Here is a 144,179-nt window from a genome sequence, read left to right on the forward strand (position 1 = left end):
AGATCTGTTCTCATGAAACAGAAACGTATGTGAATGAGCACCGAAACCTAAAGGGGAATCCTACCCTGCTGAGGAATAGGCTAAAAGGATAGCACCTACAATCCACCTGGCTAGAGTCCTAGATGTAACCATACTACCCCTATTTTTCCCCCTAAACTGTACAGTCTAGAGCAGGCATGCTCAACCTGCGGCCCTCCAGTTGTTGCAAAACTACAACTCCCATCATTCCCTGACAGCCTACAGCTATCATCCTACAGAAGGGCATGGTGGGAGTTGTAGTTTTACAACAGCTGGAGGGCCGCAGGTTGAGCATCCCTGGTCTAGAGGATTTCCTCCATTGACTGGTGACATTCAGATAATGTGACAGGCATCTTTTGACATCTAGACAATGTAGTTTCTTTTCTTTCTCGTTCTTAGGGGATTGACACAAAGATGGGGGAACAATATCTTGGGACCTATGAAAGAGAGAGACCACTTTAGGCAGAAACACTGGGTCTGGTTTAATAAGCACCCTATCCTCCAAGATGTTAGTATAGGGAGGGGAAGCTGAAAAGGCAGAAATCTCACCCACCCTTCTAGCTAAGGTGATGGCCACTAAGAAGGCAGTTTTAAAAGATAATATTTTAATGGGTAAATCCTGTAGTGGTTCAAAAGGAGGCTTCATTAACCTAGACAGGACTAGATTCAGATCCCACAGGGGAACAGAAGGCCTGATTACAGGCTTAATTCGAACTGCCTTACAAAATCTCCTAATCCAAGGAGGATTGGCAATAGGGCAATCTAAAAAAAGGTACTCAAAGCAGAGACCTGTACCTAAGGTTTTTATTGAGGCCTTCTTGAAGGAATTCCAGAACCTTAGGCATAGGGGGAGGACTCAAAGGATCAACAGGAGCCCCAGTAAACCTTAAGAAAGTCTTCCATACTCTAAGATAAATAGTGGAGGTTACCTCCTTACGACAGGATAAAAGGGTGGAAATGACCTCTTTGGATAGACCTCTACGTTCTAATTTTTCCCACTCAAATGCCAGGCTGCCAAGTGAAGGTTCTTTACTTCTGGATGATAGACAGGTCCCTGGAATAACAGATCCGGCCTGTCCGGAAGAATCTGTCAGGGATAGGTTTCTTAGCCAAGAGAACCAGGTCCTTCTCGACCAGAAGGGTGCAATTAGAATGAACCTCGTCTGTTCCTGCCTCAGTTTCTGCAATACCCTTGGAAGAAGTCTCAGAGGAGGAAAGGCATACAGAAGTTGATCCGGCCAAGGAAAGGAGAAGGCGTCTATCCCTGATGGAGAATCTCTTGGATTCAGAGAAAAGAAGAGACTGCATTTTCTGTTTTGCTTGGTTGCGAAAAGGTCTATGAGGATGACCCCAAAGGTGAACTATCTGGCTGAAGACCTCCTGATTCAGGCACCATTCTCCTTGATCCAAATGGTTTCTGCTTAGGTAATCTGCGACTTTGTTTTCTGTTCCTTGCAGGTGTACTGCTTTGATAAAAGAAATGAAATGAATGATTAAATAGAAAATTTCTGTGGTTAAGGACATAAGACGCTCTGACCTTGTCCCTCCTTGTCTGTTTAGGTAGGAGGCCACCGTAGCATTGTCTGATAATATCTTTACTCCTATTCCCTTTAATCTGGGCAGAAAAGCTCTTAAGGCTAGCAGAACCGATCTTAGTTCTGTGACATTTTGGGAATCCTGGCTTTCTGTTACACTCTAAACTCCCTGCAGCATCCCCCACTGACAGAACGCCCCCCCCCCCAACCAGTTGGACTGGCATCCGTGGTTATGGTTACTTGTTCTTGCAGAATCCAGGGGAAGCCCTGAGACAGATTTGAAGGCTGTATCCACCAGTTTAAGGACTGTATCCAATGTGGGGTGAGAGGAAGAGGGGTATCCAGCGGGGACAATGATCCCTGCCATTCTTTTAGGATCTGCCACTGAAGTGTCCTGGAGCAAAACAGGGACCAACCTGCTGCTGGTATTGTGGAGATTATTCTGCCAAGAACTGCCATCCCTTGCCTGATCGTTCGATTTTTTTAAGGCCATCAAGACTCGCACGTCTTCTCCTAATCTGTCTATTTCGTGCTGAGGGAGGATGCACCTTAGATTTACTGAATCTAGGATAAAACCTAGAAAGACACATTGTTGGGAAGGGGTTAGGTTGGATTTTTCCCAGTTTATCTGCCATCCGAGATTTATTAAAATGTTTACCACTTCCAGCAGACGAGAGGATAGAAGTTTCACAGATTCTGCTACTATCAGGAGGTCGTCTAAGTAAGGTATAATGAGAATGTCTTTTTCCCTTATGTGGGCCATGACCTGTACTGTACTGTAGATGATGCACCTGACCTGCCATACTCACAGCTAATCTGAGGTATTTTTGGAAATCGGCATGAAGAGGGACATGGTAGTAAGCGTCCTTTATGTCTAAGGTGGCCATTACACAGTCCTTGAAAAGATGCTTTATTGCCGACTGTACTGACTCCATTCAGAATTTTTTGTAGACGAGTTATTGATTCAAGTCTTTCAGATTTATGATCATTCTGAAGGAACCGTCCGGCTTGGGTATGAGAAAAAGGGAAGAATAAAACCCTCTTCCTTTTTCGGATTCTGGGACGGGAACTAGGACATTTTTTTTTAAAAAGGGAAAACACTTCCTCCTTTAGTGCTTGGTCTTTTACTGAATTTTGAGTCAAACTTGTAACTTTTAGCCTTTCTGATGGGGGAGAGATAAACTCTAGACGAAAACAGTCTTTCACGATACCATTTATCCATGGGCTTGCAGAATTTTTTCCCCAAGCCCGAGAAAAAAAGAGATGGTCTTCCCCCCACAGGACAGTAACAGTCATTGTTGACTAGAAATGGGCCTGAAGAGGACGGAATTCAAGAGGAAACCTTTATCCCTTCTACCCTTGTTTTCTCTCCACCTGTTTTGCTTTATTTGATTTATCGAAACTTCTCTTATTTTTTCGAAAAAACTGCTGCTTCCTAGGGGGATTAGATATGGGAAAACCCTTCTTATTATCAGAGGCTTTTTCCAAGAGGTCATCCAGAACTGAAGTGAACTGAACGGAAATTCTCCGACATAGGATAGAACAAAGTTTCCTTTTCGAAGTTGAGTCCCTAGACCATCCTTTCAGCCAAACCGCTCTTCTAGCTGAATTGGAAAGCGCAGCGGATCTGGCATTTAATCTGAATGCATCGGCCGATGCATCTGAGATAAAGTCTACCGCTTTAAGTATAGTGGAAAAAAAAACAAAAAACTAGGAGTTGGTTCCTAGAGGTCTTATTCTGGATGTGGGATTCTAAATCCTGAAGCCACAATTTCAATGACCTGGCAGTGGAGATATTAGGCTTAAAGGCCTGAGTAGAGGCCTCCCAAACTTTAAGGTACAGCTCAGCTAGTCTATCCATCGGGTCTTTTAAAGCGCCAAGATCCTCTAAGGGCAAAGCAGATCTCTAAGATTTTCGCAATAGGGGCATCTAGTTTAGGAGGCCTGTCCCAACAGGATGACTCACCTTCATCAAAAGGATATTTTCTCTTTACACTTCTGGGAATAAAAAACTTCTTATCTGGTTTCTTCCATTCATTCTGAATTAAATGCTTTCAATTTTCATTTAACAGAAAAACTCTAGATCTTTTGTGACCCAGATCCCCAAACATTATATCTTGAATGGACTTTTGTTCTCTGGATTCAACCACCTTCATCGTGGTTCTAATAGATTTGAGTAGGGAATCCGTATCCTCAGGGGAGAATAAAGGTCTATCCGAGGAAGAGCTTGAAATATCTAGGATCTCTCCTTGCTCACTCTCCTCAGATATGATATTAGAATGACCCTGCTTGCCCGTAGCTGAGGAAGGTAGGCACTTAAACATTTTGATAGAATCAGAGACCTCAGATTTGACAATCTCTTTGATGCTCTGAAGTAATGATGGGGATTCCTCCTCTACCACCTTATTAGCACAATGCTGACATAACATTTTAGACCAGGAAGAAGCATGTTTTTTCTTGCCGACGGCACTCTTTTCCTTCAATTTTAGCAGTGGCTTTCCTAGGGGCCTCTTTAGTATTCTAAAACAAAGTTAAACCCCATTAGGCACAACAGGGAAGAATACAAAAGGTGGGGATTGACCCCCTTACCCTACCAAGAATATCAGTCTGCCATCCTGGCCATCCTGACCATCCTGTACTTCAGCGTGCTGACCGCGCTCTTTTTCCATGTCTCCGGATAGAGCGTCCATATGCACTTGGGGATGCTTGCAGGCTGGCTGGGATCCTTCTGACCGTACGCTGAGAGGGAGGTCAAAAAACCCAGGTCGGGTCCCTGCAGGCGTACCAAATGCGGCCTTTATTGGAAGGATGTACCAGCTTCCCTTCCGGAACTCTGGTTAACCGGAACCAACCTGCATTCCAAATACCGGAAGTCGCGACCCCCAACTTCCGGTTCACGCATGGAGTGTGCTTAGAAAAGAAGGAAACCTCCCCTAGCTTCTGTAAGGCTACCGGAAGCTGGAAGAAAAACAGTACAGGCCCCGGAACTCCTAAACACTGCTAGGAGGATCCGGAGTGCCGGGGCTACCTCACAGTAACTCCTGGGAGTGCACCGAAACGCCAGCTTGACAAAACCAAAGTCCGAGACGCAAAAGGACGCTGCCCCAGACTTGGCAGGCGGCTCCTAGTGAAGTCTTACGCCGCACCAGGTAACCCACACTGGTAATATTACGCTGGGCTCCTGCAGCCTAATCCTTTAAGCTCTCCACCGCATGTCCTATCCTTAGGACAGGAAACAGGAACTATAGGGGCAGAGCCCCTCCTTATGAGCTCTCCACGTAAGTTCCTGTTTCCTGTCCTGATGACGGAGGCGGTCTCTCAAGGGTGCTGTCATGGGTGTAGGGGGAAAAACAATTGGTCAGTAAGGCCCAAAAGAGGCTGGTCACTAGGGGTTATTAAAGATTGGTATATTTTTATATATTTGATGTGCGGTCTGTTTTTATGGTCCTTCTAGGTTCTTGTTATGTTATAATTGTGCCTCGAGCACTGACTGATTATATTAGAATTGTACAATGGAGCCCATCTATAGGCTTCTAATATACAGGCCTATGTTCCGGGTGTATGAGAAATTTAGTAGGAATGACACTTGGTTAATTTTATCAAAATTTCTAGATAATTAACCTCAGACACTGGTTTACTTTAAAGAGGACCTTTAACTAGTTTAAAAACTAACTATATCAGTGGGCAGAGCGGTGCCCAGGGGTCCCCCTGCACTTACTAGTATATCTGGGCGTCGCTCCGTTCGCCCCGGTGTCTGCAGCTCCCTCTGTTGTACTGGGCGGAGTTTTTGTATTAGGGTTGTCCCTTGCTGCAGCGCTGGCCAATCGCAGCGCTCAGCTCATAGCCTGAGAGGTTTTTTTTTTCTCTCAGGCTATGAGCTGAGCGCTGCAATTGGCCAGCGCTACAGCCTGGGAGAAGGAGACGCCGGCAGGCTCCACCCAGTTGAGCCGAACATATGAAGATACCAGGAGAACAGAGCGGCGCCCAAGGATAATAGTAAGTGCAGGGAGATCCCTGGGCGCCGCTCTCCATGTCTATATACTTAGTTTACACTTTTTATTTTAGTGAAAGGTCCTCTTTAAATCATCACTTATTAAACTGCTTTGGAAAACTAGGGCATATGACAGTAAACCAAAAGTATAGATCAATTAATACATAGGCTTAGTTATCATTTTTATGCATTATATAAAAAGTAGAAAGTTCATTTTTTTTTTTATAAACTATGTATGCAGGCGCAGCTAATCTTAACCTCAAGTCTTGAGGTTAGTTATATTTTTTGCACACACAGGAAACACACTTAGAGTTCAAATCCTGGTAACCACAGGTCTAATGATCCAACCATCATGCTTTCATCAGGTCTCACGGTCTGAGCAGTCAGATGGCTTGAAGTTCTGCTGAGAATAAACTTTTGCTGCTTATTATCTGATTTGCCTCTTAGAATATAAGAAATCAATAGAAATGCATCGAACGCGAGTTTGGAGGCGAGGAAGTTTCAATGACCTAATGAGCTGAACAGCCTTGCAGGGATCCATGATGCTGTTTGTTCAGGTTATTAGACTCACTGTTTGGCCTCATGCACACACCGTATCTATTTTTTGTAGTCCGCAAAACACAGATACCGGCCGTGTTCATCTTGCATTTTCCCCTTCCACAGGTCCCGCGCTATCGTGGTCCGGAAAACGGATAAGTATGGAGTCAGGGTGACCACAGAGGAGACATTATCACTGATGGCCTGCTGTCACAGCAGGCGTGCACTCAGTATGACAGATAACGAACCAACCAGGCTCTGGGCGAGAGACAGGGAAGGGTCACCTCCTAGCTAATCCCTGACCTCTTTCTCTGCACTGCTCAGCCCATCTACAGATCTTGAAGGTAGATCTGAGATGTCCCCGTGCCTGGGCTGACAAAACCCTGAATTCCCTGAGATGATGAAGTGGGAAATAGGAGCAGCCTGCTCGCACAGAACCTGGATGGGAAAGATGACACAAAACAACCAACTAGAAACAACACTTATCTTCCTGAGCTGGAGCAGCCAACCTTCCTTCCTAGCTTCCAGGATCACAATAATGAATATAATCCGCTCCAGGGCACTAGGCAGAGGAGCTATTTAAACTAATGACTCCACCCAGTGCACCTGATGAGGGGTGGATCCAGCAAGACTCCAAAACAAACACTAAACTCGTGCTGCAATCCTGGCCGACCTCCGCACATCGTCAGAGTGGGGCATGACAATCCCCCCCCCCCCCCCTTCTACGGGTGACCTCCGGACACCCTGGACCAACCTTATCCGGATGGGACCTATGAAAGGCCCTCACCAGACGGCTGGCGTTGACATCTGACGCCGGAACCCACATCCTCTCCTCAGGACCGTATCCCCTCCAGTGAACCAGGTACTGGAGGGAACCCCGCAGAACTCTCGAGTCGAGAATCCTGGAGATCTCGTACTCCAAGTTTCCCTCGACCAGAACAGGAGGAGGAGGCAATGGCGATGGTACCACCGGTTTAACATATTTTTTTAGTAAAGACTTGTGGAAGACATCGTGGATCCTCCAAGTCTGCGGCAGATCAAGTCGAAATGCCACAGGATTGATCACAGCAGAAATCTTATATGGACCAACAAATCTTGGACCCAGTTTCCAAGATGGCATTCTCAACTTGATATTCCTAGTGGACAATCACACCAAATCACCCACACACAGGTCCGGACCAGTCACACGTCTCCTGTCAGCCATTCGTTTATACCTCTCACCCATCCTCTCCAAATTCCCTTGAATCCCCCGCCAGATAGAGGATAAGGCAGAAGAGAATCTCTCCTCCTCTGGCATCCCGGAGGAACCAGACCCAGAAAAGGTACCAAACTGAGGATGGAAACCGTATGCGCCAAAAAATGGCGACTTACCCGTGGACTCCTGCCTACGGTTATTCCATGCAAATTCTGCTAAGGGCAAGAACGAGGACCAGTCCTCCTGATTCTCAGCCACAAAGCACCTCAAGTAGGTCTCCAGGTTTTGATTGGTACACTCCGTCTGACCATTCGACTGTGGATGAAAAGCCGACGAGAAAGAAAGTTGAATGCCAAGTCGAGAGCAGAATGCCCTCCAAAACCTGGAGACAAACTGCGTGCCCCTATCAGAGACAATATCCGAAGGAATACCGTGCAATTTAACAATATTATCCACAAAAATCTGCGCAAGAGTCTTAGCGTTCGGCAGACTTGTTAGTGGTATAAAGTGAGCCATTTTACTGAAACGATCGACTACCACAAAAATCACTGTTCTCCCGGAGGAACTCGGTAGGTCCGTAATAAAGTCCATGGACAAATGTGTCCAAGGACGAGATGGAATAGACAATGGAAGAAGTGAACCAGGCGGTCGAGTATGAGCAACCTTAGACCGAGCGCAGGTTTCACAAGCTGCCACGTAATTCTCAATACTCTTACGCAAACCTGGCCCCCAGAACCTCCGGGACACCAGATCACAGGTGGACTTACCACCAGGATGTCCAGCGAGAACAGTATCGTGATGTTCCTTAAACACCTTGTATCGTAGGCCCTCAGGAACAAACAACCTCCCTGGGGGACACGAACCAGGAGCCCCCTCCTGAGCTCCCAACACCTCCATCTCCAATTCAGGGTACAGAGTGGAGACCACCACTCCATTCGCCAAAATCGGCGCTGGATCTTCTGAATCACCTCCCCCAGGGAAGCTGCGAGACAAGGCATCAGCCTTGACCCCTGGGCGAAAGGTAACCACGAAATTGAACCTGGTAAAAAAAAAAGTGACCATCTGGCCTGCCTAGGGTTCAGACGCTTGGCAGATTGCAGGTAAGCCAAATTCTTATGGTCAGTATACACCGTAACGGGGTGAGACGCCCCCTCCAACCAGTGGCGCCATTCCTCAAAGGCCAACTTGATAGCCAACAACTCTCTATCTCCAACATCATAATTCCTCTCGGCAACCGAGAGCTTCTTGGAGAAGAAGGCACACGGGACCCACTTGCCAGGAGATGAACCCTGTGACAGCACCACCCCAACCTCCACCTCTGATGCATCAACCTCCACTACGAATGGTTGAGACACATCCGGCTGCACCAGAATGGGAGCGGACGCAAAACGCTCCTTAACAGCCGAAAAGGCCTGCAACGCCTCATCTGACCAGACAGAGACATCGGCGCCCTTCTTGGTCATATCAGTAAGAGGTTTTACTAGGGTAGAATAATTCGAAATAAATTTCCTATAATAATTTGTAAACCCCAAGAACCGCATCAAAGCTTTCTGATTCTCTGGTCGGTCGCACTCCAGAACCGCCCGGACCTTTTTGGGGTCCATACGAAAACCGGAATCAGAAAGCATGTATCCCAAGAACGGAAGCTCTTGCACCGCAAACAAACATTTCTCCAATTTGGCATACAACTTATTCTCCCGAAGGATCGTCAAAACCTGTCTCACATGATCCTGATGGGTCTTCAGATCAGGAGAATAAAGTAAAATGTCATCCAGGTAAACTACTACGAACCTCCCCACCAAGTGATGAAAAATGTCATTGACGAATCGCTGAAATACTGCTGGCGCGTTCGTCAACCCAAAAGGCATCACCAGGTTTTCAAAATGACCCTCGTGCGTATTGAAGGCCGTTTTCCACTCATCCCCCTCCTTGATCCTGATCAGATTGTAGGCTCCTCTCAAATCCAACTTGGAGAACACCTTGGCTCCAACAATCTGATCAAAAAGATCAGAGATCAAGGGCAGGGGATATGGATCCCGGACTGTAATACGGTTCAACTCCCGGAAATCCAAACACGGTCTCAGTGATCCATCTTTTTTCTTCACAAAGAACAAACCTACTGCCACTGGAGACTTAGATGGTCTAATATGACTCTTTGCCAAACTCTCGGCGACATACTTTCGCATGACCTCTCTTTCGGGTTGAGAGAGGTTGTAAAGCCGAGTCTTTGGCAACTTGGCGCCAGGAATGAGATTAACTGGACAATCATAGTCCCGATGAGGGGGCAATTCCTGAGCCCCACCCTCCGAAAAAACATCCGCAAAATCCGAGAGATACGGAGGTAAAGCCGCAATGGACACTTCAGAAATAGATGTGACAAGACAATTGTCCGAACAAAACTCGCTCCAACCAATGATTTGTTTCGCTTGCCAGTCTATAATTGGGTTATGTCTAATCAACCATGGCAACCCCAAAACTATAGGAGCTGGCAAATCCTTCATGACAAAACAAGAAATAATTTCAGCATGTGAATCACCCACCCTTAAATGAATACCATGAACAATGTGAGTGAGACTCCTTTGAGAAAGAGGGGAAGAATCAATTGCAAAAACACGAATCTCGTTCTCTAACGTGCAAGTACTTAGTCCCAGGCCTTGAAGAAAAAGAAAGTCAATTAGGTTTACCCCAGCACCACAATCAAGGAATACATCAACAAACAAATTTTGACTCTAGCGCCACCATAGCTGAAAGGAGAAAACGGGAACTGCAGGGAGCTTGCATACCTGTCTGCTCCACCACACCATTCATACTACCAAGTGTGAGGGAGTTTTTTTTTTTCTTTTTCTCTTCCACTTGTGATTTAACATGAGGACAAGAAAAAATAAAATGACCCCTCTTTCCACAAAAGTAACATAGTTTGTGCAATTTCCTAAAGTCTCTACTATCAGAATGGCAAGAAATCTGACCCAATTGCATGGGTTCCTCCGCTACTCCAGAGTTATAAGCAATATCACCCTGGGCAGAAGAAGAAACAAAACCACACGCAGGAGGGATCCCCTGCACGGAGGGACCCTTACCCCTCTCTCGGATATGTCTATCCAACCGTATAGCCAAAGACATTGCATTCTCTAAAGTATCCGGATACTCATGAAAAGCCAGGGCATCCTTCAACCTTTCAGATAACCCCTGACAAAACTGACTACGTAACGCGGGGTCGTTCCACCCCGACTCAGTAGCCCACCTCCTAAACTCTGTACAGTAACCCTCTGCAGTATGTTCACCCTGCAGTAAGTTACGCAATTTCGATTCTGCCATCGAGACCCGATCTGGGTCATCGTAAATCAATCCCAGGGCTTGGAAAAATTCCTCCACTGACCGGAGAGCCGGAGAACCGGGCGGCAGAGAAAAAGCCCAGGATTGAGCGTCCCCTTTAAGCAGAGACATGATGATACCAACCCTCTGATCCTCATTACCTGACGAAAATGGGCGCAGTCGAAAGTACAATTTGCATGACTCTTTAAAGCGGAAAAAATCATCCGTACTCCCTGTAAATCTGTCGGGAAGATCGACTTTAGGCTCCCCACCAATTTGACCTGTACCTGATGCCAGAAACCTCTGACACTGTGTGACCGTACCAAGCAGATCCGCAACCTCTAGGGATAAACCCTGCATGCGGTCACTCAGTGCATCAATTGACGCCATCACAAAAGCGCTGAGTGATGGCAGTCACAGTATGGCGGATTATAATGTCACGGCGGGCGTGCACTCAGTATGACAGATAACGAACCAACCAGGCTCTGGGCGAGAGACAGGGAAGGGTCACCTCCTAGCTAATCCCTGACCTCTTTCTCTGCACTGCTCAGCCCATCTACAGATCTTGAAGGTAGATCTGAGATGTCCCCGTGCCTGGGCTGACAAAACCCTGAATTCCCTGAGATGATGAAGTGGGAAATAGGAGCAGCCTGCTCGCACAGAACCTGGATGGGAAAGATGACACAAAACAACCAACTAGAAACAACACTTATCTTCGTGAGCTGGAGCAGACAGCCAACCTTCCTTCCTAGCTTCCAAGATCACAATAATGAATATAATCCGCTCAGGGCACTGGGCAGAGGAGCTATTTAAACTAATGACTCCACCCAGTGCACCTGATGAGGGGTGGATCCAGCACGACTCCAAAACAAACACTAAACTCGTGCTGCAATCCTGGCCGACCTCCGCACATCGTCAGAGTGGGGCATGACACCTGCTGGTCTGGAAGCCATGGTTCTGGAATGGAGGGGGATTTTAAAAGCCCATCCATTCCAGCACCATGGTTTCCACCCCCAGCAGGCCATCAGTGATAACGTCTCCTCTGTGGTCACGCTGACTCCCTGCACTGACCTCAGTGGTGACGTATGCCTAAACGGCACATGACCACTGAGTCTCAACGGTCATGTGCCACGTTACTGCTGTGGCTAGTGAATGGCTTTAATACTTAACATGGCCACAACTGGGACATTGAGCATTTCTGATCTTCTGGGTACATAAGCCTTGCTGCTGCAATGGTGCGGCTTTCAAATGGAGACTGCATTTTTTTTAAACAGATTCTTGGGGCTCAAAACAACCATTTAGATCTCGGGCCACTTTCTCATGACAATACTTTGGTCAATATTTGTAATCCATAATCGGAGAAGAGCATCATGGAAAAAATTTGCATCTTTTCCATGTTCTATGAAACATAATTATCCCCTTGAGTTGAGTCCTAGGGATATTAATATTGGCAAAACATAAAGGTCATAATGACCAAAAAAAAAAATCCCACTAGGAACCCACCCATTAATCAGATCTTAAAACTTAACCCTGATTATGTATCTTTCATAAAACTGTGCCCAATTGTTTGTTGTTGGGACAGGCATCAATTATGGGCCCCTAATCAAATATCTATTTCAGGGAGGTCTTTTAGTATGGCGGGGATGTGCATGTACGATCTATGCAATAGATGTATTTTTTGTCTATTTATTTTTGTGTCTATTTACTTACACTTTCCCAATATTATCGATTGCAACTAGTCACAGCTGAGATCCAAGGGCTAATTAATCTTCCAGTTTTTACTTTAATGCTGCTCCCTTATATGCCACAAAAACAATCTTCTGAGTCTTGCTATGTCACCTTCTTAGACTCTATAGCCAGAATGATCGAAGAGGCTGTGATATATCCCACTGTCTGTGACTGACAATTTTTATATTTCTATATATATATTTTTTTTTATAAGTGGCTCAAAAAATAGGGGAGCAGCCTTTAAGTGCAAGGTTGCTTTGTAGCCTACAGCAGCTTAGGTGTTCTATCACTCTACTTCACGGTCCCTTCTATCTCAGGGATCGTTGGACGCATTATGTTTAATTATCCAACTGTATATATAATAGCATGCAGGCAGGTGGTCACCTTATAGCTGCTGGGATACTCTGCCCTGTTGCGCAGCGATCCCTTATGCTTCAGAGATCGCTAGAAGTGTTGTTCCTTATTAAAATATAATCACTGATAAACTGTCCTGGGCTCACCGGGGGCCAGTAGTGGCATGACCTAGGTGCAGGAGTGACCAGGCTTGCTGGGAACAGAAGTGCTAGTAGCAAGGCTGCAGCAGTGGGGGCTGATGCTCCCATACTCACCTAACTCCCATTCCCTGAAGTATGAGGTCCTGTCCAGCCTTGGCTCCAGCAGTCCTTCAGCATCCCAAACTGCTTTTTGGTGAGAGAGGTCCGATGCCAGAGGTAAAGAAGGGCCAAGGCTGGTGCGCCGTGGAGAATTTGGTGGCCCTCTGCAGCACCTTTTCTTCTGCCCTGGCTTTTAGGGCTGTTAGGGGGCATTCCTCTATGCGAGCAGGTGGGTAAATGGGGTATATTTCCACCCTGGACCAAAGTGTGTGTCTAAAACGTTAGACCGGCAGAGCAGATGTCTGCCTCCTACAAAAACTGATCAGCTCAGTGCCTACAGGATGGCTATAGCTGGTGGAAGACATTACCACGTTTTTACTTAGTGTCCACCTCCTAGTGGCAGAGGTTATACCCAAGGTCTTTACTTGTGTCCTTCACTAAATGAGACAAGAAACCTTATTTGTAGTGTTGAGCAAATCAAGCATCAGATCAGAGATCCGAAGACAAATCGCACCACTATTTTTAATGCTCTCTGAGACCTGTCTCTGTACAGCATTAAACTGTATTGTCTACATGTAGGCAAAATTCGTTCGACCCTTGAAGGCACTAGAATTAATTCAGTGATCACATCGAAGTGGTTTCCAAATTAATTCACCAAAGTGTCACACAACTTCACCTGAAACAAATTCTGCCTACACGGAGACCATACATTTTAATGCTGTACACAGACAGCATTAAAACTAAAAATGTTGGAATAGCCTTTATATCTCTGATCCGAAGCACAATTTGCTCAACACTACTTATTTGCATAAAAAGAAGCTTTCCTCAGACCAAGAGGCACATATTTTCAAAAGAAAGGCATGCTTAGGTTTTGGAGCATATACTCTATCTGGCAGAATCTGTGCTTAGAAAAAGATTGTGGAGGAAGGACTCCCTTTAAAAGGCTATGTACACCTTCGGAGGCAATTTTTTTTTTTTTTATGATTGCCTGTTACTCACTTTTGGCTTAAATTTTTTTTAATTGGCTTTTATTAAAATATTGAAGCTTTTCTGTCACAAAGGGTTAACTTTCTGTAGCTGTGAGACTGGTACTTTCATTTAATAAACCTCTTCTCTAAACTACTAAGAGGTCAAAAACACTTATCTTACTGATAAGAATGTGGCTTAAAGAGGACCTTTCACCGATTATTACACTATGAACTAAGTATACAGACATGTGGAGCGGCGCCCGGGGATCTCACTGCACTTACTGTTATACCTGGGCGCCGCTCCGTTCTCCTGCTATGCCCTCCGGTATCTCCATTCCCTAAAATATGGTAGGCGGAGTCTGCCCTTGTTCTTCTGTAGAGCTGGCCAATAGCATTGCAGAGCTCACAGCCTGTGAGAAAATAACCTCCCAGGCTGTGAGCTCTGCGTTGCGATTGGCCAGCACTAGAGCAGAACAAGGGCAGACTCCGCCTACCATAACTTAGTGACTGGAATCTCCGCCTACTATAACTTAGTGAGCGGAGATACCGGAGGGCATAGCAGGAGAACGGAGCGGCGCCCAGGCATAGTAGTAAGTGCAGTGAGATCCCCGGGCACCGCTCTACATGTCTGTATAGTTCATTCATAGTGTAATAATCGGTGAAAGGTCCTCTTTAAATAAGAACTGAGCTATAACAAGTGTCTATTGTGTCAGAGAACAGAGATAAGGAGTCTGTCAGCTCCTGGTCCGCCGGAAAAGACAGAAAATCCAAAAGGCCACCATATTTTCAATAAAGACCAATTTAAAAAATGATTTTTAGCTTAAAAGGAGTACAATGCAATAATAAAAGAATTGCCCCCCCAAAAAGTGTACATAGCCTTTAGGGCTCATGCATACAACCGTATGTATTTTGAGGTCCATAAAAAAAATATGGATGACGTCAGTGTGCATTCTGTATTTTGCAGAACGGAACAGCTGGTCCCTAATAAAACAGTACTATCCTTATCCGTAATGTGGACAATAATAGGACATGTTCTATTTTTTGCAGAACGAAAATACAGACACAGAATAACTTTTTTTGCAGACCAATTGAAATTAATGGTCCCGCATACAATTCGCAAAGAAAACAAAAACCACACACGGAACGGACACAAAAAAAAAAAGTTTGTGTGCATGAGCCCTTAAGGCCATGGTTTATTACTCCTAAGGACTATGTTATATGTGTGGTGACAATCTTACATAGCTGGAAAGAATGTCAAACTTATTTCACAAAACTTATGGACAGGCAATTATCAGGAACAAACAAAACGTTTCTGGCAATTGTCTGATTGGCAGAGGTCCCGAGTGCAACAATCAGCTGTTTGAACTGTGGCCTTCTAGCAGCTTCCCACAGACTACTGAAGCCCCTACTGCTAGCAGCTCAGCCTCATTGAAGCCTCTACTGTGAGCACCGCTGCCTTCTCAAAAAAAAAAAGCTAATCAGCAGGGGCCCCGGATGTCAGTCCCGCACCAAAAGGATAGATCAGTGAGAAAAAGGTAAAGAACCCATTCACGTATAGCAGCATTTACATGCAGCAATCACTGATTTACACAGGGCAATTATAGGGACTGTGCATTCATACAGATGCTCACCCCAATAAATGTCCCAATCCTTGGGCCTCTACAGGCTGGTAAATTTCATACGATGGAAGGACTCCAGCTAAGGCAATAGCGCAGTGTTGCATGTCATAAGGTAATGAGGCAGACACTACACGCACACATGATGGTCTTGTGGTTTTATTTACATCGACTTTGGGAAGTCTATAAAAATAATTTACATCTAAAGTTTTATTCTGCACAGTACTCCGCTTACTCACATGCAGCAGTGTAGTAGTTAGTACCGTAACAAAAGGACACCAGAAGGAGCAAAGGAAGGCATTAGAAGGAGACACGCCACACTTTAGTTTCTCTTTAATAATGCCTGAAAAAAATAATCTGATATCCCCTGCATCTCCCCTACTATTATACATTTGTATCTAATACCTCCAGCATGACCTGAGCTCATTGTTCACCAACTTCCTTCCAATAAATCCTAGTAAGTGGTGTTCGTCCCCACAACAGCATATTGGAGAGTTTCAGTGGTGGAGATGGTAGACATCCTGTCCCACTAACCTACTGATGTGACCACAGGCGGTGGGTACTTTGGTCAGCTCCCAGTCATTGGCGCATATCAATCTTCATACAGCCATATTGGATTAGCTGTTTAGTGCCCATTTTCTACACCTCCTTCTGCAGTGATGTCCTCACATTACAATACTCTTGTATTAGTTTCTTTTTACGGGTCGAGTTTAAAACCTCCCAACGTCACTGACTGTACATGTGTTCCTAGCAGCTCATCGTGAGTCCACCTTCCCTCTCAACCATTTTGAAGTCGCCCAGCCCTCCTGACATGCTTGCTTTCCACATGAAACCCTTCTAGTAAATCTGGGAACTGTGTTATCACTCCTCTATTACCACCCCCCCCCCCCCTCCTGTAACTGGATGTCCAGAGGTTACCATTCCCCTTGGCAATAGGGTATGCCCCTAGCCGTCAGCACTGAGGGATGAGACGTGCTACACTGACCAGTATAATGGGAAAGCCCAGCAGTCAATTTAGTCACATTTTCAGGAGGAGGAACAGCACAACGACAAAGTTTAAGAATCGATGCTCCAGAAATGTATTATTACGGGGAATGCAAAGAGTTACTAAAACAGGCAAGAAAGTTGACAGGTCCTGAAGACTCTCACACAAACTTTCTACATACTTTGACTTCCCCTAATATATAGGTACAGTCAGAAACAGGAGTATAGAGCAGCACTGTATTGTTTGTACTTTATGAATACTGACAGATAAGAAAAAAAAAAATATGAAACAAAGGCAAATTCAAAAGCATGCAACCCAAATACATCTTAAATGAGGTAAAAAGGAAACTATACGCATATTTTCCTTTTTATTGTAGTATGCAATGTAATGCTTAGGCACGTTGCATTGGAGACTACGCCTAAAAATTGTTGGCCTCAATCTAGAGGTAAATTTTTCCTCTTAAAATACCAGTTTAGGAGAAGTCTCACAACCCATTAGAATCTATTCATGAAATTAGACAGATTTAAAATCTACAAAAAGAGGTGTGCAAGAGGTGGACAACCCTCGTGTCAGACTGGCAACTTAACATTGCTTTTTTTTCCTGCTTCAAGAAGGCGGACTGGAGTTTTACAGGAATATAGAAACATTATAAATTACATAGAATTAGCTTTCATAATCACTACCTATGTACAAACCAGTTTCAGTCTATGGGGGGAAAAAAAAACCTGGTTTTGAACTTGTATATAAAAATAATTCACAGATCGGCACAAACAGATGTCATGCAAATTTAAAGTTTGATCTGTATATTTAGAAAAAAATAAAAAAAAAATATACACATTTATAATAAAATGCAAGTCCGCTTCTATGGGAAAACGGACAAGCATTTTATTTCACATCAAACAGAAAAAATAAAAATTGGGTAAAACTTCAGCTGAAAAAAAAATCCTGATGATTTCTTTTCTCACCTGCTGCTTTTAAAATAAGAATTACAGAGCTTATGGCTTTACATTAACAATCTGTCAGAAATGTAGTAATAAATACTTAAACTCTCTACCAATAGAATAGACATTTGATTTGAACTGAAAAACAAAAACAGAAAAAAAGAAAAACTATGTAAAAACAGCAAAAGGATATCTGATAAACTTGCTGCAAAAAACGAGGAACACTGGTGTCTGAATCACTTATGGTAACCTAAATACAATGCGAACAATTTACAGGAAGTTTTTTTTTATATCAAAGAATAATTCAGTTTGAAAGAAAAAAAAAAGTGACTATTGTACAAAGTGGAAAAAGAGTAACGCATGAACTGGTAAATACTTTGGTCACACTAATTGTCAAATAGTTATGCTTTCAAATACATTAGATCTGTGTGTATACACTTTATAAAAACTATTTTTACAACCATTTTAACCATAGTATCACTATTACTGAAGTGGTGAGTTCTCAAGTGGTGAGTCCTCATGTCGTAGGGCACCGGTTTTGTTGAATGCAATACAATATAAACATACACAAAAGTCTTATTTCTCAATGTGCAATTTTGTTTTTACACTTTCAAGTCTGTACAACACCTTAAAATCTAAGAAGGAAAAAGAAAAAAAAGTTGCTGGTCCTGATCCCTTGCAAAGTTAGTGCAGCAGTGACTGGCGTTGACAGGCTTCTGACGAAATCCTCAAGTAACTCCACTTGCAATCCCGAAGGGTAGCAGTCTGCAATCTTCAGCTGAACAGCAGGCATCACACATCATACTGGGCCGTTGCTAGACGCTCCATCCAACACAATTTGCTCAGATGTCCTATATAAATAAAAATAAATAAATAAAATAGACAGCTCAGAATTACTCCCAGTTATGACTTCTAATACTTTATTTGGACAATAAGGGCTCATACACACGGCCGTACCCCTTTTTAGGGGTCTGCAAAACAGTCACCAGCCGTGTGTTCTGCATTTTGCAGAACGGAACGTACTGCCCATAACAGAACGGCCCTATGCTTGTCCGTAATGCAGATGCAAAGGACTTTTTTTGTTGTTTGCAGGGGCATGGAACGGGCATACAGATGCGGACAGCAAACAGGTCTTATTTATATTGGGGATCTTATCTGTGGTCTTATTGGGGGTCATTCACATTGGGGTCTGTGCTGAGGTTTGATTGAGGGTCTTAACACTGGGGGAGGGGAGTCTGAGGCTGCGAGCTGAGGTCCAATTAACATTGGGGGTCTGGATTGCTGATCTGACCTGAGGTCTAATGAAAAAATTGGATTTTTGGACTTACCGTAAAATCCCTTTCTCGTTCACTTCACATGGTGCTGTGTCCCCCAGTGTATAGGCCCAGCTACCACTAGGAGGCGACACTAGATCTGAAAAGGGTTGGCTTTACCCTCTCCACAGACACTAGGCTAATCAGTTTGTACCAATAGCAGTAGGAGAGAGAAAAAAAAAAAGCAAAGAACCAACATGTCCTGGACCGGGAAAGGAAAGAACAGCACCCCAGTGACAGGAAAATAAATGAAAACAAAGGGTGGGATCTGTGTCCCCCAATGAATTGAACGAGAAAAAGGATTTTACGGTGAGTACAAAAATCCAATTTTCTCGTTAATGTCATTGGGGGACACAGCACCATGGGACGTCCCAAGGCAGTCCCTGAGGGTGGAAAGGAAATCTCATGCAAAAAGTTGGGTCCACAGGTACAGGAGAACCATGTGACCCAACAGGACCAGGAGAGGCTATAGCATGAAATGGTAGATCGAAAAATTAAGAAAGTGAGACGAGAGGCTCCAGGACCAGGAAGAGTCCAAAGAAAGAAATTATGGGAGTGCCTGGTAAAAAAAAAGGCCATATGCAAGAAAGGAACAAAGGGAAACACCCAGCTCCACCCAAGGTGGGAAAAATAAAGAATCTAGAGCAGGGGTGGCCAACCTGAGGCTCTCCAGATGTTGCAAAACTACAACTCCCAGCATGCCCAGACTGCCAACAGCTATCATTCTACAGCAGGGCATGGTGGGAATTGTAGTTTTACAACAGCTGGAGAGCCACAGGTTGGCCATGCCTGATCTAGAGGATAGGGAGCAGGGCTAGATGTCCTGCGCAAGAACCAAGAGTTGAACAAGTGCGCACTAGAGAGCCAGAGGAAGGATCTGGAAGAACCAGGGCTCCCCCTGAAGAAACAGGAAAGCAGCACAACCGGAAGGCGTCTGTTGGGAACGACCTAGCGCTCTGCATATAGAAGGATGCTCTTGGAGGAGGATCTATAATGGGACAGACCCAACAAGAAAAATTAGACCATGAGGGAACTTGGCAGGAGAGGAAATGCCTGGGAAAAGGACAGGAGCAGTCCTAAACCAAGGAAAAAAACTTCCTAGAGACAAGCTAAAGGAAGACCCTTTACATGGCCTGTCCCTGGCAAACACCATGTGAAGGCCAGGGTAGAGAGGAAACAAGGAAGCACTGGAGGCTGAACGATTGAGAGAAAAAATAGCAAAGACTCACCATGGGAAGGGAGCAAGCCTCCTTCCAAAGCAAGGCAGGTGGGGAAAAAAAAGAGAAACACCCTAGGAGAAGGTGGAAACCCCATCCTGCCAAAGAAAGTAGCCGACCCCTGGAGGAGAAGGGGGTCCTCAGTAATGGCCAGGAGAAGGGAACATAAAGACATGCTTCCCATACAAAGGGAATCGAGCCTCAGAAAAACTGGAATAAAATATCACTGTCAAATCTAAGACAACAGAAATCCCTGGCCACATGAAGTCTCAGGAAAAAAGGAACCAGTCACAGGCCCTGGTGATACAAGTGGGGACACACTCGTCTGAGAGATACTGGAGTAAGAGAGAAGACTCCAAACAGCCTAAGGAGGAACAGTTCTCAACTAGACGGAAAGCTCCAACCCAGAAGTGGCCAAAACAAATGTAACTACTAACCGGAGCAACAAACCCCCAGGTACCAGGACCTGAACCTGGGGAGACGTGAAAAGGTTAGAATTTCAAGAGGGAAACAAGCCTATGGGGACCAGGGGAGGGGGAAAAAAACAAACCGGGCCCGAAGAAGCAGCTGTCATACAGAGCAGCTTGGGACTCCAAGCAGGATTACCCAGTCAGAGGCTCAAGTAGGGTTAACAGAACTGGACCACATAAGGACAATAATAACCTGATTATCAAAGAAAAAAAATGAAATGTAGCAACCATAGGGAAAAAAAACATCAGCCATGGTTAACCAACTATCCCAAGTGTGGTGCAAGCATACTGTATAACACTGCCCCAAAGGGGCAAGTACGGCACCCTGGATTTTGTAAAAGAATCGCCAGACATCCATATGTCAGAAGAGGATGCAGAATTTGCCAGGGGAAGCCGGGAGAGACTACACTGACATGTAGAAACCAGCTACCAGCAGAGCACAATGAAACCCCCAAGGAAGGGGGAAGAAACTGATAGGTGCAGAAAACAGCAAGGCCCAAGGGGACGGCACCACTGTCATGTAGCACCACTAATCCGCGAATCTAAGGGAGTACCAAGAACACCCGGACCATGAAGAACTACGGGACCATGTCCGATACCAGAGTGAGCAGCAGAAAATTCCAGCCATCAAGTAGGTGTGTGGCGCTAGTTAGTCCTGTCACAGCCATATCAGAGAGGACATCCAGCTAAGACCAAAAAACTGCAGTAGCGGCTGGTGCTCAAAATGCTGCATATCCCTGCAGGATAGAGCATCCAGTGGTGATCCAGGTACTCTGCCAGGACTGGGCCATGTAACCCAGGCAAAAAAAGCAGAGGCAGTAACAACGCGAGTACTCCATCCATGAAATGGGGTAACGCAGCTGTGCGGAATAAAGCAGTACTTTATAGGGTTGACAAATAACAAACCTAGCATGATAGCCAACATGGTTGTCTGGAGCATAACCGGACTGAAGTCTTGTTAAATAGTGCCTCAAGCAATAAAGTAAAAATCATGCCTAGTACAGGGGCAATGAGAAGACCTGGTGCACTCAGAGGGCCTGGTTCAGGAGGTACTGCACCGGGTGTCAGATCTGAACTGGCCAGCCATATACTGGATCTAACAATTGCAACTCTACTCTGCCCAAGACGGGAAGGGAACATATGGTTACCAGGTACATACTACAACCAGGATGGTTTGTTGAATACAGCGCCTTGAGATCGTACATGTACACCGAGGACTACGGTAATGGGTGCCAGATGCACACTAGAGCCAGTAAAGTGATGAAGAGGGGCCACATGATTGCCTAGCACACATTAGAGGCAGGAAAGGGTAATGCAGGAGCCGTATGGGCCACAGATTGTACCAATAGGGCACGGTACTTGGAGATACTACAAATACTCCGCCTGAGACTAGGAGTAATCTGGCTGCATTGTTCACACTATAATGAGAGTGGAGACAGCATCTGGAAATGGTACAGGTACTCTGCTTGATAAAGGAGTAGTATGACTGCGTGATGCACACTAGAACCAGACAGGTGTGATGGCTACAGCATTTGGAGATGGTACAGGTACTTCACCCAATAATGCAGTAATATGGTTGCGTGGTGCACGCTAGCCCCAGGATGGTGTATTGGCTACAGCGTCTGGAGAAGTGATAGGGTGGCCTGGAACACTCTCGGACTAGGAGGGTGTGTTGAATATAGCCCCTGGTAATAGTGAAATTACTCCAGCTGAAAAGGAGATACATTGGAACCAGGAAAGTCTACCGGATACAGCATCTGGCAGTGGTACGAGTATACCCCTGTGAAGAAGGCGTAAATACCTGGGACACCACATAGGTGTGCCAGCGTGCTAAACACTGTGGTGGGGAAAGCACAACCTACTGGAGAGGTGCAACCAGGGGAGTGCCATCTGAAAATCAACTAAAAGGGGATACCAACCCTGGAGAAGAGAGGTTCCTCAGTGGACATTTGTCTTCGACCACCCAGAGAGATTCTGTATGGTGGAAGTCTGCCTGATGCTCTGTTCCGAGTCAGAATCGGTGCAGAGGAATCCCCCAATGAGGCAGAAGAAACCTGAAGCATTTCCCTCAGTGCTAGTCCCGTCCTGGGAGGAAAGCAGGATGCAGGGGATCAGCGGGACCTATGAGGGGAAACCCTAGGCCGCTATTGGACTCTGCCCCCTGATATGGAACGAGGCAGGAAGCAAAGGACTCCCAGGGGCGGCCGATGCTGCCGCTTGAGGGCAGGGAAGAGCGCCATAATATCATCATAGCTGAGAATGGGCACAGGCAAAGGGAGAGGTGAGGTACCCATGTGGGGAGAAGGTTACCCCTGAACAGAGTTTAGGGTAACCCGACTGAGCCCAGGATCCAGGCAGCGCATGCAGGCACAGCAACCCCCAGCCACCGCAGGAGCAGAAGCAACCCAGAGGGAGGTATGGAGGGCAAGGGGACCTGCCACACATGAACCACCGAACAGGGGCCCAAGATAATACGACCCACCAATGACGCTACATGCGGGCAGGGGGCACTGAAGTTGGGGAAAGCACCCTCTGGGAAGAAGGACATCTCGTCCTCCCACAGGAAATTCCATGCAGAACCAGACTGGACAGTAAAGGACAGACCTCTAGAAGGCCATGAGGGAGGAAACACGCCTAGAAAAAAAAAAACGGGAAGCCAGAAAAAAAATGGCAGGAAAGAGTTTATCCTATTCCCAGAGGAAGCTGGGGCTAGACTAGATCGTGTAGCCAAAAAGGCGGACTGATGCTGCCGGGTGTTGGGAAGCGGAAAAGCTTCAAAAGGCTACAAAAAAAGGGTATGCACGGAAAGGGGGTCACTCCCATTGGTGAGAAAAATTACCCAATAGAACCTCTGGATGGCGGGGGACACCGTGGGACCTGTTGAGGGGAGGAAAGGAATGCTCTGAGGAAGGAGGGAAGGGGTCATAGCGACCTCCATACAGAGAGAAAATGAGCCACACAGAGATCCTGGATATCAGGAAAAAGGTGGGAACTGGGGCAGCCTAGTCCAGGCACAAGCTGGGGACTAGAGAAATTAGGAGGCAAAGGAAGGGAAGGACGGCCAGGGGACCCTGATGGAGTATGGATGGAGTGAAACTCGCACTACAGTGGGATTACCAGTACTCCACTGCGGATGCAGTAATAGGGGGCTGGGTGACCGGTGAGGTACGCGCCCGCAGAGGGTGCTACTAAAGTGGACCTCCACGATGAAGACCCCCTGCTGCAGGATAAAACCTGCACCTGTTAAGTGAAGAAAAAAAAAGAAAAAAAAGTAGCAAGACCTGCAAGAGAAGAGCAGGTCGTGTCTGCCTCCTACGGACATTAGACTAAGGCCTCTTGCACACGACCGTGTGCATTTTGCAGGCCGCAAAAAATACGGATGACATCCATGTGCATTCCGTATTTTGTGGAACGGAACAGCTGGCCCCTAATAGAACAGTCCTATCCTTGTCTGTAATGTTGACAATAATAGGACATGTTCTATTTTTTTGCGGAACGGAAATAGAATGCACACTGAGTACCTTCCGTTTTTTTTTTTTTGCGGACCCATTAAAATGAATAAACACGGAAAGAAAATACGTTCGTGTGCAAGAGGCCTAAAACTGATTAGCCTAGTGTCTGTGGAGAGGGTATAGACCACCTGGGCAGAGCCAACCTTTTCCATATCTAGTGTCGCCTCCTAATGGTAGCTGGGCGTATACCCATGGTGCTGTGTCCCCCAATGACAAAATCTTTTTTTCTTATTCTTTTCTAAAACCTAGGTGCGTCTTATGGGCAGGTGCAAAAAATACAGTATTTATGCAATACCTGTTAAAATGAATAATTACTCACTTCTGTTCTTGACCGCTACTGTTTGGCTGTAAAGCTGGAGGATTTTCCATTGCAGAATCAAAGTTCTCCACAACATATTTACAGGCCGAGTCATTAGAGGTAGACAATTTCCCTTCCTCACTAATAAAAAAAAAAAAAGTGAAAATAATTAGAAATAAGACTTGTGTAAAATAAAGTAGTAAAACAGTAACCTCATGCACTGGGTGCCACCAATGGTAGGAAGGACAAAAACCAAAAGAAAATAACTTGCTCTGCACAAAAAAAATAAAAAAAATTTCCATGGATGCTTATGACAGAAATGGGAGAAAATGGAAGTGAAAAACGAGGAGCTTTAGGGCAATACGGGAAATGCATGGAAAACCTGCACAGTGAGGATCTTTAAAGATACATACCAATAGGATTTCAACACTCTGAAGCCAATAGTGTGCAGTGGAAAGGGAAAGGAGGAGAAGCAGGCATAAACAGAATGCTACTTAGTACATGTGGCGAGTGGTGCAGGAAGAGAAATACTACACATTGTTTATTCCCTGCAGACAGGATTATTCCCCTCTAAGGCTACTTTCACACTAGTGTTTTTTCCAGATAAGTCATGGATTTGCAAAAACGCTTCCGTTACAATAATACAACCGCATGCATCCGTCATGAACAGATCCGGTTGTATTATGTCTTATATAGCCAAGACGGATCAGTCATGAACTCCATTGAAAGTCAATGGGGGACGGATACATTTTCTATTGTGTCAGAAAACGTCTCGCTCCGCATCCCAGGATGGACAGAAAAACGCTGCTTGCTGTTTTGGCGTTTGCCTCCAGAGCGGAATGGTGACTGAACGGAGGCAAACTGATGCATTCCGAGTGGAAAAGGCTCCGCTCAGAATGCATTAGGCCAAAACTGATCCATTTTGGACCGCTTGTGAGAGCCCATGACTGATCTCACAAACTGAAAGCCAAAACGCTAGTGTGAAAGTAGCCTAACAAACATGCATGCTTAGCTGAGACGAGTGTGCATATTTACGGTGGAGCCATCAGGAGAAGCAGCTGGTGGCCAAATCGCAGCTTTCTGATGTCTTTGGCAGACTGGACAGTAACATACTTCTTCCTAAGATACCCTCTGAAAAGTTGTGTTCTCTTTATTTTATATTGAACTAGACTATGATTTGTGATCTTATAGGATAGACTTTTTTGTGGGTTTTGTTAAAAAAAAAAAAATAAACCGTCTCACTGTTTTTCTTTGAACACTGCTTTTCTTATCTTATAAAGAAAGCTATGGGGGAAACACCAGATGCAATGCAAGAACACCCCCTAAAAATACCCAGTATGTAGTACATTTCTTAATGCATGATTTGCATCCAGATGTTAACGTAAAAGGGCATCTGTCAGCAGATCTGTCCCTATGACACTGGCTGACCTGTTACATGTGCGCTTGGCAGCTGAAGGCACCTGTGTTGGTCCCATGTTAATCAAAAATGAAGTTTTAATATATGCAAATGAGACCAAGAGCAACAGGGGCGTTATTACTCCTAGCGCAGTGATGGCTAACTAACCTTGGCACTCCAGCTGTGGTGAAACTACGACTCCCAGCATGCTCCATTTATTTCTACAGAGTTCTGAGAGCAGCCAAGCAAGGGGGGCATCTTGGGAGTTGTAGTTTGACCACAGCTGGAGGGCCAAGGTTAACCATCACTGTCCTAGGGGCTCTGCTACATCCTCTGCAGAGAGCAGAGCCTCTAGGTGTAATGATAACGCCCCTGTTGCTCCTAGAGGTTCATTTGCATATATAAAAAAAAATTCTCAGCAATACAGGCACATATGAACATGGGACTATGACTACTTTCACACCTGCGTTTTGGGCGGATCCGTCATGGATCTGCAAAAATGGATCCGTTACAATAATACAACCGCATGCATCCGTCATTTACAATAATACAACCGTCTGCTCCGTTTCGTCAAGTGGACAGCAAAACGCTGCAAGCAGCCTGCAGAGCGGAATGGTGACTGAACGGAGGCAAACTGATGCATTCTGAGCGGATCCTTTTTCATTCAGAATGCATTAGAATGCAAACTGATCCGTTTGTGAGATCCGTTCAGGGCTCTCGCAGGCGGTCCAAAACGGAAAGCCAAAACACTAGTGTTAAAGTAGCCCAACACAGATGCCTTCAGCTGCCAAGCGCACATGTAACAGTTCTGCTGACCGATGCCCTTTAGAGTGAAAACACTGAAAAAAAAATACCCCCCCAAAAAAATACTCTAAAAACATGTGACATCACCCTCACGACACACTGCCTTTTGATAATAAAGACAAGCCATGTCACTTACTTGCAAGCTCAAGGTAGTTTCTATAAAAAAAAAAAAAAAAAAAAAAAAACAAACACCACACTTAGGGGTAGTGGAAGGAGAGTGCAGAGTCCTCATTCTTGAGCATGGACTGCTCCAACAGCGGATTGACAGCTCTCTCTACACTGTGCAAAAGGAGAAAGCGGCCAATCAGTGGCAGGTGGGTGGGGAGCAGACAGCTCTCAAAAATATCAAAGGGGTTTTCCGAGATTTTAATAATGATGACTACCCTCAGGATAGGTCATCTGTATCTGATTGGAGGGCGTCGGGCACCCGAGATCCCCGCTGATCAGCAACGGTGCTTGTAGTAGTGCCGTGGCCCTCTCAGTTTTTCCTAGGCCAGTGATGGCACGTTCAGCGTTCTCATGGCCTAGGCGCAGCTCAGCCCCCTAGAAATGAATAGGTTATATTCTAGATCCCAAGCACATGCCATATGTTATTGATACCAGGCACAGCCACTATACAATGTATGGTGCGGTGCTTGGTTTGCTGCGACGAGGCAGCGTTTCTCACAGGAGCGCCAGCGCCTTCTCAAACAGCTGTGTCAGACGCCCACCGATCAGATACTGATGACCTATTCACAGGATAGGGCATCACTATTAAAATCTCAGAAAACCCTTTCAAGGACTCCAGGGGGTGCACATATCGAGAGGACAAGCTTCTGATAAAGTGTGAGTTTATGGAAACTACTTCAAAGCTAACCAGTAACTGGCACGCCAATATAATCAAGGGGTCTGTCACCCCTATGCTTCTCCTGTCAGATACAGCAACATCAATCTGGTGACAGACTGCCAGTGTGTTAGTCGTCCCCTTGTATTTTTGTAGGAGAGGTCTGCAGTACTGAACGCATTAAAAATAAGGTCGACTGATTGTAATCATGACTGCTTTTCTACTTGAGATGCCTCTCCCATGATATACCCAAGAATACCAGAGGCTTTTACTGCTTTCTAGGTAGATTAGGTGTGAGGCTTACTAAAGGGGTTGTCCAGGATTCAAAATATCATACTTTGCAAAAACAGGACCACATATGTCCACACGTTGGTATCTCAGCTCCATTTAAGTGAGGATGAGCTGCAATACCATACACAACCTGTAGACAGGAGCGGTGGTGTTTCTGGGAGGAAGCAGACATTTTTCTGACTGCGGACTATAACCCCTTTAAAAGGAGGTTGTCTCATTTCAGCAAACTGCATTTATCATGTAGAGAAAATTAAAAGAAATGTGACCAATTATTTTATTTCTTCTGCCAGTTAAAACCAGATAGCAGCACACATCATTTTTTACTAATTGTTTTAATTTTCTGATTGTAGATGTTTTTATTCTATTTCCTGAACAGGATTATGGGGGCAGCCATCTTGCCCGAGCTGTTCTTGCTTTAAAGCAGCCACATGGTCCATGGACACAACGGTAAGGAAGGGACATCCTGGACTTCTATGGCAGAGTTTTCTAGGCATGCCCTGTGACGAGGTCAGAAAGGAGCAGATAAGCTGTAATATCACCTATTGTGGTGCGTTTTAGAAATCTCCTGGGCAGTTTTCAAATACGATTAGCAAATTTCTGGAAGAAACTGACAAGACCTCACATAGACGCACCCTTAACGTGAACGCAGGATATTAAGCCTTATATATACCATGCAGTCTCACTTTCAGTTTACCTTTTAAAAACTGCAGTCTCTGTTTTTGCATCAACAGTAAGGCTGAGGGTTTCCTTCATACTGCCATTCATCACAGTTTCTGTCATCTGATCGGAATTCTCAACTTCCTCTTCACCATCAGAGCTAGCGTCCATTGCAACAGTAACTATTAAAAGGTTTAAATATAAAAAATAATAAAAAAAAAAAAGCTTTGTCAGTCAGTCATACAGCACACATTTTAATTAAACCCAATCCTTTCTTAGACGTTTGGCAGAACTTGGGGAACTCCCATGTTGCAAGATATCCATTTCAGGACTGTGTAGAAGCCAGCAGAGACTGAAGGTGTATTTAGACACACTAATTATCAGGCAGATTATCGGGAACGACCGTTCCCGACAATCTGTCTGAATGTGCTGCCGATCACCCGAAGAACGAGCAAAATACTCATTCATCAGGTGATCCTGTCGCTTCTGCTGCTCCTGGGCAGCAGATCGTGTGGTCTAAACAGTGATCTGCTGCTCAGAAGCCATGATTCCATATGGGGATCACTACAGGTTCTTCTCAGAAAATTAGCATATTGTGATAAAGTTCATTATTTTCTGTAATGTACTGAAACATTAGACTTTCATATATTTTAGATTCATTACACACAACTGAAGTAGTTCAAGCCTTTTCTTGTTTTAATATTGATGATTTTTTTGCATACAGCTCATGAAAACCCAAAATTCCTATTAAAAAATTAGCATATTTCATCCGACCAATAAAAGATAAGTGTTTTTAATACAAAAAAAGTCAACCTTCAAATAATTAAGTTCAGTTATGCACTCAATACTTGGTCGGGTATCCTTTTGCAGAAATGACTGCTTCAATGCGGCGTGGCATGGAGGCAATCAGCCTGTGGCACTGCTGAGGTGTTATGGAGGCCCAGGATGCTTCGATAGCGGACTTAAGCTCATCCAGAGTGTTGGGTCTTGCGTCTCAACTTTCTCTTCCCAATATCCCACAGATTCTCTATGGGGTTCAGGTCAGGAGAGTTGGCAGGCCAATTGAGCACAGTAATACCATGGTCAGTAAACCATGCAAAATTTGCTTTCATCCGAAAAAAGTACTTTGGACCACTGAGCAACAGTCCAGTGCTGCTTCTCTGTAGCCCAGGTCAGGCGCTTCTGCCGCCGTTTCTGGTTCAAAAGTGGCTTGACCTGGGGAATGCGGCACCTGTAGCCCATTTCCTGCACACGCCTGTACACGGTGGCTTCCGCAGGTCCCGCAAGGTCTGGAATCGGTCCTTCTCCACAATCTTCCTCAGGGTCCGGTCACCTCTTCTCGTTGTGCAGCGTTTTCTGCCACACTTTTTCCTTCCCACAGACTTCCCACTGAGGTGCCTTGATACAGCACTCTGGGAACAGACTATTCGTTCAGAAATGTCTGTCTTACCCTCTTGCTTGAGGGTGTCAATGATGGCCTTCTGGACAGCAGTCAGGTCGGCAGTCTTACCCATGATTGCGGTTTTGAGTAATGAACCAGGCTGGGAGTTTTTAAAAGCCTCAGGAATCTTTTGCAGGTGTTTAGAGTTAGTTGATTCAGATGATTAGGTTAATAGCTCGTTTAGAGAACTTTTTCATGATATGCTAATTTTTTCATGAGCTGTATGCCAAAATCATCAATATTAAAAGAAAAGGCTTGAACTACTTCAGTTGTGTGTAATGAATCTAAAATATATAAAAAGTCTAATGTTTATCAGTACATTACAGAAAATAATGAACTTTATCACAATATGCTAATTTTCTGAGAAGAACCTGTATAGTGATCCGTCCTCATACTGTGAAGGAGATCGCTGCATGTAAATGCGTGGTCTTCACTGAACGAGCAGCCGACTGTCAGGGAGGAACGCTCATTTCCCGGCCGCTGCATTGCCCTGTGTAAAGCCAGCTTGACAAATAGGGTATTTAAATATAATCTTTTCTAGGTTTAGGGTTCAATTAAACAAAAAAATATTTTTTGAAATTATCCAAAAAGGTTCAAAGAAAGGAAGAACTAACGCACTAGAACACAATACTACATTTCAAGAACCCTTTATTTACTTTCAGTTTGGGCGGATGCATTAACACTCAAGGGGTCCATTGGCTCTGTACTGGTTTCCATTTCCACAGGAGAGTTACTTCTTGCAGCATCTTTTGCCCTGTAAAAATAAAATATATTTTCATGCATACATTTTTGCACTCTATAAAAACTGCACCACCAGGGTGAGGTGCAATCATATCTGCCTCTGAGCATGCTTCGTGGCAAGTATGATGCCACCTTAACAACGGTGGAATCAATTTCTCATGAGCTTGAAACAGTCTGTAAATTTGCCTCTGTTCCCAGCAGGAGTGACAAGGCACATGGCTGCGCACTGATTGATTTTTGCAGGCTGCACATTTGACAGATTCTCTTTTAGGGTGTGCACCTATGGAGCTAAGGCCTCTTTCACACTTGCGTTGTTGGGATCCGGCATGCACTTCCGTTGCCGGAGGTGCCTGCCGGATCCGTAACAACGCAAGTGTACTGAAAGCATTTGAAGACGGAACCGTCTTCCAAATGCGTTCAGTGTTACTATGGCACCCAGGACGCTATTAAAGTCCTGGTTGCCATAGTAGGAGCGGGGAGCGGGGGAGCGGTATACTTACAGTCCGTGCGGCTCCCCGGGCGCTCCAGAATGACGTCAGAGCGCCCCATGCGCATGGATGACGTGATCCATGTGATCACATGATCCATGCGCTTGGGGCGCCCTGACGTCACTCTGGAGCGCCCGGGGAGCCGCACGGACGGTAAGTATGCTGCTCCCCTGCTCCCCGCTACACTTACCATGGCTGTCAGGACTTTAGCGTCCCGGCAGCCATGGTAACTATTCAGAAAAAGCTAAACGTCGGGTCCGGCAATGCGCCGAAACGACGTTTAGCTTAAGGGCGGATCCGGATCAATGCCTTTCAATGGGCATTCATTCCGGATCCGGCCTTGCGGCAAGTGTTCAGGATTTTTGGCCGGAGCAAAAAGCGCAGCATGCTGCGGTATTTTCTCCGGCCAAAAAACGTTCCGTACCGGAACTGAAGACATCCTGATGCATCCTGAACGGATTACTCTCCATTCAGAATGCATTAGGATAATCCTGATCAGTATTCTTCCGGCATAGAGTCCCGACGACGGAACTCTATGCCGGAAGACAATAACGCAAGTGTGAAAGAGCCCTAAACCTTCTAAAATATAAACTTGTCAAAATGTAGGTATTAGGCCAAGTTCACACTTCAGTCATTTGGTCAGTTATTTTAAGCCAAAGCTAGGTGCGGGTGAAAAACAGATCTTTCCATTATACCTGTGGGCTTCACTACTGGTTTTGACTCACAATAACAGTTGGAAATAAGTGTGAACTTGGCCTTAGCAGGTTCAAATGGCTGAGCTAAGGATAAAGGGGTTCTCCGGTAATAATGACACTACTGGGGCGTGGCCTGACCGTGCACGTAGGCAGACGCACGAGGTGGAGCTCCTGACTAAAGAACTCAGAGTTTTGCATACAGAAACTAAATATATTGAAACCCCATCACCAGAAAACTCAGCTAATTGGAAGGAAGCCCAAGGATTGTTGAAGGACCATCTACAAGTTAGGGCTGGGGATAAGCAGTTTTTTTTTTTAGAACCCAAGAGTTCATTAGTGGGGAAAGCGCTGGCCATTTACTGGCCACTATTATCAAGGCACAGGCTGGTCCCTCCTGTGTGACCTCTATTAGGGACGTGCATGGAAACTTTGTTACGAGAGATATTTTAGGGGCATTTTACACTCATTTTAAAGATGTATATCAATCTAGGATGACGGTTACTGAGATAGATAGAACCCACTACTTACTAGAAATATAAATGGCTACCCTTTCCATGAAACAGACAGCTACTTGAGGAGACAATCTCATTAGAAGAACTAGAAATAGCATTGCAATCCTTCCCTAACGAGAAGGCGCCTAGAGGGGGATGGCTTGCCAGGGGAATTTTATAAGAAACATCAGGAAATTTTACACTCCTCAATGTCCAACGATGCTCTGCAGGCAGGTACCCTTCCCAGCTTAATAAGGGAGGCGATAGTGTAGGGGTGGGCGATATGGCCTAAAATCTATATTGCAATATAATTTTAAAGCATGTGCGATATATTGTTTTCTATATTGGGGGGGGGGGGGGGGGGGGGGGGGGTGTTTAAATTAAATTATTTTTTTTCACTTTTTATTTAATAACTATTAGCCTCCTTAACCCCTTAAGGACCGGGCTCATTTTCACCTTAAGGACCAGGCCATTTTTTGGAAATCTGACCAGTGTCACTTTAAGTGCTAATAACTTTAAAACGCTTTGACTTATCCAGGCCGTTCTGAGATTGTTTTTTCGTCACATATTGTACTTCATGACACTGGTAAAATGAAGTCAAAAAAATTATTTTTTTTTGCACAAAAAAATACCTAATTTACCAAAAATTTGGAAAAATTTGCAAATTTCAAAGTTTCAGTTTCTCTACTTCTGTAATACATAGTAATACCCCAAAAAATTGTGATGACTTTACATTCCCCATATGTCTACTTCATGTTTGAATTGTTTTGGGAATGATATTTTATTTTTTGGGGATGTTATAAGGCTTAGAAGTTTAGAAGCAAATCTTGAAATTTTTCAGAAATTTACAAAAACTCAATTTTTAGGGACCAGTTCAGGTCTGAAGTTGATTTGCGAGGCTTACATAATAGAAACCACCCAAAAATGACCCCATCTAAGAAACTACACCCCTCAAGGTATTCAAAACTGATTTTACATACGTCGTTAACCCTTTAGGTGCTGCACAAGAGTTATTGGCAAATGGGGATGAAATTTGAGAATTTCATTTTTTTGCCTAATTTTCAATTTTAACCCATTTTTTCCACTAACAAAGCAAGGGTTAACAGCCAAACAAGACTGTATCTTTATTGCCCTGACTCTGCCGTTTACAGAAACACCCCATATGTGGCCGTAAACTACTGTACGGCCACACAGCGGGGCGCAGAGTGAAAGGTGCGCCGTTTGGTTTTTGGAAGGCTGATTTTGCTGGACTGTTTTTTTGACACCATGTCCCATTTGAAGCCCCCCTGATGCACCTCTAGAGTAGAAACTCCATAAAAGTGACCCCATCTAAGAAACTACACCCTTCAAGGTATTCAAAACTGATTTTACAAACGTTGTTAACCCTTTAGGTGTTGCACAAGATTTAATAGAAAATAGAGACACAATTTCAAAATTTCAAATTTTTGGCAGATTTTCCATTTTAATATTTTTTTTCCAGTTACAAAGCAAGGGTTAACAGCCAAACAAAACTCATTATTTATGGCCCTGATTCTGTAGTTTACAGAAACACCCCATATGTGTTCGTAAACCGCTGTACGGGCACACGGCAGGGCGCAGAAGGAAAGGAATGCCATACGGTTTTTGGAAGGCAGGTTTTGCTGGACTGTTTTTTTGACACCATGTCCCATTTGAAGCCCCCCTGATGCACCCCTAGAGTGGAAACTCCAAAAAAGTGACTCCATTTTAGAAACTACGGGATAGGGTGGCAGTTTTGTTGGTACTAGTTTAGGGTACATATGATTTTTGGTTGCTCTATATTACACTTTTTGTGCAGCAAGGTAACAAGAAATAGCTTTTTTGGCACTTTTTTTTTTTTGTTATTTACAACATTCATCTGACAGGTTAGATCATGTGGTAATTTTATAGATCAGGTTGTCACGGATGCGGCGGTACCTAATATGTATACATTTTTTTTATTTATGTAAGTTTTATACAATAACTTCATTTTTAAAACCAAAAAAATGTTTTAGTGTCTCCATAGTCTAAGAGCCATAGTTTTTTCAGTTTTTGGGCGATTATCTTGAGTAGGGTCTCATTTTTTGCGGGATGAGATGACGGTTTGATTGGTACTATTTTGGCGTACATGCGACTTTTTTGATCACTTTTATTACCTTTTTTGGTAAGTAAGGTGGGCAAAATTTCAATTTTCTCATAGTTTTTATTTTTTTATTTTTATGGCGTTCACCGTGCGGGGAAAGTAACATGACCATTTTATAGATCAGGTCGTTACGGACGCGGCGATACCTAATATGTGTAGTTTATTTAATTTTTTTAATTTTTATTCAGTGATAAATGTTATTTTTTTTTATCTTAACTTTTTTCACTTTTTTTTTACATTTTTTTGACCCAGACCCGCTTGGTTCTTGAAGATCCAGTGGGTCTGATGTCTGTATAATACAGTACAGTACAATATATATTGTTCTGTACTGTATTTTACTTACACTGAACAGATCTATGCTTTCAGCATAGATCTGTTCAGCACCATGGACAGCAGGACGCCTGAGCAGGCGTCCTGTTGCCATGGGAACCCTCCCCGTCTGCTCAGAACTTCGCAGACGGGGAAGGGTAAGCACAGGGCTGAGGGGGGCTCTCTGGGGGCTCTCTCCCTCTCCATCGGGGGGCTGCAAAGGCACAGCAGCCCCCCGATGGAGAGGGAGGGAGCTCCCTGACCGATGACAGTTAACTTTTTCCATACAGCGGTCCGTACGGACCGCGGTATGGAAAGGGTTAAACGGCTGACATCTGCACAGATGTCAGCCGTTTATACCAGGGTGCCAGCAATGTGCTGGCACCCTGGTATACCCACTAGAAGCCAACGATCATTCATGGGGAGGCGGGCGGGGGATCGCGATCCCGCCTGCCGCAACGCCCCCACCGCATGCAACGCCCCCACCGCATGCGACACCCCCCCCGCACCACCCGCCGGCATCAAATCATGCAGGGGTGCAGGGGGGGGTGAAAAATATAGATTTTAGCCACTCTAAAGTTTCTGATCGCCGCGGTCAGGGACCGCGGGGATCAGAAACTGCAAAAAGCGCAGCAAACCGCAGGTCTGAATTGACCTGCGGTTTGCTGCGATCGCCGACACGGGGGGGGGGTCACATGACCCCCCTGGCGTTGTCACAGGATGCCGGCTGAAGGATTTCAGCCGAAATCCCGTTCCGTTTAACCCCTCGGGCGCCGGAATACAGATTTTAAGTCAGGACGTACCGGTACGTCCTGTGTCCTTAAGGACTCGGGAAATAGGGCGTACCGGTACGTCCTATGTCCTTAAGGGGTTAAGGGCTAGAACCCTTGTCATATTCACCCTAATAGAGCTCTATTAGGGTGAATAGGACTTTACACTCTCCCTGCTGCCCTGTGCACACAACAGCAGGGAGCTGACCATGGCAGCCAGCCTCTGATGTGCCCCCCCCAGTCTCTGATGTGCCCCCTCTGGTAACTCAAACCCACCCCAGTATTAATCATTGGTGGCAGTGGCCACAGGGTCCCCCTCCCCCCATCATTGGTGGCAGTGGCCACAGGGTTGCTTCCCCCCCCCCCCCAATCATTGGTGGCAGTGGGCTCCGATCGGTTACCATGGCAGCCAGGATGCTACTGAAGTGCTGGCTGCGATGGTATGTTAGCGAGCAGCATTATACTCACGCGCGCCGTGGCCGCCGGTCGCTCCTTCTCAAAAGGTCTGTGCGGTGCATTGCTAATGCTAAAAGCATTAGCAATCCGCCGCACAGACAGAAGGAGCGCCCGGCGGCCACGGCGCACGCGAGTATAATGCTGCTCGCTAACATACCATCGCAGCCAGGACTTCAGTAGCGTCCTGGCTGCCATGGTAACCGATCGGAGCCCCAGCATTACACTGCTGGGACTCCGATCGGAACTGCCCACTTCCACCAATGATGGGGGGGGACCCTGTGGGATATGGCCGGCACATTCATTGGTGGCGCAGTGGCCACAGTCCCTCCCCTCCTCCTCTGTCCTCATTGGCGTTCAGCGGCAGCCGCGCACAGTGGGGAGGGAGGGACTCCCTCCACTGTGCTGGCCGGCTCAGGAGAAAAAGTGCGTGCAGAGAGTGCGATCATATCGCGGTCCGGCGATATGGCGAAAATCCATATCGTGGCCCAAATTTATATCGCATATACCGCCCACCCCTACGATAGTGGTAGTAATCCCAAAACCAGGCAAGGACTCCACACAAGTAGAATCCTATCGGCCCATCTCTTTGTTAACAGTGGATATAAAAATCCTGGCCAACGTTCTGGCTAACAGACTGTTAAAGGTCATTCATTCTGTTATTCATGAAGATCAGTCTGGCTTTATGCCTGGCAAATCCACGTCTCTAAATCTCAGGCGCCTATTTCTTAACCTTCAGTTGGGAGGGGGTGGGGAACATGGGTGCGGTGGTGTGCTCTCGCTCGACGCTGCCAAAGATTTTGACAGAGTCAAGTGGGAATACTTGTGGGCGGTCATGACTAAGATGGGGTTTGGCCCGGGGTTCTTGGGTTGGGTGAAATTGCTGTACAATGGGCCTAGGGCTAAAATTCGGGTTAATGGAGGACTGCCTCGGCAATAGCTTTGGAGAGAGGGATGAGACAAGGGTGTCCTCTCCTGTTTGCCCTGGCTATAGAGCCCCTGGCATTATTGTTAAGAACCACGCCGCTCATGCAGGGGTTCAGAAGAGGTGAGGTGGAGGAACGAATCTCATTGTACACAGACTATATGTTGTTGTATGTGGGTGATCTAGCCTCAATTGACCCAATTACATCCATAATTTCTGAATTTGGTAGGCAATCTGGGTTGCTTATCAGCTGGAACAAATCAGTGATACTTCCGCTGTCCCCGCTTCCCCAGAGTCTGTCTAAGGCATACTAATTTGAAGTTTGTATCTTCCTTTAAGTACTTGGGAGTTGAGGTATCCACTGACTTCTACAAGTACATACAAGATAATCTAGTACCATTGCTAGCTAGGTTCAAGCTTAAAGCTATATCCTGGCATAAATTGCCACTGTCTCTGGTAGGCAGGGGCAATCTTCTTAAAATGGTGCTAATGCCACAGCTCTTGTATATACTGCATAATTCACCAATATGGATTCCTATGCACTACTTTTATAAGACACAACAAATTTTCCGCTTTTTATTATGGCAGAATAACAGGAGGAGAATAAGGTATGAGACGCTGCAAAGGGACAAGGACTCCGGAGGCCTAGCACTGCCTAACCCTCTAATATATTTTATATTGGCTCAGCGCCAACATTTTAAGGGATGGTGTGGCGCCGGGGGGGGACAGGAAGAAGTGAAGAAGTGGCAGACTGATGGAGTAGGAGTCAGCCTTCACCTCCTATTACTGGGTATGTAGCTAGACTGAATACAGTTAGATTGGCAAGCAGAGTCTACCTTAAGCGCAATAATCTCTCAAAATTTGAGGCTATCTGGGGACCCTGGATTGACAGATCTGGTCTTTGTAGTCCATGGCTGGCGCTTGCTAGGGGAGTTATGCATCTCTAGTAATGTAGGTCTCTGAGGTTGGGAGAGATGTCACTCGGATTGTGGCTTGGGGGCTGGGATGTATCGCTGTCCCAGGGGAGTAACAGCTGTCTGTAGTTCTTGCTCAGTTTTTATCCTTTTTTGTAAGGATTTTTCTACAATCTGTCATTGTGATGGTCTCTTTTCGGGGGGGGGGGGGGAGATCAGTAGTTGGGGTGTTATAGTCTACTATTGTTTGATGGTCACTTCAGTCTGTTACATTAAAAAAAAGGACCAAAAAAAAAATTAAATAAAAAAATCACACTTCATTATGTTTAAACTAGGCTTGTGAACATAATGTATATTTATTTGCCTGCCTGAAAAGAAATTATTAAAAAAAGATATTTGATTAAAAAAATTTGAATGACACTACTAAGTGCCAGGAGCCACTTACCTGCTCTCTGCCACAGCGGCCATGTCACTGCTGAAGCCAGTCATTGGCTGCAGCAGAGCATGTGAGCGTGCCTATGCTGCGCCAGAAGTAAACCACTGTGGCAACTGGAACATAGAGACGCGGAGGCAGCGCAGATGACCACTGCAGAGGAGAGCAGTTAAGTATGAACCCTTGGCTTAGCGAGGCAGGCTGCAGGCGCCTCGAAAAAAGGTTGTATTACCAGAGAACCCCTTTAAGTCAGCTTTCCTTGCTCACGGCTCTGAACAGACACCGCTTCCACAGAAATCATTGAAAGCACTTGGCTTTACACAGAGTTTTGCACCTTTTGTGGCTGTAAAGGCTAAAATGTAAAAGTTCAGAAACATCAGTTTAATACATTTCCACCCCGAGTTCAAAAATGACCAAACTGCCTCAGATGAAGAAATTGCTGATTTCATAAAGATGCCCACTACCGTTAGGAAAGAATTAGGCAAACAAGATGCAACTGTTGCACACAAACAGTTAAACTGGTCAAGGGACAAGATGCATAAGACTGCGGGTGACTGCTATATTTTAGACAGATAAAGCTTTAGGTGTAAAAAGGATTGGTAGCCAGAGGTTGCACTGTAGTCACTGTCACACTGGGCCTGTAGAAAAACGCTTGAGACTTTACTGTGACATCTGTCACAGAGACATAAAAATCCAGCTGCCAATGCGATCACTTGATCACCCTGGGTCATGCTCCCAGCATCCCGAGCAAGCAGCTGATCTCCCCAGAGGAAGCCACAACAATCACTTTGCCCATGCACTGTTCAGATGCACTATTACATGGCAAACATTCAGATCAATAGTCTTTCATGTAATACAAGGATGGCTGTAGTCTGCTAAAATGGGAGCAGTTCATACACAGCAGCTCTCCGTTGTGGCTCAGAGGGAAGTCCCTCTTATAGATGCATATGCCTCATACACACGACCATGGGCCGGCAGGGCCCGTGCTGCGGACCGCACTCCGTAGTGCTTCCATGGAGTTCCTTGCCTCCGTTCCGCACCGACTATCCGGATTGTGGACCAATTCAAGTGAATGGGTCCGCATCTGTGATGTGTGCCAGCCATTCTGGCACCGCGTGTGTATGAACCCTTATTCAAAGTGGACAACATAAGTGTGAAACGGCGCAAAAAGATGCTGGAAAATAATTGACGTCTTGAGCAAAGCCAGGTGAAGGAAATGTAAAGATTCAGGGTTGCTCTGCCGCTGGTAATTAACAATAGCCAGATCTCAATCCTCTTGTAAATGTGCTTCACGGTAAGGCCTCATTCACACCTAAATAGACCATGGTCCGTGAAAACCAAGCCTGCCGAGTGCACATCATTGCTTGCTATGACGCCGTGCGCTTCGTGCTGCTCTTCCTAAATACACTCGTATAGATCATATGAGTGAATTACTGTACTGCGGCGCGAAACGCACAACGTAATAGCAACCAATGAGTGCACCCGTGTACTCAGCAGGATGGCAGGCCGGGTTTTCACAGACCGTGGTCCAAGTATGTGTGAATGAGGCCTAATGGTGCTGCCACACGTTCAGTATTTTGATGCAGTTTTTGAAGCCAAAACCAGGAGTCGGTTTAAAAAAAATCAAAAAAAAAATCATGTATATCTGTCCTTAATACTTACTCTTTTATGATCCACTCGATTTTGGCTTCCTAAACTATCAAAAAAACTGACTGTGGCAGCACTTTAAGGTTATGGCCTAATATGCTACAAGGCAGTCTATTGCTGTAGAGGATTTAGGGCGACCACATATTTCTGTAAATTTTTTATTTTTGGTAGCAAACAAAATGCTGTTATAAATTTTTATAACAATTAAGTGTTCTCTCTTTGTTTCGTTATCAAAGACATTTAGTTATACAACAAAGTAATAAAGTGCATGTTTGAAGTTAAGTCACTTCAAAGCGTAAAGCACCTTTTAAAAACAGGATATGTTGGATGTAAAATTTAGATCAGAGATACATATTAGGGATTGGAAATAAAAATAAAAAGGAGAGACATATGCTAAGGATAGTAGAGGGGAGGGGTAAGGGGAGTATAAACAGAACAAACAACAAAAACAAGGAAGAACATAAAAGGAGTACCAGTCATTTGGCTAATTAATATGAATAGCTGTTTTAAAACAAAGGGTTGTTATCAGTAATCAGTTTAACAGACTCATGGGCGACCACATATTTCAAAGGTCATTCATCCATTTTTAGTGCAACTGCATTCCCTTCCCCTGGCAATAATGACAGTGTATATCGTTTGCATTTAGAATTCACAAGGCAGCTTTTAGGAGCACCACAAACACGCAGGATCCCCCTAATATAATCAAAAACTGAAAGGTGAAAGCCTGCAGAATTTGATAGATGTAAAGTTTAAAAGGGGTTGTCCTATCTCACCACTTCCATAGGACTCAGCACAGGACCCTAGCGGGTGAGATTATGGAAACACATGAGCGGACAGTCGATCTGCTGTTTCTGTAGCTCCAATAGAAGTGAATGGAGCTACGCAAACAGTATAGTGGCACAAGCTATGCTTCCGTAACTCCGGCTCGCAGTAAGTCCTAACGAGCCGTGGAAATGTAGAGATGGGACAACCCCTTTAAGGAAAGGAAATGTGAGGATAAGGTTAATGAATAAATCATAATTTCTTGACTTAATTTAGTAGTACTGCGAGAGACAACACTTTAGAGGGATTTTAAACCTTTGCACACTACTGTATGTATTAGGTTGGAGCACAAATGACTTAGGATTTATTAGGACCCCAACAGTCTTTGCTGCCATACTCAACTGACCCAATAGATGTGAAGTCTGTAAATGAGGCCCAACCAGTTTCTTTAGCGGACAGTGGCTCTTCTGTGCTCCATACATCAGATCCCACTGAATCCAGACCAGCTACATGTGCAGTTTCCATTGGGATATCAAAATTTGCCGGCCAGTTACTTGCTAAAAAAGGGAAAGATAAAAGTCCAGATTAATAGTTTGCAAATTTCTATTTTTTTTTTCTCTATCGTAAATGTGCATTAGAGGCATTTTAGAAATGTTAAGACCAAATAAGAACACACAGGGGTTATCAGGTTTGCTTTGAAGCACCATGTGACAGATGGTACAAAAACACTGTAGTTAACCCCTTAAGGACTTAGGACGTATCGGTACGCATGGGTCCCGAGTCCTTAAGGACCCATGACGTACCGGTACGTCATAACTTGAAATCGGTATTCCGGCGCCCCAGGGGTTAATCGGAACGGGATTTCGGCTGAAATCATTCAGCCGGCATCCCGTAACCATGCAGGGGGGGTCATTTGACCCCCCCCCCCCCCCGCATCGGCGATCGCAGAAAACCGCAGGTCAATTCAGACCTGCGGTTTGCTGCGCTTTCAGCAGTTTCTGATCCCCGCGGGCCCTGACCGCGGGATCAGAAGCTTTAGTGTCCCTAAAATATATATTTTACACCCCCCCTGCATGATTTTTTTGCCGGCGGGTGGTGCAGGGGGGGAGTTGTGGGCGGTGGGGGCGTTGCGGGAGGCGGGATCGCAATCCCCCGCCCGCCTCCCCTTGAATAATCGTTGGTGTTCAGTGGGTATACCAGGGTGCCAGCACATTGCTGGCACCCTGGTATAAACAGCTGACATCGATGATGCGATGTCAGCCGTTTAACCCTTTCCATACAGCGGTCCGTACGGACCGCTGTATGGAAAAGGTTAACAGTAAGAGGGAGCTCCCTCCCTCTCCCATCGGGGGGCTGCTGTGCATTTGCAGCCCCCCGATGGAGAGGGCCCCCAGACAGATCCCCTCCTTACCCTTCCCCGTCTGCGCAGTTCTGAGCAGCGGGGAAGGTTCCCATGGCAACAGGACGCCTCAGGCATCCTGCTGTCCATGGTGCTGAACAGATCTGTGCTAAAAGGCATAGATCTGTCCAGTGTAAGTAAAATACAGGTCAGTACAATATATATTGTACTGTACTGTATTATACAGACATCAGACCCACTGGATCTTCAAAGAACCAAGTGGGTCTGGGTCAAAAAAAAAAGTGAAAAAAGAGTATCAAAACACACATTTATCACTGATTAAAAATGAAAAAAAATAAAATTCCCTACACATGTTTGGTATCGCCGCGTCCGTAACGACCTGATCTATAAAACGGTCATGTTACTTTCCCCGCACGGTGAACGCCATAAAAATAAAAACTATTAGGAAATTGAAATTTTGCCCACCTTACTTCCCAAAAAAGGTAATAAAAGTGATCAAAAAAGTTGCATGTACGCCAAAATAGTACCAATCAAACCGTCATCTCATCCCGCAAAAATCATACCCTACCCAAGATAATCGCCCAAAAACTGAAAAAACTATGGCTCTCAGACTATGGAAACACTAAAACATGATTTTTTTTGTTTCAAAAATGAAATTATTGTGTAAAACTTAAATAAATTAAAAAAAAGTATACATATTAGGTATTGCCGCGTCCGTATCGACCGGCTCTATAAAAATATCACATGACGTAACCCCTCAGGTGACCACCGTAAAAAAATAATAAAAACGGTGTAAAAAAAGCAATTTTTTGTCATCTTACGTCACAAAAAGTGTAATAGCAAGTGATCAAAAAGTCATATGCACCCCAAAATAGTGCCAATCAAACAGTCATCTCATCCCGCAAAAAATGAGACCCTACTCAAGATAATCGCCCAAAAACTGAAAAAACTATGGATCTTAGACTATGGAGACACTAAAACATTTTTTTGGTTTTAAAAATGAAATCATTGTGTAAAACTTACATAAATAAAAAGAAATTGTATACATATTATTAGGTATCTCCGCGTCCGTGACAACCTGCTCTATAAAATTACCACATGATCTAACCTGTCAGATGAATGTTGTAAATAACAAAAAAAAGTGCCAAAAAATCAATTTCTTGTTACCTTGCCGCACAAAAAAAAAGTGTAATATAGAGCAACCAAAAATCATATGTACCCTAAACTAGTACCAACAAAACTGCCACCCTATCCCGTAGTTTCTAAAATGGGGTCACTTTTTTGGAGTTTCTACTCTAGGGGTGTATCAGGGGGGCTTCAAATGGGACATGGTGTCAAAAAACCAGTCCAGCAAAAGCTGCCTTCCAAAAACCGTATGGCATTCCTTTCCTTCTGTGCCCTGCCGTGTGCCCGTACAGCGGTTTACGACCACATATGGGGTGTTTCTGTAAACTACAGAATCAGGGCCATAAATAATGAGTTTTGTTTGGCTGTTAACCCTTGCTTTGTAACTGGAAAAAAATTATTAAAATGGAAAATCTGCCAAAAAAGTGAAATTTTGAAATTGTATCTATTTTCCATTAAATCTTGTGCAACACCTAAAGGGTTAACAAAGTTTGTGAAATCAGTTTTGAATACCTCGAGGGGTGTAGTTTCTTAGATGGGGTCACTTTTATGGAGTTTCTACTCTAGGGGTGCATCAGGGGGGCTTCAAATGGGACATGGTGTCAAAAAAACAGTCCAGCAAAATCTGCCTTCCAAAAACCATACGGCGAACCTTTTACTCTACGCCCTACTGTGTGCCCGTACAGTAGTTTACGGCCACATATGGGGTGTTTCTGTAAACGGCAGAGTCAGGGCAATAAAGATAGTCTTGTTTGGCTGTTAACCCTTGCTTTGTTAGTGGAAAAAAAATGGGTTAAAATGGAAAATTAGGCAAAAAAATGAAATTCTCAAATTTCATCCCCATTTGCCAAAAACTCTTGTGCAACACCTAAAGGGTTAACAAAGTTTGTAAAATCAGTTTTGAATACCTTGAGGGGTGTAGTTTATAGAATGGGGTCATTTTTGGGCGGTTTCTATTATGTAAGCCTCGCAAAGTGACTTCAGACCTGTAGTGGTCCCTATAAATTGGGTTTTTGTAAATTTCTGAAAAATTTCAAGATTTGCTTCTAAACTTCTAAGCCTTGTAACATCCCCAAAAAATAAAATATCATTCCCAAAATGCTACAAACATGAAGTAGACATATGGGGAATGTAAAGTCATCACAATTTTTGGGGGTATTACTATGTATTACAGAAGTAGAGAAACAAACTTTAAAATTTGCTAATTTTTCTAGATTTTTGGTAAATATGGTATTTTTTTATGCAAAAAAATTAACTTTTTTGACCCAATTTTAGCAGTGTCATGAAGTACAATATGTGACGAAAAAACAATCTCAGAACGGCCTGGATAAGTCAATGCGTTTTAAACTTATCAGCAGTTAAAGTGACACTGGTCAGATTTGCAAAAAATGGCCAAGTCCTTAAGGTGAAATAGGGCTGAGTCCTTAAGGGGTTTGTACAGGATTATAAATACGAAGCCGAATTCTTCCATAAACAGCCACTCTGTAATAGGTACTGCTGTTCAACTTCAAACAAATGAATAAGTATAAGTAGCAACACCAGATAACCCATGGATAGGTGTGGCAAACTTCATGGAAGAGTGCAGTCATGTTATTCTACTCCTGTACAACCCCTTACAGCAACCTGTCTGCTAGAATCTGCCCATGTGCATCGAAATCTAAAGATCTTCAAGAGAGGTCAGCATCACACTCCCAGGAAGCAAACCAATGTTTTAGAAAGAGGATTGTACCCAGAAGGAAACACTTTACATATATGGTGAGAAGGTAAAAAGTCTATGGGGGAAATTGCTCTGTTGATCTCAAGACCTGTGACCCAACAAGTTCTATTTACACCAACTAGCCCACCTAGATATGGGACTTTCACAATCGTCCCCAGAGGAAAAGTGGTTGGTTGCCTAAATTTTGATGGCTGTCCTACTAATTGCTAGGCATTGGGATAAAAGGAATTCCAGGTAAGGCTAATGCTCACAGCCGTCGTGTGGCCGTTCCGTGCATTGGGGACCGCAATGCACAGGCAACATCTGTGTGGCGGCCAGGAGGGATCGAGACCCATTCAACTTGAATGGGTCCATGACCAGCCTGCACCATAAAAATAACATAGAACATGTTCTATTTTTTTGCGGTGCGGAGGCACGGACAAAAACTCCACGGAAGCACTCCGTAGTGCTTCCGTGCCTCCGTTCCGCACCGCTGCTCTGGATTGCGGACCCATTCAAGTGAATGGGTTCGCATCTGTGATGCAGGGAGCACAAGGCTGTGGAAAATCTAGTGAATACTTGCTAGGAAGACAAATTTTGGTTATAGGATAATTCTAAAAAGGTTAAAAATAAAAATTTGGACGAGTTGGAACTGGTTAAAGACCCGCTAATAAGACATATTGACTTAGGTGTAAGATATTAAAGGGGTTTTCAGAGATTTTTTTAACTGATGACCTATCAGTTTGAAAAGGCACCAGTGTTCACAGTAGCGCCACAGCCTTCTCCATGCTCACCAAGTACAGCGCCACACATTGTATAGTGGCTTTTCTTGATATCCCGCTGAGCCCCATTCACTTCAATGGGGCTGAGCAGCTCCTAGGCCGATGAACATGACATTTGACCTAGGAAAAGCTGCAATAAGGCTGCGTCGCTACGACAACCATCTGTGCCTTCTCAAACAGCTGATCATCGGGGGCCCTGGGTGTCAGACTCCCAACAATCAGATACTGATGACTATTGTGAGTTTCAATGAAGATAAACAGCCGGCACTCCACTATTCATTTGTGGTGCAGGTGTCAGGGTCAGCGTCTCGCAAGCACAAAGGAAAAGACCGGCACTCGCTGAAATAGATGCAATACCCCTTTCTTTTTATTGCCACATGGAGGAACCAAGTGACGCGTTTTGACTAATCGCTCGAAACGCGTCACTCACTATCTCAGCGAGTGCTGGTCTTTTCCTTTGTGTATTGTGAGTTTCAGTCAGTTGTCTTTAGCATTCCTGAAAGAAGTGCTTTAAACTAACCTTCATTAGCATCCACCTCCATCTTGTCCTCTTGGTTGACTGTGCTAGATTCAAATAATCCCTGCTTGACGGAGTCCTCCTCCTCAGAATCTGTGCTCTCCTCACTGTCTGTGCTTCCTGAGCTATAGGAACAAATGGTTATACTGGAGATTCTCTGCATATTTAGGATAAGGGCACAAGCAACAAACGTTTGCATGGCTGCATGAAAAAAAACTTAAGGGGATTCAGAAACTGCTATCATGTTAAAGATGGATTTGGATGCGTTGGTGAGGAGCAATAAATAAAAAAGTGATATGTGAGGATGGGGACATATCTAAGGGCTAATAGGGAAGGGGCTGGTAAAGTGTCAACCTGTCAAATGGAAGAGGATGTGGAAAAGTTTCAGGGCTAAGCAGGAGTGTCATTCAGTCCTCTATGTTGGCATACAAAAAGAAGCCAGTGAACATTCACACCCAGTGCTCCAACAATCATTCTTGCAGCATAAACAAGGAGGCAATGGCATCTGAAGGGGGACCCTCTAGCTATTCTCCATTACAGAAAAGGGCTGAAAAACCAGCCTGAAGATGTCCCCCTAATCATAGGGTTGTCAAGCTGGCCAAGAAAGGGGGTTAGGATGCAGAGAGGGGATGGTTATACTTCCTGGTCTTCAGGACCATTATATACCCTCGTTTCAGCCAGGTCACCCGCTCCGCAAATATTCCTTTGGGAGGGGAAAGAATACTGGAGGGGGTGAAGGGGCACCGCTGAGTGCTGTATCCCAACGCACACGAACGGGATACATGGCTATTGTAAAAAGCCATATGACAGCCATGTATGCAATAAAGCTGCAGGAGAAAAAAAATATAAAACATTTGGGAAACCTTTCCTTGTAATGTGGCGAAAGGATCCAAACTACTACTGGTCACCATATTAAGCCTACCAGAAAGCAGCCTTAGGTTTCAGAGATTAGCACATACTTTCATATATATATCCCCAAATTCAGCAACTTTTATATATTTTACTCAACTCCTTACATATTCCTTGTAAACAAAAAATTTGGGCCACACAGTGACTTCTTGTGGCAGAAAAGTCACCCAATGTTTTTTGTTTTGTATTTTAAATTATATAGTCGATGGTGTCACACTGCTGGATTTTTGTGCAAAAGTCATGTTACAGTGCAACAGCACTGCCTATCATTACAAAAAAAACTTATGTGCGACATTTGATGCCGTATAGTTGAACACTTTGTTGCACGACACAGTGTAGCCCTAGCCTGATAGTAATGGCCTACTTTCTTTGAATATTTGGTGCATATTAGCTAAAAAAAAAAATGAAATGAATGGGAAGGTGAAAATCCACTGTGACCACAAAGATTTTTTTACCTAGTGCATAATTTTTTTTTTGTAAATCGGAGTGCCCTTTATTTGTGCTCAAACTGCTCTTAGTCTGATGTAAATTAGGAAATGTTTAGCAGCAGCTCAATCAATGGGGACCATCAATTCCATGAATCTCTCCATTTCAAATACCTGGATCTTCTTTGTGTATCTTGTGTGAAGGCAAGGTTTTTCTCCTCCCAGATATCTTCCTCATCGGATCCTCCCTCATCAAACTGTTGTATTCTTTCCTTGCAGCAAGCTTCAAACAAGGCTATGTTTGCCTAACAGAACAAAAATGTTTTCTAATTTGTCCGTGGATTTATCAAAATCATGTTTTATTATTATTTTTAAAATAAATGCACCGAATTTTGCTTGCTTTATATTTGCAGCCATTTTAAGAGCAATTTAACTTTAGATCTTTAGTAGCTGCCCTTCCCTCGGATAGGTCTGTGGAAGGTGGGGACTCTATTCTCCGATGCAGGAACTCAGACTTTAGAATGGAAATATTCCCAAGCCAATTTTGTCCAATTCAGATAGCCCATAAGTTTTTGACATGACCGATTATGCATAGGGAAGCTATTCCATGTGGGTTACACTCACTAGATATGAGAAACTCAGTCTACACATTTTCAGACTTTTTCTGGCTACGTTTCTCTCTAAAGTATGTAAGTGGCAAACAGATAACATCTACATTTTACTTACGCTTTCATTTGCATTGCGAGAGAAGTTTATGTCCGAGACACGGTCAAATGAAACACTAACAGAAAAGAGAAAACGTAAAAAAGACATTCAAAATATTAGTGGTAAATGAAACAATGTGAGCTCAATATCAGCAACACCAACTCCTAACTATACATGGAGCCATTCCTTTTCAGTGAATATCCGTTTCAGATACTGGAAAGCTGCACAACTTAGAGGAATGAAAGCACAGACATTTGTGGCACCAGGCTACGCTCACACGGCTTAAAGGCTATGTACACCATTGAGGGCAATTTTTTTCATGATTGCATTTTACTCATTGTGGGCTAAATCATTTTTTCAATTGGTCTTTATTAAAAATATTCCATCCTGTCACAAAGGGTTAACTGTTTTTCTAGCTGTGGGACTAGTACTTTGACTTTGTGTTGGTCATCTAACAACCCTTATCCCTAAAATTACTAAGAGGTCAAACTTATTTAAGCCACATTCTCATCAGTAAGATAAGGACTGAGCTACTCATCTCTGGTTTGGCTTTGTATTGTTTAAGAGCTGGCATTCCAAGCTTTCAAACAAAACCAGACTGACAGCAATATCTTCAGTACTTGGGAAGATATCACTGTTAGAAATCAGCATGCAGTGATACACCTGAAAATGAAAGTAAAAAACAGGTTTTACCTGCAATTATTCCCAACTTGATTTCTAACAGTGATATGTCCTGTTTAGCTCGGACTTTAGCTGTCATTTTGGTCAGGTATGAAAATGGCTGGAATACCAGCTTTCAAACAGGACCAGTCCCCATGCATCTAGCTGCTACCTATCAGAAGATAACAGCTAAAGCAGCCGCCCCCACTTCTGTCAGAGCCCAGCTCGGGCAGAACAGTTAAGTAGTTAATGAGTGTAAATAAAGTCAGAGCAGACATAAGGAGCCCTCAGCTCCCCAACTGACGAAAGAGAAAATCCACAGGCTGCTACTAGAGCATCTCAGCCATGTATAGAAAAAGGGAGATCCATATTTGTAAATAAAAAATAGAATTTTTTTTTACCTCATGAGTACAATGCAGTAATGTAAAAATAAAAAAAAAGTGTACATAGCCCTTAAAGTGTACCCGTCTTATTTTTGTAATGTGTAGGGACAGTAATCCTGACCATTTTTGTAATATACTTTAACCCATTCAGTACCAGCGCCGTAGATGTACGGCGCTGGCTATTGTGGCTTAAATACCAGTGCCGTAGTACTACTGCGCCCTGATAGGGCGGGTGCAGGAGCTGCGGCCGCCTGATCAGCTGCAGGGGTCTGGAAGTGACTGATAGCCGGACCTCAGCTGTAGGTGCATTAACCCTAGATGTGCCGCACGTGCAATGTGTGTAGAGGGAGGGAGCACCTATCGGGTCCCCGCGCTGCTATGACAGGGACCCGATGGCTTGGACGGCAGCCCAATGCCTTCCTTAGGGTCCATTCACACGTCCGCAATTCTGTTCTGCATTTTGCTTAACAGAATTGCAGACCCATTCATTCGCCCGGATCCGCACTATGTGCCGCCCGGATCCGCACTATGTGCCGCCCGGATCCGCACTATGTGCCGCCCGGATCCGCACTATGTGCTGTCCATCACTGCGCCTAGGCCATTTGATCAATGAACGTGACATCACTGGCCAAGAAAGTCCGCAGCTCTCACTGAAGCACAGTGGCCTCTTTAAAATGCCGACTGGTGGGGGTGCTAGCGATCAGATTAATATTGATGACCTCACCTCAGGGTAGGTCATCAGTATTAAACGCCCGTACAACCCCTTTAAAACGTGACAGAAAGCACGTCAATTTTTTGCAAGCTGCTTTCAGATTGTATGGGACGGTTTAGACAACAAATCTGCCACATGCGAATTTATCATTAGGCAAGGGCTCCGTGGTGACTTTCTGGGGAGCAACACCGCGGCCGTCCAGAGGGCTATGTTGGGTTGTTTGCATCTGTGAAACGAAGCTGGCACTTTGGAGTTGTAGTGAAGCCGTAGCCGTCGAGGTGCAGTTAAAAACAAAAATGCAGTTTTGAGGAGGTTTTCACAGGTGAAATATTTAACACCACGTGTGAACATACTCTACTAGACTAGTGCAATGTATGCCGTTACCAAATATATGCTCAGAGGCTCAGTGACTGCACAGCATCAAAAGATCTTCTACCCACCACCATCTACCCAATCACAGAAATTGATGGCAGTGAAGAATTTGAGGAAGACACAACCATTAGTATGGTTAACAGCTGTGCAGCTTGTGTTTAGCAGCATTAAGCCAGGTGCTCAAGACCTGCAAATCCATTCACCAGATGTTGATTAGTAAATGTGATTTTGATCCAAGCAGAGAAACCAGTGCAGAAGCAAGAAAAAGACCATAGCCATTACTAAAATCACCAGACCCCCCCCCCCCCCCAAGAAAAAAACCCGATGTTAAAATCACAACAGATAGTCATACTCACGTCCCAATGTCATCTTGGTCAGCAAACTTCTCATCATTGAAGCCAAACTGGTCAATAAAATTGGACGTCATTTGTTGCATCTGATAATCAGAAAAGGCCTGGCAAACCCAGGACCAACAACAGTGGTATAACATATATACTAGACTGCTCCTCAAACATGCTATTAGGTGGTTTCTCTAGACATGTGGCAAATATGGAGGACATCCTAAAAACAGACAGTGTCTGTTATTGCAGTGAAGATGCTAATTTCTAACTTTGCAGTAATAGGCATAACTCCGGTGTAATATTACAAAAAGTTAATACATTTTGTCCAATTCCCTGCTGTACAATGACTAGGCCAAAAGATAATCTGTTAATAGTGGTTCGGTCATTGGATGGTGTGAGCTAAGTGATGTTATTTCACTATGGAGGATTTGACGTTGCGGCCTAGTTATCACTGTCGACTGGTTAGACTGTGGCTGGGAACGGGGGGGGTCGGACAGACTCCTTTCTTTCTATTCTCTACATGTTCCCAAGGTGGACAAGTTACAGTAGCCTTTAAGAGCCAGTGCAACCACTGCAGCCACCTGATTTCATTAATGTCTGCCCATAGAAAAAATAAGTTCGGTACCAGCAAATGTGTTCTGCTATACTGTAGCCAAATACAAATGACCTATCAGAGATACACTGACCGCAAATGTATATCTGAATCAATTACAGGGGAAGGCAGACTACTAAATCCACGAGCCATAACGTCTGTGCTAACCTGCTGTATGGAAGAATCTTGTGAGAATCCTGGATCTTTAAACTCTATTTCATCATCACTGGAGTGGATGTGTCGCGTTGTCACCTGAGGGCGAAAAAAACCGACACATTTACAAGATGTAAGGGTGTTCGTCGCTCGTTTGTGTTCATTTTACAGCACATGCAAGAAAGGGTAGGACGCCAAAGGCACCACAGGTCCACTGCAAAAATTGGATTTTTTGTACTCACCGTAAAATCCTTTTCTCGTAGTAGGCATTGGGGGACACAGCACCATGGGTATATGTCCAACTACCACTAGGAGGCACTAGACACAAAAAGTGTTGGCTCCTCCCCGTTGGGCTATACCCTCTCCACAGGCACAAGGCTATTCAGTTTGTACCAAAAGCAGTAGGAGAGAGAAAAAAAAGCAAGGAACCAACAACTCCTGTACCGGGAAAAATCAAGAGACCAGCCCGGAAAATCGGAAGTAAAAACATAGGGTGGGATCTGTGTCTCCCAATGCCTACTACGAGAAAAGGATTTTACGGTGAGTACAAAAAATCCAATTTTCTCGTGCATGGCATTGGGGGACACAGCACCATGGGACGTCCAAAAGCAGTCCCCGAGGGTGGGAAAAGAACAGCCATGCCACCGGTTGGGCATACAGGTGCGGTAGAACCATGTGACCCAACAGGAGAAAGACATGGAATGGGCAAGAGGTTCCATAACAAGGAAGAAACCTCAAGGAAGAATCAGTGAAGACTGTCAGCACCCCAGGAAAAATGCCTGGAAGAAAATCCCAAATGCAAGAAGGCGGCAAAAGGGAACACCGAGCTCAGCCAAGGGCTGGAGAAAAAATTAGGACAGCACCGCGTGTTGGGACTACCTAACGCTCTAAATTGTCTCAGACCCAAAGAGCGAAAAAACCTGTGGCCAACCCCTGACAGGCCAGGGGAGAAGGAAACAAGGAAGTACTGGAAGCCAAACGAGTGAGTGAAGCAATAGCAAGGCTCACATGTGAAGGGAGCAGGTCTCCCCTCACCGCAAGGCAGGTGATGAAGTTAAGCGCCCTATTTAAAAGGCGAAAACCCAAGGCTGCTAGAGGAAACCGCCAACCCTTGGAGAAGGAGGGGGTTGTAGGTAAAAGCCAGGAAAAAAGAGTAAGACCTGCGTCCCAAAAACAGGAGACGAGGCTCGAGCCTCTGAAAACAAGATATCACTGTGAAGCGTAAGACCAGAGGAAACTCTGGGCATGTGAAGCATCAGGGAAAAAAGGAACCAGATACAGGCCCAGGAAATCTCAGCAGGACACACTGGACTGAAAGACATGGAAGTAGAAGGAGAGTACTCCAACAGCCTAAGGAGGAAAGGTTCTACAACAGGAGGAGGTCCCTCCCGAAGGAGACCATACGGCGGAATTGCAAACCGTAGCGCTAAACCACTCAATACCAGGTACTTGACGTGGGAGGATGGGAAAAGAGACACGAATCCCAAGAAGACCACAAGGCTATTGGAACCCAAAAAGGGAACAATCAAACAAGGCCCCGACCCCCCCAAAAAAAACGATTGTCATGCAGAACCTGAGTGGTCAAATGAACGGGGACAGGGACTCCAGAAAGGAGTACCCGGAATGGGCTCACAAGGAACCAGGAGCTGAACCACCAGAAGACAACGCAAGCCAGAAAATCCAGGAAAGGAGAAATGAAACTACCATAGGGGAAGGGACATTGGCCATGGACAACTAGCCATTCCAAGAACAGTGACTAGCAAACTGTATACATTGTCCCAGAGAGGGCAAGTACAGCAGCTCGGGATGTACCACTAAATTGACAGACATCCATATGCATAAGGAATGCAGAAGTCGCCATGAAAAAGCCGGGTGAGACTACACAGAAAAGTAGAAACCAGATGCGACCGGCGTACTGAAAACTCCCAGGGGGGAGAAAGTACCTGACAGGTGCAAACGACGGCAAGGTCCAAGGGGACTGCCCCTCTGACATGTAGTACAACTAAGCAGAGAATATAAGGGAATACCGAGAACACCTGGACCCAGAAGGAACTACGGGACCCTGTCCGATGCCAGAGCAATCAGCTGAAAAAATACCTGCCAGGCAGGTGTGTGGCGCTCAGTGGTCCTGTCCCTGACCCGTCAGGGAGGACGTCCAGCGACGAAAAATGCCGATGACCCCAGAAGGATTCCATGTGGCGGAGGACATCCAGCGATGACCGAAAACTGCTGCAGCGGCCCATGCTCACCAGCTACGTGCCCCAACAAGGTAGAAGATCCAGTGGAGATCCCTGTACTCCACCAGGAATGGGCCACTCTGTAATAGGAAACCACGCGAGTACTCCTCTATAACATGGGGTAACGCGAAGCGCAGCATACCGTAGTACCTTATAGAGATGGCAAGTGCAACGCTAGCACAAAGGCCAACGACCACCTGGCCATGGTGTAGGGAGCGTGGTTGTATGTGGACCACCCGCCGGATCAGAACAGATCAGCCATATACTGGAGCTACAAGAAGTAGCACTAGACCGACAAGGTGGGGGTTGGGCTGGCCCACCCCTGCCAGATATGGTAACCATGCACATGCAGAACCAGGATGGCCTGTTGTAGACAGTGCCCTGAGAAGTACAAGGAGACCATTGAGCACGACAGTAACGGAGTGGAGATGTATAGAAGAACCAAAAGGGTGAAACCAACATCCGCAGCACAGATTAGAACCTGGGGGCAGAAAGCACCCAGTAATACAGAAACTGTATGGGCCACAGATTGCACCATAGGGCCCAGCACTTTGAGTAATACAACCACACGCCTAAAATATAGGGAATGTGGCTGCATGTCTAAGGAGAGTGGAAACATAGCCACAACATCTGGGAATGCGACAGCATTTGGAGGGTACAGGTACTCAACCTGTAAAGTAGAAATATGGCTGCGAGTGCAGAGATACGACCAGAAAGGTGTAATGGGTACAGCATCTGGAGATGGTAGAGGTACTACCTTTAAGATCGGAGCAATGTGGCCACATGGTGCACCCTAGAACCAGAGAGGTGCAACAGCTGCCGCGTTAGCAATGGTACCTATATTCCGCCCGGGAAGGGGAAAATAGGGCCGCACGGTACCACAAAGAACAAGACAGGTGCACACTACAATCAGGTAGGTGAAATGGCAACTGAAGGAGGCCCTCTATTTCGCCTGAAAAAAAGGGAAACAGGGCCGCATAGTACACCATAGAGCCAGACAGGTGTAACGGCTGCAGCATCAGAGACGGTGCAGGAACTCTACCTATGAAGGGAGTAAGATGGCTGTTTGGTGCACACTATGATGAGGTAGGTGCAATGACCACGGCAATTGGAGGAGGCCTCAATATCTCGTCCGGTAAGGGAGAGAAAATGCCACATGGTACACCATAAAGCCACACAGGAGCAACAGCTACAGCATCAGGAGATGGTGCAGGTACTCTACCTATGAAGGGACCAAGGTGGCAGCTTGGTGCCGACTAGAAGCCGACAGAGGCAATTCTACGGCAATTGAAAGTGGCCTCTATATCTCGCCCGTAGGGAGAAATGTTGCCGCATGGAACACAATAGAGCCAGCCAGGGGTATTGGCTACAGCATCGGAGATGGTGTAGGTACTCTACCTATGAAAGGGAGCAAAAAAGTCTGGGAACAGACAGGAGCAATTGCTACAGCAATTGAAGGCGGCCTGTATATCCCGCCCGGAAGGGAGAAATAGTGCCGCATGGAACACCATAGCGCCAGCCAGAGGTATCGGCTACAGCATCAGGAGATGTGTAGGTACTCTACCTATGAAAGGAGCAAAGTGTCTGGGAACAGACAGGTGCAATTGCCAAGGCAATTGAAGGCGGCCTGTGTATCTCGCCCGGAAGGGAGAAATAGTGCCGCATGGAACACCATAGAGCCAGCCAGGAGTAATGGCTTCAGCATCTGGAGTAGGTGTAGGTACTCTACCTATGAAAAGGAGCAAGGCGGATGGAAACAGCCAGATATAATTGCTTTTCCTTACCAACCTACAGGAGGCGCTTGCCTAAGCTATCAGCTTGCCTAGAACAGGGGCCTCCTGTTATGAGGTAGAGTGGCGAACACCAGCACCAGGATGGGGACCCGGTGGAAACACTCTCAAATGTGTAGAGCATAGCCCCTGGTATAGGGGAACCAGGAAGGCTTGTCAGGTACAGCCAATGGCAGTGGTGCAGGTACTCCCCTGTTAAGGAGAAGGCGTACGTACCAGAGACACCAAGTAGGTGACTCATTATGCTAAACACGGGGACGGCTGCCTTACCTGTGCGGTTGAATACCTGTGCAGTCAGGGGAGCGCCATCCGAAAATCCCCTAGAGGGGATACCAACCCTGGGTAGGAGAGGTTCCTCCGTGCACGTTAGTCTTGACCTTCCAGGGGGCTTCTGTATGGAGGAAGACCGCCTGATGCTCTGTTCCGAGGGAATCGGTGCAGAGGTGTCCCCAGAGGCAACGGATGGGGTGACAGGAAAGGATTCGTCACCAGCCTCAGGCCTGTCCTGGGGAGGACCCGAGGATGCCGAGGAGGGGTGGAATCCTGTTGAGACCACCCGAGGTTGTACTGTGAGCTACCCCTTGCCGGAGCCGGTATCTAAGCATGCCTCATCTGCAGGGAGGACCCTGGGAGGGCATAGGTGGCCGCAATTGGATAGGTAGCGGTCCAGCGACTCCGCCAGAGATTGGGAGAGTCGGACAAGGTTCCCATGGCTTTGACAAAGAGGGAGACCATTCAGAAGGGACCTACACAAAAGAATTTGGTCAGGGGACACAATGGGGTCTGGGAAGAGGTACTGCACACAAGCAGGGACAGGCCGACCGCATGGCAGCCTTCGTAGACAGCGGACGCACGTGAAAACACGTGGCGATCCGAGGAGACCCTCATAGAGCAGCCAGCAGAGGCTGTCATATCTGGACCCGGATGCCATGTTCCCCAAAGAGGTGCTGCAGCAGCTATAGAGGCTGCAGGAGAAATGAAGCAATTGAGAGACAAAAACATAGGACAATGACTTAAAGAGGTTCTGCAGTTCTTTTAAACTGGGGATCTATCCACTGGATAGATAACCCACGTTAGACCAGTAAAGGGTGGAGGAGATAGCCCCTCCCGAGGGCCGGGCGGGGTCAGAAAAGCCCGGGAAGCAAGGAGGAGTGGCCGGGAAGATCGTGGCCTAGCAGGCCCAAAAGCCGGGGCCTCGATTTATGAGGCGGCCGGGAATGGAGCGAGGGGGGCGGGGCGAATCGCGGCCGACCGAGGGGCCTCCGGACCCACAAAACTAGGTGAGGAGGGTGGGGTGGGGGGGGGGGAGCGACGCCTGGGGGTGGGCGGAACAGGGCAAACAGAGCACCTGGAAGCCGGGAACGGGCCATGGAAGATGAGGCCTAGTCCCTACAAAAGCCGGGGACTAAAGTAGTGGGGAAGGCCCAGGAGAAGACTGTGTGGCCAGGGAGGAGAAAAAAAAAAACAACCAAGGGGGAAGAGAAAGGCGGAGGAAGATGGAAGCTTCCCAGGACCCCCAGCTAAGGTGGATCCCACCCCCCTGGCCACAGGAGGGAACCTAACCCTGGGGCAGGGACACAGGGACAGGGGTACTCACTATACTCACCATCTGATGTCTTCGGGCGCCGCAGGGTCACCCCTTCGGCAGACTCAACACGGGAACCGTGGGAAGGCCGGCAAGCCACTGCGGATGCAGTCTGTGGGGACTGGGTGACCGGCGATGGTACAGAAGTACGCGCCCGCAGGGGGGGGCAACTAAAGTGGAACACGATGGAGCCCCAGCCTGCAGCAGGTATAACGGTGGAGATCACCGAGACCTGCAGAAGAGAGAAGAAAAAATAAAAAAATAAAAAATAAACAGCAGGTCCTGCAAAAAAAAAAAAAAAAAAAAAAAAAAAAAAAAAAAAAAAAGCAGGACAGGTCTGCCTCCTACGGACACTAGACAAAAACTGAGCTGCCTTGTGCCTGTGGAGAGGGTATAGCCCAACGGGGAGGAGCCAACACTTTTTGTGTCTAGTGCCTCCTAGTGGTAGTTGGACATATACCCATGGTGCTGTGTCCCCCAATGCCATGCACGAGAAACCTGAAGTGTTTCTTGTGGAACGGTGCCACGGATTTCACTGTTACTACAATGAAATCTGCAGTGAAACCGACAATAGAATGAGCATGCCGTGGATCCGTAAATCAATTGCAAGCTCTCTTTCCTGTGCAGACAATATCCGCAGCATGTGGATGAGATTTGTAAAGTCTCATTTACTTGAATGGTACTGTGGATTTTACCTGCATGAATATAGAACCCACAGCAGATGTCAGTTTCGGTCCATTTGAGGCAAATTTCAGATGAGTGTTCATTCCGGGCCACACGCACAGTGTTTTATTTTCCAGTCTGAACTCTGCTCTTGAAACATGGACTCGTGGCATTTTAGTGATTTATAATCCTGTGGGTCCGTGCTAGGGAGGAGCAAATGGATTTGCTCAAAAAAAAAAAAAACCTTTGCTTTAATGCTGTACAGAGATCCATCTCCATACAGCATTAAAATGTATGGGCTCCAGCGAGGGAAATGTGTCATCACCGAAGTCTTGTGGGAATTCGGCTTCAGTACCGAAGCAGGCTTCGGATTCCGGTTTTTAATATGGTTATCGGTTTTAAAAAGGAGTCTTGCAAGACTTCGGTGATCAATTATTTCAACTCATCGGAGCCCATACATTTGAATACTGTACAGAGACGAATCTCCGTATGACATTCAAACAAAGTTTTGACCGAAGCGACTTCAGGTAAGGATCCAAAGCTTGCTTCAATCATCACTAGTTCCTGCCCAACCTACGCTGTAATAATTTGTACTCACATAAAGCAGCCAGTACAATTCACTACAGAAGAGATAGATTATAATGCCCCGAGTCTGCATGAATATATTCTGAGAATAGGTGATCAAATGCTGTTAATGGGAAAACTCCTTTTCGATCCTATTTGGACAGATATCCATTTTAAAAAGGTAATATTGTAGTTGGTATAAACTAACATATTAGAAAACCTGTGAAGCATAACATGTTATACAACTTGCGAGACTTGTTTCCGGGTGCCTGTATATATGATTTGCCAAATTCCAAATAAGTGGAGTCATCGCCAGCAAAAATCTATTGTTGAAACTACCGTATAGGCTTTCCCATCTGTACAAAATGACTTCACACAGGCAGTCAAATGCTGCCACGTGACAGTGGCCTTAGACTGCAGATGCGTTCCAGGCTTCATGAACACCTAAGAAATCATACAAACCATGCAGAAACCTACTAGATCTACTGTGTTCCTCTTGTTTATTTCTCCTAAGGAGCTCGTGCAAAAGGTCTCCCATTTTTCCTGAGCTTCAGTTGGCAGTTCTGTAGAGACAAGGGAAAGTGTCAGGTCACTAGCTTAAAATGGGTTTTCCAGGGGATAAATACTAATGACCTATCCAAAGGACAGATTAGCAACATCAGATTGGCTGGAATCAATTATTTGTAGGGGCAGCACTCGTTCATTTGTTATATACCAGACACAGAGCCAAGGAAGAGGCCATAGCACATAGATGCCGTATTCCTTTCAAGCAGCTGATCGGTTGGGGTCCTGAAGGTCTGACACCACAATTCTGAAGACCTTTTTGAAGCAGAAGGTCTTTAATATTTAAAGAGGACCCGTCACCGCTCCTGACAAGCCTGTTTTAATAGCTCCATGCATTCCCCATGTAATAACGATTCTGGAGAATCTATTCTTATGACTCTATACAATGCCATTCCTTTATCATTTCTACTAGAAGTTCTGAATTAATTGTTAGTCTGCAGTAAGGGTACAGAGAAGGAACCATTTGGGGGGGGGGGGGGGGGTACCTGCACAATCTGGAAATGGCAGCACTGATTGGATGGAGTCAGACTGAGCAGGTACACCCCCCCCCCCCCCCCCCAACTGGTTACCACCCCTCTGTACCCTTACTGCAGACTGCTAGCATTTTATTCATAACTTCTAGTAGAAATAACAGGAATGGTACAGAATAGAAGCTCCAAAATGGTTATTACACAGGGAATACATGGAGCTATTAAAACAGGCATGTCAGGAGAGGTGAAAGGTCCTCTTTAAAACCAGGATAACTACTAATTGTACACATAAGGGAATCAAACTACGACATGAATAATTAAACATTAGAAGAGCCATGGCAAACATCTCTGGCAGCTTCTAATGCAAGAAAATATACACCAAAGTTACTTTCTATTTAGGTAAAGGGGCATTTACACTACTGTAGGGTTGCCGGGCCCGTATTGCGGAGGGCAAACAGCACAGGGCACTGGCCCTGTGAGCCATGCATTGCGGTGCAGACCCATAGACTTCAACGGGTCCACGACCTGCAAGATGCAGCAAAAGATAGGACATGTTCGGTCTGATACATGGACACGGTGGCACTATAGATGTGTGAATGCCCCCTAAATGATTTTTTTTTTCTTCCAGTATTTCAAATCACTTTTTATTAAAATAAATAAATGTCCACACAGATTTTAGAACATGGTAAAGATTGTCAAAAACCACTGTTTCCTAACCAACTTATATTTTAATTAAGTGGAAATTTACAATGGACCCTATGCATGAACATAACCGGTAAGTGGCTGGTTAACATCGCACCTCTATGTGAATAAAACAAGTACTGAGCATCTGATTGATTCTTTTAGGCCACGTTTGTTCCGGGGAATCATGGCACATTTATCACGGCAATTGAGCTGATCTTTTACCTTTAGCATATTGAAAAGCATGGCTACAATGCTGAAAGTCACATTTAGCAAGCCCTCCAGCTACATTATCTTGGTACTTCTTGGATAGAGGGCAAAGTATTTTCACATTTCATTGTTTGCAAATGACTTTCCAATCTCATTACAGTGCAGCTACTAAACCATGCCATGTTGTACCATCCAATATGCGCTGTCCTAGTGAACACCACACACACTGCTGATGTGCAGCTTAGGCTCAATTCACATTACATTCTTTTTTGCATACAGTGACCAGTAAATGCCTAAAGCAAAAAAAAAGGTACAGCGGCCATGGACATCTATGGGGCAGATGCATGACAGGACCATTTCCATTTGTTTTATGCCTGGATACCACTTTGGAAATGGTACCAAGGGACTGGATATAGAATTGGCTCAATCAAACATACTTTACTTAGGCAGAATCCCAGTATGGTCCAGGTGGATAGGATACAACGTTCAGACAATTGGACATTTTAGTCCAATCAGCAATATAAATCTGTGGTTCAGTTAGTGAAGACCTCTGCCAGCACTGCGTTCACTACAAATCCAGAAAACCAAAGATACTTGTCATCTGTACACAGAGCATTTAACACAAACATACTAGTTTGGAAAGGCCTCCCTAAAGCCTTTACCATGAGTACAAAAAGCAATAAGATGTCTAAACAAGGGCTTTCCTAAGCAGATTTAAGGAGATACCTTTAATAAGTTGATGTGCTAGAGTACTGTTTGGCCCCTTTTCAATGCTGTGGACTATACAATTTGCTATTCTTGTCAAGTGTCCCATGTATCCGTACCGCTGTCCTCCTTCTGACCTAAGATGAAAAATAAAACCACTTTATGTACATAGACGCATCTTTCTCCATCTATCCTGTATTAGGGCTGTGAAGTCAGTAAAAATAAAAAAGGTACTAATGTTCATAGCGATAGCTCCTGCCCACGCTGCGGAGGAGATTGCTGCATGTAATATAGCAGCTGTGTCCACTGCTATCGAGCAGGCAATTGCCGGGAGGGAACGCTTCCCTCCCGATAATAGTCTGCCACATTGGGTTGTGTAATCCAGGGCTGTGGAATCGGAGATGGCTTTGTTACAGTGTGGAAATAGAGCACAAATTGCCTTACAGACTCCACAGTCCTGACCCATATTGCAAAAATGGTTTGTTTTTGCATATAAAAGATAGATCATCATCAAGCTTTCATTTTTCTGTTGCCATTGTAAGATTTAGTTTGACAGTTAAAGGGAACCTGTCAACTCTATGCTGACCCCACCGAGGGCAGTATAAAATGGTGACATAGATGCTGATCTCAGCGGTGTGTCACTCATCAGCTAAACGTAAGTGGTTGCCGAGAACCAGCATCATAATCACTGCAGCCCAGACCTGGAGAAGAGTCCGATCTACCTGAGAAGAGTCCTGGTTATTCCTAATCTCCTGCTCTCTCACCCATCTGCTGATGGTTGGCAGTTCTCTCCTAGGGAGAAAACTAGGTAGAAGACTAAGTCATCAGCAGGTGGACAGGGAGAGCAGGAATTCATGAATAACCAGGACTCCTCAGGTGGCCAGGACTCTCTTCCAGGCCCAGTCTGCAATGATTGTGATGTTGGTTTGTTTTCGGCAATCACTTCCTTTTAACTTTTAAATGACAGACCGCTGAAATCAACTCTCCTGTCTCTACGTTATGCTGCCGTTAGTATGGACAGCATAAAGTTGATGACAGGTTCCCTTTAAGTTAATGCCGCCCCCTAGTGGTAAATTACTGAACAGGCAAAAATAAACATTTACAGCATTTGAGGGAAGTTTCACACAGCATTTTGACACATTTTCAGGGGCATATTTCATAACTTTTGCATTTTTTTTCGTTCAAAATTTTCGTTTTTGGCATCAGTGGCCTTTTTATAAATATGCAGCATGCTAGCATAAAAAAAAGCCTAGGGAGAAAAAAAAAAACACCAGAAAAAAAATAAAGTGTCAAAGTAAATAATATCAAAGCTGCAAGGAGTTTGGCCTTGGTGTATTACAGTCACACCTTCAGGCCTCATGCACATGGCTGACTGGCCATGCCCGTATTGTGGGCACTAGCCGTGTGCTCACCGTATTATGGATGCAGACCCAATCTGGAAGGTGCAGAACGGAGGCACGGAACCACTATGGAGTGTTCCGTGGGGTTTCTCTTCATGCTTCCAAACTGCTCTGCGCAGTGCCAGTATAGTGTTCCTTCCCTGTGCTGGCATCAGCCTCAGGGAAGGAACTGCGCATCGCGAGATTACAGCAATCTGTGACGACAGGAGGAGATTCGGAGGACGTAGGCGGTGCTGGGCTCCTTCAGAGGGGCATGGCTGGGCACCAGGAAGGTTCATACAGTCCTTGGGCTCCTTACCACGCTCATTTACATGGATCTAAAATAATTTTTTAAACACAATAAAAAGCACACAGCCCTATAGGACCGGTATATTGCGGACAGGCTAGAGGCGATCTAGCCGTGTATGTCCGCATCTCTGTAACCTAAAACGAGGTGACAGAATCCCTTTAAAGGACCAGGCCATTTTTTGCATATCTGACATGTGTCTTTATGTGGTGATAAAACTTTAACACCTTTACTTATCCAGGCCATTCTGAGATTGTTTTCTCGTCACATATTGTACTTCATGATGGTGGTAAACTTGAGTCAAAATATTATATTTTTATTAAAAACAAATTTACCAAAAATTTGCAATTTTCAAAATTTCAATTTCCTCTGCTTTTAAAACAGATGGCGATTCCTCCTAAAATAGTTATTACTTTATATTCCCCATATGACTACTTCATGTTTGGATCATTTTGTAAATAACATTTTTTTTGGGGACGTTAGGAGGCTTAGAAGTTTAGAAGCAAATCTTAAAGAAAATTTCCAAAACCCAAATGTTAAAGGGATTCTGTCACCAGGATTAACGATATGTAGATATTTATATGTGCCCATTAGTCTTCATGCAGTGTTTACAATGATCCCTCTGTTTATTCTCTGTGTGCCTTATATTCTTATAAAAAGTGATCTTATTCATATGTCAATCACCTCTGTCAGGAGCCCAAGGGGTTGTCCCACGATCTCCTGGAGCCCAGCACCGCCTACTAAATTTATTCACTGCACTATCCTGACGTCATGTTATCTCTGCTCCGTAGTCTCGCGCAGGCGCAGTGGACACTAGTCTGCGCCCGTGCGGACTACTGGCACCGGCTTCAACTTGTCCACTGCGCATGCGCCGGCTCCCTGTGCACCCCGATCGGACAATACTTTCTCTCTGCGCAAGTCGGTCAAAATTGTCAAAGGAGCGATTGCTGCCAGAAGATTCCTCCGCCTACGACCGACTTGCGCAGAGAGTCTTTTCCAGTCTGATCAGGGTGCGCAGGGAGCCGGCGCATGCGCAGTGGGCAAGTTGAAGCCGAGGCTTACATAATAGAAACCACCCAAAAATGACCCCATTCTATAAACTACACCCCTCAAGGTATTCAAAACGGATTTTACAAACTTTGTTAACCCTTTAGGTGTTCCACAAGAATTAATGGAAAATAGAGATACATTTTCAAAATTTCACTTTTTTGGCAGATTTTCCATTTTAATAATTTTTTTCCAGTTACAAAGCAAGGGTTAACAGCCAAAACAAACGCAATATTTATTACCCCGATTCTGTAGTTTACAGAAACACCCCATATGTGGTCGTAAACCGCTGTACGGGCGCACGGCAGGGCGCAGAAGGAAAGGAATGCCATACGGTTTTTGGAAGGCAGATTTAACTGGGATAATTTTAAGTTGACATGTCACATGAGTAGAAACTAACAAAAAAGTGACCCCAGTTTGGAAACTACGGGATAAGGTGGCAGTTTTAGGGTACATATGATTTTTGGTTGCTCTATATTACACTTTTTGTGAGGTAAGGTAACAAAAAATAGCTGTTTTGGCACAGTTTGTATTTTTAGCTTTTTACAATGTTCATCTGATCGGTTAGATCACAGGGAATTTTTATAGAGCAGGTTGTTAGGGACATGACAATACCGAATATGACTTTCTGGTTGTTTGTCATAACGTCACTGAAAGTCGGGTGCAGTCCAGGAGGTACTTCCAGTCTGTGGAACAAGCGCTAAGAGGGCGGAGCTAAATTTGTCACGTAGGATCAAGGCGGATGTCGCCCGCTGATCTGAGGTCTGCAGGTAAGAGTATTTAAAGGGGTCCGAGGTAAAGTGGCCAAACATGTCTGAACTTGGTGCAGTCCAAATGGAGACATCCCAGGGGCCGAATATTGTAAGTTACTGAAAGTCTCTTGGGGAAATGGTGTATATTTTTACTTATGCTAACCCCCTAGTACCTCTGTCTTCCTTTCTTCCTGTATGCATGTAGAGTGACGAAGAGGGGGCTCAGCGAGCTAAACCTAGTCCAAAAACTAAGAAATGTGTTATATGTTCAGTAAAATTACCTGATTCATATACTAAATAAACTCCGCAAAAAATGTACTACAAATATGGCAAAGGATCTGGTTCCTTCTATTAGAGAGGAAATTAAGGGACGTAATCAAGGAAGAGATGCGAGCAGCACTTTCTAAAAATCCTATGCCTACCCCTAGTACATCTGCGTCAAAACATAGGGAACCTAAATTAGGTTACTCCAGTTCATGGTCCTCAGAGTCAGAACAAGACTCAGGTTCAGAGGGCCTTGTCGTCTCTGATTGAAAATTTAAGTTCTCTTCTCTGATACAAAAGGAGTTAGGCCACTTTCACACTCACGTTTGGTGGTTTGACTAGAACAAAGAAAAAAAAAAAAAAAGTTTTTCCAGTCCACAAAAATTATAAATTTATAAAAAGGGAATGGAAGACTTCGGACAGGAAGTTATTCCAAAACCGATGAGGCGTCACCTTCCATTTAGTGATGAAGACTAGGCATTGTTTACATCCTGTCCTAAAGTAGATGTATCCCTATCAAAATTAGTCAAGGGGACAAATGCCCTTCCATCTGAGGACATGGGGTCCCTAAAAGACCCCCATGAAGAAGAAAGCAGATTCAAGTCTGAAGACGACCTGGGAGGCCGCCGCTGTTTTACTCAAACAAATCTAGCCGCTACATCAGTTTCTAGATCCCTAAAAAGATGGTTATCACAGTCAGAATCTCTTCTAAGAGAATGGGCTACTTATGACTCCCTAAAAAGACTCCTTTACCCCCTTATTAAAAGCGGTGCACTTCTTGTCCGATTCCACAGCAGAATCAGTCAGAATAGCAGCAAGAACCTCGGGACTAGCGGTAGTGGCCAGAAGGGCGCTTTTGGTTAAAATCTTGGTTTGCCCTTTCATGGGAATTTGATGTCTGGCCAGGATTTAAAAAGCATCTTAGAGAAGGTTTCGTACTAAAAAAAAAAAAAAAAAAATCATTTCCTAGGGATACAAATAAAAGAAAATTTCCCTTTTTCGGAAGGTCAAAAAAAAGGTAGATCCTTCCAGGCCAAAAAATCTAATAGAGAAGGCCAGTGGTCCAGAGGAAAAAATAAATAAAGACCGGAAACAAAGGCTTCTTGTTTAATAAAAAAAATAAAAATGCAGAACCTTCCAAGCAATGACAGCATGCTTCAGGTGGGAGGGAGATTAAAGTTTTTCAAGAATTGGAAGAGATTACCGTAAATCCTTGGGTTCTAAATATTGTATCAAAGGGTTACGATATTTCCTTTAGTCTTCCTCCTCCCATAAATGTTTTTAGAGTAACCCCAATTTCAAAGATCGGCGGTTTTACAAGGAAAATTGGAAGAAGGGATTCAGAATCTGTTGGCTCAAAAGGCTATTGTCTCGGTTTATCTTAAAACAAAAAAAAAGGGGTCATTACTCAGGGTTTTTTTTTGTAAAGAAAACTGATGGGGATACCATCTGATAATAAACTTAAAGAGCCTGAGCAGATTCAAAATGGAAACCATAAGATCCATCATAAATCTATTAAAAGAAAGAGAATTCTTCGCATCAATAGACTTAAAAGATGCGTATTACCATATTCCGGTATGCAAAAATCTCAGAAATTCCTCCGCATAGCAGTCTTTCCGGGAAAGGAACTACGTCATTTCCAGTTTCAAGTACTCCACTTTGGTAAACACCCTTGGAGCGGAGGTGATCCCAAAGTAATGCTAGAGGTAGTCTCTCACTTAAGGAGGGACGTAACATTTTTAGGGGTCCGTCTAGACTCAACTCTTCAGGAGACTTTTCTTCCAACCCAGAAAGTCATCAGGATAAGCGAAAGTCAAAAAATTTCAAAGTCAGTCAGTATGCACAATCAGAGAGGCTATGAAGCTATTAGGCTCTTTAACCTCATGCATCCCAGCAGTTAGATGGGCCCAGTTCCACACTCAAATTCTCCAGTAATGGTTACTAGGGTGTTGGAACAGAAGTCAGGACTCATTAGAGGAGACAATTAAAATTCCCTTACGAGTAAATCAGTCCTTACAGTGGTGGAAAAATCCAGACCATCTGATGAGGTGGTTTCTTGGAAAACCGAACATCTGCAAGTTATTACCACAGATTAGAGCCTTTGGGGATGGGGAGAGGATTGCTCTCATCCCTCTTTCCAAGGACAATGGTCCAAGGATCAGAGATCTCTCTTCAAAATCAGCGGGGATTGTCTGCAGTCTGGGAAGCTATAAAGGCATTGTCCCATTACATCGAAGGGAAAGACATTCAAGTAAGGACGGACAACATGACCTAAACCATCAAGGGGGAACAAGAAGTATAGGTCTGTGTATTAACAGAAAAAATATTTTTCTGGGCAGAAGTTCACTCAAGATCCCTATCGGCAGTACACCTTAAGGGATCCCTAAATACAAAAGGCAGACTTCTTAAGCAGAAATTCACTGAGGTCAACAGAATGGAGCCTAGAAAAGGAAGTTTTTCTCCAGATTACAGGATTATGGGCTACTCCCCTGGTGAATCTGTTTGCCTCAACAAAACAAAAAAAAAAAAAATTCCCCTAAACCCCTTCGATGGGAACATAGGAGTAGATGTGCGGTCACAAAAGTTGGACTTTCAGCTGACATACGCCTTTCCTCCTCTTCATTTAGTTCCCAGGGTGCTAAAAAATATCCGCCTAGACAAGGCCCATGTGATTTTAATAGCCCCCCTGTGGCCAGAAAAGCCCTGGTTCCCTCTTCTGAAGCTCCTGTCAATTCAGAGCCCATGAATTTTTCCCTGGAGACAAGATCTGTTGTCACAGGGTCCAGTCTATCACCCCGAAGCAGAAAGGTTACATCTAGCAGCTTGGAACCTGAGAGGGTAACATTGAGGTCAAAGGGCTTAGCGGACACCATAATTATCATCATGGCGGCTAGCAGAAAAGTAGTTACTTCCAAGATTTATTCTAAGATCTGGAGAAGGTTCTGTAGTTTGTGTATTCAATCGGGGAACTCTTCTCAGATTTTCCATCCAGCCAATTTTGGGATTCTTACAAACCGGTTTTGAGGAAGGGTTGCATCCAAATACCTTAAGAGTACATATATCAGCATTAAGTTCGGTGTTTGATGAAAATATTGCGGACCACCCATGTTTTTTTTAAAAGGGGCAGATAGATTAAGACCCTTCTTAAGACCTACAGTGCCTCCCTGGGATCTTAATTTAGTTCTATTAGGTCTGACAAATCCCCCCTTTGAACACCTTTCAGAAGCCTCACTGAAGTATGTTTCTTTGAAAACCCTATTTTTAGTAGCAATTACCTCGGCACGTAGAGCAAGCGAGAGCCAAGCACTATTTTGCATAGTTTACACGGACAGGGTTGTTTTTAGATTGGATAATTCTTTCCTTCCTAAAGTCGTGTCTAATTTCCACAGACAGGAGGAAATTATTATTCCATCTTTTTGTTCAGATCCAAAATCAGAAGGGGAAGAGAAGTTTCACAGACTGGATGTGTGTAGGGCTATCTTGTTCTACCTAGAGACCACAAATCTCTTCAGAAAAACAGATTACTTGTTTGTACAATTCAGTGGGGCACATAAAGGTCATAAGGACACAAAGAATTTCTTGTCCAGATGGATAAAAATGTCCATATTGGAATCCTATAGGTCCTTAGGGGCATCTCCACCCAAGTCTTTGATAGCCCACTCTACAAGATCTGTAGCAACATCCTCGGCTGAAAGAGCAAGCGCTTCGTTACAGCAGATCTGTAGGGCAGCGACGTGGTCAAGCCCTCACACGTTTACTAAACATTACAGGGTAGATACTAGGGCTAGTCAGGAGCTTTCCTTTGGTAGGAAGGTATTGCAGGCCATAGTCCCTCCCTAAATAGGAGTATGCCGTCATGGAGGATGAAAGAGAAAAACCATATTACTTACCGGTAATTTCCTAAATAAATATATAGGTATGGGATTGTATATAGGTGAAGGTATGTGTTGGTATGAATGAAGGGGGGGGGGGGGGGGGACGACTCTAGGCCAGTGATGGCGAACCTATGGCACGCGTGCCAGAGGCGGCACTCAGAGCCCTCTGTGGGCACCCGCACCCTGGAGAAAGTCTATGGTGTACCAATATGCCTTAGACTTTTCCTGCCATTCATGTGCAGGACATGTGCACAGGCAGCACATTGAATGTAGGCAGGTTATTATAGCTAAATGATAAAGTACATGGAAGATATATGATAATGGTGTTCAGGTTAAATTGCCGTGTTGGCACTTTGCGATAAATAAGTGGGTTTTGGGTTGCAGTTTGGGCACTCGGTCTCTAAGAGGTTCACCATCACTGCTCTAGGCAGTCTGTTCAGACACTGAGGAGGAGTCGGAGGGTCAAATTTATACTTCCTGTCTCTACCTGGTTGGAGGCAGGTCATCTCTCATGGCATGCAGTCATGGAGGATTCATGAAAAGGAAATTACCGGTAAGTAATATGGTTTTGATTTTATTTTTTCTACGGCGTTCAGTTGAGGAGGTGGATCATGTGATATTTTTATAGAGCTGGTTGTTACGGACACGGCAATACCCAATATGTCAGTTTTGGGATTTTTTTATTATTATTTTTTTACTTGAAAATTATGAAAAACACTATTTTACTTTTTATTTTTGTCCCACTTTGGGACTTCAACTTCTGGGGTCTGATCCCCTCTGCAATGTATTACAATACAACCTGTATTGTAATGCATTGGCGGTCAGCTTTTATGCTGACAGCCTGCCTGTGAGACCGAGCCAAAGGGCTGGATCTCACAGGCTTCCGTAGGAGGTAAGCCCTGATGCCTATGGAAGGCATCGGGCTTGCCTTTTCTGCCATCGGGTCCCCACCACTGCAGCAGGCGGAGGGCAACCGTACCCTCTGCATGCTGAGGAGCTGTGACAGCAGCATTAGTGTCTTCACCGATGCCGGCGTATGCAGCAGGGACCCAGCTATCCGTGACTGCCAGTTCCGTGACGCTGATCGAGCGGGTGCAGCTCCTGCACCCGCCTAATCAGCCCGCCGTACATGTATGTTTCTGGTCCTTAGGGAGTTAAAGGGGTTGACCATTTATTTTTATTTTTTTAACTGCATCCCAGAGAAATCCATACTCACCGGGTTGTTAGTAACTACCTGCAGCCCTATACTGGTCTTCCAGTCTCAGGCCTGTAAACTTCCAGTTGGATAGGGTCATGTGCACCGATTCAGCCAATTAATGGCCAATGACAGACACGTTACCATTGGCTGAAGCAGCACAGAACAGGGACTAGAAGACCAGTGAAGAAAGGCAGGGAACTGGAACAAAGCTGTGCAGAGAAGAGGAGTATGGATTTTCCCAAAGGTGTTCATGGATGGGGTGCAACTTAAAAAAACAAAACCCTGGAATCATTCTTCTAGTGCTTCATACTATATGATATTTACACTATACACAAGCTGAGCCATGCTCCATACACATCGGGTGCCAGCTGTACAATACAGTCGACACTCTCCGCCAGTGTCTGGCAGAAAAATAACAGGGGTCTGATGTTTCTATGCCAGCCTTGGGCACTGAAGGCCCCCAGGCCTGACACAACAAACTTCCTGCTAAGCCCCGAAGGACTGAATAGGCAGTGCAGAGAATTTCCAAAGGCTGTAATAGCGCACTTTCTATAATTAAAGTACTTACTGTCTCTTTTCATTCAAGGCCCATGCTTCAAGTATTCTGTCTATTAAGTGGCATTTCAAAAAGAGCTGGAGGAGAATTGGAAGACAAATGAGAATATTGTGTGGAAGCAGAAGGGACAAATAGTACAAAAGCCTGAACTGGGACATACATGTTTTAATAAGATGTGGTCTCCTGCAGCATTCTGCTCACTAAGCGTGCCGTCTATATTCTCACAAGGACTAGCAAGTATCAAAGCAATGCAGATTTCCACTTGCGTGTGAAGAAAATTGTTCCATGTGTATTTAAAAAACATATCCTATCAAGAAAAGAAAATATAAAATAATGTTAATGCATAATAGAGGAAAAACACCGAAGAATTACAAGTAGCTGTTCTAACACCAGAAAAGCATTGAATAAATCAGGGAATCAGCTCAGCGAGTTCAGCCAGTAACTGTAAAACAAACTATTGTGGAATGGGGTCCTTTGATTGTACCCACTTTTTTAAAGACATAATGTACACTGAAAGCAGAATGTTGCTCTCAGCCAGGGCATAATGAAGTAGCTGACATGTGCCCTTTAAAAGGGGGTTTTACTGCACTTCCAAGAACCTAAAAAGTTATGGTGCAACTGATTTAACCTTTGGTATAATTACCAAAAAAAAATGAATAAATACTACTTACCAAAATAACTCCTATAGTGTTCAATTCAATTATCTCCATATTAATGCTGCGCGTGTTAGTCTGTAGTAGACTGGCTATTAGTCTGATCACATGTAACCGAGTATTTCCTACAGGTGGATCTAATACTCCCCATGTTGTCTTCATGACATCTGTCTATAAAAATTAGATGGAAAAAAAATGCAAGAAAAAAAAAAAAAAGATAAACGTGAGGTCATAAAAGGAATAAGAACAGAGATGTACAAATAAAAAAAAAATGTTTGTTTGACAAAAAAAAAAAAAAAAAAGTTACTTTTGGAGGGTCCAGGAGGAGCTGGTGAAAGGACGGAAGCTTTTCCTGAATGGTAGTCAAAACTGTTCTGTTAACTGAAAAGGCAGAATGGTTGAGACCTGGAGGGCAGAGGTCTATGTGCCCTTCAAATCTGAAACAAAGAAGGGAATTTATCTTAATACATATATATATTTATATATAGACTGACGCAACCCAACGTTTCCTTTGTTTAATAAAGTTACAAGCAACCAAGTAAAACAGATAAAAAGTTCCAAAAGTTAGACTGTGATAGCCACACAGTTTGAAGTTACCAATGAGTCTCAGTAATACTGCGACTTTACTGTCACCATCGAGTGCCCCTCCATGAAAACAATCCTTTAGATTTTAATGGTGTCCATCAGGATTCTTCATTAAGGTTTTCTCATGCAGACCCACAACAGGCAGACATTTAACAACGTAGACAGCAAACATACAGAATTGCTTTTCAGACCAATTAAACTTTCCAACTTACGCTGGCCGTCTAGTTTCTAGCAGAGTGAGCAGTATTTGGATTGCACTGACGATCGCAGAGTCATTCTTCTCTTTTACAAATATATTTGACAAAAGCTGTTCTAAAATTTCTTGTCTAGAAACAGATAAACATGTTAACGGCATGTAAAACCACATAGGCATACAACGATCCTAAAACTGTTCATCAGAAGTAACTTATTCCTTTAAACGGGTTCTGAAGGGGGCCTGATCTGAGGCCGATGGATGGGGTTTGTGATCTAAATCTAATTGAGCCCTTGGAGTCTGATGAAGAATGGGGGGCTGATCTGAGGTGTGACGGAAGAAAAGCAGACAACCAGAATAAGGTCAGAGATCAAACTGATTGAACAGATGGAAAACAGTCTGTTTAAGGGTACTTTCCCACCAGCGGCAGGACAGAACCGACAGGCTGTTCACTGTCGGATCAGTCCTGCCGCCGCTCCGTCCCCATTGACTAAGTGGGACGTGGGCGGAGCTCCGGTGCAGCACGGCAGTTCGCGGTGAGAGGCCGCCGAACTAAAAAGTCGGACGTGCAGTACTTTTAGTCCGGCAGCCTTTCGCCAAGCACTGCCAGGCTGCGCTGGAGCTCCGCCCCCATCCCCATTATAGTAAATGGGGACGGAGAGGTGACACGGCGAAATAGCGGCAGAACAGATCAGTCCTGTCGGATCAGTCCTGCTGCTAGTGTGAAAATAGCCTTAAGCAGACAGAACACAAGCTTAACATTGCTTGTCTAAATGAGCCTATACACTATTGATTGACACTATACATGCAATGTATCTAGGATGTTATTTTGAAATAATTCCACATAGCTAAATGAGTTTACCACAAACAATACTTCTTGCATAATTTAGAAATCTTTAAGGCCCCTTTCAGATGAGTGAGTTCCATGCATAGGACTCACACCGTGTGTCAGCCAGAGAACCCGTCCTGACCTCCCAGCACTGACGGAGGTCGCATACCATTATATTGATTTATGATGCTATGTAACCCTTACAGTTTTGGAATGTATTGGATAACACTGACATAATTCCAATACTGTAAGGGTTACATAGCATCTTAACTCAATATAATGCTATGTGACCCCCGTCAGTGCTGGGAGGTCAGGACCGGAGCTGCGAGTCCAAGGTGGGGAACTCGCTTGTCTGAAAAGGGCCTTAATGTTAGTTAAATTGCATACTTTTCTAGTGTAGCCAGAAGGGGGTCTGGTTCTGGGCTGTTCTGGACTTGTAACATCTGATCTCTGCTGAGACGTATAATTTCACAAAGAGATTGCGATGCATTTGAATGCCTCTGTAAGACAAGAAAAATTTAAAGACTATGCACAGATCTAGAAACCAAGGAATTTAAACTCTACTCCCTATTTCAGCAATGAGAAAATGGTGCTGAGCTAGGGAGTGGAGTCACGAGAAAATGCTAAATTTCTGCAAGTTTGTTTTCCTGCCTGATGGATTTTCTGTAGGCTCCTGAAACCTTATCACTTCTACAGGCAGTGTTCCTTTAAAAAGGAAGTCTGTCAGCAAAATCATGCCCACGTGAAACAGTTTAAAAATGTAGATGGATTATATATTGAAACCAACCCTTCCCTGTGATAAAAGTAAAAACAAAAAAATTTGCACTGCTGAATCCCATGCATGTACTAAAATATAAAAAGGTACTTATCCTGTATGGTGAACACTGACAAGAAAAAAATTAATAAATAAAAATCTAAATTGCCAATTCGCTGGTTTTACTTACATCCTCATCCTGAGTGGGGTGAACTAACTCTACAAGTCTCTGAATTATCTTCTCTTCATTTAGCCACTGCAGAATAAAAATTAAAAAAATACAATAAAAAGTGAATGTTTTAAAATCAAAGCAGCAAATACAGAACAGAACGATCAAATACACCAATACTTATACAAAGACTGCACTCCATCAGTCCCATAGATGTGAATGAAGGGGTGGACGCAACATGCACACTACCTCTCCATTCAGGGACAGGACTTGAGGATCCGAGCAGACACACACACACACACACATAAATTACTGCAAAAGGTGCACCACAATGATATGCAACTGACAACACATGCTAATCCCTCAGGCTGATGTTAAAAAATGAGACTTTCGCCAACGGATCACATGTGGAGGAATTGCTCCCCCGGTTATAAACACGCCACAGTGTTGGGGTTTTTGAGCATTTCCTCCCATTTAGGCCACTTTATTTTTGCGATTTTTCTTTATATGTATGGAATGTCCCATTGCGTACCGCTGTTAGCCTGTGTCACATGGCCTGTTGAAGGTGGGGCTTAAAGCCTTATCTCTCCCACTACCTGAGTGATCTCACTATGGAGGTAGGTGGGAGCTTGGCTACGAGTTGAATCTTAGCAACTCTCAGACCGTGTTCACACACCATAGGCAGTCTAGTGGTAGGACCCATGCCACACAGATACCTTGACGGTGGTGCAAAGGGGCTCAGATGTTATACAGTTACATAGTTAATACGTTTGAAAAAAGACAAGTCCATCAAGTTCAACCAAGGGATAGGTGGGGACGCGAATCCCAGAAGGAAGCGAGACTCAAGAATTACACGTTTTCATCAGCATTAATGTTGTTTACTTTTAAGAATTCATGTAAACCCTTTTTGAAACTGTCCACTGTTCCTGCTGTGACCACGTCCTGAGGAAGTCTATTCCACAGATTCACCGTTCTTACAGTAAAGAAGCTTTGACGCTTCTGGAGACTGAACTTTTTCTTCTCCAGTCGGAGGCAGTGCCCCCTTTTCTTTTGAGCACATTTTACATGTAACAGCTTTTCACCTTATTTTTTGTATAGCCCATTTAAATACTTATATAGGTTAATCATGTCCCCCCTTAGACGTCTCTTCAAGACTAAATTCAATTTTTAATCTTTCTTCATAACTAAGAGCCTCCATGCCCCTTATCAGTTTAGTCGCTCTCCTCTGTACATTTTCCAGCTGCAGAGCGTCCTTTCTATGTACTGGTGCCCAGAACTGGACTGTGTATTCCAGATGAGGCCGCACCAACGCTTTGTAAAGTGGTAATATCACATCCCTGCCCCGCGAGGCCATGCCTCGTTTAATGCATGACAGTATCCTGGAGGCTTTAGAAGCAGCTGATTGACATTGTGTGCTGTTATTTAATCTACCATCCACAAGGACACCCAAATCCTTCTCCATAAGTGACTCTCCCAGTGTTACATCACCTAGGACATATGAAGCACAGAGATTATTACTATGGGCACCGATTCCCTTTAATAAACACACTGAAGTCGGACAACCCCTTTACATTACAAGAAAGAGGTAAAGACTTACATTTAAGACGTCTTGCCTTAGTTGGGGTGGCTCAATGCACGTGAGAAGTCTTAGCAGCAAATCCATAATAGCAGAGGTTCCTATATGTTTTATGATCAAGTCAACAAAATCATCTTTTTTCTTTAAAAAGGCTACAATCTGAAAAAAAAAAAAAAAAAAACACACACGACTTTACACAGGTGCCAAGGAGTGTCCTAGAGCTAATCTCCCCCCCCCAATATCAAAGTGTTACACCGAATCCTACAATTCAAGGGGTAGTCTGGAAACAAGAAGTTATCCCCTATGCTAGAGCACAGGTCAAGGTTCATCCTCTAGGGCAGCGGTCCCCAACCGCTGGGCTGCGGCCCAAGACCGGGCCCTGGGAGATATGTTGCCGGGCCGCAGAGGAGAGGGGAGCGCAGACGCCAGGCGCATGCGCGCCCGACGCGTACATGTTGCCAACATTAGTGGAGACTGAGGGAGGGAATCCCTCCCTCCCATGACGCGGCCGCTGCAGAGCCCAATACAATGAGCGGGCTCTGAGGCGCCGCACCACTGCCACCAATGAATGTGTCTAATATTAAAAGTAGGAGGAGGGACAGGGGAGGGTTTACCGCTGCACCGTCTCAGCTAGTGTGCTCGGCAAACGGCAGCAGCGGCAGCCTCCTCCTCCTGACTGTTCTCAGACCAGTCCCAGCAGCCATTAGTGATCTGGAAAGCGCAGGTACCCACACACTGTCCCACAGATGGGGTCACCTATTATTAATCTGATGTACATGGTGCTATTACATTAGTACCCCCATGTACCTCAGATTAAAAGTGGCCCCCAAGCACAAATAATGGGCAACATTGGGTTAACCATTAATATGAGGTACACATAATGAGGTTTCTTACTATTAATGTGAGGCACATGCAGGTCCAAATTGATAAAACAATGTGCCTCATTAACAGCATGTACCTGATGCCATTAACCCCATGTTGTCCATTATGTTAAGCGGGGTACTTGACGAGGTTGCTATTAATATGTGGCACATGGTTTCATCAATTTAGACTCCATGTGCCCCACATTGATAGCCAGTAACCTTATCATACTGTAGTACCCAACACCAACCCACACATTAACCCCATGCTGCTCAATGTCCATTATGTCAGGAAGTACTCGCCGGTGTTACTATTAATATGAGGCACATGGCTTTATCAATTTAGACCTCTATTTGCTTCACATTAATAGTAAGTGACCCCATCAAGTACCTCCTCACATAATGGGGAATTGATACTTTGCAAAAAGTAAAAATTTTAAAAAAATACTCACACGTTAACCCCATGCAACATGGTTAACGTTTGAGTATTTTTTTTTTCTTCATGGTATCGAATTAGTGTTGCAACACTTTTTTTTGGAGTCACATTTAAATAATAAATGTAATCGTTATATAGTCTTATATATTTTAATATGCACCTTGTGTTTTGTCGTGCGCGTGAATCAGTCTGCGCCGACCAGCACCCCCATAAACCCCGCCCACCCCCTAAGCCCCGCCCCAGAACCCCCCCACCCGGTCCCTGGAAAAATGGTCTTACATGAAACTGGTCCTTGGTGCAAAAAAGGTTGGGGACCACTGCTCTAGGGGTCTGCCAGATATAGCTGCGTGCTGTGCAGTCCCATAGAGATGAAGGGAGCAGAAATGAACATAGCTTGACATCAGCAGCTCCAATTTATCTGAGCGCAGGACGCCCTGCGATAGGCCCACCACCAATCAGTTACTCACACAGGGAATTGGGGATAACTAACTTTTAGCCCCTTCCTCCTGCTAACCATACGGATATTCATAGGCAATCCCTTTTCTTATATATTAAAAAAAAAAAAAAATGAAGCTCCAAAATAACTTTGTCTTTTATAATCCCTGGACTTATTTAGATGACCAACTTCGCTTTACTGTTTTTTACCAATAGACAAGAAGTACGATGTATTCCATAAGCTAGCCGACTTCTTACAGAGATGTGAACTGCATAACTGTAAAATGTCATTTAAAAGTGTTTTAATATGTAGCAGTAAGCCATTACTTCAGGCTGTGATGTGAAGTAGGTCTGCCTATGACTGAACATCTAATACTGGATATAAAAAAAAAAAATATGTACAGAAGGGTGGATACACAAACAGTTTTTAAGCCAGTTTACTGCTGTATTTTATGTCCCTTGGAGGAGTTTCTTTTTTTTTCTTTTGATTTCCAATAAACTTCTCCATAGGAGGGAATAAAATACATTCAGATAAAAAAAAAAAGCAAGTAAAGTACATAATTGAAAAATGCCCCACCCAAAAAAAAAGTCAAATACATATGAATTTCAATTTTTTATAAAAAAAAAATCCAAAAATCAAGAACAACAAGTATGACAGCACCCTTAGGCCTCTTTCACACGGGCGTTGCGGGAAAATGTGCGGGTGCGTTGCGGGAACACGCACGATTTTTCCACGCGAGTGCAAAACATTGTAATGCGTTTTGCACTCGCGTGAGAAAAATCGCGCGTGTTTGGTACGCAAACCCGAACTTCTTCACAGAAGTTCGGGCTTGGGATCGGTGTTCTGTAAATAGTATTTTCCCTTATAACATGGTTATGACGGAAAATAGCATTCTGAATACAGAATGCATAGTAAAACATCGCTGGAGGGGTTAAAAAAAATAAATAAAAAATTTAACTCACCTTAGTCCACTTGTTCGTGGCCCGGCATCTCCTTCTGGCTTCATCTGATCTCTGTGCAGCAACAGGACCTGTGGTGACGTCATTCCGGTCATCACATGATCTTTTAACATGGTGATTCACCATGGTAAAAGATCATGTGACGTACCATGTGATGACCGGAGTGACGTCAAAGGTCCTTGATCCTATAATTAATGCTCACCACAGGTCCTATTCAGTAAAGGGGACAGAAGGAGATGCCGACATCGCGATCAAGTGGATTAAGGTGAGTTAAATGATTTTTTATTTTTTTTAACCCCTCCAGCGCTGTTTTACTTTGCATTCTGTATTCAGAATACTATTATTTTCCCTTATAACCATGTTATAAGGGAAAATAATAATGATCAGGTCCCGATCGTCTCCTAGCAACCGTGCGTGAAAATCGCACCACATCCGCACTTGCTTTCGGATGCTTGCGATTTTCACGCAACCTTATTGACTTCTATGGGGCCTGCGTTGCGTGAAAAATGCAGAATATAGAGCATGCTGCGATTTTCACGCAACGCATAAGTGATGCGTGAAAATCACCGCTCATCTGAACAACCCCATAGAAATGAATGGGTCGGTATTCAGTGCGGGTGCAATGCGTTCACCTCACACATCGCATCCGCGCGGAATACTCGCCCATGTGAAAGGGGCCTTAAGGTTCTGCCATCTGATACAGGAACGGCTGTAACTTCTAAATGGCCTCTGAAAAGATTTGTATGCAAGTCTTAATTAACCCCGCTGATGTGATGCGCCACACTAAGAGGTAATCATTCTGGCACATCTTCAGTAGTTTTGTGCACCAGAAAATGCAGCTGAGCACGGCAGAGCTGGCACAGATTACAGCTGTAATGTGCACCAGTTCCCTGTAAATGTGTCGGACAGAGGAAGGCCCACACATCGCCCATCCCCTCTTTTTGTAAAAGTGGCGAGCATGGCAGAAAAAGGGGATGGCGGTGAGGTAGTTGAAAATTGTATGTCAAAACAGCACTTGCCACTAAATATACGACTTTTGTATGCCACAAAACCGGCACACACTAATGATACATTCCCTCCCCCAATCGTATATATACCTGTTCAGGTTTCCGGCTGATTAAAATGCTTAAAACTTTGCTGAAGAAGCTGGCGAGCAAAGGATTCAACGGTGAATCGTTTAAAAGAAAGCTGTAAAGTCTTTTGAGTAAAGACTCGTCTTCGCCAAGTCTGTCATTTATCTGCGACACATCTGAGGTCAGTAACTCACAAGATAAATTGGGGTACCTATAGGTGGATGAAGACAAACATTAACAGCTTACATAATCAAGCAATATCAGAATCCCCTCTTTTCAGGTACGACTACACGGTTGATGCGGCGGCCAAGGCGCTTTTGCCATGCGCTTTTAAAGACCACAGAGGGAGCCTGCTCATGGTTCGGCTCCATTCAATGGATCTGCATGAAAACCCACAGCAAAAATGACTGCACGGTGCTGCGGTTTCTGCTGTGGGACACACAGAATATTTTGTTGCGGAAAAAATACTCATTGTGAACCTACCCTTAAAGGGAATCTTTCATGTGAAATTTGCGGTACAATCTGTAGGCAGCAAATTACAGAGCACGAGGAGCTGAGCAGAAATATTAGCGGGAAAAGATTCAGCAGAACTTGTAGTTCACAAAGCTAAACTTCTGGTCTTTCAATGCTTAGGAGTCCAGTGGGCAGTCCTACTCAATGACTGATAGAGATACATATAGAGAGCTGGCAGTCACTGAACAGGACCACCCACAGGACTCCAAAGCACAAAGGGCAGTGAAGTATGTTAAATACTGTCCACTCATGTTGGTTGTTATTAGATTTGGCCGTACTGCAAGTTGTGAGCACCATGTTATAGTGCGGTCTCGCACTCATGTGTCTACTATACAAGGCCGATATTCCTCCAAAGTTGATCCCCAGTCAAAACAGAGGGGATTCGGATCCATTTTCTGTCCAATACATGTGCAAAACTGGTCCCCTATATCTCAAGTGGAGACTTCAAATGCATAGTAGCCAGTCATGTAATCTTCACTAGCCAGTTACCAACACTGTGCCATAGTAAAGGGCCACTGCCTGTGTGCAAACACTTCTCTGATCAGTTTCCTCTGACCGTCATGAGTGGCTACTAAAAAAAAAAATATATTAAAAACACCCACACCATTACACAAGGCCCGATTCTGCACCCAAACTACAGCTGCAAACTCCAGGCTGATCGCAGTTTTTAGGAGCCAAAGTAACAGCATCATAGGGGCCTGTAGCTGTAATGTGGCCACATTTGAGCACCCATATTACAGCTGCATGTCCTTCTGATGCCGTTAGTTTGGGTTATAACACCCATAGTCAGACCAGGACGTGTAGCTAAATTACATTACATCATTAGCATGTGCCCATATTATAGCCATCTGGACCAGACACATTGGTACATTTAGATGAGTGCATATAGGCAATGATATGACTGAATTTAGTCATTTAAAGCTGATGAGAAACCAGCATTTTCATGCAAAAATTATTGTGCACAAATTTGTTCGCATGCGATCGTTTACTTGCTTAATCAAGGATCACCGACTATGTAGATATATTAAAGCAATCATTTACATCAACCATGGCTTTTTCATCTGCGAAATATCACATGATGTACCTTTACATAACACAATTCAATGGCGACTAACGATAGTTTATGCAAATGATTAAATTATTTCACAAGGGAAAGAACGTTCTGCACATTCGTTCAGTCGCTACACACATTTACATTACGTGATCATCCAACATGAACCGTTAAGCATTTGAACAGTAACAATTATCTGCTCATCTAAATGCGCCATCACGCGGCTCTGTTCTATCAAAGAGGGGTTATAGTGATAACATTTGGTCTACATAGTTGACTAGTCTAGAAGATCACAAGCTCTTACTTGTAGCGAATTTTCTCATCCATGTCCTGTGGAGGTTCCTCAGTGATGAACGTCACCAGATCTTCCAAACATTCAGATTTTAATAAAAACTCCACAAGTTTACGATTCTGGGCTTTGCATTCTTGCAGAATGTCCTCCTCGTCCATGAGCTCCTTTAGTGTCACCTCATCTCTTTCTAAGAGGGTGTCTATGTGAGATGAAGAATGTAGGTCGAACTTCCAAAACATACTTGGCTGACGAAAAAAAAAAGTTAAATTTCAACACATTAAGTACAAATTCTGTAGTTTTCTTAAGAGACAAACAGGTGATGCAAAACAGAGGTTTTCAGAGAATTCTGATGGCCGAGCCTCAGGAGAGGTCATCAATCAGTGGGGGGTCCAACACCCAGGAGTGCCTGACGATCAGCTGTTTGAAGAGACTGCGGCACTCTGGTGATCGCTGTGGCCTCCTCACAGCTTACCAAGCACAGCGCAGTACATTGTATAGTGGCTGTGCTTGGTATTGCAGCTCAGCCTCATTTACTTGAGTGGGACTGAGCTACACCTAGGCCATCTAGCCAATAAACAATGTCACTGGGGCACAGCAGCTTCTTCAAATAGATGATTCCGGTGGCGGGCGATTTAGTTATGGGGGTGCAGTGTTATCGCTGGGAGTCAGACCCCCATTGATCTGATACATATGACCTATCCTTAGGATAGGTCATCAATAGGGATGAGCGAATAGACTTCGGATGAAACATCTGAAGTCGATTCGCATAAAACTTCATTAGAATACAGTATTAGAATGTATTGGCTCCTATGAGCCAAAGTTAATACTTTGCGAAGCCTCACGGGACTTCGGGTAATAACACCGAATGTTTTCATCAGTGTGCAGGGAGAAGCAGCAGTGACTGTGCGGGGACCAGGAGCGGCCCGGCACATGGCGGAAGATGTTTCAGAAATCGGATAACCCCTTTAATACCGACTTAAAAAACTTTTACCGAACTCAGGCTTGGTTCCAAGGTACCACTTGGAACCGAAACAGTGTGGTAAAAGGTTTTTAATAGTAGAAATTAATTTCTGAAGTTATTACACAAAGTCCCACGAGACTTCGCGAAGTAATAACTTCGGCTTATAGGAGCCAATACATTCTAATACTGTACGGAGTGCTCGCTCTGTACAGTATTCTAACGAAGTTTTATGCGAATCAACTTCGGATGTTTCATCTGAAGTCAATTCACTCATCCCTAGTCATCAATATTGAACTCCTGGAAAACCCCTTTAATAAGCAGGAGTATAAACTAAAGGTGCATTTACACTGTGCCGATGAGCAGACAACTATAGGGAAGGCAGCGCTCCCTCCCGATAATGCCTGCTCGGCAGTGGAGGAAAGACCAGCACTTACATGCAGCAATCACCTCCACTGTATGAGGATGAGTGATGGTTACCGTTATCACTCATTCTCAGACAGATTCATTGTTTCTGGACAGCAGATCACCATTCACACAGTATGATCTGCTGCCCAGAAACAATAATTGAAGGCGTCTGTATGAAAGATGAATTCACCCGATGTTTCGCTCATTCATCAAGTGATCTGCAGCACCTTTACACAGGCAGTTTATAAGGAACGAACATTGCTAGGAACATATGTTCCCGATAATCTGCCCGACCATGGGCGGTGTAAATGCAGCTTAAGAACTCAACGAGAGCTTTAGCAACTAAAATAAACAAGCTGGAATATAAAAAAAAAAGGAAAAAAGCATTACAAAGTCCTAAAAGAGGATATGCAGAACAAATTATCATATACAAATCTTAAAAAAAAAAAAAAAAAAAAAAAAAAGCAACTAAAACAGTCACTGACCACTTAGTAGAAGTGCAAGGGGTTGAACGTTACACATAGGACGGCAGTTTTATCAGTTATTATTGAACATTCAAATTAATGGGGTTTTCAGTCCGATAAAAAAAAATATATTTTTTTTTTTACAATGGAGCTCTGGTGAACGTGTGTAGTGAGTGTGATATGTCGGTGAGCGACGACAGTATATTTGCGCTCTGTTTCCCCGGCGCGCTGACTAGCTACCGGGAGATGCAGCAGATTGGGCAGTGATCTCCTGCATCTCCCTGGCAGCTCCTAGAGGCAGTGATGGCAGCAGCAGCGCGCCGGGAGCGTCCTCACTGTTCAGTATTGAGCTGTAAAGACAAATTGGGGACGACTTCAGAGGAGGTTTTGTACTGAAAAAAGTCCAAAAAGACTGCATACTGCAAAAACAATCATAATCACATACAAATGTCACTGCAGGGTGCAATTCTGTCTGCAAGAAATCAAGATACCATTCCACTGCTTTTCACATGCAATAAGTAATGCGGCTGGTCACAGCAGCCAGTGATCTGCAGAAGATAGAGATCCTGCATGCAGATCACTCCCAGAAGATTGATTGTCATAAACCGAGTAGGGACTGTGCCTATGTGGTCTGCTGGACTGAAGGAGAACATTCCTGTTTGTAAAGGAAGTGATATATATATCCCATTAGCTTTGATAGAGGTGACCACAGATAGTGCCACGAAACCAACCTGCTTCAATTCCACATTTTTATCAAAAACTGAGAATAGACATAGGAAACAAAGAAAACCATACAGGTCTATAATATAGCTATGACTGCCCCACTGATTAAAAAAAAAAAAAAAAAGGACATTTGAGTGTTCAATCCACTGTATCCCCCACTGCCGATATGACCCCTTCAGATTTGTGTAAGTGAAATCTGCAAATAAGCAGCTGGATGTTTCCCACATCAGTAACCTTTGGCTGTAAACCCTTCCTGACCTCTTCCCTGTCCTGTTGATCGACTAGAGCTAGTGCCTGCACAGTGCCCTCCGCTGCAGTGCACAAAGGGATAAAGGGGTTTTCTGAGATTTTTCTACTGATGATCTGTCCTCTGGATAGGTCATCAGTATCTGATCAAAACCAGGGACCCCTGCTGAAAAGCTGTTTGAGAAGGCACCACCGCTCTCAGCAGCACCAGCACCTTCTCTCAGCTTACCAAGCACAGCGCCGGACACGGTATAGTGGTTGTGCTTGGTATTGCAGCTCAGCCTCAGCACATGGCCTAGGCTAAGCTGGAAAAGGCAGTGGTACTACTGCGAGTGCCGATGCCTATTCAAACAGCTGATGGGTTGAAGTCCCAGATGTCGGACCCCACCAATCAGATACTGGTAACCTATCCAGAGGATAGGTAATCAGTAGAAAAGTCTGAGTAAGGCCTCATGCACACGACCGTTGTGTGCATCCGCGGCCGTTGTTCCGTTTTCCGTTATTTTTCACGGACCCATTGACTTTCAATGGGTCAGTGGAAAAATCGGAAGATGCACCGTTTGGCTTCCGCGTCCGTGATCCGTTTTTCCAGTCCGTGAAAAAAATATGACCTGTCCTATTTTTTTCACGGACAACGGTTCACGGACCCATTCAAGTCAATGGGTCCGTGAAAAATCACGGATGCACACAAGATAGTCATCCGCGTCCGTGATCCGTGTCCGTGATCCGTGTCCGTTTTTCCTATCATTTTCAATGCAAACTTGACTTAGTTTTTTTTTTCACTTTTCATGTCCGTGGATCCTACAAAAATCAAGGAAGACCCACGGAAGAAAAAACGGTCACGGATCACGGAACAACGGAAATCCGTTTTGCGGACTGCAAAAAAAAAACGGTCGTGTGCATGAGGCCTAACTTAAATGACCATGCTCCCATCTCTGCCACACTTTAGGCCAAAACGGCTAAGGGTCCATTCACACGTCCGTTTTTTCTTTCCTGATCTGTTCCGTTTTTTGCGGAACAGATCTGGACCAGAACTGGACCCATTCATTTTCAATGGGCCCTGGAAAAAATCGGACAGCACAATGTGTGCTGTCCGTTTCAGTTGTTCCGTTCCGCATGTCCGTTTAAATATAAAACGTCCTATTTTCCGCAAAATTCGGATCCTGGTACAATACAAAGTCAATGGATCCGCAAAAAACGGAAGACATTCGGATGTCATTACGCATGTCATCCGTTTTATGCGGATTCCGTTCCTGGAAATTACATTTTAATTTTTTTATTTTTTTTTCAAAGAAATCCAAACAACTTTATTTGCTTATCGAAATTTATACATGTTTCTGTTTTTTGCGGATCCGCAAAAAACGGATGACATACGAAAACATTTTCAGGAACAACGGATCCGCAAATAACGGACCGAAAATGGGGATATAGAAAAATACTGACGTGTGAATGTAGCCTAAGGGTGGGTTCACATCATGTTTTTGCCATCAGCTTAACGTATATGTTATATATAGACACATGCACACACTGTACAGTATCAGTCTGAGGCACCCTGTATAATGTATATGTTTACATTAAACATGGTAAAAACATGATGTGAACCCAACACGTGCGACTGCAGTGTCGACATCCTGTATACTGCACATAATTCACACTGACCCCAGCATTCTCATGGCATACACTGCCGAGGGCAGTGACCGGCTGCAGCGATACACGGACGTCACCACTGCAGCCAAAACATTAAAATCAAGGCTGCTGCAGCCTGGCGGAGAAGACAAATTGGTGGCATGGATCAAAGAGGCCTCTAGAAGGAGAGTTTGTGTTTTTATTACTAATGTAACTGCCTCCCTGCAGTTTTCTTCGGCTTTGCTCAGCTTTCCTACAGTGTACAGCACAGATCTAATATTCTATGAATCCGTATGCTGAAAAGTGGAGCCGGCAAGAGACGAGAAGCGCTGCTGTGCCATGGTGGTTTAAATAGAAGGTTTAGGTACAGTTTACACTACAGCTCTGGAGATGGGTTAGAGCCTTTCATGACCCCAAAACCTCAAAAGCGATCATACAAAAGCAAAAATGACATCTAATCAAATAGATCACCCTATAGGAGGGGCTGCCCAGTTTTTGGTTAAAGGAGTTAAGCAGTGCCTACCATAGCTAGAAAATAACATATTGGTGACTTTCATAATGAATGTGGGTAAATGGATAGAACTGCCCGTCTACAGAATTGGATTCTTTTCCCCATCCCAATTATCAGACAAGGATATCATACAAAGCAAAAGGCATAGGTCAGGCATCCTCAAACTGAGGCCCTCCAGCTGTTGTAAATCTACAACTCCCACAATGCCCTGCTGTAGGTTGATAGCTGTAGGCTGGGAATTGTAGTTTTGCAACAGCTGGAGGGCCGCAGTTTGAGGATGCCTGGGAGGCTAGGCATCAGAAAGTAGGAAGATTACAATATGGAGGCAAAAGGTTAAGAATCTGAGCAGAGTAACATTCAGCTACGACAATGCAGTGAGTACATGAACGCCATTGACGTGCCTAAATGACAGAATGCAAACAAGTTAATCGCGTACATCTCAAATATATCATAAAATATAACGTATCGCTGTAGCATGAATGCACAAATAAAAACAAATTAAAAACGGAGAAGTGCTCGTACTGCTGCAAACATGTTACTGTGAAAGGTCAGAATGTTTCTTCGAGGCAAGATGACATTAGGGGGTTCTCATTCAACGGGGGCAGGTGAAGGCAAAGAAGATTAGTCCATCACATTCCAACTGAAAGCTGGGTCCCTTGGAATAAGGAAAAACAAGACTGAGAAAAGTATGATGAAGAATGATGAAAATATGAGATCTTTTTGTGTAGATTCACTGTGGAGCCACCACCAGTTCTGGGGAATTGTTTGTACAGTTCCTTGATACACCCTAAATCCATGATCGTGTGGGGGGTGCGCACACATCTTAAAAATACACCATGCATTTCAAGCCTTTTGTTTGTGGCTTTTTTATTTTGTAACAGTGTTTTTTTTTCCTGTCTTTTTTTGTTCCTATAAAAGGTGGCCATGGAAAAAACACCAGAAAATGCTACACATGCCATAAACCCCCAAAATAGTAAAATAAAAAGGGTGCATGTGCAAACTTTTCAATAACGAAATAAATTAAATTGGCCATTTTGACCAAGAAAAAAAAAAATAAACCACCTAATGCAATGCTGCAAAACGCTGTTTTATATAAGAGCCCTTAGGCTGGGTTCAGACCTGAGCGTCTTTGATATGCACGTTTAACGCGCGTTTTTTATGCACGTTTTTATGCAATAGTAAATGCGCGTTTGACGCGCGTTTGTGTGATTGACTGCAATGTCCTATGGCCACAAACGCGCTGTAAAACTCCCCAAAGAAGCTCAAGTACTTGTTTGAGCGTAGGGCGTTTTACAGCGCGTTTTTCAGCGCTGTAAAACGCTCAAGTGAGAACCAGGGCCATAGGGAAGCATTGGTTTTCATGTGTTGAGCGTTTTACAGCGCGTTTGAACGCGCTGTAAAACGCTCAAGTGTGAACCCAGCCTTAGGACTCACTTTCAAAATGAGCATTATCTGCTGCTTCATACGGCAGTCTGTAGACTGAGGGTACAACCGTCAAGCAATCAGTGACGCCGCACCCTAAAAGAAGCACTCCCATCTTTTTACCAGCGACTGTATTTGAGTTATCCCCTCCCTTCTGATCCTCAGCTTTGTCATGTGACCAACACGGAGTTTCCAAATAACACAGCATCTTGTGTGTGGACAGGATGCCAGTTTCTGTATGTATTCCTATGGGAGACTAAATGTCAGGAAGGACTAGAGAAGTAATAGACTTCCTTCCAATGCTGATCATGTGATACAGCTGAGGAACAGAAGGGAGGTTATAACTTGCAAATACAGTCACCAGTAAGAAGGTCATCTTCACTGCAGATTACAACTTTCCAACAGGTCAGAGAATAAGAATTTTTGTGACTGCTTCTTTATCACTAAGGCCGAGGTCACACTTTGATTTCCATCAGCAAATGGGAGCCAAAGTGTTGGTCAAAAAACACAGAACAGGTACAAATCTTTCCATTATACCTTTTCTTTGTGTAGACTCCTCCTGGCTTTGGCTCACAATCACTGACCAAATCACTGAAGTGTGAACTAGGCCTAATGCATATTCTGAAAGGGAGAACTTGCAGCAAAGCAAGTATATTAGAAAACTGCTGTGTAAACGATCAACTGGTGACAAAAGGGACTCCAAAGTGAAGCTACGCCTAAGGTGGCAGACTATCAAGATTAGATCGTTAAGGCTAGGTCTACATGACTGTCGCGCGACAATTTTTATAATGATAGTCTATGGTGTCGCACTGCGACATGCTGCGACTGACACGACAGTCGCAAAAAACCTATTCAAAATAGACTACCATTATAAAAATTGTCACGCCACATTAATGTCGCGCGACACATGATGCAGTGTAGTTGTGCCCTATGTGTCGCGCGACACAGGTCATCGTGTAGACCTAGCCTAAGAGTGTGACTCAGCACCCCTATCAATGTACCATTCGAAGTGGCCACGGCACTAGAGCAAGCACTGCACCTTATTACTGTTTACCAGGCACAGCTCTGTACTTTTAGTAGTGCTTGTACCTAGTAATACAGCTCCACACCATTCACTAGGATAAAGCTCAGGTGAGCTGTAATACCAGGAACGGCCACTGCTAAATGTATGGCGCTGTGCCTAGTCACCAATGGAAAGGATGCAGCACTCATCGCAGCACTGCAGCCCCACTAAATAGTCCTGCACAACCTCTTTACCTTATGATTTGACCCAAGGAAGCAGTGAACACAGTCACTGTAGTTGCTATACAAATAAGGCTACTTTCACACTGGCGTTTTGGTTTCCGTTTGTGAGATCCGTTCAGGGCTCTCACAAGCGGTCCAAAACGGATCAGTTTTGCCCTAATGCATTCTGAATGGAAAAGGATCCGCTCAGAATGCCTCAGTTTGCCTCTGTTCAGTCACCATTCCGCTCTGGAGGCGGACACCAAAACGCTGCCTGCAGCATTTTGCTATCCACCTGACGAAGCGGAGCCAAACGGATCCGTCCTGGCACACAATGTAAGTCAATGAGAACGGATCAGTTTTCTCTGACAATAGAAACCGGATCCGTCCCCCATTGACATTCAATGGTGTTCAAGACGAATCAGTCATGGCTATAAAATACAACCAGATCCGTTCATGATGGATGCTTGCAGTTGTATTATTGTAACGGAAGTGTTTTTGCAGATCCATGACGGATCCGCAAAAAAAACGCTAGTGTGAAAGTAGCCTAAGAATTAAGTGCAGGGAGTCCTGAGTTACATGTAAATGTTAGTCATACACAAGTATCTCAGTGTTATGTGAATGTAAACTGGTTATTGCATGATGAAATGAACACACCATGATAAGATGAGATGAGGGTTGGGTAGTAAATACCATGGAACAGTTTTATAAGCATTATCACGCATTTTCTTGGTCAGTAGTCATGATGGGAAGGGGGGGGGGGGGGGACGGGGGACTGCTGCAATATAAAAGATGAAGTTACCATACCTGTCGTTCCTTGTACATCTGTGGTTTAAAACCAATTTAATAAAACAGCAAAGAGTCTTAAAAATTCCCATTTAAGTTTGCAAACGTTTAAGGGGCCTAAAAAGAAAATGGTTACCTAACACTTACCTGTTAAAATGAGATAAAAGGTTAAGAAAATAAAACAATTCTTAGTATCTTCAGCTTCTGGCCCATTACAGGGTGTCCTGACTACATTAAAGAGAAATCTGTACAGAACTCTTCCTCCTAAAACAAAAGAAAAAAAATATAAAAATTAGATAACTTCGCACCATTTCCATACAGACTTTTTACACAAAGCTATAATCAATGGGAGAAAATGAGGCAGGTTTGTGCAATACCCATGCCACTGCTGTCCTAGCGCCGCTGTGTCGGATATTGCAGCTCAGCCCTGTTCATTTGAATGGGGCAGATCAGTAATATTAGATGCGGCCATGTAACAAAGGAGTCACCGTTTCTGCAGGCAAGCTGCCATGTCTACTGAATCAGCCATGTCATGTAAGCCAGGTGGAACACATACACATCGATGGAAAAAGCAAGGTCAATATATTCAAAAGTGTAGAAACTTATTATATGCATTTCAGCTTTCCATTCAGTTTTTAAAACCTGGGTGCAAAAGTGTCTCTGCATGTGGCCCAGGGCTCTGACCACATACTAGAGCTGGACATGAGGCACCCACCATGTACGGAGCAGGCCCAACCCCTGAGCCTGCTCTATACATTCCCTTGCAAGCAATGACATATGGACATAATGCACATGTCACTGGTTGTCCTACAACTCTACTGCTTGGGAGTTAACCATAGCACTTTAGCCGGCAGCTTACCTCAAGGGCCATCATTGTTCATTCTTTCACATCTGCTATTGGGGTACAGTCAGGCCACAACATACAATTAGGCCTCATGCACATGACCGTAGTTTTAGTCAGGTTAGGCCATGGTGTATGGCCTACTTAGAGGACCTTTCAGTAAAAACTAAAAACTAACTATATCAGTGGGCAGAGCGGCGCCCAGGGGGCCCCCTGCACTTACTAGTATGTTTGGGCGCCCCTCCGTTCGCCCGGTATAGGCTCCGGTGTCTGCGCTCCCTCTGTTGTACGGGGCAGAGTTTTTGTATTAGGGTTGTCCCAGACATACTAGTAAGTGCAGGGGGACCCCTGGGCGCCGCTCTGCCCACTGATATAGTTAGTTTTTAAACTACTGAAAGGTCCTCTAACACCAACAATCATTTTTGTGTTTCTCTGCCACTAGCAGCATACTAAACATGAAAACTGACATATCAGAACTGGTCATCCAGATTAAAATATGTGGATTGTCTCACGTGGATCACCTCTATGGCGAACCAAATGGTCACCAAGTAATCCTACAAAGCTGGTTTGGCCACCGCTTTCTTTAGTGCCAAACAACAAATTTAGTTTTTCTTTAATCCAGCACCTTTTTAAAAAAAAAAATAAATAAACATTTACTGGATTTTTCAGACTACAAGATGCACTTTTCCACCCACAAAAGTGAGGAAAAAGTGGCAGTGTCTTAGGCTAGGGCTACACGACGACGTGTTGCACGACAATTTTTATAATGGTGTCGACACCATAGACATTGGTGCGACAGGTCATAGTGTAGCCCTAGTCTTAGGCTGGGTTCACACTTGAGCGTTTTACAGCGCGTTCAAACGCGCTGTAAAACGCTCAACACATGAAAACCAATGCTTCCCTATGGCCCTGGTTCTCACTTGAGCGTTTTACAGCGCTGAAAAACGCGCTGTAAAACGCCCTACGCTCAAACAAGTACTTGAGCTTCTTTGGGGCGTTTTACAGCGCGTTTGTGGCCATAGGACATTGCAGTCAATCACACAAACGCGCGTCAAACGCGCGTTTACTATTGCAAAAAACGCGCGTCAAAAACGCGCATATCAAAGACGCTCAGGTCTGAACCCAGCCTTATAGTCCAAATGCTAATGGGAGCAGCACTGTGCTGGCTGTACTCACCCTCCCTGGTCTTCTCCCAGGTCCCGCTCTGCACTGTGTCCTGACCGCCTACAGTGTCAGGATGTATTGCACATTGGTGCGTCCTATGACCTGACGCTGTGTCACAGTGCAGCACAGGCCAGAAGAAGCAGTGCAGGGAGCAGCGAGTCCTAGGATCTGCAGCATGGTGGCGCCGTCCAGAGCAAACAAAGTTAGTTAATTTTTTTAAGGTCTGGTCTGATCTGAGGTCTGAATAGGGTCTGATCCAAGGTCTCATGAAGAATGGGGTCTGATCTGAGGTCTGATGGAAAAATATATAATTTTTTTTATTTTCCTCCTCCAAACCCTAGATGCGTCTTATAGCCCGAAAAATACTACATGGAGAAAAATAAAAACACCCTCTGCCCCCAATGAGAAATTCTTGAAGCCGCTCCCAAAGCAGATTTTTTTCCCTAGTCCATGTAAAAAATAAATCCATTTTTGCGTTAAACGTGAAAAGTTTGTTTGTGTGAATGTTACTTTTTCATCAAACCTGGTGGAGTAACTCGGTGAAGTAATGTGCATTTTAGCATCTATAGATGACCGATACACTCGCCAACACTCCGCTCTTCATAGACAGTAGGCAGCAAAGCGCTCGGCATGATGAAAAATGTCAGTTCTTAACTGCGACAGTCATCTCCAGATAGCAACGGGACTTGCACATTTCAGTTGATGTGCCGCCTGCAGCCTCCGCCACCTCCAGAGGGGTACAAGGGTAGCTACATGTGTCATCTAAACTAGCGTGTTAAGAAGTTTACTGTGCGTCATTATGTCGAATCACATGCTTTAATCACGGATCTCAGTTATGGAAAAGCATCATATGACTTATGCCAATATTTGGCCGCTGCTTATTGTTCTTGCATCATATGCTCCCGTATACTATTGATTTACTAAAAATTTAAGTATTGCCATTTTGGCTTGCACAGCTCACAAGCTGGGGGGGTAATTTATCAAGTGACCTGCACCACTTTGGAGGCATAAAGTCACAAATTATGGTGCAGGTTATTAGTGACATGGACTCCAGCAGTGATAGTATTTGTTTTGCTGACATCAAGCGCTGGCAGAGGGAAGTCCGGATTATTCACGAGCTGCCTCTATCTCCACGTACCCATCGCTGTTTACTAGTTTTGTTCTAGGTAAGTACTCCACATGTGGCAGATTTTACTGTAGAAATTTGTCACTGAAAATCAGTTCCATTCACCTGAATAGAGATTGCAGAAATCTATTTCCTTGCGCCAAAAGGATTCCATTTAAACAAATGGAAATAATTTCCATGCAATAAGCCCACGCCTCCATAACAAACTCTTGTCTGGCAGCGCTACCAGCATTAACCTGTGTAGGCGCCGCAAGGTAACTGTGTGCATGCAGCGTAACTATCAGGGTGCAAGACATGTATGGAGCGGGCTCAGCACGCACCCGATGTGTAAGGCTGGTGAACATGTTTGCCGTGCGGCGGCCAGATCTCAGTCACGCCCCCATTATTTTGAATGGGGCCGGAGCAGACTTCCCGCAGCACTCGTGTACTAGCGGCAGCATTTCTTATCAGTGAGATAAGGATTGAGCTATAATGAGTGTCTATAATGTCAGAGAGGAGCCCGTCTGCATCCTAGATGAAGGAAAAGACAAGAAAAAAAAAAAAAAGAAAAAAAGAGCATTTCAGCTCTGTACATAAAAAAGGATTCCATATTTTTAACAAAGACCAATTGAAAAAAACATTTTTTAGCTCAAAGTACGTACAGTGTAATAAAAAAATGCCCCCAAAGGTGTACATAGCCTTTTAAAGGATAACTGTCACATTTAGACCCTAATTTCAATTTTCATATATGTAGTTACTAATAACATGATATTCCAGAATCAGTTACTATTAGACTGACTTACCCCATATTTAATAAGATTCAGCCCTTAGCAACCAGTCTGCATAAAACTGCAATCTCACTATTCAGTTAAGATGGCCGCCACTGCCCTCACCCTGAGGCTAATCCTGCCTGCCCTCACTAGCCAGTAACAATAGCCCCCCAAAAGTGTCAGTAACCAGAGCCCTCCCCCCTAAAGGGTTAATCTCCTGCAGCACAGAGGGGTCCTCTTACCACATGTTGCTTTCATTTATACACTGAGCAGACGGAAGATCTCCCTTCCCTGGTCTGCGCTGCTCCAACTCTGTATTCTCCAGCTCTGCTGAGTGAGGGAGCGTCTGCCAAGCGCAGGGACAGGGAGAAGTGCACACAGCCCAGGCACTGTTATCAGCTGCTGGGGAGGACCTGGCTTTAATCATTTCCTTACAGTCCCTGGCTGTCAGTAATCTGACCCTGCACGCAGCGTCCTCCGTCCTTCAACAGATAGACGGACCATGCCTAGCAACCCTACTTTAAGCACAGGTAAAAGTAGGCAGTACAGGGAACAAAACTGTGGAATTAAGGGGTAATTGAATACACAGTGAAAAGTTGAAATAGGGCCACCAAGGTGATATTAATCACCACAATCCAATACTCCCAAAAAAAAATAATTATATATTATATATATAATAAAATTTTATATTTTATAATATATATATATATATATATATATATATATATATATATATATATATACACACACACATACATACACACACAGTTATCCTTTAAATGGCTTCTGTCACCCCACTAAACTTATTTTTTATTTATTTTTGGTTACTTTTAATCCCTATACTGCAATTTATACATACTGTAAATAATCATTTTGGTTCAGCAGATTATGTTAAAAACGTACTTTTAAAATATGCAAATTACCTTGCTACCAGCACGTAGAGCGGCTACTTGCTGGTAGCAGCCGCATCCTCCTATCCTAAAGACGCCCCCTCCGCATTGTGATCGACAGGGCCAGCGGACGGGATCTCTCTGCTGGCCCTGTTCGCATTCAAAATATGGCGCCTGCGCCGTACCTGTCTTCAGTCGGCGCACTGAGAGGCGGACGCTCGCTCGGCCGCTCCATCCTCAATGCGCCGATGACGTCACATCTACACCCGGCGCAGGCGCATTGAGAAGGGGGGCGCTCGCTCGGCGCTCCTTCCTCAATGCGCCTGCGCCGGGTGTAGATGTGACGTCATCGGCGCAGGCGCATTGAGGATGGAGCGGCTGAGCGAGCGTCCGCCTCTCAGTGCGCCTGCGTCTTTAGGATAGGAGTATGCGGCTGCTACCAGCAAGTAGCCGCCCTACTTGCTGGTAGCAAGGTAATTTGCATATTTTAAAAGTACGTTTTTAACAATCTGCTGAACCAAAATGATTAATTACAGTATGTATGCATAAATAGCAGTATAGGGATTAAAAGGAACCAAAAAAAAAATAAAAAAAATAAAAAAACAGTTTAGTGGGGTGACAGAAGCCCTTTAAGTTTCTCTAGTAGCAGAATCTGAATCTTCACTCAGTTTCGTCAGGCAGCTCAGCTGACGGCTCCTTATCGCTAACTTTATAAACACTCGCTATAGCTCAATGCGGTATAAGACTGGTTTCACACAGCCGGCACAGCCTTCCGGCATAGGATGACGGGAATCGGCCGGACACAAACCCAGCAGTATTTGTTTGGCTGATTCTCAACATATTTGTCTGCTTTCGGCAGGATCACCACCGAACCTCATTATGATCAATGGGACCAGACAACATTGCGGCAGCATCTGGCAGTGACTGAATGGAACAGCCTACCAGATCTGTAAACGCTAGTGTGAAGCTAGCCTAAATAAAAGTTTTAACCTTTTAGTAATTTAGGGAAGGTTTATTAGATGACCAGTACAAAGTAAAGATACCATTCACACAGCTAGAAAAACAGTTAACCCTTAGTGATAGAACAGCTGAATATTTTTAATAAAGATAGAAAAAAGGATTTTTAGCCTAAAATTTGTAAAATGCAATCATAACAAAATTGCCCCCAAAAGGTGTACATAGCCTTTAACAGGAAGCCAGTAAAAAAAACAAAAAAAAAAAAAAAACAGACTCAAATAGTATATTATTGCAGTCTATGGTAAAAGGATTGCATATCCCATAAAAATACTAAAAAGTTTATAAAGATAGAAGTCGCCCCTTTTCCAAGTTTACATATAAAAATAAACACAATTGGTCCAAAAATGTCCAAACTATTAAACTGAAAAATATCATGTATGGTCGCCGCAAAAAACAAGCCCTCACACAGCTCTATAGATTGGAACACAAAAAAATTAGTAAAACAAAAACTATAGCAATTTGTTATCGCATAAAAAAAAAAAAAAAGAAAAAAAATACAGCTCGTCCCACAAACACACAAGCCCCATACTTCATGTGAATGTAAAAGTAAAAAAAGTTATGGCTCTTGAAATGTGGGGAGGAAAATGAAAGTGAAAAGAATGAATAACCTATGTCCTGAAAAGGCTGAACAGTAAGTGCTCTGCAAACAGCACACTGAGGAGTGACAGGCGGCGCGTGAGGTCGGTGTGCCCGTCACTACTGCATTCTGCCAGCAGAGCGAGCAATATAAAGTTGATGACTGGGCTTTGGTGAATCAACCTTTGGATCATAGATCTGAAGTCGATATGTTCAAATACTTTGATTTTAATGCTGTTTCCATAAAGCATTAAAAAGTATGGGCTCCATGGAGCAAAAGTTCTTCTTGCCCGAGGTCAAGAGAGACTTAGTCTACTTTCACACTGGCGTTTTGGCTTTCTGTTTGAGAGATCTGTTTTGGACTGCTTGTGAGAGCCCTGAACGGATCAGTTTGCATTCTAATGCATTCTGAATAGAAAAAGGATCCGCTCAGAATGCATCAGTTTGCCTCCGTTCCCCTTTGGAGGCGGACACTGCTTGCAGCGTTTTGGCGTCCGTCTGATGAAACTGAGCCAAACGGATCCGTCCTGGCACACAATGTAAGTCAATGGGGAAGGATACATTTTCTATTGTGTCATAGAAAACGGATCTGTCCTCCATTGACTTTCAATGGTGTTCAAGACGGATCCGTCTTGGCTATGTTAAAGATTATACAAACGGATCCGTTCTAAACGGATGCAGAGGGTTGTATTATCTGAACTGATCCGTCCATGACGGATCTGCACAAAACGCCAGTGTGAGAGTAGCCTTACACACAAGATGCCCATCTAACATTCCCCCAATGTTCAGTGAAAACCACACACATTTGATCAGTGACTGATCTGGCGGAGATTAAAGGGATTTTCCGGGACTTTAATACAGACAACCCATCCTCTGGATAGGTCATCAGTATTTGATCGTTGGGGGTCCGTCCAAAGGTTGCAATAACGCCTGTACAAGCGTCAGACGTCTGTTGAGGACATTTTACTCCCTGGAAAAAGTCTAAGGCTTACCAATGGCTCGCAGTTATACTCAGCGCACACGTATGACTGCCTAGTTTCCATTAACAGAGGGCACAGTGGGTCTCTGCTTCTGTGACCAGTCCTGGCAGTCAGAAGACCCCTGATCAGCCACTTATACCCTATAAGTCTTTAGAAGGAGTTATCCCATCATAAAGAGAATGTCATCAGAAAATGCCCCATTGTTTAAATCACATTTTTAAAGAATATTTGATAGTTACTTTTAATTTTCCATGTCTATCTATAGTTAATCAAAACTAAATCCTGCAGTTTTCCTACTGACCATTAAGAAGAATAATAGGAGCTGCTTCTGGGTCTGTACAGATCACTTTACTGCAGTTACCTGCATATCTGTACACAGAGGTGATATCATTACAGGCAGGATTAGAATGACAGATAAGACAGGATCCCCCATTTGCAATAGGTGATTGTCACAGCTCCTCTATTCTCTCCTTGTACAATGACCTCTGCACAGGTCACAGAGGAGGCCTAGGAAACTCCCATAGAAGTCAGTGGGGTCCCCTCCTGACCATTGTGTCTATGGACCATGAGGCTGCCGTAAAGCAACTTTCTTAATGCTTTCTAAATGCCATCCTCAGGATAAATCATCAATACCAGTTCAGCTGAGGTCCTACACCCCAGCCAATCAGCTGCTTGAAGAGAAGACCACACTCCGTGTAAGCGCAGCCTTCCCTTCATTGTCTACCTGCTCGCTGTGGACATCGCAGCGGCGATCAGGTGTAATTACCAGTCATCCCATTCACTGCTATAGGACGGCTCTGTAGTGTACACTTGGATAGAAAGAATACGCCCCACTGAAGTGAATGGGACGGCTTGTAATTACACCTGATCACCGATGCGATGTCGACGGTGAGCATGCAAACAACGAAGGGAAGGCTGCGCTCACATGGAGCATGGCCTTCTATTCAACCAGATGATTGGTAGTGGTGCCGGGTGTCAGACGACCTCCTCCGAATCGATATTAAGATCCCGGAAAAGCCCTTTTTTTCTGTCTGTAAATTGATAGACATGCTGCAGATTTGCAAATCTGCACGGCACATTAGGTTTGCTGTTTTAGCTGCAGATTTCACCCTTTTTCAATGGACGGAGAGATCTGCTGCCAAACCGCATCAAATCTGCACCAAAATCCACAGTTAGAAATTACCGATTTTGATGCGGACATGGTGCAGGTGGTTTACAACATTTAAAGGGCTTGTCTAGTTTCATGATAGGTCATCAAAATCATATCGGTGGGGGTCCGGCTCCAAGCAACCTGCTTGATCAGCTGATTACAGTGGCTGCGGATTGTGCAAGTGCCAGGTCCTCTTGATTGCTTTCCTGCACGCTGTCTACTTTGTAATGGCGGTGCAGTGTAAGGGTCCATTCACACATCCGTGGTGTATTGCGGATCCGCAATACACCCGACCGGCACCCCCCATAGAACTGCCTATTCTTGTCCGCAATTGCGGACAAGAATCAGACATGTTCTATTTTTTGGCGGGGCCGCGCTCCGGAAATGCGGAAGCGGAGAGCACATAGTGTCCATTCCTGCCCCATTGAGAATGAACGGGTCTGCACCTGTTCCCAATATTGCGGAACGGATGCGGACTCATTTGTGGACGTGTGAATGGACCCTAACTGCAGTTCTTCATCCCATTCACTTCAATGGCAGAAGAAGCTGTCATTACACTTCACCAACCACTACAAAGTAGACAGCGTGCAGGAAAATGACGAGGACACAGCGCTCAGACAAGCATGGCAGCCCTTCAAACAGCTGGTAGGCGGTGGAGCAGGACCCCCACCTGGTGTGATATTAGGGACTTATCCTGAAAATAGGTCATAAATATCTTAAAACCGTACAACTCCTTAAAAATATAAATTGCACACAACAGATTTCTATTATGCTGAAAATCTGATCCGTCACATCGGACATCTTCAGCCACTAATGGTTTGTTTTTAGAACAGGCAAATTAAAGGGGTTTTCCAGGATTTTGGCCCGTTTTAAATAACCCCCACAGCATGCAGTACCCAATAAATGAAGCATACCTACCTGTGGCTCCATTCCACCACCTTGGCTCTGCTAGATGACCCTCCTGTCCCCAGCTTATTTACTGCTGGTTGAGATACAGACAAGTCATGCGTGCTGCTGAGACCAATGAATGGCCTCAGTGGTGACATGCCACCAAGCAGCACATTACGGCCTGGTCACATGCAACTTGGGGAAATGTGACCGCTGAGGTCAGTCATTGGCTGCAGTGATGCAAGTAACGATGTCCATACCCTGGCCAGAAACAAACACTGAACGGGGATAGGAAGATCACCAGCCAGAGCAGGTAAACCTGACCCTTTCATTAGGCAAAACTCACAAGTGGGGCTAATGGAAAAGGGTCAAAAACCTGGAAAACCACTTTAATGGCAGACCTAATGGTATTGGATTTCTTCGCCTTCTCTCTTCCATTTCTAGTTTTAAAGGTTTATGGTAGTTATCGGCCAAAAACATGCAAGATTCAATTCAAGTGAATAAGGCTACTTTCACACCTGCGTTAGGGGCGGATCCGTCTGGTGTCTTCACAGACGGATCCGCTCCTATAATGCAGACGCTTAGATCCGTTCAGAACGGATCCGTTTGCATTACCATGAACAAAAAAAATAAAAAATAAAAATTTCTTTTTTTTTTTCATGATAATGCAAACGGATCCGTTTTGACTTTACATTGAAAGTCAATGGGGGACGGATCAGTTTGAAAATTGAGCCATATGGTGTCATCTTCAAACAGATCCGTCCCCATTGACTTGCATTGTAAGTCTGGACGGATCCGTTTGCCTCCGCACAGCCAGGCGGACACCCGAACGCTGCAAGCTGCGTTCAGGGGTCCGCCTGCTGAGCGGAGGCTGAACGCTGCCAAACTGATGCATTCTGAGCGGATCCGCATCCACTCAGAATGCATTAGGACTGGACGGATCCGTTCGGGGCCGCTTGTGAGAGCCTTCAAACGGAACTCACAAGCGGAGCCCCGAACGCTAGTGTGAAAGTAGCCTAAGGATGACCTGCAGCAATGCACAATGGGCCCAAGCACAGAAATATCTGAAGGGGTCACTATAGTGCTACAGCTAATTCATTCTAGGGATACACCACAGCTTTTTATAGCAGTTTTGTCTCAACCGCTCTAATTACAGAGGTCACATGACCCACATTTGACAAAGTCTGTGGCAATTGTCACACAAATTAGGTTTGCGTCACCATTGCTCTTGTTGCACCCAAGCTCTGCTCCTTTATCACTGTCTGGCCCCATCAATACAAGCAGCCAGGGAGAAAGGAGCGGAGCTTGGGTGCAACAAGAGCAATGGCGATGCCCCAAATGCCTAACTTTCATAATAGAAAAAAGCATAACTCGGGAATGGAGGCTCGGCTAAACAAATTAAACTGTGTTAATCAGTTGACGCACAGCTATGTGTCTATGTAAAATACAACTTGTACCACAAAAATATTGGATTACACATACCGGCAATCGGTTTTCTTTGAACCTATGACAGCACCCCTGGAGAATAGGCAAGAATTTGTCTAGGGTGGGACCACAGCCTGAAGTACCTTACGACCAAAGGCAAGACCTTCATTAGAAGGTAACTGTAGTCCATAGTGCCAAAAAACATATGTGGAGAGCTCCAGGTAGCCGCTTTACAAATCTGTTCTTTAGAGGCAGAAGCTCTCTCTACCCAAGACGTGGAAATGGATCTCAGAGTGGGCCCCAAACTCCGAGGGTGGATCAATCCCCTTAGAAGAGTAGGCTAAGGAAATGGCCTGTCTAATCCACCTAGCAGTAGTGTGAGAAGAGGCTGCAGATCCCTTCACTCCCTGGAGCAAAACCAGCAGACGTGAAGAAGATCTCCAAGGTTGGGTGACCTGCAGGTATTGCAATATACATCTCTTAACGTCTAGACAGGGGTACTCCGATTCCTTTTTATTTTTAGGGGAAGCACAGAATGAAGGTAACACTATCTCCTGAGAACTGTGAAACCGTGAAGAGACTTTTGGTAAAAAAAAAAAAAAAAAAGAGGATCAGGAGAAATCAGTAGCCGATCTTCCAGGACCACCAAATAGGGAGGGTCAATAGAAAGAGCAGAAATCTCACTAACTCTTCTAGCCGAAGTAATGGCCAGAAGGAAAGCAAGTTTTAGGGCAGTCAGGTGCAGATTGTTCACCTCTGGGTTTAAAACTGGACCCTGGGACAGAAGCTCCTGAGACTCTGGCAGCACCCATGGTGTTGCTATCGACATCTTACGGAGCCAGGAAAAAAAAACACTTCTCAGCCAAAAGGGAGCTAGAACTTACATTGCAGGGCTCCAGATGGCGACCAAAATGGTCGCAAATGCGACCTAGAATTGCTAAATGGCGACAAGACTTTGTAGTCTTGTCGCCATTTGCGCCTAGACCCGCCGCTGCTCTGCCGCTTTCACAAACTGACATGACACGCGCTGCTCTCAGCGCGGCCATGTTCTCAACAACACAGGAGAAGGAGGCGGTCCCTCCCCCCTGTACTGCTGCTGCCACCACCAATGGGCTGATAGCAGGGAGGAGGAGGGGAGGGGCTATGGCCACTGCACCACCAATGAATATCGTTTATGCTTACAATACAAACGCAGGCTGCCATGCGGGTGCCGGACATATCCCATACCCGGCACCCAGCCTCTATGACTGCGCGCTGCGATCCGCCGCTATTAACCCCTCCGGTGCAGCACCTAGGGGGTTAATAGCGGCGGATCGCCTCGCGCAGTCATAGAGGCTGGGTGCCGGGTATGGGATATGTCCGGCACCCGCATGGCAGCCTGCGTTTGTATTGTAAGCATAAACGATATTCATTGGTGGTGCAGTGGCCATAGCCCCTCCCCTCCTCCTCCCTGCTATCAGCCCATTGGTGGTGGCAGCAGCAGTACAGGGGGGAGGGACCGCCTCCTTCTCCAACTGCGGGGACGCTTACGGTATATTTCCCTATCGCCGATGTTGCATGCACCGACAATGAGGAGGATGAGCGTCGGCGCCGACGATACGAGATGGATGTGTCACATTTGGCATACGTACGCCGTTACGGGGTATGCAGTTATGTCTACTGTACACAGTATGTGTGTGGCCTCATGAAAAATACATTAACCACGCGTGTGCTGGCGGAGGAGAGCGAGGGTGGCTCCTCCACAATTCATCCCAGCTGCCAAACTGTTTGGGTTCTGGGATTTACTGGCATTTCATTCAGCCAGAGTAATAGGTGCCAGCTATCCCGGGGCTCGCAGTGTACAGCAGGATGCTGCATGCGTGTGCCCTGTCTGTGTGCAGGCGTCTTTGTACCTCAATATTTATATGCGGTTCTCCGCCATGCACTGTCCATTGGTACTATACTGTCTCTACTCATGACCCATTACACATAGGGTTAATCTATACCGCCATCTGCTTCTGTGCCAGTGTGGAAAAGTACATGGGCTGTCACCCATGTGATGCCCAAGCTCGGTCCTCGCCCCGTAGGTGTCCTGTCAGTGTACACCAAGACCCGTGTTGGTCAGCGCCGGTGGCAACTTCTGATTTTGATGCACACGTATACCCAGAGCTCAGGCGCATCCCATGTGCTGCCTATAGTATGCCCCTTGTAGTGTACCCATCCACAGTATTATAAATTAGAATCATTGGTGGTGCAGTGCCCCCCCCCCCTCCCCCAAGTATTATCATTGGTGGCAGTGGCAGTTCTGATCGGAGCCCCAGCAGTGTGATCCTGGGGCTTCGATCGATTACCATGGCAGCCAGGACGCTACTGAAGCCCTGGCTGCCATGGTAAGCTCCCTGCTGTTGAGTGCACAGGGCAGCAGGAATAGTGTGAGGTCCTATTCACCCTGATAGAGCTCTATCAGGGTGAATAGGACAAGGGATGAAAGATCCCAGGTTCTAGTCCCTAAGGGGGAAATAGGTATTAAAAAAAAAAGTAAAAAACACCAAAATATTACTTTTAAATCACTCCCTTGCCCAATTTTACTTATAAAATATATAAACAATAAAAAAAATTACATAACACCACAGTGCAATTTGCCATTTTTTTGTCACCTTGTCCCGACAACAATTAGGATCGGACTGTTCTATTATGGTCCAGACGTTCCATAAAATGTGGAATCCACACAGTTTTTTTGGTGTTTTATTTTTTTCACGTGGTATCGAGTATCGCAATACTTTTTTATGGTATCGAAATCAAGTCAAAATTATAGTATCGTGACAACCCTAGGTAAGACATGTTTTTTTTATTTTTATTATACCATAGTTATATGTATTATAAATTTGGCGACAAAAATTTCAATTTGGCGACTAAATTTTTCAGGTTAGGAGCCAATGGCTCCTTGATATTTTTTTTAGTCTGGAGCCCTGCATTGGCCGCCTCCTCAGTTTTTCTTGAGGACTTTTGGTAACATTATAGTGGGGGGAAAGGCATACAGAAGGCCCTGCCTCCAAAATGGAGCCAGCGCATCCACAGCTCTCGGATGCTCCACTTTAGAAAAGGAAAAGAAGACTTCTACCTTCCCGTTTGCCCTGGTGGCAAAGAGAACCATCTCTGGACTACTCCATAATGCATCCACCTGATTGAAAACCTCCTGATCTAAGGACCACTCTCCCTGGAATAGTTGATGACGACTGAGGCAGACCGCTTTCACGTTGTCCGAACCCCTGAGATGTACTGCAGAAAGAGATAATAGAGCAGCTTCTGCCAGGATGAAAATCTGATGGGAGAGAGACATTAGGCCCTGAGCTCTTGTACCTCCCTGCCGGTTGATATAGGTCACCGCTGTTGTGTTGTCCGAATAGACCCTTACATTGCTGCCTCTGATGGGTGGGAGACTCTGTACTAAGGCCGTCCTGATTGCATCCAATTACCTGAAATTGTGCGAATGGGACAGAGATTTGCTGTCCCAAATCCCCTTTAATAGCAGGGACCCCACATGGGCTCCCCAACCGGATGAGCTCGTATCCATGGTTAAAGAGGTATTCCCATCTCCTTGATCATATTTTAATTTGTTATTGAAGCGCCTGTGATCATTTTTCTAATTATGTTCCTTTAACAAATCCCTACCTATCTTGGCAAAATTCGTTCACTCCTACCCCACTGTTGTCTTCTGGTAACCACTAGATGAGGCACACAAGCGGTGGCCGTATCAGTGGGCAGCGCCTGTGCAGAACACAGTCTTCCCCCGGCCGGGGCGCGCATCCAGTGCTCCAGACTAAAAAAAAATACCTAGTAGCCATTGGCTCCTGAACTGAAAAATTTAGTCGCCAAATCGAAACCGAATCAAAATTTTGGCATCGTGACAACTCTACGCCGATCAGATCGGCGTAGGGTTGTTTCAATACCAAAATTTTGATTCGCTTTCGTCACCATAAAAAAGTATTGCGATACTCAATACCACGCAAAAAAAAAAAAAAAAGCCGCGTGCATTTCGCATTTTATCAAACGTTCGGCCCATAATAGAACAGTCCTATCCTATTTTTTGGGGTGACATGGTGACTAAAAAATGGCGAATAGCATGGTTTTTATTTATTCATGTCTGTTACGGCACTCACTGCATAGGAGATATTTTTTAATAATTTAATAGTTTGGACTTTTCGGACGCAGTACTATGTAATATGTTTATTTATTGTTTAAATATTTTATACGTAAAATTGGGAAAGGGGGGGGATTTAAACTTAAATGGGTTCTGCACTTTCATTTAACTGATGATCATCCTCTGGATAGATCAGCTTCTGATCGGCGGGGGTCCGACACCCGGGACCCCCGCCGATCAGCTGTCCGCATGACCAGCAGAGAGACGGATCCGTCCTTGCAATGCATTTGTGAGATGGATCCACATCCGGATGCGTCTCACAAATGCTTTCAGTCACATCCAGATCAGCAGATCCGGCAGGCAGTTCAGACTAGGGTTGAGCGATATACCGGTATCACGATATACCGCGGTATTAAAAAAACGGCGATATCGCCGTTTCGTAAATACCGCGGTATTTCGTGACGTCATAGAAGCGGTCATGTACGCTGACCGCTTCTAAATCTGCGGCCGCCCGCCCCAGCATGAACCGATACGGGACATTTGCAGAGTACTTCTACTCGTGCAAATGCCCCTGATACCTGCTGGCCGCTTGCGGTGGCTCTCTCAGCAGTTCGGCCGGCGTGGGGGAGGGAAGGAATTCTGTGACTCGCATTTCCTGCACCTGACCTCTGATAGGACGCTGTGATCCGCGCAATTAACCCCTCAGGTGATCACAGCGTCCTCTCAGAGGTCGGGTGCCGGGAATGTGGGCAGTGCCCCCCTCCTCCCTCCCTCCCCAGTATTAATCATTGGAGGCCACAGGGTCGTCGTCGTCCTCCTCTTCATTGGTGGCAGTTTGCAGTTCCGATCGGAGTCCCAGCAGTGTAATGCTGGGGCTCCGATCGGTTACCAAGGTAGCCAGGACGCTACTGGAGCCCTGGTTGCCATGGTATGTTAGTGAGCAGCATTATACTCACGTGAGTCGTGGCTGCCGGGCGCTCCTTCTTCTGTCTGTGCGGCGCATTGCTAATGCTATAAGCCTTAGCAATGCGCCGCACAGACAGAAGAAGGAGCGCCCGGCAGCCACGACGCACGTGAGTATAATGCTGCTCACTAACATACCATGGCAGCCAGGGCTCCAGTAGCGTCCTGGCTACCATGGTAACCGATCGGAGCCCCAGCATTACACTGCTGGGACTCCGATCGGAACTGCAAACTGCCACCAATGATGGGGGGAGGAGGGGGACGACGACCCTGTGGCCTCCAATGATTAATACTGGGGAGGGAGAGAGGAGGGGGGCACTGCCACCAATGATGGGGGGACGACCCTGTGGCCTCCAATGATTAATACTGGGGAGGGAGGGAGGAGGGGGGGCCCACTGCCACCAATGATGGGGGGGGGGGGGGGGGGGGGGGGGACGAGACCCGGTGGCGACTGCCAGCAATGATTAATACTGGGGGGAAGGGGCACTGACACCAATGATGGGGAGGGGGACCCTGTGGCCACTGCCACCAATGATTAATACTAGGGGGGGGGGGGGGTTACCAGAGGGGGCTGATAAGAGGGAGAGGCTGGGGGGGCTGATCAGAGGCTGGGGAACTGCCCGTCTGCCCCCATACAGTGTAACGTCTCCTTGTGGCTGCCCCCATACAGTGTAACGTCTCCTTGTGGCTGCCCCCATACAGTGTAACGTCTCCTTGTGGCTGCCCCCATACAGTGTAACGTCTCCTTGTGGCTGCCCCCATACAGTGTAACGTCTCCTTGTGGCTGCCCGGTTGCCCCCATACAGTGTAACGTCTCCTTGTGGCTGCCCCCATACAGTGTAACGTCTCCTTGTGGCTGCCCCCATACAGTGTAACGTCTCCTTGTGACTGCCCCCATACAGTGTAACGTCTCCTTGTGACTGCCCGGTTGCCCCCATACAGTGTAACGTCTCCTTGTGGCTGCCCCCATACAGTATAACGGCTCCTTGTGGCTGCCCGGCTGCCCCCATACAGTGTAACGTCTCCTTGTGCCCCCCCCCCCTATACAGTGTAACGTCTTCTTGTTGCCCCCCATACAGTGTAACGTCTCCTTGTGGCTGCCCCCATACAGTGTAACGTCTCCTTGTGCCCCCCCCATACAGTGTAACGTCTTCTTGTTGCCCCCCATACAGTGTAACGTCTTCTTGTTGCCCCCCCATACAGTGTAACGTCTCCTTGTGGCCCCAAGTGTTTTTTTCTTCTAAATGGGCATTTATCGCGATATATATCGTTATCGCGATAAATTTCTTAATATCGTTATCGTGGGAATATTTTTGATATCGTCCAACCCTAGTTCAGACACTGCTGCAAGTGTGAAAGTAGCCTTAGTGTTTTTTTTTACCTACTATTAGCCCCCTTAGGGGCTGGAACCCTTGTCCTATTCACCCTTAGGCCCCTTTCACATGGGCGAGATTTCTGCGCAGGTGCAATGCGTGAGGTGAACGCATTCACCCTCACTGAATCCGGACCCATTCACTTCTATAGGGTTGTGCACATGAGCGGTGATTTTCACGCATCACTTGTGCGGTGCGTGAAAATCGCAGCATGCTCTATATTGTGTGTTTTTCAAGCAACGCAAGCCCCATAGAAGTGAATGGGGCTGCGTAAAAATCGCAAGCATCCGCAAGCAAGTGAGAATGCGGTGCGATTTTCACGCATGGTTGCCAAGATGAAAGTCTATTCACTGTGTTATTTTCCCTTATAACATGGTTATAAGGGAAAATTATAGCATTCTTTATTACAGAATGCTTAGTAGGTCAATTGAGGGTTAAAAAATAAATAATTAACTCTCCTCCTCCAATTGATCACGTAGCTGCCGGTCTCCTGTTCTTTCTTCAGGACCTGTCAAAGGACCTGTGGTGACATCACTGTGTTCATCACATGGTACATCACATGATCCATCACCATGGTAATGGACCATGTGATGAGCTCAGTGACGTCACCACAGGTCCTGCAGAAAGAACAGGAGACTGGCAGGTCCTGAAGAAAGAACAGGAGACCTGCGCGATCAATTGGAGGAGGGGAGTTAATTTTTTTTTAACCCTCATTGGCAATGCGCCACCAATGTTTATTATACTGGGGTGGGGGGGGGGGGGGGGCACGGTAACTGACCTGTTAATACAAATACAGGAGATGGGTGCCGGAATCAAATAGCCGGTGCAGTTAACCCCTCAGGTACCGCACCTGAAGGGTTAACTCAACTGCAGCAGATCGCAGCTCCCTGTCATAGAGGTCGGGTGCCGTTTATTTGATTCCGGCACCCACCTCCTGTATTTGTATTAACAGGTCAGTTATCTTCATCGGTGGCGCAGTGGACACAGCCAGCCCGCCCCCCCCCCCCCCAATATAAAAAGTCTTGTCGCCATTTTGGTCGCCATCTGGAGCCCTGACATCGCTGTCTTGAACGTGCACGCCACCGCAGCATGCGCGGCTCTGTACTATACTCTACCAGGAAGAAATCATTGTGCAGCGAGAGGCACGAATGAACACGCAAGGACTGAGTTCTCAGTGTGATGTCATAAGGAGGCGTGGTCAGACTTCACACAAATTGCCTAAGCCCGCCCAGCCTTAGAAGCAGGAAACCAGGAAGTGAACGGCAGAGCTGGCTGCAGGTGAGGAGGAATTAGCAAGATGGGGAAACCCTTTTAAGGGGAGAACCGACTCCCTGGTCCAAGGAACTCCACTCTCGATTTTTTTAGATCCATCCACCACCCCAAGGATTCTAAGGTTTGAGAGGATAGAGATATCGCCGAGTCCAGAGAGGGGAGACTTCCGTCCCAATCTCGCAGGATCTGAAGCTGAAGCCTTGAATGGTACTGGGCCCATTCCACCCCTGGAAAAGTGGCTGTAATGAGACCCAGTACTGACATGGCCCCTCTTATAGTGACTGACGGAGACGAGAGAAGAAGCTGAACTCTTGATCTGATTAGTAAAGTTTTTTGCAGAGGTAGCAGGCACTTCTGGGAACTGGAGTCCAAAATCATTCCTAAAAAAACTGCATTTCTGGCCTGGGCATAAGCAGGATTTTTTAGGTTTATCTCCCCTCCCAGCTTCTCTAGAACTTCTCTCAACCAGGCTATCTGACCCTGAAGAATTTGACTTGACTGGGCCACCGGCAGAAAATCATCTATGTAAGGTATAATGATGATGTCCTTCTCCCTGATGTGGGTCATCATTTCCGAAACGATCTTTGTGAAAACCCTCAGACCTTGAGCGAGGCTGAAGGGTAATGCTCGGAAATGAAGATGCAGAATCTCCCTTTCTAACCGAACTTCTACCCTCAGGAACCTCTGGTGGCTGAGATGAATGGGGACATGATAGTACGCATCCCTCAGGTCTACTGTGGCCATAAAGCAAAACGGGAAGAGATTGTTCACTGCTGACTTGATCGACTCCATACGAAATCTCTCGTGCTGCAGAAATTGGTTCAAACACTTCAAGTTTATTATAGTCCGAAATGAGCCATTTGGTTTTTTGACCAGAAAGTTTAATAAAACCCCGGTCAATCCCTGCTCTGGGACTCTTACCAGCACCCTTTTGTTCTATCAAAAAACTTCTGCGACGATGGCAGATCGTTTTGCAGAATCTAAACGCTAATCTGTAATTACAAATTTCCCTACTGAAAAAATCTTGACATTTTAATTTTAGGCCCTCCCCCATCACAGAATGTATCCCAGGACTGCTGGAGATCTGCCACTGAGGTGCAAAAAGACCTCCGACAGGTGCTCTAGCGTCATTGGAACCGTTTTGTGGTGTCCGACACTGAAAAAAGAAACCCCTTACTAGTAGAGGGAAAGCCCTTCTTTCTGTCCGAGGCCTTCTCTAGTAAGTCATCCAGGACAGGCCCAAACAAAAACTCCTTGACAAGGGATAACACAAAGTTTTGCCTTTGAACTAGCATCCCCATTCCAGCTTTTCAACCGAATAGCCCGCCGGGCAGAGTTGGATAAGCGGAAGCCCTAGCGGGTAAATCTTAAGGTATCCGCAGAAGCGTCAGCTAAGAAATCCAAGGCATTACTTATAACAGGGAAGGAAGACAATAACTGCTCCCTAGGGGGGACCCCCCCTTTAATGTGAGCCTTTATCTACCCCATCCACACTTTTAGTTATATGGCAACAGACGTAGCGGCGATAGCAGGTTTAAAAGCCGCCGCAGAGGTTTACCAATTTTTCTTTAAATAAACCTCTGCTCTCCTATCCATCGGGTCCTTGAGCGAACCCATGTCCTCAAAGGGGAGAGCGGCTTTTTTTTTTTTTTTTTTTACATTTTGCTACTGGGGCATCAAGCTTTGGGGCCCTATCCCAGGGGGCAGACAACTCCTCAAACGGATACTTCCGCTTCACCGAAGGAGGGACAAAAGACTTCCTATCCGGCCTTTTTCATTCTCTGGCAATCACATCCTGAAAGTTCTTATGCACATCAAACACCTTCCTCTTCCTGGGAGCTGACCCTTCAAACAGTCCTGGACTGAATGTTGTGGCCTCTGATCGCCCAACCCCATAGTTGCCCAAACCGCCTCTACTAGGGAATTAGTATTTTCCCACATGAAAAAGTGGTCTCCCTGCAGACTCGTCCTCAGAAGACTCGTCTGTTGACCCCCACTCTCGTTCTTCCAGACCAGAAAGTATCTCACTATCGCTGGAGGAGTCTTTTGCAGCAGCTGCTGAAGTGGGGCGGTGCTTTCTCAGACCGCTAACCGACTCCCTGACCTCTTCACGTATCATCTGTTTTATGCTGCCCACAAAAGATGGAGCTTCCTCTTCCATTAATTTGCTGATACACCTCTGACATAGGGGTTTTGCCCAGGCAGAAGGAAGCTTCTTCTTACACACACCACATCCCTTCTCCTTTACTCTGGAAGTCTTCCTACAAGACTCCTTTAGACCTAGGCAACAGAAAATGACCCCATAAGCATTAAAATAAATAATATATGCTGGGATATAACCCCTCTTACCCCACCGTGGTACCGATGTATCATTGGTGGTCTCAGTGGGATCAGCGTGCTGAGCCTGCTCCATGTTTCATACAGCCAGAATGGAGGAACTGCCACTCTTCTTCACCCAGCGCGACAGTGAGCCGGCTGGGCTTTTCTCCTCGGCGGGCGCTAGCCAGCATTCCTCCCCTTCCGATCCGCAGTGTCAGCTTCCTATCACTGCAGCAACCCGGAAGTACTCGCAGATCATCGCACAGGCCTGCGGCCGAACATGCGAACACGGCCGCAGAGGTTCGCAGGAGCCCAAGGCAGCCAGACCCTCCGAGGAGGACGGAAGGGGTAAGGACAGAGAAGGGAGCCCAGACTTCTGCAGCAGCTCCAAGAGGAGACTTACACCACACAGGGTAACTCTCCACACACTATTTTTTATAGTCAGGGCCCCCACAGCTCTTTTCTTGATATCCAGCAGATCTGATTCCCTCCTGCCCCATAGGACAGGAAACAGAACTGGAGATAGAGGGGATGATCCCTCCTTTAAAAGGGGGTTCTAGTTCCTGTCCTGAGGAGGTGGAGGCGGTCTCTCCAGGGGTGCTGTCATAGGTGATAAAGAAAACAAAAAAGATTTAAAAGATTCCAGCTCTTGGAGTGCTACACTAGAGGGGGGTTTGTGTCCTCAAAGGAGTGATAAGTGATCACTGGAAGTCTGAATGCTGGGACCCCCAACGATCACCCCCTGTAATCACCCCCTGTAAGAGTGTTAGTACAAATGCGTGACCACAGCTTCATTCCCAGTCTATAGGGCTCACCGAGACAGTCGAGCCCTGTCCTCTGCTTCCTAAATACAGTCATGTGACTGCTGCAGCCAATCACATGTCACAGCGTTGACCACTTGAACTAATTGCTGGCTGTAGAGGGTCATGTGTCCGTGGCAAAAGAGAGCAAGAAGTAGAGACTGTTAGAGCACCCAGGAAGCTGTACAATGAGCGCGCCAAAGTTTGCATAACTCACTCAAATGTACCTCCAAGGAACAGACAAACTGCACAGTGCTCTCAGGTCCTTATGCACAGGACCTTGGTTAGGTCTGCCCCTTTAAAGCGCAGCCGTTTGGGCTACAGAGCTCTCCTTCCTCCCAATTCATAAACAGCAAGTTGCCCATTCCAAAGTTTTTTTGTCAAGCCAAAACCCAGCACTCATACTGGAAAGAAGCCGGATCCCTGCTGGATCCCATTGTATGGGGTAAGGCGGTGAACTGCAGTATCTGGCAATGATGGATTCGGTGAACTCTGCCTGCCAAATCAAGATACCGAAGACATGAACTTAGCCCTTTTTCTACTACTTGGCTGCTTGACTGAAGAGCTGATGCTGCTGTAATCACAGGACCTTATTAGCAAGTTTAACATCTGAACGCAGAGAGCATATATATTAGCTATATGGCATCTTTCTGAAAGTAGGAAGTAATGGGCTGCAGTAACAAATGTACTTCTACTCATCTACAGAACGAATGATGCAGCCTAAGGGTCCATTCACACATCAGTGTGTGTTTTGCGGATCCACAAAACACGGACACCAGCAATGTGCGTTCCACATTTTGCGGACCACACATCGCCGGCACTAATAGACCATGCCTATTCTTGTCCGCAATTGTGGACAAGAATAGGGAATGTTCTATTTTTTCGGGAACGGAAATGTGTACCCGGAAGTGCGGGTCCGCATTTCCGGATCAGGGCCACACATCGTGCGGCCCCATAGAAATGAATGGGTCCGCAATTCCGTTCCGCAAAATGCAGTACGGAATTGCGGATGTGTGCATGGAGCCTAATAAACAGCATTGCACATGGCTACTTTCACACTAGCGTTTTGGCTTTCCGTTTGTGAGATCCGTTCAGGGCTCTCACACGCGGTCCAAAACGGATCAGTTTTGCCCTAATGCATTCTGAATGGAAAAGGATCCGCTCAGAATGCATCAGTTTGCCTCCGTTCAGTCACCATTCTGCTCTGTAGGCTGCCTGCAGTGTTTTGGTGTCCATCTGACTAAACTGAGCCAAACGGATCCGTTCTGACCCACAATGTAAGTCAATGGGGACGGATCTGTTTTCTCTCACACCATCTGGTGCAATTGAAAACGAATCCATCTCCCATTGACTTTCATTGGAGTTCATGATGGATCCGTCTTGGCTATGTTACAGATGATAAACGGATCCGATCTTGACGGATGCATGCGGTTGTATTATTGTAACGGATCAGTTTTTGCAGATCCATGATGGATCCGCCCAAAACGCAAGTGAGAAAGTAGCCTAAAACTACACTCCTTGTCCCTCATCCTACAGATGACGTCCGTGTGCTTTACGTATTTTGCGGAACGGAACAGCTGGACCCTAATAGAACAGTACTACCCAGTGCTCCAGACTAAAAAAAATACCTAGTAGCCATTGGCTCCTGAACTGAAAAATTTAGGAGCCAAATTAAAAGATTTTAGTCGCCAAATCTAATCAAAATTTTGGTATCGTGACAACGCTACGCCGATCAGATCGGCGTAGGGTTGTTTCGATACCAAAATTTTGATTAGCTTTCGTGACCATAAAAAAAGTATTGTGATACCCAATACCAAGCGAAAAAAAAATAAAAAAACACCAAAAAAAGCCGTGTGCATTTAGCATTTTATGAAACGTTCGGCCCATAATAGAACAGTCCTATCCTATTTTTGGGGTGACAAGATGACAAAAAAAAGCGAATCGCATGGTTTTTATTTATTTCTGTTACGGCGCTCGCCGCATAGGAGATATTTTTTTAATAATTTAATAGTTTGGACTTTTCAGACACAGCGCTATGTAATATGTTTATTTATTGTTTATATATTTTATATGTAAAATTGGGAAAGGGGGGATTTAAACTTATTTTAGGGTACTTTCACACTAGCGTTTTTCTTTTCCGGCAGAGTTCAGTCACAGGGGCTCTATACCAGAAAATAACTGATCAGGCATATCCCCATGCATTCTGAATGGAGAGCAATCCATTCAGGATGCATCAGTTCAGTCGTTTTGACCGATCAGGCAAAAGATAAAACCGCAGCATGCTACGGTTTTATCTCCGGCGAAAAAAACTGAAGACATGCCGCTCCGTCTGTCCGCATGACAAGTGGAGAGACGGATTCGTCTCGGGGGCATTGCGGCAAACCCACGCAGGTAGGTACGCAATTGCAGTCAGTTTTGACTGCGATTGCGTTCAGTTTTTATCGCGCGGGTGCAATGCGTTTTGCACGCCAGTGATAAAAAAAAAACTGACTGTGGTACCCAGACCCGAACTTCTTCACTGAAGTTCAGGTTTGGGTTCAAGGTTGTGTAGATGTAATTATTTTCCCTTATAACATGGTTATAAGGGAAAATAGCATTCTTAAAGCAGTTGTTCGTGCAACCCGGCTTCTCTTCTGTCTTCATCTGTGAGGAAAAGGACCTGTGGTGACTTCACTGTGCTCATCACATGATCCATCACCATGGTAATGGACCATGTGATGAGCTCAGTGACATCACCGCAGGTCCTGAAGAAAGAACAGGAGACCGGCAGCTACACGATCAATTTGAGGAGGTGAGTTAATTGTTTTTTTTAACCCTCATTGGCACTGCGCCACCAATGTTTATTATACTGGGGTGTTGGGGGGGGCGCACGGCGCCACCAATGTTTATTATACTGGGGGGGGGGGGGGTGGCACTGCGCCACCAATGAAGATAATGGACCTGTTAATACAAATACTCTGACATGGAGCTGCGATCCGCTGCAGTTAACCCCTCAGGTGCGACACCTGAATGGTTAACTGCAGCAGATCGCAGCTCCCTGTCAGAGGTCAGGTACCGGCTATTTGATTCCGGCACCCGCCTCCTGTATTTGTATTAAGAGGTCCGTTATCTTCATTGGTGGCGCAGTGGACACAGCCTCTCCCCTCCTCCCGTCTTTCTTATTGGCAGCAGTAGCACAGGGGGGAGGAAGAGACTCCTTCTCCACTGCGCTGCTGTAAACATCGGCGGCGGGGCAGATAACTCATCTCCTGTGCCCGCCGCTGTATTCAATGGCAGAGCTGCAGCAGCGGGTCTAATCGCAAATGGCGACAAGACTAAAAAAAAGTCTTGTCGCCATTTGTAAATTCTAAGTCGCATTGGCGACATTTTGGTCGCCATCTGGAGCCCTGCTAGCCTCATCCGTAATGCGGACAATAATAGGACGTTCTATTTTTTGGCGGAACAGAAACGGAATGCACACGGAGTAACTTCCTTTTTTGTTTTTTCAGACCCATTGAAATGAATGGTTCCCTATACGGTCTGCAAAAAATGAAAAATAAATAAAAAACAGAACGGACACGAAAAGAAAATACATTCGTGTGCATGAGGCTTTAGGTTGCGGATTTAGAAAAATCACACCAAAAGCAGCAATATGACTGATGTGAATAATCCCTGAGGCCACAAGCACGTGCAGTAGGGCGGGTGGGGAGAATTTATCTTCCCAAGACACATTTCCAACATAATAGTCGCAAACTCAGTGTTTTCTACTTTATAAAAAGCAATGTGACGCAAGTGGTATTTGTATATCACCGTCATTTTCCAACAACGCGTCAGGAGGCTTAGGGTCCATTCACACGTCCGCAATTCCGTTCCCGAAAAACATAGAACATGTCCTATTCTTGTCTGCAATGGCAGACAAGATTAGGTATTTTCTATTAAGCGCCGGCGATGTGGGGTCCGCAAAATTCGGAACGCACATCGCCGATGTCAGTGTTTTGCGGATCCGCAAAACACACGGACGTGTGAATGGACCCTTAGAGGGGTATTTTAGTTGAAGTTATTACCTATTAGATCGGTGAGAGTCCTACCACTGGAACCCCCACTCATCTGAGAACCTCTGCAGACCCCCTGAAAAGAACAGAGGTGGTCAGGAATGCACGTAGCCACTATTCATTTCTATAGGAGCTCCGGAGATAGGCGAGCGCTGTAATCTTTCTCCGGAACTCCCATAGAAATCAATAGAATGGCTACACGCATGTGCGACTGACTTGTACGTTCTTGACAGGGGGGCTGCAGGGAGTACGTTCTCGTGATCGTTGCGGTAGGGAATAATGTCAACCAACCGGAATACCCCTTTAAGGAGTTATCTGGCATCAATGAAGACAAATCTACTACAGCTCTGAGATGGCTTTGAATTCTATTTAGGCACAGGTACTGCCAATTTAGGGCACATGCACGCGGTCGTAGCCATTTTTGAAGCGCGCAAAAGACGGATACCGGCCGTGTGCGTCGCGCATTTTGCAGAACGATATGCCCTGCCTTCTATAGAACTGTCCTATCTTTGTCTGCCAAACGGACAATAATTATTTTGCGGAGGGGCTGCGAAACAGACATACGGATGCGGACAGCACACAGTCCACATCTTTTGCGGCCCCATTTAAGTGAATGGGTCTGATCGGCAAAAAACGCGGATGGGATGCAGACAAAAATCACGGTCGTGTGCACGAGCCCTTATGATGAGGTCTACGCCTTGTCATAAATTAGCCGCAACCTCCGGCAGAGCAGGGGACATCATAGACAAGCGTAAAACGTCGCTCTATGATCCATCTCTTCCACATTGGGCACAAAGGGGGAGATTCATCAAAACTGGCTTACCTGCTCATAACCAATCAGATTCCATCCTTTATTTTTCAGAACTTCTTTGGAAGATGAAAGCTGGAATTTGATTGGTTGTTATGGACAACAAATTTGCACCTATGTGTGGACTTTCCACGCAGAAAATCCACAGCGCTATACAGCACCAGCTAAGGGTCTATTCACACATCCGTAAGTGTTTTTGCGGATCCGCAGAACACGGACACCGGCAATGTGCGGACCGCACATCGCCAGCAATTGTGGACAAGAACAGGACATGTCCTATTTTTTTCGGGAACGGAATAGTGGATTTTTTTTCGGGAACGGAATCCGCAATTCCTGATACGGGCAGCACATCATGTGACCCCATAGAAATGAATGGGTCCGCAATTCCGTTCTGCAAAATACGGAACAGAATTGCGGACGTGTGAATGGACCCTAAGGGGGCGAGATCTTCAAAATCTCGTCTACACTGTGCAGAAACGTTCCACACAAATTGAACTGCAGATTTCTAAATCCCCAGCGTGTCAACTGTTTGTGCAGATTTTTGGCAACGCAAAGGGTGTAATTTGGGGTAAAATCTGCAAGTAACACATGCGGATTTGATGCCCAAACAAAGCAAAAATTTAAACGAAATTCTGCATAAAGAACACTGCCGTGTGCAGGTATCCTAAGGGAATGGTCACGACATAATCCGCCACGTATTCCACGGCTCCACTGTGGTTTGTGCAGTGGATTTTCATGTGGACCCCGTTCTAGGTTTTGCTCCATTGAAAACAATGGCAGGCCGTTTTAGCGCAGATGGACACCGGTTTTTCAGCAGTGAATCCTCGCTGAAACCCCTCGACCCGAAATACTCCGTTTGAACACACAGAAGCCTACGTGGCCTCCTCCAGGGGCACTTTATCGGTGGGGTAGGTACGTGCCAACTGCTCAGACTTTTTGGGACCAGTTTTGAGCCAAGCTGCTTTTGTTTGTGACATTCCCAGTCAGATAAAAGTTTTGCATGCCGCACCAAGGCGGCGGGATGACGCGGTCAGACAAACGGTTGCCGCGGCCCGACAGTAATAAGGCATCAATTTCAATGATAAAAGGCGGCCATCTGAAAAGGCACTAATAAATTTCAATGGAAATGAATGCCGGATACGGCAAGTGTTCAGGATTTTTGGGCCGGAGAGAAAACTACAGCGTGCTGCGGTATTTTCTCAGGCCAAAATACGTAAGAGGGACTGAACGGATCGCTCTCCATTCAGAATGCATTAGGATAAAAGTGATCCGTTCTTTTCCGGTATTGAGCCCCTAGGACGGAACTTAATGCCGGAGAACAAACGCTAGTGTGAAAGTAGCTGCCGAGAACCAACATCACAATTACAGACTGGGCCTGGAAAAGAGTCCCGGCCACCTGAGAAGAGTCCTGGTTATTCATGAAGTCCTGCTGATGACTGACAGGCTTCTACCTAGTTTTCTCCCTTTCTCTCTAGGAGAGAACTGACAATCATCAGCAGATGGTGAGAGAGCAGGAGATTAGGAATAACCAGGACTCTTCTCAGGTAGATCGGACTCTTCTCCAGGTCTGGGCTGCAGTGATTATGAGGCTGGTTCTCAGCAACCTCTTACTTTGATGAGTGACACACCGCTGACATCAGCATCTATGTCACTATTTTGTCGGTGAGGTCAGCATAGAGTTGGTGACAGGTTCCCTTTAAGTCACCAAAAATTAAAAATAAAACAAAAACAACCCACCACCTGCCATCCCCAGGTGGCCCCACATGACTGCTCGGCTCCACACAACAGGTCCTGCTTACAGGGACGGTCTCAGGACCTGACAGGAACACACAGGGAGGACACCGCCATCTCCATGACCTGTGACCCGGCAGGGGGCTGTCACCACAACACCCGGAGAGCAGGCCTCACACGGGGCCTACCAAGCCAGGCTCCCGAACAGCTGCCTCAGAGGAAGGACTCCCCTCCCCTCCTCCATACCCAGCACCACTATCGAAAGCTCTGCCCTGCGCCCCTCATAGGAGAAGTTACCCACCGGACGACGGACGCGTTCCCGAGCCAGCACCGAGCCCTCCCGTCAACCCGGAGACGTAATGATCAAGCAGCCACCTATCGTTACCTTATACGACAAAATAACCCAATCCAGTCAGGCGGGAAAATTGCTCAGCACTATAGTCGACTTTTCAAGATGGTGGACATATCAACTCTTGCAACCCTCCCCCTCCTCCTCCAGGGGACGCCTCTAGCCAATCAGAGGAGAAAGCCGACCTTCGCCTTTTAGACGTCAGCGGTGATTGGACGGAGTCGCCGTCGATCAATAACGTCCGCCTTGTTGTGCATTCACCGCGGCCGCGGATAGGACGTTGTGGCTGTCAATAGCGTAAAAATGCGTGACGAACGTTCTCGACACCTCATTGGTCGCCGTTCAACGGAGTCTAACTTGAACTCTGCCAATAGCCCGTTATGGCCGACGCGGCGACAGCCTCCCAGGCCTTAGCAACAACGCTGCTCTCTAGTGACTGACAGCTCTCTCGGCCAATAGCTTGACGAGAGTTTTTCTCAGCCACCAATTAAAATGCGTCGTTGACTGGACGCGTAAACGAATGGCCTGGCTCGGAAGGCGGGTGGTTATGGTTCTGTATCGGGGCAGAAGTGAAGTGAGGGGGGGGGGATGGGACTCGTCGGGTTCCCGTCGCTTGGATAGTCACCGTCCGGGTCAGATAGAATAACGAATTGTCGCCTGCGACAATATACTGCGTGTGTGATAGTGTACATTCACAGCATTGCTTAAATTACCAGTGGACTGACAGATAAACCCCGTCTGTGGTGAGACCCTGTGTGACGTATGGGGAAATGTAGGGAGGAACCGCTGAGTGCTGTGAGCGGGGAATTAGCTCAGATGGTAGAGCGCTCGCTTAGCATGCGAGAGGTAGCGGGATCGATGCCCGCATTCTCCACGACTCTTTTTTTTTTTTTTTCCCTTCACTTTTTTAATTAAAAATTTAATTTTCATTTAAAAATTTTCATTCGACGTTGAAATCTTTTACTCTGTTTTGCCCCATTTTTGCAATATTCAAACCTTTTCTTTTTTTCTGTCCTATAAAGGTATAGTCACACATAGCGACTGAGACACACGGAAATTCTCTTCTTTTATTTTATTTTGGGCTGCAGTTTTGCAATGCTGTGTTTATATAATTTTTTTTGTTACAGGTAAAACATTAGTTTTACTTGTTTCATCCAATGTCAAAATTGCAGAAAATCACGGTATAAAAAGGTGTTTGTTTTTTTTGTTTGTTTTTTTCCAGATGCAGTTTGGTCCACGTATGTGTGAATGAGGCCTTAACCACACTTCAGCCGCTATGTGCGAATACAGCCTTAAAGGGGTATATTCCCATGTCAGCTTTTCATGGCTGAGGTCGGAATGCCTATTCAGGAGGCAGGGGATTCCGCTATGCTGTTTCCGTAGCAACCATTCACTTCTAGAGGAGTTACGAAAGAGCATGGCATGGCCCGCTCGGCTGTTCCCGTGGCTCCAGCCACCTCTGCTCATCTGAATATAATGATACCTTTCACGTATCGATCAGTTGTTTCATTCTAGAGAAAAAGTATTTTTAATAATCCATAGGCAAACAAACAGTTAAGTGCACAGAGGGCGGGTCCAAGCCTCTGTGTGCACCCTTGCTCCGCCTACTTCCTCTACCAGGCCCTCCTTCTTTTTCGTGACAGGAATGGAGTTCCAGCAGTACTTACTCTACTGTCATGCTGCTGATTCCGCAGTCTCAGCCGGCTGCAGGCTTGTCGCTTATCAGGATGACCCTGTTGCCAGTCAGGTGGTCACATGATCACAACCAAAAAAATCGCAGAATCGGCGTTGTGATGCTCAACATATTTGCCGGGTTTCGGGCCAATCTCTACCTGTCCCCATTATAGTTAATGAGGGTGGACGGCAGTGACAGATCAAACCTTACTGAAACAGAGAAAGGAAACTCCCTTTAACAAGCAGCCATTTTTAAAGGGCATCTATCAGCAGATTTGTACCTATGACACTGGCTGACCTGTTACATGTGCGCTTGGCAGCTGAAGATGTTTTTTGTTGGTCCGATGTTCATATGTGTCCGCATTGCTGAGAAAAATGTTTTATTACATGCAAATGAGCCTCTAGGAACAACGGGGGCGTTGCCGTTACACCTAGAGGCTCCGCTCTCTCTGCAACTGCCGCTCCCTCTGCACTTTGACAGAACCAGGTATGATGAGGTTTTCACTGCCTGGTCCTGTCAATCAAAGTGGAGAGGGCATAGCAGCAGCCTCCAGGTGTAACGGCAACGCCCCCATTGCTCCTAGAGCAGGGGTTCACAACTCGCGGGCCACATGCGGCCCCAGAGCCAAAGCTTGCGGCCCCCGTCCTCCTGGACAGAAACACCGATGATGGCGGGATTAGCTGTGTTTCTGCTCTGAGCGCCGCACCACAGAGCATTACAGCTCCTGCTCCCGCATTGAAGCAGGACGGGTCCACGAGACCCGAGGAGAAGGCAGAAGCAGTGTATCAACGCTTCTGCTTTCTCCTCAGATAGGTGAGCGCTGTGCAGGGTGGAGCTGGGGGCAGAGGAGCGCAGAGCTGCAAGGTCAGGAGACCCTGCTCAACCCCCACAGCAGGCCAAGTTCCCTGTAACTGGGGCTCCTTTGGATGCAAAAAAATCTCCTATTGTCTCCCAAAGGTGTTTCAGTGACCTCTTGGGGACAAACTATGTGGGAAAAATATATAAAAAAACGAAATTAAAAAATTATTTTAAAAAAAATAAAAACAAAAAGATATATTAAAACACAATTAAAAGAAAAAAAGAAATAAAATATCATGTGGCAAAAAAATAGAAAATTATAAAAAAATAAAATACAAATAAAAGGAAAAATTGTTAAATATAAGAGTGTTTACTGTCCCCCAACAGGCTTTTTATGATCCCTTGGGGGACATTTTATGTGGCAAAAATATATATAAAAAAAAAATAATACTAAATTATTTTAAAAAAAATTATAAAATACAAATAAAAGAAAAAGTTCAGAGTAATAGAGTGTTCATTGCCCCCCAACAGCCTTTTTTTTTACCTCTTTGGGGACATATTATGTGGCAAAAATATATTTAAAAAATAAGTAATAAACCAATTATAAAAAAATAATACAATAAATTATTAATAAAATACAAATAAAAGGAAAAAGTAAAAAATTAACAAAAAGTGTCAGTGTCCCCCAAAGGTCTTTTTATTACCTCTTGGGGGATATATTTTGTAGCAGAAATATATTAAAAGTTAAGTTAAAAAAAGATAAAAAAATAATAAAATACATAAAAGAAAAAGAAAAACACAGCAACCAAAACCGTCACCATTATCGCCCCATTCACGTGAAACCATACATATTATATAACAAAACGACCAACACGACCTCTGGATAGATCATCAGCATCTGACCGGCGGGGGTCCGACACCTGGGACCCCCGCCGATCAGCTGTTTGAGAAGGCAGCGGCGCCGCGGCCTTCTAACTGTTTACCGCAGTCCCAGTGACGTCACGACTTGTATCAACTGGCTTGGGCGGGGCTAAAATCTGTTCACTTGAATGGAGCTTAGCCCCGCCCAGGCCAGTTGATACTAGTCGTGTTGTCACTGGGCCAGCGGTAAACAGTGAGAAGGCCGCGGCACCGCCGCCTTCTCAAACAGCTGATCGGCGGGGGTCCCGGGTGTCGGACCCACGCCGGTCAGATGCTGATGATCTATCCAGAGGTCGTGTTGGTCGTTTTGTTATATAATATGTATGGTTTCACGTGAATGGGGCGATAATGGTGACGGTTTTGGTTGGTGTGGGTGTTTTTTCTTTTATGTATTTTATTTTTTTAAATCTTTTTTTAACTTAATTTTTAATATATTTCTGCTACAAAATATATCCCCCAAGAGGTAATAAAAAGACCTTTGGGGGACACTGACACTTTTTGTTAATTTTTAACTTTTTCCTATTTGTATTTTTATTAATATTTTAAACTTTAAAGAATAAGGAGCTATAGTTTGAAGAAAAATACTTTTTTAAAATGTTTTGTGCAGTTTTTCTCCCAAAACTAAAAAATAAATTATAAGGCCCTATGTGTCAAGTAAAAAATAGTTTCAAAAATTATTTTGGTAGCCCAACGCATAAAACCTGTGGTACCTTGGAACCAAACCCGAGTTCGGGAAATGTTTTTTTACAGTATAAATCAATTTCTGAAGTTATTATGCGAAGGCTCACGAGACTTCGCAAAGTAATAACTTCGGCTCATCAGACCCAATATATTCTAATACTGTACGGAGCGCTCGCTCCGTACAGTATTGAAACAAAGTTTTATGCAAATCGACTTTGGTTGTTTCTTCCAAAGTTGATTCGCTCATCCCTACAACCCACATAATACCATGTAAGTGCCAAGACAGTGCTTACATACACAATCCACATAATGCTACAAAATAAGATGTAACCTTCAATGCCATTTAAAAGAGTCCATATAATAGTGTCACACAGTTGTCACAACTTGTTGCATTTATACTGCCATATAGTTGACTTGTAATACCACCACACTTTGCTTAATAATACAATATAATATCACTTTTATTTACTCCTGGAACCCAGTTTCCAACCCCTTAGGGCTCATGCACATGAACATGAGCCAGCCGTGCCCGTATTGAGGCTCACAAACAGCGGTTCCGCAATATACAGGCAGCGGCCATGCGCGTGCAGTATCATAGATGCAGACCCATTCGCTTGAATGGGTCCGCAATCCGGAAGATATGGAGCAGAGGCAGGCCCGGTGCTATAATAAGGCAGACCAAGCGGGCGCTGAGAAGGGGGGGGTGGAAAAATTAAACTTTTTTTTTTCATTAATCACTTGCATGCCACCGGCCTCCTGCGGCTGTTCTCCTCTGTGTGGTGGTCCTCATATGCTCTCTCTGGGCTCCCGAGTCCTGACAAGTTTTTTGAGGACCTTTCCCACTCTGCCAATCAGTGGCCGCAGCTGTGTCACGTGTCAGGGCAGTGATTTCCCGCTGAGCCAATCACTGGTCTGACACATGACACAGCTGCAGCCACTGATTGGCTGAGTGGGAAAGGTCCTCAAAGTCTTGTCGGGAGCACAGAGAGAAGATACCAGGACGACACAGAGGAGAAGGGGAGCTGCTGCAGACAGGAACAGGCCCAGGTGAGGAGCAAAATGTTTATTTTTACACAACATTAATAGAGGGGGGAAATGTGCCACAAAGGGGGTGATGTGACATGGAGGGGAGAAATGTCACATCACCCCCCTATGTCACATTTCTCCCCCCTCCATGTCACATTTCTCCCCCCTCCATGTCACATTTCTCCCCCCTCCATGTCACATTTCAACCCCCTCAATGTCACATTTCTCCCCCCTTCATGTCACATTTCTCCCCCCTCCATGTCACATTTCTTCCCCTCCATGTCACATTTCTTCCCCTCCATGTCACATTTCAACCCCCTCAATGTCACATTTCTCCCCCCTTCATGTCACATTTCTCCCCCCTCCATGTCACATTTCTCCCCCCTCCATGTCACATTTCTCCCCCCTCCATGTCACATTTCTCCCCCCTCCATGTCACATTTCAACCCCCTCCATGTCACATTTTAACCCCCTCAATGTCACATTTCTCCCCCCTTCATGTCACATTTCTCCCCCCCTTCATGTCACATTTCTCCCCCCTCCATGTCACATTTCTTCCCCTCCATGTCACATTTCTCCCCCCTTCATGTCACATTTCAACCCCCTCAATGTCACATTTCTTCCCCTCCATGTCACATTTCTTCCCCTACATGTCACATCACCCCCCTATGTCACATTTCAACCCCCTCCATGTCACATTTCTCCCCCCCTTATGTCACATTTCTCCCCCCTCCATGTCACATTTCTCATCCCCCTCCATGTCACATCATGTTCTCCTTTTTACATCACCCCCACCGAGTGGTGGGGAAGGCGCCAAAATGTAGCTTCACTTGTGTGTGCAAAAATCCTTGCACCGGCCCTGAGCAGAGGCACAGAGCGGAAGGCCATGGAAGCACTATGGAGCATGCTCTATTTTTTAGTGGTGTGGACAGATCGTGGCCCCATTTAAGTTGAATGGGTCTGCATGCATCAGCGCAAGCCACACGGACGGTCCCTATGTATTGGGGACCGCCCCCACCTCATGTCTCTTTCCTTCACTGATTGTAAGCCCTTGTGGGCAGGAAACTCACTCCTTCTGTATCTTAAAGAGGTTCTTCAAGACTTAAATTTTGATGACCAATCCTTAGGTAAATGATCAATATTGGATTTGGGGGGGGTCCCTGCTAATCAACTGTTTGAAGGGGGCATGGTGCTCAGATGAGCTCTGTCGCCTTCAAAGTTTACCAAGCACAGCGCCATACATCTATAGTGGCTGTGCTTGGTATTGCAGCCCAGTACAATTATGGGGGTGCCCATACTGATCAGATATTATTGACCTGCCCTTAAGGTAGTGCTTTCAATATTTAACTCCCGACAAACTACTTAAAGGGGTTTTCTGAGATTGGCCATCAGTAGTATCTGATTGGTGGGGATCTGAATCTGAGCACCTCTGCCGATCAAGCTGTTTAAAGCAACTGCGGCGCTCTGGTGTGCGCTGAAACATCTAGTCCAGTGATATCATGTTGAGCGGTCACGTGGTCTAGGCGCAGCTCACTCCCATTCAAATGGATGGGCCTGAGATGCAATACCAATCACAGCCACTATACAATGGATGGCGTAGTGCTTAGTAAGCTGTGAGGAGACCACGGTGCTCACCAGAGCCCCACAGCCTCCTCAAACAGCTGATCGTAGCGGTGCCGGGTGTCGACCCCCCACAGAACTGATATTGATGAACTATAAAAAAAAAAACGGAATAGACACGGAAAGAAAACATGTTTGTGTGCATGAGGCCTAAAACAAATGCTAATAATACTTTTCCATTCAGGACTGTAGGAAAGCTGAGTGAGCTGTCATGGCTGCCATATCGGTTACGCAGCTTTCTCTGGAAAGAAATATATATAAAAAATGGGTAAGTGAAATTCCAGACAGAAAAAGACAACTCGGGGACATATTTACTAGTCATACGTTTTCCTTAGTAAATGAAGGGCTATATTAAAGGGGTTGTACAGGATTAGAAAACATGGCTGCCTTTCAGAAGCAGCAACGCACTTGTCCATGGTTGTGCCTGGTGAGCTCCATTGAAATAATGTTGAGCTGCAATGCCAGACACAACCTGTGCACAGGCGTGGCGCTGTTTTTGCAAGAAACCAGCCATATTTTTCGAATCCTGTACCGCCCCCTTTAACTGACAAACCTCGGGAGAGATTTATGAAACTGTCTAAAAGAAATGCTTTTTTTGTTGCCCGTAGCAACCAATCACAGCGCAGCTTTTATGTTTTGAGAGCTGAATATGAAACAAAGTTGCACTGTAATAGGTTGCCACTGGCAACACAGAGTTTCCCATACCTTCCCCTCTGCTTCATGATGCCGAAGCTTCTGGCCCCTGATCAGACATGACCCGGCTCATCTGGCTATGATTAAAATATCAAAGCACGCTAATGAAGGCAGCGCTACATAGTGTCATTTTATGTTTTGATTGTTGCAATTTCCTGTAGTGGGATTTGAAGTCGCTGTTTACCACTAGGGTTTGTTGATGCGGTTGCTAGCTCATCCTGTTAGATCATTGTTATTGGTCTACCGTTGCCTGGTTACCGCCCGGGTTTGGAGCTGTTGTCATGGTAAACCATGATATCACAAGTGTGACTTCCACGTTCCACTATCTGTGTACTAGTTTTTGGCTCAGAGGGGCTGTATTAGATAATTTTCAGATGGTGCTGTAACATTAATATTAATATACAAAGTATCCGGCACATTTACTTGTGTATGTTTAGTTTTATAGTGCATTTAGACACATTTGGGCTGTGAACCACTTTATACGTCAGGAGGGGATCCACGTATTCTTCTTCAAAGAGGTTTCTGAACATCCTTGCAGAGATGGCAGCTGCATGCAGATCTCGGCCTCACTGACAGTTTATTTTACAGCCCCTGCCTTCCTCATCGCTGTATGTACAGGGTTTAATGAGCAATGCATACATAGATCAAGCAGCAACCATGCCACTTCCTGCTTCAGTCCTAGAAGTCATGTGATCACCAGGTAATGCAGGAGCTGCTGGGTCTTAGCATGTGCAGATCAGCGCTTCAGCTAATATGTCAGCCCCAGTTACAGCAAAAGTCTGCAAAAAACTAAATGTACTGTTATACTGTTCCTCAAAAGTCTTTTATGACCTTATGGAGGGGCACAAAGTGTACAATAAAAAAATAATGATCATTGATTTCTAATATTAATCTGTTTTACCTTAGTCCTAACAGCAGCATAAGAGTACGTCTTTCTGCCCCAGTGTACTAGTAGGATAGGTGGGATTTTTAATTGAATCTAATTAATTAGAGACCCCTGAGCCTATATAAGGATAGCCCCCGCTACCATGTGTTTATTATAAAGAAATAACATACTTGGGGAGGGAACATACTGCTTTTAGGACTAAGGGAAAACAGATGCCGGAAGCTACATGATTGCCATCCAGCCACATGATTACTGTCCTGCAAATCAGCAGCGGCTTTAGTTGGCAAATATGCTGAGAATTGGCCCGGATCTCTGCCGGTCCTCAGTTTCTAGCAATAACCCGACAGGCTGTTTGTAAGTGATTATCTGGCGGTGTAAAGGTGACGGCAAACGTTCGTCGGGTAATTGGATGTTTTGTGTAGGCACCTAAATTATCGTATGCTGGCAGCAGATTGTGCTGTGTAAAAAGCCTCTGCTGTCAACAAGCAACGAGCCTGTATGGGGACGAGCAATGGTATTAGCGATCATCATACTCAAAAAGCTTCCTTCCCAACAATCGCCTGCAAAATTGGCCAGGGTAAAGGTCATCAGGAGGCTGATAATCTGTGGCTTGGAGATATCCATTCCCTGAGTAGACTCCTTTGATACTTGTGTAAGCTTTTTATGTGGATTGAGACCTGGCTATGACAAGGTCTTCATAACTATGTCCAAAGGGCCACTACATTGTCCAGTCGAGTCTCCCCAGGTCCTGGCAGAGTTGCATGCTCTAATCACACACAATTTGCACTGGGGGGGTCTTCAGACATATCCTTGACTCATCTGAATGAGCTGGGAATAAAATGACCTTTTCATGGATTGAAAACCAGAGTGTGGCAAGGAGAACCTTCAGGCTGTCAGACTGAACCTCCTCAGGTCTTGGCAGAGTTCAGTGCCCTAGACACACTCAATCTGCAGTGGGGGAAGTCTCCAGTTACACCCTTGCACGCTCGCTCACTTTGGGGGACCTGTTCTAGAGATAGGGGCATGTCCCAGAGGTGGGACCCACTCAAATCTGACAATGGTGGCATATCCTAGCCATATGCCACCAATGTGTGAGATGGGCCAACTCCTTTAAGCTTTTGACGTTTTTTTTTTTTTTTGCATCTTACCATCTCTTACAATAAAAAACTGTGGTTCACACCATTGTTTAGAAAAAAAAACGGCTAAAGTCCATAATAACTGTATGCAGTATGGAAAAATGCAAGTGATTTCAATGGTATTTTTCAGTGAGTAGAAAACTTCTGAGGAGATTTGTGTGTGTAGGGGCCCTGTTACTGTGCTCATCAACATGACACCATCGGACTAGAAAGAGGAGTACCGCAGCGTCTTCAAACAGCTGATTGGCATGGATGCCAGGAGTCAGATACCCATCAATGACATATTGATGACCTATTCTAAAGATAAGACCAGAACAGGGTAAATTGTTGTAATGTTATGTTCCTAAGTGAAATGTTGTGATTTACTATATTTGTCTACCTAATAGCCCTGTATGGACAGTTTAGGGTTAACACCTTGGCTCATCCCCTTAGGTTGCCAGGAGATGGATCTAGGTCCACTTCCTGGCTGAGAAGTGAGAGTCTAGCTGAAGAAGAGAGAGGACCTACTTGTGCGAGCTCCTCAGACCTAGACCTGAGCTCAAAGAACCTTCATCTCTACCTTCAATCTACGGCCACTTTATCAAAAGTGTTCCAAAGAGAAGAAGTCAGAAGGTCCAGAATCTGCAAGGTTGTGCATTGGAGTCAGACAGCAAGGTATTGTGCACGTTTATGACAGATAGAGTTCGCTGCTGTGAGAGGGAACATTTCTAGTGCGCCCTTCCACACTTGGAGACAGATTGGCTAGCCATGCCTTAAATCTGCACCCTTCAGTCCAGGAATTTGCAGAAACATTTAACAAGAACTCCATTGCATGCCTAAGATTCTGCAGAGAGACTTTAAAGAGAGACGAGAGGTACTACAACTTCCATCATTGCTACTGTCCATACATTGTTATGGAGGAATTGTTCTACGATCGACTTGGAACTGCCTTGTTCTTGTCTGATGTCCTACTACTCCTATTCTGAACTTTAGTAAAGAGAGATTTATTTATTTACACAAACTGGCCTGGTTACTTCACCATTTGACAGCCATTGCACCTGCCTTGCACCCAGACCAAAACCTAACATCAAGGGCACCCACCTGGCAGAAGCCCCAACACCAGGGTGTTCCAGTCACTAACAGGCCCCAGGAAAAGCCAGAGGGGTGATTGCCTCTATGATCTGGGAGTACTACAACCAACCTCAGTCAGGGCCCCAACCATCACTCCTATTTTCCACTCACTCCTCAGCGGACACCTGCACTGGAAAAGCCCTTTTAACCTCTGTATCTATGAAGAATAAGTAAATGCCAAGCGTATTGTAAACCTCCATGGATTGGAAGAGATATTTTTCAAGTAAAGATCAACTGTGAGTTAAAGGGGTTTTCCTGGCTCCTGATATTTATGACGTCCTCAGGAAAGGTCATTAGTATCTGATTGGGGAGGGTCCAACACCCTGCGCCCCCACCCATCAGCTGACGCTGGAATTAGCACTCAAAGTATAGTGGCCACACTGAGTTACGGCATTGAATGGGAGCTGAGGTGCAGTAACCCATCACAGCCACTACACTTTTAATGGCGCTGTGCTTCCTGTTGCACTAATCGCATATTAATGACCTATCCCGTGGATAGGTCATCAATATCAGGAGCCTGGAAAATCCCTTTAAAACTGCCCCTGCATCCTGTGTTTTCATGTTCCTGCTTCTATGAGATAGATCTAAGATAAAATCTGGGAACTGCCCCACTCTTCTATAACATCTACTCCAGGAAGCAGTAACCACATGTGCAGAGGCTCCACCACCTTTATTTGTGTCATCACAATGGGGAGGAGATCAGTATCGGGCATTGTGAGGGGCATGATTGCGGACTACCAGTTCTGCCCCAAGCACCTACCACCTCCAGGGTCTCCACTTATTTAAATATGTACATTCTCAAGTTTCCAGGCCCTAAATATTGAGGATCTATTACCCCTCTCCCCTAATCTCTATGGTGCATTATATTAGCCCTATACAATAACACATCCCAATACAAGTTCCAACCCTTGCATATAGTAGCACTGCTTTCCGTCTTTCCTGGTCCCATATAACTATTTCAGAAGGGTTTGGTACATAATATTATTCTGGCTGCCACGTTCTTAATTCCATGGCTGTTTAGGTCACAGGAACCTCCTATTAGGCTCCAATGTGCTGATACTTTGAAATATCTCACAAAGCATACCTCCCAACCATCCTAGATCCGGCAGGACAGTCCCGGATTTCATTGGCTATCCCGTGGTCCCGGTACGGGGCAAAGTATGTCCCCCTCTCAGGAAGCTGTCTCTGCTTTCATAGGAAGCAGAGACAGTTGCATGTAATGATGAAGCAGAGAGCTGTCCGTTGGCTCCCTGCTCCATCATTCCTCCCCCTGTCTGCGTTCCACACTGCTGGTCTGTGCAGGGGGCGGAGCAGTCCGGGAGTCAGCTGTGCTCCTCCTCTTATACAGACCAGCAGCTCAGAGTATCCTGCTGCTGCTGGGGAATGAGGTGAGTATGTGGAGTTTATTTTTTTTTTTAAACTTACTGTGAGGGGGCACAACTGGGCATAATACTGTGAGGGAACACAACTGGGCATAATACTGTGAGGGAACACAACTGGGCATAATACTGTGAGGGGTCACAGCTGGGCATATCATTGTGAGGGAACACAACTGGGCATAATACTGTGAGGGGTCACAGCTGGGCATATCATTGTGAGGGAACACAACTGGGCATAATACTTTGAGGGGTCACAGCTGGGCATATTATTGTGAGGGGGCACAACTGGGCATAATACTGTGAGGGGTCACATAACTGGGCATATTACTTTGAGGGGGAACAACTGGGCATATTACTGTGAGGGGACACAGCTGGGCATATTACTGTGAGGGGGGCACAACTGGGCATATTACTGAGAGAGGGCACAACTGGGCATATTACTGTGAGGGGTCACAATCCTGGGCATATTACTGTGAGGGGGCAAATATCAGAGCATATTACTGTGAGGGGTCACGTAACTGGACATATTACCGAGAGGGGACACATATCTGGGCATCGTACTGTGAGGGGGCACATATGTGGGCATAATCTGTGAAGGGGTCACATATCTGTCATAATTACTGTGTGGTGGCATAAAGGGGGAATAATTGCTATGTGGGGGCAGTTAAGGGACTGGGTGGGATTAGGTGTATAGTTATATTTTGGGCGGAGTTAGAGGTGTGGCCTAGTGCGTAAAAAATTTGTCAAGGCGCGCTTCGTGCACCGCACATTGTGTTCCTCTTCCTTCTTTTCATAAGTTGAGGTATGATAAAGCTCATAGGATATGGTTGGCATGATCCCACTTCAGAGACTCTTAAAGGGAACCTGTCACCTGGATTTTGTGTATAGAGCTGAGGACATGGGTTGCTAGATGGCCGCTAGCACATCCGCAATACCCAGTCCCCATAGCTCTGTGTGCTTTTATTGTGTAAAAAAAACGATTTGATACATATGCAAATTAACCTGAGATGAGTCCTGTATGTGAGATGAGTCGGGGACAGGACTCATCTCAGGTTAATTTGCATATGTATCAAATCGTTTTTTTTTACACAATAAAAGCACACAGAGCTATGGGGACTGGGTATTGCGGATGTGCTAGCGGCCATCTAGCAACCCATGTCCTCCGCTCTATACACAAAATCCCGGTGACAGGTTCCCTTTAAGGATTTAGAAATTGTTTCCCTTTATTCTTTTTAATGCTTTATTTTAAACCTTGAAAGATGTTATTTAGCTTATGTCATACTTCTTGGCCTTGTGGGGTTGATCTCACTTTGATTGTTACCGATTTCATGTACTGATGTTTTTTGCTTTCAATAAAAATGAAGTTAGGGCTCTCTTTTGTTTTAGATGTATGACCTCTGGGACACCCCACTGGGGCCTGTTCTAGTGATTTATCACAGTCCCATTGATTATACATTTATCAATGCACGACATATAGAAAAATACAATCTACAAGAGCAGCAGGAGGTTCCTGTTTTCTGTCTACATTATAGCTATATTATACATTGCCACTAGATGGCAATACTGACATAGAATGAGGTAAAAGGGTTTTTTCCAGGACTTGCTTATTAATGACCCATCCTTAGTATAGGTCATCAATATCAGATCGGCGGGGGTCCAAGTCTCACCACCCCCACCGAGACAGTTTTCACAATCTCCAGAACCATGCATTGGCACCACACAGTTCCATACACTGTAATCATGCCAGAAGCTGTGTCATTCCGGTGCCTGGCTCCAGTGCTTGTGGAAACAGCTGATCAGAGGGGGCACTGGAGACGGATCCCCACAGATCTGATGTTGATGACACTATCCTAACTATAGGCCATCAATAAGCGAGTCCCAGGAAACCCTTTTAAAGGGCCACTAACTTGTGTGTACATTAAGTAACTTTTTTAAAAATAAAGTAAAGCGTTCCTGGTGCAACTGTAATTGCAGAAGATACATTTTTGTCTTCCTGTACGCTAATCAGATTGAAAGTCTACTAAATAGGCAAATAAAGAACATATCTACAAGGACCTGTCATGTCTGTTCAGTAAATGTATGTGCAGTGGGTGGGTTTGGGGTAGCTGTCAAGGTATTGCTACTCTCTGGAAGGGATGGTAAGGCATGGTGCACCCCAATGGGAAAAAAGTCCGGAGAGTAAGGGTCTGCAGTAAGCAGGGTGCTTCTTTACTGGAGGAATTCAAGTGCAAACCAATCCAGGCAAGGCACAGGGCTGGATCCTCCAGTGTCCTCCCTGGCAGAAGAAGGGTTTGTTGCTGAGGAAAGGTCTGAGCTAGCTGTCCCCCTCTCTCTGTCGAAAGGCTGCTGGCCCAGGGTCTGTGGCAGACCGTCTCATTATCTTCTTCTGGTCATTCAAGTACTCTGCAATACAGTAGGTTTCCTATTTTGTGACGATCATTTTCATATATGACATGTATAGGTTTGAGAGAACAGGGCGACTATGGTGACGGTTTCTGCTTGCGACTGCATTATTATTATTTTTTACATTTTTTATTTTTTTTTAAACTAATATTTTAATTTCTTTTTGGCACATAATATGTCCCCCAGGAGGTCATTAAAACACCTCTGGAGGACACAGACTTTTTTTTTTAATGACTTTTTTTTTTAACTGTTTCCACTGTAACTGGGGCATCCACAGAAGCCCCAGTTACAGGGAAAAACAGCCCCCCTGTGGGGGCATGACACACAGTCAGAGCTGATCAGGGTCTCCTTAGACCCTGCAACTCTGCCCCTGCTCCAGACATAACAGAGGAAGCGGCTGCCGCTTCCTGCTCCCACCACCGTGCGCTCGTTCAGCGCTCTCCTGCCGGCACAGGAGAAGGCAGGAGCAGTAATAAACTGCTCCTGTCTTCTCCTCAGGGTCCCTGCTGTGTATGTCAACTGAGACCCGACATGCTCCTGCTAGATTGCAGGAGCTTTAATCCCAGCACTGATCAGCGCTGGGATTAAAGCGCTGCATGCACGTGTATATACGTGCTATCTGCACTGGGCATGTTTTAGGGCACTACATGTGTATTTATCATGAAGTAACAATGTTTTGTGGGTTCATGTGCTTTAGGTGGGGTCGGCAATGACATACTCTCAGACTGCGAGGGTTAAGGCCCCTTTCACACGAGCATGATGGATTAGGTCTGGATGCGTTCAGTGAAACTCGCACCATTTTGCAAGCAAGTTCGTCAGTTTTGTCTGCGATTGCATTCAGTTGTTCAGTTTTTTCCGCGCGGGTGCAATGCGTTTTGATGCGTTTTTCACGCACGTGATGAAAAACTGAAGGATTATAAATAACATCTCTTAGCAACCATCAGTAAAAAACGCATTGCATCCGCACTTGCTTGCCCCATTCACTTCTATGGCCCCTTTCACACGGGCGTTGCGGATTGGGGCCGGATGCGTTCAGGGTGCGTTCAGGGAAAATGGTGCGATTTTGACACTAAAACAAGTCAGTTTTCACTGCATTTGCGTTCCATGTTTGCGTTTTTTCCGCGCGGGTGCAAAACATTGTAATGCGTTTTGCACGCGCGTGAGAAAAATCGGCATGTTTGGTACCCAAACCTGAACCCAGACTTCTTCACAGAAGTTCGGGTTAGGTGTTGTGTAGATTGTATTATTTTCCCTTATAACATGGTTATAAGGGAAAATAATAGCATTCTGAATACAGAATGCATAGTACAATAGCGCTGGAGGGGTTAAAAAAAAATAAAAAATAATATAACTCACCTTAATCCACTTGATCGCGCAGCCCGGCTTCTCTTCTGTCTTCTTCTTTGAGGAATAGGACCTTTGATGACGTCACTGCGCTCATCACATGGTCCATCACATTATCTTTTTACCATGGTGATGGATCATGTGACGGACTATGTGATGTGTGCAGTGACGTCATCAAAGGTCCTTTTCCTGTTCACAGCAAAGATGAAGACAGAAGAGATGCCGGCTGCGCGATCAAGTGGATTAAGGTGAGTTATATTAATATGTGTTTTTTTTTTACCCCTCCAGCCCTATTGTACTAAGCATTCTGTATTAAGAATGCTATTATTATAAAATAATAATGATCGGGTCCCCATCCCGATCGTCTCCTAGCAACCGTGCGTGAAAATCGCACCACATCCACACTTGCTTGCGGATGCTTGGGATTTTCACGCAGCCCCATTCACTTCTATGGGGCCTGCGTTGCGTGAAAAACACAGAATATAGAACATGCTGCGATTTTCACGCAACGCACAAGTGATGCGTGAAAATCACTGCTCATGTGCACAGCCCCATAGAAATGAATGGGTCCGGATTCAGTGCGGGTGCAATGCGTTCATGTCACGCATTGCACCCGCGTGGAAAACTCGCTCGTGTGAAAGGGGCCTATGGGGCCAGGGCTGCGTGAAAAACGCAGAATATAAAACATGCTGCGTTTTTAACGCAACGGAGAACTGATGCGTGAAAAAAACCGCTCATGTACACAGACCCATTGAAATGAATGGGTCAGGATTCAGTGCGGGTGCTATGCGTTCACGTCACACATTGCACCCGCGCGGAAAACTTGCTCATGTGAAAGGGGCCTAAAAGTCCAAACAATGTTTATTTTTCCTCATAAACATGATAGGCATTCAGCAGAACACAGGGCGTCTAATGTACCCCTCACTTGGGGTGAAGCCACAGCGTATAAGTCGTAACAAACATCAAAGAAAACACCATCCCGCCTGGGCGCTAACTATATGGAGAGTTTCACTCTTTCACTTACACTTCAGCAAGTCAGGAGGATGAGGCTTTACATAGCGACATGGTCAAACAGTCACCAGGTGTAATGACCCAGAGTGGCATTACCACCTTTGTCTGACCCCCACTGTCTTTATTGGTGTGTCATGTGTCATCTCCTATATTTATTGCCATTTCCCGCAATATGTGTGTATGTATTTCCTTACAAACTAATGTTCAAGTGTACTGTGCCTGGTTCACCAGCAGGTGGCAGAAACATTGGCAGTGTTAGTGTCTCTGGAGAGGAACCTTTTAGTTCCCTTCCAACCCTCTCTAGAGAGGGAGGAGTTAGTTAGTTAGTTAGTGAGTAGTCTAGCTTACCCTTCCTAAGGGGAAGGTTGTGTGTCGGCCAGCAGAGCGCTGCCTGCTCTGCTGGGCCTGCGGGCCCTGCCTGCAAGTTCTACATGGTTGCTTGTCCCCTCCTGGGCTTGCATTACCTACAAATCAAGCTAAGAGAGCTTGAAGCCAGGAAGAAGTTTTCCTAGGATTAAAGTAAGAGACAGACTACAAACAGCTAAGTTCCAGCAAAAGAGGAAAAGTTCCTATTTAACCCAGCCAACATAGTAGAGCTGAGAGAGTACAGATGCAGCAGAGATGAGAGTGTTTGCCTGGCAAAGTTAAGTCAATACCTGCTGATGACCAAGAAAAAGTTTGGAAACTGTTTGGATTACCGTTTATGCCAAGTAAAGCTGTGTTCAACATTACTACAAGTCTGGACTCCATTATTCCTTCATCATCCAAGTTATTCATCCCTTTTTGCACTGCTTCGGACAACCACGTTTAGGATCCAAGGATATCCGGGTAGGAGCACCGTGACACGTGCATACACCATCAGAGAAGATTGTAGGTCACTCTACACCACTCTGGCAATCCTACACCTGGGCACCAACACTACCATCTATAAAGGGGACTCCATGTCCTCGTTGCTTAACTGCAACTGGCGTCACAACTACTTGCTCTGTAAGAGGGACACATATCGTAAAAACCTCCTAAGGGGCAAGGAATACCCCAGACGCTGGCCCTAGTCCGATGCACATGTACTGACACTGCCTGGGGCTCTGAGGCCTCTATTGATTCCCAGTAATGATCCCAGCAGCCACACATGACATTGTCTCAGGCTGGGGATGGTACTCGATTGGTGGCGGTAGCGGCATATCCCACTGCCAAACCTTGTGCCACTCCATTAGAATCCAGCCCATGAATTCTTAAACAACCTGGCTCAGCAAACTAGGCTTTGCTGAAACAACATATGTAGCTTTCTGGATTCCATTTTTACCTCAGCTGAGCATTCGGGGTGAGATATACACCCTCTCCAGTACTTGGCCACACACTTTGTCACAAATGCTAAAGGAACTTTTTAAAACAATTCTCCACTGTTCCTCCTGGATAGTTATGAAAAAAGTGACAACTGGGCATTACCGTTCGTCTTGTCAAAAAGGGTATGTCCTTACACAGTCGGCCACTGATTGGACAGTATCATAGTGTGTAGGGGTACACCCTCAGCTAGCAACACCTGGTTGTCGATTTATTCATAAATGTCTAGAAGGAATTGTACAGGAATTGTATTATTGGCAAGAATAGCTATCTCTCCCGACTCCCCAATGTAGGTATTCGCTTGGTTCGGCCAAATGCGTATGTGTTTTTAAAAGGGGAGAGTAAAAAGACTCTTCCAAACACCTCTGGCAGCAAATTAGCTCCTGGAAGGGCATCAGGATTCAGTGTTAATATGAAAAAAAAAAAAATAATTACAATTTTAAAATATTAAAGTTCTGAAAGTTTGGCACATTTCGGTGCAAAATGGAGCATTTTAGGCCATGCTTTTTCCCATTAAGCCCCTCTTCTTTTCAACTAAGGCCTTGTTCACATCAGCGTTCAGCCTTTCTGTTCTCCTGCTCCGTTATAGGAGCAGGAGGACGGATTCGGCTCATAACGGAGCCTACAGACCCCATAGACTATAATGGGGTCCGTTAGGTTTCCGCTCATTTGTCTCCGCTCCAAAATCATCTTCTGAGCGGAAACCTAACGGACCCTATTATAGTCTATGGGGTCTGTAGGCTCCGCTCGACTCAGTTATGCGCCGAATCCGTCCTTTCCGTTCTCCTGCTCCTATAACGGAGCAGGAGAACGGAAAGGCTGAACGCTGATGTGAACTAAGCCTTAGCCATGCACTACTGTCAAGCACAGCGAAAAAAACAATGGTAGTCTGTGGTACATTGGGAAAACCACATGGGACGTTAAAACACGTCTAAACCAGCATAGATACACAATTAGGAAACAGAAATTGGACTTACCTGTGTCAAAGCACTTCAAAGATGCAGGACACACTGAGCATGATTTAAGATTTTGAATATTAGAACAAGTATCAATGTCCAGAAGAGGTTGGGACAGGATTATGCAATTGAAAAGGAGAGAGCTATATTGGATTTTTGAGTTACAGACTCTCAAACCCAGGTCTTAAGGTAATATGAACATCTCCCCTTCCTTGAGTCCTTCCCACTAATCTCTTGTACGGTTTTTACATGTGCAACATTACTATTCATTCAAGTTTTTTAGTAGTTTTTCTGTTTTCATACAGATGAATATACCAATGTTGATACTAATGGATTGCCTCCTTGGAAGCCTCAAGACAGCAGGACCAGACAGGCTGATGCGGATAATTTTTAATTTTTTTTGCTTTTTATGTGAATAAATGTAATGGGACGTGGGATGCCACAATCAGGAATAGACCCTATTTATCATAAAGTGAGGTCACAGACTTATCGCCTACTGCCCTTATTATGGGGGCGATGTGTTTGGCCACCTTAGATTTAAATATATAGCCTTTTGAGGATGGATGTTATTTTCAAATATGGGGCAGATTGATCCAGGAGTGGGACAGAGATGCATGGTCACGTAATAGTGACATTAGCATTTTTTCACTAATTTTTGAGTGCTGCCTTCGCTCTTTTTTGTTATATTCGGCAAGACCTTGGTCCCTGGTCTTTTGAAGGTATTGCACCGCCAATTTGTTTGTGTGCTGCTCTTTGACTTTTTTTGTTTGTCCAAAACAGTAGATACAGTCCTGATCAAAAGTTTAAGACCACTTGAAAAATGGCAAAAAAATCATATTTAGCATGGCTGGATCTTAACAAGGTTCCAAGTAGAGCTTCAACATGCAACAAGAAGAAATGGGAGTGAGACAAAATATTTTTTGAGCATTCAATTTGTATGAAAACAACGAATAAACTGAAACAGGCTGTTTTTCAGCTGATTAAAAGTTTAGGACCACACCTCCAAAAAAAAACTAAACCCCCCCAAAACAGAAATCCAACTTCCAAACATGAACTCAGTAATGAGTAGCTCCGCCGTTATTGTTGATCACTTATAAAATTCGTTTTGGCATGCTTGATGCAAGCATTTCCATGAGGTGAGTGGGAACATTTCTCCAAGTGGTGAAGACGGCCGCACAAAGGCCATCTACTGTCTGGAACTGTTGTCCATTTTTGTAAACTTCCCTTGCCATCCATCCCCAAAGGTTCTCAATTGGATTTAGATCAGGGGAACACGCAAGATGGCCATAAGAGTGATGTTATTCTCCTGGAAGAAGTCCCTTGTCCTGCGGGCATTGTGTACTGTAGCGTTGTCCTGTTGAAAAACCCAGTCGTTACCACACAGACGAGGGCCCTCAGTCATGAGGAATGCTCTCTGCAACATCTGGACATAGCCAGCGGCCGTTTGACGCCCCCTGCACTTCCTGAAGCTCCATTGTTCCACTGAAGGAAAAAGCACCACAGACCATTATGGCATCCCCTCCACTGTGCACGTAGAAAACATCTCAGGTGGGATCTGCTTGTCATGCCTGTAATGTTGGAAACCATCAGGACCATCAAGGTTACATTTTTTCTCATCAGAGAATAAAACTTTCTTCCACCTTTGAATGTCCCATGTTTGGTGCTCTCTTGCAAAGTCCAAACGAGCAGTTCTGTGGCGTTCAAGGAGACGAGGTCTTCGAAGAAATTTTTTGTTTTTAAAGCCCTTCAGTCTCAGATGCCGTCTGATGGTTATGGGGCTGCAGTCAGCACCAGTAAGGGCCTTAATTTGGGTCGAGGATCGTCCAGTGTCTTGACGGACGGCCAATTGGATCCTCCGGCTCAGTGCTGATGAAATTTTTTTGGGTCTTCCACTTGATTTTTTTGTTCCATAACCCTCAGGATCATTTAAGAAATTCCAAATTACTGTCTTACTGCATCCCACCTCAGCAGCGATGGCGCACTGTGAGAGACCCTGCTTATGCAGTTCAACAACCCGACCACGATCAAAAAGGGAGAGTTTTTTTTTGCCTTTGCTATCACAACGTGTGACTTCCTGACAGAAAATGACAATGAATCCACATCTTTGCACAGATTTGGCCTTTTAAAGGCATGTGGTCCTAAAATTTGGATCAGCTGAAAAACTGCCTGTTTCAGTTTAATCGTTATTTTCAATTAATTGAATGCTCAAAAAATGTTTTGTCTCACTCCCATCTCTTCTTGTTGCATGTTGAAGCTCTACTTGGAACCTTGTTAAGATCCAACAATGTAAAATCAGATTTTTTTTGCCATTTTTTAAGTGGTCTTAAACTTTTGATCAGGACTGTATATGCACTGAATTGTGCCACATTTTGTGTCAAGGTTGAGTCACAAAAACAACAGTAAATCTTGGCCATTATTTTTACTATCAAAGTAGCTGAAATTTTATGTATTTTAGGTGGTAACTGAGTGGGGTGTTTTCAGCTTATCTTGACGGTACCCCTGATTTCAGAACATACTATCTGAAAATTGTACATCACTTTTAATGTATGTGTATTCATCTTTTCTTAGTACACAAATATATTCAGCACCCTTCTCTGCACTGCAAAGTATTGATATTGGGGTGAATAAATACAGTGTAGTTTCTTCCAGCAGTTTAATATACTATAATGAGATTTCAGTCAAGTAAGACCTTTCTCAAGTTTTTTTGTCGATTCTGGAAGGTCTAATTAAAAAATCTACACTAGATGGACAAACATATAGGCACACACCTCTTGATCATTGGATTCAGGTGTTTTATTCAGTCCTATTGCCACAGGTGTATAAAATTCATGCTTTTGTGAATGAATGGGTCATTCTAAAGTTTTCACCGAATTCCAGCGTGGTCCTGTAATAAGATACCACCGTTGCAACAAGTCAGTTCATACAATTTTGTCCCTTATAAATATTCCAACTGTGAGTGGTGTTATTTTAAAGTGCAAATGTTTAGGAACCACAACAAGTCAGCCACAAAGTGGATACCAAGTAAAGTTACAGACCGGGATCGCCAAGTGCATAAAAGTGCACAAAAGTCACCAACGCTCTGTTAACTCCATAACTGCAGAGCTCCAAACCCCCTCTGGCTTTAACATCAGTACAAAAACTGTGCACTGAAGGCATCATAGCATGGGTTTCTTTGGTCAGGCAGCTGTATGTAAGCCTCCAAGCTTCAGATGGAATGATCTAAAGAATGCCACACTGGACTCTCGAGCAGCAGAAACACATTCTGTGGAGTGAGGGATCAAGCCTCTCTGACTGCCTATGCCTGATGGATGAGTTTTGGTTTGATGATTGCCAGAAGAACGTTGCCTGATTGCAAACTGCATTGTGTCAACTGTAAAGTTCGGTGGAGAAGAGATAATGATATGGAGTTTTCCTGGAATTCTCCTGGTATTCACCCTTTAACCCCTGTTCAGGAATCTGGACTTTGCTGCAGTGGAGCCACCAGGCTGCTACCTCTTGGAGCAGTCCTGATGTGGTTGACAGCTGACCCCCAAGGCCAGAGCAACAGGTGTGGAGCACCAAAGGATCAGGCAAAACTCATAGTCAGTAACAGGCCAAGGTCAGGCAGAATTCATGCTAATACGTGGAACAAGTCCAAGGTTGGCAGCAGAGAATCACTATGGTAAATATTTACTTCAAAGACCCTTTGGACCCGGGAATTAAATATTGCCGTTCAAATAGCCTAAGGCTAATAGGTTCCTGTTTCTGGTCTAATTTAAAACGTAACATTTATTTCATTTTTATTAAAAGAGGTATAAACGGGAAGAAAAAAAAAATTGTTAAAAATGGGGTGTGGCTGGGCTCTGCGGCAAGGCATAATGTAATGTCTTGTTAGTGAGATACTTTACCAACAGACACTTGCCTCTATATTCTCTCTCTATCAGTATCTGGGGATAAGATGTTTTCTCAGTTCTCAACTTTCTGACTATTTGTCCTTTAGATATTGAGATCTTAACTCTATATCCCTATATATTGTGATTAGAGGAGCGCTGTTGTCTGGTATTACTTGCCTGTCCCTACATTCATTAGTTTTCACCTATAAATCGATTCACCCTGCCGCTTGTGTCCGTATACTAAGTGTCTGCAGTACACTGAGACACGGTCACTAAGTCGCAGCCACACTTAGCCTAAAACCTAAATTGCAGCTCCCCCGACATGTTTCACCACTACTGTGGCGTCTTCAGGGGAAATGGAGCTACTAACAACACGAGCGTCATTTAAACCAGTGTTTATAACTACTATAGGCGGGTCTTTTCTCTTCTGATCTCCAATGAGCGAACAGCGCTTGTGTGACAGCAATGCAATCTGGCCAATAGATCTCAGTCTAAGCGATTCGTCGATCATGAGTGTCACCAATACCTTCAGAGCATATGAGCCTGCGTAAGAACTTTTACCTTCGTATCAACGTATTTCGAACATCTGCGCATGTCCTGTAGGCCGCATGTCCTGTAGGCGGATGTCCTGTATGTCTCTCCATCTGCGCTTACCTCCCGATTCCATCTCCGAAAAAAACTAAGTGGGGGCGCATACTGTTTCAGTTTCCAACTCCAATATCAGAGTGAGGGCGCATGCTCGAGGACTTAGGAAAAGATTTTGAAAAGTTTCCTACAGCGCATGTCTTCTGACTTTATCTACTATTCAGAGGTATCGCTAATTGTTACAGCGCATGTCTTCTGACTTAGTCTACTATTTTATGTTATCTTTCTCAGCGCGCATGTCTTAAGTCTTAGTTTTTTTTATACAGAGAGTGCAGTATTATTAGGCAAGTTGTATTTTTAAGGATTCATTTTATTATTGAACAACAACCATGTTCTCAATGAACCCAAAAAACTCATTAATATCAAAGCTGAATATTTTTGGAAGTAGTTTTTAGTTTGTTTTTAGTTTTAGCTATTTTAGGGGGATATCTGTGTGTGCAGGTGACTATTACTGTGCATAATTATTAGGCAACTTAACAAAAAACAAATATATACCCATTTCAATTATTTATTTTTACCAGTGAAACCAATATAACATCTCAACATTCACAAATATACATTTCTGACATTCAAAAACAAAACAAAAACAAATCCGTGACCAATATAGCCACCTTTCTTTGCAAGGACACTCAAAAGCCTGCCATCCATGGATTCTGTCAGTGTTTTGATCTGTTCACCATCAACATTGCGTGCAGCAGCAACCACAGCCTCCCAGACACTGTTCAGAGAGGTGTACTGTTTTCCCTCCTTGTAAATCTCACATTTGATGATGGACCACAGGTTCTCAATGGGGTTCAGATCAGGTGAACAAGGAGGCCATGTCATTAGATTTTCTTCTTTTATACCCTTTCTTGCCAGCCACGCTGTGGAGTACTTGGACGCGTGTGATGGAGCATTGTCCTGCATGAAAATCATGTTTTTCTTGAAGGATGCAGACTTCTTCCTGTACCACTGCTTGAAGAAGGTGTCTTCCAGAAACTGGCAGTAGGACTGGGAGTTGAGCTTGACTCCATCCTCAACCCGAAAAGGCCCCACAAGCTCATCTTTGATGATACCAGCCCAAACCAGTACTCCACCTCCACCTTGCTGGCGTCTGAGTCGGACTGGAGCTCTCTGCCCTTTACCAATCCAGCCACGGGCCCATCCATCTGGCCCATCAAGACTCACTCTCATTTCATCAGTCCATAAAACCTTAGAAAAATCAGTCTTGAGATATTTCTTGGCCCAGTCTTGACGTTTCAGCTTGTGTGTCTTGTTCAGTGGTGGTCGTCTTTCAGCCTTTCTTACCTTGGCCATGTCTCTGAGTATTGCACACCTTGTGCTTTTGGGCACTCCAGTGATGTTGCAGCTCTGAAATATGGCCAAACTGGTGGCAAGTGGCATCTTGGCAGCTGCACGCTTGACTTTTCTCAGTTCATGGGCAGTTATTTTGCGCCTTGGTTTTTCCACACGCTTCTTGCGACCCTGTTGACTATTTTGAATGAAACGCTTGATTGTTCGATGATCACGCTTCAGAAGCTTTGCAATTTTAAGAGTGCTGCATCCCTCTGCAAGATATCTCACTATTTTTGACTTTACTGAGCCTGTCAAGTCCTTCTTTTGACCCATTTTGCCAAAGGAAAGGAAGTTGCCTAATAATTATGCACACCTAATATAGGGTGTTGATGTCATTAGACCACACCCCTTCTCATTACAGAGATGCACATCACCTAATATGCTTAATTGGTAGTAGGCTTTCGAGCCTATACAGCTTGGAGTAAGACAACATGCATAAAGAGGATGATGTGGTCAAAATACTCATTTGCCTAATAATTCTGCACGCAGTGTAGAAACAGAGTGGGTGCACATGTCTTCTGACTTAATCTACTATTCAATGTTATCTTTATTGATGTGCATGTCTTAAGTCTTAATTTTTTGATACAGAGTGGAGGCGCATGCGCTAGAACTTTAACTCAATCCTATGTCTTCAGAGTATATTGCACATATCTTAAAGCCAACGCTGCGCATATGTGCTAGCTAGGTCATCAGTAGACTTGAGGACTGATATCCACTGTGCATATCTACTGGCTTTATTTCTTTCTGAGAGTTTTCTATCCTACTGTAATGTTCATTAGTCTCATAATATTTAATCTATGAGTGGATAATTAGTCCATTTTTTATTTAATTTTTTAAAAACTCTATGACTAATGCTGACTGTAGGTAAATATTGGCCTTCTTCTTCTTTCTTCACTGTTGCTTTTTCCTGTGTTGTATTGATGTTGTAATCTAGTATTCTAGGTTTTCTTCTGTTTTAATAATATCTTATTAATTCTTAGATAAATTCCGTGAAGGAAAAACCTTCATTCAATCCATATGGACTCATAGTATTTAATCTATGGATCCAGCGAGCCTCACTTTGTAGGAGTTTCTTGTCTAGATTACCCCCTCTTGGTCCCATGGATATTTTTTCAATACCCCAGAAACTTAGAAGGGAGCTCTTGTTGCCATGTATATATTTAAGGTGTCTACCTATAGGGGTGTCTTTGTCGGTTTCAATTGTACTCAAATGGCCTGAGATGCGGCGTCTCAATTCCTGTATAGTTTTACCCACATATAGTTTAGGACATGGACAGGAGGCTATGTAGATGACCCCCTGTGTTCTGCATGTAATGAGTTGTCTAATTTCATATTCTTTTTTATCCCCAGGGTTGATGAACTTTTTTATCCGGGGTATATACTTACAGAAGGAGCAGTCTCCACATGATGATGAGCCCCGATACCTCTCCCTTGTTTCTCCAGTCCGAATTCTCTCCTCCGCTAGATGACTATGAACCAGTTGGTCCTTCAGATTTGGGCCTCTCCTGTATGTTACAGATGGATTTGGGGTAAGTACCATACCTAGGTCTCTGTCAGATTGTATTATATGCTAATATTTCTTAAGGATACGACATATCTCTCTATTATATCCATCGTATGTCCCTATGCATCTGATGATTGCACTATTTTTTGATGCTGTTGTCTTTAATAAATCTTCTCTATCCAACCTCTTGGCTCTGTTATATGCATTTTTTAGAGGCCTAGTTGGATAGCCTCTCTTTCTGAACCTTTGGAACAGTTGTTCGCTTTCTTTACTAAAAGAGGTCTCATCGGAGCAGTTACGGCGTGCCCTCAGGTACTGGCCCGTCGGAATTCCCCTTTTCAGGGGGGACGGGTGCCAGCTATTCCAATGTAAATAGCTGTTTGTTGCAGTGGGTTTTCTGTGAACCTCTGTGATCAGGTGTCCATCCTCTGCTTTCTTTATATTTTTAAATCAAGGAACACAATCTCCTTATCCTGAATTTCATAGGTGTATTCCATTCCTATATTATTATTATTCAGTGTCTGAGTGAAGTCTTG

The 144,179-nt window shown here is 44.9% G+C and overlaps 1 protein-coding gene, 1 long non-coding RNA gene and 1 other non-coding gene across 6 annotated transcripts; 2 read left to right on the forward strand and 1 right to left on the reverse strand.

Moving 5' to 3' along the window:
- Positions 1-15,634: 15,634 nt before the first annotated feature.
- Positions 15,635-117,455, reverse strand: PPP6R3 (protein phosphatase 6 regulatory subunit 3). Of its 4 annotated transcripts, none has more exons than XM_040409548.1 (25): positions 117,344-117,455; positions 88,883-88,999; positions 85,826-85,958; positions 80,380-80,612; positions 78,536-78,722; positions 74,769-74,906; positions 73,193-73,258; positions 72,636-72,748; positions 71,439-71,552; positions 70,949-71,078; positions 70,660-70,812; positions 70,149-70,295; positions 70,001-70,065; positions 60,632-60,747; positions 58,458-58,543; positions 51,157-51,240; positions 50,412-50,458; positions 47,950-48,004; positions 47,398-47,528; positions 45,893-46,014; positions 40,816-40,966; positions 30,298-30,395; positions 28,238-28,382; positions 24,251-24,370; positions 15,635-18,270 (listed from the first exon to the last, which is right to left on the reverse strand). In XM_040409548.1, the coding sequence occupies exons 3-25, from the start codon at positions 85,835-85,837 to the stop codon at positions 18,219-18,221; spliced, it is 2,565 nt and encodes an 854-aa protein (XP_040265482.1). In that variant the 5' UTR covers positions 85,838-85,958; positions 88,883-88,999; positions 117,344-117,455; the 3' UTR covers positions 15,635-18,218. The 4 variants fall into 4 exon arrangements, with proteins under 4 accessions (XP_040265482.1, XP_040265481.1, XP_040265479.1 ...); XM_040409547.1 differs by having other exon boundaries at positions 50,412-50,491; XM_040409545.1 differs by having other exon boundaries at positions 50,412-50,509.
- LOC120980438 lies at positions 28,715-30,208 on the forward strand. Its single transcript, XR_005774527.1, has 2 exons — positions 28,715-28,770; positions 30,021-30,208. It is a non-coding gene; the product is annotated as an uncharacterized LOC120980438 (long non-coding RNA).
- Positions 117,456-118,108: 653 nt separating the features above from the next.
- Positions 118,109-118,181, forward strand: TRNAA-AGC. Its single transcript has one exon. It is a non-coding gene; the product is annotated as a tRNA-Ala (tRNA).
- The last annotated feature ends 25,998 nt before the right edge of the window (positions 118,182-144,179 follow it).

This window comes from Bufo bufo, chromosome 10 (assembly GCF_905171765.1).
Source record: "Bufo bufo chromosome 10, aBufBuf1.1, whole genome shotgun sequence".
Lineage (NCBI taxonomy): Eukaryota > Metazoa > Chordata > Amphibia > Anura > Bufonidae > Bufo > Bufo bufo.

Bases quoted from the DNA above. Each gene is read 5' to 3' on its own strand.
- PPP6R3 (XM_040409545.1), bottom strand. The intron at 58,544-60,631 runs GTATCTCCTTAA...TTGTCTCTACAG, and splicing joins AGCACATCAACTTATTAAAG to AACTGCCAACTGAAGCTCAG. The intron at 40,967-45,892 runs GTTAGTTTAAAG...TCCCTTTTTTAG, and splicing joins GGAGGTGGATGCTAATGAAG to CAAGTAACTGGCCGGCAAAT.